General features: G+C 44.4%; 1 protein-coding gene across 2 annotated transcripts; it reads right to left on the bottom strand.

Annotated features, from left to right (window-relative positions):
- Window positions 1-5,777: 5,777 nt before the first annotated feature.
- VIT (vitrin) lies at window positions 5,778-99,654 on the bottom strand. Of its 2 annotated transcripts, XM_028516159.2 has the most exons (15): window positions 99,413-99,654; window positions 77,764-77,833; window positions 70,181-70,246; window positions 58,131-58,287; window positions 54,410-54,543; window positions 50,170-50,247; window positions 44,661-44,858; window positions 39,549-39,605; window positions 34,613-34,657; window positions 32,966-33,028; window positions 29,064-29,211; window positions 16,131-16,234; window positions 12,455-12,681; window positions 10,300-10,813; window positions 5,778-7,107 (listed from the first exon to the last, which is right to left on the bottom strand). In XM_028516159.2, the coding sequence occupies exons 2-15, from the start codon at window positions 77,813-77,815 to the stop codon at window positions 6,929-6,931; spliced, it is 2,022 nt and encodes a 673-aa protein (XP_028371960.1). In that variant the 5' UTR covers window positions 77,816-77,833; window positions 99,413-99,654; the 3' UTR covers window positions 5,778-6,928. The 2 variants fall into 2 exon arrangements, with proteins under 2 accessions (XP_028371960.1, XP_035883746.1); XM_036027853.1 differs by lacking the exon at window positions 50,170-50,247.
- Window positions 99,655-115,261: the final 15,607 nt, after the last annotated feature.

Raw genomic sequence — 115,261 nt, 5'->3', positions numbered from 1 at the left:
ATTTAGGTCATAGGAGCTGGAAAGATCCCCTGAGTTTCCACACTAGAGTTGTGCCCCAATTCAAAGACAGTATTCTCTTAGGAGAAAACCAAATTACACCACTACTTTGCCCTTCAGAAAACTTCATCTGCTCATTTATTTTGCTTGGTGTGTATCTTAGGCAGTCATTACCACAGCGGTTTGTACGCTTCGACTTGTCCCCGTTCCCTCTTGGGCTTTAAAATGCCACGCAACTTCCCTATTGAGATTGGAAAGAAATTCCCTTTCACTATGATTGCAGGGAGAACTTGTAGAGAATTAAGATAATTGAAAAAAATCAGTATCATAATATCAAGATGCAGGTTTACTGATGCCTTGGGGGGTGTCAGACCAACAATAATTAAAATGATTTTGGGTCTTCTTTTGGTGTTTACCTAGTTTCCATGGCTCCCAGACCCCCCCGGGTTTCTGTGCCCTGGGCAGTCATGTAAAGGCTCTTTGTTGAGAACCCAGATTCCAATTTGCCATTAACCTGAATACACCCTGCTCACCTCAATGAAGTGTGAAACTAGAGGAATCACAGAAAGGAGCTATTCAGCTGGAATTGTGTTTTTTATAAGAAAGCCCCAGCTGCCAAGCCAAGTATAGCATTTGCTTACTTGGGCAGCTTGTTTGCTGCAGGCCCAGTTTGTGTAAGAGGGATGGCAGGAATAAAGTTAAGCTCAGTATTTTTCAATTTTTCAAACAGGATATTTAAAAAAAAGAAAGAAGGGGAAGAAAGGAGAAAGAAAGAAAAGAAAAAGTTTGCATTGAAATTGTGGTATTTCCACCTTATTTGTTTTCTATGTGGGTGGTTATCAAAATAGTACATTTAGGCTTTCGTACCAAAAACAGAAGTGGATCCCAGAGTTAGCACCTAAGCCTCCCTGACAGGCTTCACAGTTTTCAATGGCTAATGGCCTATAAACAAGTAACATCTTGTAGCCATTGAGGCCAAGAGAACTGAAAGGGAGTCTGAGAGACAGCCATTGGTTTTCTTGGGTAAAGCTTCTAAGCAAAACAGAGGAGGGCTATTATTTAAAGCCTGCATTTGGTTTTCCATACTCAGGTGCTTGTGGGTGTGCATCTGTCAGCATTCAAGACAACTTGATGCTTCAAGAAATTTCAAAAAGTTACTAATTGCAAGGTGGTCATATAAAATGATGTGGTTTGTTGATAGCCCTGTGGAAAGAGGCTGCACCGTGGGGTCAGTCCTTACTGGGTGGGGTCTCACTCTTCCCTCTGCAGGGGTCCTCAACAATTTCCTGGTGGAGATCATTGTGGAGAGTAGCAGGAGAGGGTTAGCTGATTCTCTTGTGTCTCTGACCTTGGAGTTCAAGAGTTACTCCTGTTTCCACCCAACAATTTCCCCTTTACTTGGGCTACTGTGGATTGAGTTTCTGTTACTTGCAACCAAGAGAGCTTTAACCAACACAGCATCCCATGGCCTGGCCCCTGCCTCTCTCTCCTGATTCACTTCCTGACTCCCCTGCCTTGAGTCGCAAGCTGTCATCCTGTCTGTGTGTCACCCTGTATTCGTGCCTCCTTGCCTTTGTTCCCTTGATCCCCTCTGCTGGGACTTCTCCATTTTTCTTCATCTGGCTAAAACAGACAAAAGCTGGCCCAGGAAGGCTTCCCAAGTTTGCCTGTCTCCTGTCACATGATAGTCAGATGTTATCGATTTGTGTGTGTCTCTCCCATACCAGCCTCTAAAGCTCCTTGGGCAGGGACTGGTCTTATTACCCTAGTGCTTGCCCCAATGCCTGGCACATGATAAGTGCTTAAAACATGTTTGTTCAATAAAACTCATGAAGGTAAACTAAGAATGGGATTGTTATTTCTGTAGGAAAAATGAGAGAAGGTGAGGAACAGAGTTACCCTTTGGATAGATACTTGAAGATTCTGTTTCTGAAAACAGTGATTGTAACACACAGTTCTGAAACTTAGGAGGACGTTTGAAAGAGTCGTGCAGTCTGGATGGAATTAGACCCTCTCTTTCTCTTGCCGTCATACTCCATTTCCCTCTTCCTGAAACGTCTCTACCTCCCATTCTACCAGTGCCACTGTATTAGGGGGTTGGCACTGTCAGATGACTTAGGCATAGTCAGAACTAGACTTAGTATTCTGTGTCCCTGATGACATGTATAGATTGGGTCCCCTAATGAGAAGGGACTAAAACGTTCACTAGAAAATAGGTGGGTTAAGATTCTGTATCCAGACAGCCTATGTCTACCTGAGCAGGTCAGGGAGGGCTCCGGAGAGGAAGTGGCACTTGGATTGAGACGTGAAGGCTGAGTAGGAGTTTAACAAGGGGATGAGAAGCCCAATGTGTTCAGGGAGCGACAGGGACTACAGACTATACATTAAAATCACTCATCCTAAGTGAGGGAAAGGTGGTTGTCCAGGCGATCAAGAGAAGTGATGGGGGAAGTGCATTTTGCACTGGACATTTAATAGACTCTGTATATTTAGTAGATCCTGAGAATACACTTTGCAGAATTACGCATGTATTTTAAGTTGTCACACTTACTAGAAAACCCCCTCTTCGACCACTTTGGTTACTACATATGCCACCATTTTAAGGAGCGAAGTGGTTAAGTATGTTGACTCCGGAGTTGGATTGCCTCTGTTTAATTCCCAGATCTGCCTCTCCCATCTCTATGACCTTGGGCAAGTTACTTGACATCTCCAGGCTTCAGCTGCATGATCTGTGAAATGCAAATAATAATAGTACCTCTCTCAGCAAATCATAGAGATGAGTTAATACACGTGAAGTGCTTAGAACAATACCCAGCGTGCAGCAAACTCTCGCCGTTAGGCACTATTACGGTTTGATTTCTCATGAGGTGGTTTGCAATCGCCAGTCATGCACTTTGTGCATAATCCCATAATACTAATTATACGGTTTTAATCGTTCATCTGTGTGTGGTTTCCCACTGAACTGTGAATCCCTCAAAGGCTTCACAGCTGTGAATAAATGTCTCTTTCCGAAGTAACTGGATTCGTGCTTTCAGGTATATTTCCTACTTACCACATTTCTGTGTTGGTAATCTAAGGGGAGAACTTTACTTAAGGTTGTGACTGGAAAATAACATCATTATTTGGAAACTCCTCCTTGAGGCTGAAAAACCCTTGGATTCAGAAGCCTTGTTTTCTTTAGAAAGCCATGCCAGTCCCCCAAGAAAGCCTGCTTCATGGGGCTTTTGTCCCGTTCAAAGGGGTTTAAAGAGACCGAAGAAACAAGAAATACCTGAACCTTGCCATTGTGGCTGAAAATTCTTAGCAGAGACTTGTTGCAAAATTTTTTAGCAAAGAAACCTGCTTCAAAGAGCCCTAACTCCTGAGAGGTGAAACAGTTGAGTAGAGTTTAGGCATTATACGCACCCAGAGAAGCTGGACCGATGCTCCTTGTCTGCTCCTTTTGGTTGACTTGGAGGGGAGAGGGCATGGAAGTGCTTTTCTGCTCACACCAGAGAATGAGAGTTACCTTAAGAGATTGGCTCCGAGTCTGCAGGACCCAGAGAGCTCTGCAGAGGCTGGCCCAGAGCCCGTGAGTGTGCCGAACTAGGTGTGCGTGCAGGATAGGGATGGGGGAGAGAGTAGGGGTGTTCAAACCTTGTAAGACAGTCAACTGAGTCAGTAGGTTGGAAGACATCTGAATTCTGGTTCTGTCCCTTCGTATCTGCACAACCACTTTTTGCCATTGGAGGGTTTGACATAAATTGTCTCTAAGTTTATATTTCTAGTGTAAGATTTCAGTGCCTCCCCGGCAGTGTTAGGCACAGTTAGGCTGAGCAAGGCGGCATTTATATCCAACCCTTCCATGTCACCCATCACCACTAGGACCTTTATCTCCAAACAGCTCTGTGCAAATCCTGACCTGACCCAGCCCCACCCCCACCCCAGATTTCTCATCATGTCTTGGGGAGCTGCTCTCTGTTGTTAGCGAACTCCCAGATGCCTCAACCCTTTCTTGCCCCAGCTTACCTGAAACCTGGTTGTCTTCTGCCACTTCCTGAATAGAGTCTGCTTGTGCTCTCTCACCCCACAGATTTCAGGCCTGGAATGGGGACAGGTCTGCTCTTTGTCCCTTTGCTTTTCCAAACACCCTTTCTTCCTCCCTCAAAGCACCCTGCTCTCTTGAAGGTCTGGCCTCAGCCCTCTACCCCTGTCACCGCAGCCCTGTCCCCACCTCATGGTCACCTTCTCTGCTGAGCATACCAGAGCTTGGCTCCCTATTTCTCTCTCTATCCTGACTCCTGTCACCATCTTTGGTGACTTGAACATCCCCATAGACAATTCTGATGACACCACAGCCTCTGAGCATCAGCCCACTTCATTTCTGATCCTGTTTCCTCCACATGCAAACATTTATTGATGACATAGAGACAATGGGTCCATCTGAGGAGGTTCCATTTATCTTCAGAATTATAATTTCATTTATTTTAGAAGGGAAAGGAGGGGGAAAAAGAGAGAGAAATATCGATGTGCAATTGGTTGCCTCTCACACCCCCCCAACTGGGAAAATGGCCCACAACCCAGGCATGAGCCCTGACTGGGAATCGAACTGGCAACCTTTTGGTTTCCAGGCCAGCAGTCAATCCACTGAGCCACACTAGCCAGGGCAAAATTTTATAATTTCTGTAACTAAGGGTGACTATATAATTTATTTCCCAAACTGGGACAGTTTTTTGAATTAAAGAGGATACCAGAATAATTAAAAATGTATTATTTTGTTGGAAGCAACCTAGGTGCCAATCAGTAAATGAATGGATCAAAAAACTATGGTACATTTACACAATGGAATTCTATGTAGCAGAAAGAAAGAAGGAGCTCCTACCCTTTGTGACAGCATGGATGGCACTGGAAAGCATTATGCTAAGGGAAATAAGCCAGGCAGTGAAAGACAAATACCATATGATCTCACCTTTAACAGGAACCTAAACAACAAAACAAACAAACAAGTAAACTATAACCAAAGACACTGAAATAGAGAACAGGCTGACAGTGACCAGAGGGGAGAGGGGAAGGAATTGCAGGGGAAAAGGGGAAGGGTTTGCAGGAACAAATATAAAAGACACATGGACAAAAACTAGGGGTGGTGGAAATGGGAGGGAGGTGGGGAGGGTTGGGGTGGGGGTGGCCGGAATGGGAGTAAAAGACAGAAAACTGTACTTGAACAATTAAATTTTTAAAAATGTATTATTTTTGGAAATATTTACTTATTGATGACAACATGATTTTTATACTAAGGCCTCTATAAAATAAGTATATTCCAAAACTATTATCTAAAAGAAAATTTTTCTTAAAAAAATTAACTTACTTGTGCATGTACATTAAATTGACATTGAAAAAAACTTTATATTGATTATCTACACATTTAAAAATATAGGCAAAATAATTCCTCTAAGTACTTAATTAGTTTCTTAGCTGAATTGGTTGCTAGTAGTGTGTCACTGGTGTCTTCACAAAGAATTTCCTTTTTGAAAATAGTTTTATATTTTGAAGTTTTTGAACATATTTGTTTGCAATTGCCTTTAAAGTTAAATTTATGGTTAATAAATTTGAAATTGCTGACACCTTTAATTGATTCTTCTCTGTAGCCCATGTTGTAAATTGACAATATACTGCTCTCCAGGTACTGGGAGATTTGTTACACTTTATGCAAATTCTACTAAGTGGATGATAAATTTAATTGAAAAATTTTTGCATAAATCTTTTGTCCCAGGTATTTATACAGGTGCTATCTTTTTGCCTCCATTCAGAGTAGCATTTTTCCACACACTTTTTACAAAACATAACTTCTCAAATGTCATCTGTTTGTGGTTCTTTGGTTCCTGCTTGCATGTGATTTCACATCCTGATCCATGAGTGCTTGGCAGAAGCTGGAAGCAAAACAGTCCTATCCCAGGACAGGAGTTCAGCCAAAACAGAGTTCACCCGAACCTATCCCAACTTATTTTAATAATAATTCTAGTTATTAATAAGATTATTAATGCCATTAATAATAATATCTAGTTAACAAATGAAAAACCCAGGACAAATGCTAAGCTGAATGGAACCAAGAAGAACAGGCACAAACAGGAATAGCTGTGACCCTGACTGCTCAGCGGTGGCTCTGTAGTCCCGTTCTGGCAGCACTTCAGCTTCACCAGAGAGCCCCTCGAACACGCCAGTGTTCAGGCTCCACTCCTGGAGAGTCAGATTTCACTGGTGTTGGGACGGGGACTGGGAACCAGCATTTTAGTCTCCAAGTGATTCTCGTATGCAGCGTGGGCTGAGAGTGTCCTCACCAGCTTAATGCACTGCTTTTAAGCCAGTTTGGCTTGGTTCTCCAGGGCTATTCCCCAAATGGTCCTAAAGCTAGAAGTTGTGGGAACTCAGTTGCTCTGCACCGTGGGCCAGGAGTGAGTGCACAGCAAGTTCTCTGGGGAAGGAGAAGAACAGAGGGTGGCCCTGTGACCAATACTGTGACCAGTACCTGTGACACAGAATGATCACATGGAGTCCATATTTAATTAAGCAGCTCCTGTATTGTCATGGCAAACATGAAACTTGTGGAGGGTTACAGAGTTCTCATAAGCAGTAAAATTTTTTTTAAAAACCTCATAAAAGCTTCGGTTAAGACTGTCATAAGTGCTGTACTCTAGTCTGAATAGTTATTTTGAAAACAGTTGTCAAAATGGAAACCCTCAACACCCTCAAAAGGATGTATCATTTTGGCTCACTCTACAAATGTATGATCATCTCTCTAAGTCCAAGTTTTGAAGTATGAAAAACCCATGCTGGTGAAGAACCATAACAACACAGCGTTTCTCAAGCTCTACGTGCCTCACAGCTCCGTGTATGCCTGTAAAGCACTGGGGTTGTCCTGGAGTCATCAGAAAAGCAGCCTTTGCCTGCTTGGAATTCAGTTCCGAGGCCGTGAGTTGAACTCTGTGCAAATGTTCTGGATGACTGTGGGGACCAGTTTGTAGAGGTTGTCAAACTCGTCCACAAAGAAGGCGTGGTCCTTGGCAGGGTGAGTGGCGATGACTTCCAGCTCGTCCTGTGCAGCCCAGACGATGCCAATTGCATAGGTGATCACACCTGTGAGGACAAAATTTCAATGAAGCAAATGGGCCCAAGAAAAAGTACTGCTAATGAATTCTTGCCTTCCTGTTGCTCCACTGGCTATTGTGTTTGAATGCAACCACATCTAAAATCAGAAATGTGCCCCAGTACTGGCTGATATGGCTCAGAGGATTGAGCGCTGGCCTGCAAACCAAAGAGTCTCCAGTTCGATTCCCAGTCAGGGCACATGCCTGGGTTGCACATGCCAGTTGGGGGCTCATGAGAGGGAACCACACATTGATGTTTGTCTTCCTTTCTTTTTCCCTCCTTTCCCCTCTCTCTAAAAATAAATAAATAAAATCTTAAAAAAAGAAACATGTGCCCTAAAGCATGAACACCTGCTACATGCCAACAGTAACACAATTGATATAATTGTGTTACCTTATTTTGAGGGCACAAATCAGACAAAATCAGAATTTCATGTCCATGAGTGGCACAGGGGATATTTTGGGGTAGGTGAAACTTTTCATGCCATGCAGATCATACCACATAGCACCCTGCTCACCCTGTGTATAGAGCCAAACAAAATTTCAGTCTTAAATGCATCAAAGAGTCAGTTCAAGATCTTTTTAACTAAAATGGCATTGAATCACTCCAGGCTTGCTTGAGGGTGACTTTATAAGCCGTAAATTCCAAGCTCATTCCCAGTGCAGGAACATCGCATCTGCTCCATCACTGCCAGGAAGCAGCCCTTTGGGTTCGAGATGAGGGAATGGCCAACAGTGGAGAATGCTGCAGGGAGGTCATGTAGGATGGAAACAGAAGCCTGCTCGTTGGATTTAGAAAACACAAAAATGAGACATTGGTTGCCTGGAGAGAGCAGTTTCAGGGGAGTAGATGCCAAAGAAACCAAATGAACTGCTGTGAGATGAGAGTGGAAAAGGAATGAAACTACAGGGACAGCACAGATAACTAACCCTTCCAGAAGTGTGGCTGTAAAGAGCAGGCAGGTTGGAGCTGGAGCAGAACATGGAGTCAAAGAAGATTGTTTTGTTTTTTAGGTAGGGGGAGACCTGAGGATGTCTAGATGCAAATGGGAAGAATAGGGCAGAGCTAAAGGGATTGGACTACACCAAGGAGCAAGATGCCCCAGGCAGCAGAGGGCAGGTTCAGAGACAAGGCGCTATTCTCATTGGGAAAACCAAGACTGCCTGGTGTATACGGGTCTTGGTTTGGGTTGGAGGCAGCTGGTCAGCAGGCACGTGACCTTTCTCTACAAGAGCCTATTCCCACACCACCTGCAGGCTGGCCAGAGTTGGGTGAGCAAGAGAAAGAGAGGGCAGAGCCTGGGTACGGCCTTTCTGCCCAGGCCTCGCTCCCACAGCTGCCCACAGTGCCACTATCTCCAGAGTCTCCTGGGTGCCCCGCCCGGCTGATTAAAGAGCCATCTATGCCTCATGTGGTTCTGGGCTAAGCTCTTTTCCACTGTGGCTCATTAAACTGCAGTTAAGCTGTCAGCTTGTTTTCTTACTTCTCGAGTGTCTTCTCTGAATATTGTCTACATTGGGCACATCTAGCTTCGGGCTTCGAAGTGTTGGCAAGTGTCAGAGGATCAGCTTTGCTCAGGATAGGTCTGGCTTAGACTGATGAAGCACTCATTTCTGCTCAAAGAAGAAAAGGCTGCCCTGCCCCCAAATAAAGACACGCAAACAGTATTAGAATGTAGTTGGTCAGGTTCTTGAGCCCACCCTTGTTGTAGAGAACCGTGAACTGGCACTTAATGAGAGATGCTCAGACAGCCTTGGCTTGAATACCCCCAGGGACACGGTGTCCATTGCCTCCCTGTCAGTTGTATCTATTGGTCCTAGTTCTTCAGAGCTGCCTAGAACATGACAGCCCTCGTAGCTCCTAGGACATCTCCCTCAGTGTGCACTTCTGACGAGGAGATGGCCGAGGCCACCCTCTGGATGAGGCCCGAGGGAGGCACGTATGGAAAACTAAGTGAGAGGAGCTGAGCATGAGGGGGGACAGGTGCTTGGAGAAGGCAGCAGAGCCCTAGACATGTAGTCAGGAGCTGCCCCCTTCACTCTGCCCGCTCCCTTTGGAACTGTGGGAGGGGTTGCTTCTGAGCCTTAAACTATCTTCACTCTGCTGACATGGGCGTAAGGGACACCATGGCTGCTGGCACATGGGCGATCTACAGTCTTGCCATTCTGAATGCGCTCCGCAGGGGCAAGCATGGGGGGACTGCCCAAACCTGGTGTCTGGTTACTTCGGTTTCCAGAAGTCAGAGCTGCTGGTTTGCTTTAAGGCTTGTTTATTTTTACCCCTCCTTGTTTCAGGAAAGATTAAAAGCAGCTTTAAAGAAGACTGAAAATGCTGCAGACAAACACAAATTAAGAAGAAGAAAGAAAATGAAAGGAACCTCTGCAATGAGTGAGTCCTGTTTACTAGGCCTTCTCTTTGGGCCTTTGCTGTTCACCGACCACCTGGAGGCAGGTTGTAGCTGGAGCTACAGTATTGGCACCATTATTGCCGTCACTTGGGGTTTTGGTTTTCTTTAGGTTGTTTGTACCTTTATGATATTTTATGATCCTTTTCGAAATGGTGATTATACATAGATTCTGTGAAAGAGGCATTAAAATGTGACTAATTTTCTAAACATTTACAGAAATAACAGTTCATTTTTCATGGTTTTCAACTTTCTGTGGCCCTCATACAACTTTTTATATGGAAATATCTCTTTGAATGTTTTGGATGGAAATTTCTTTGTGGTCTCCCCTAAACCCCCAACATCTGGTTAGCAGTTGCTTGCAAAAATAGTACTTTTCTTTTAAAACATTCATGTTTTTCAAAATTCTAACACAATTTGGTGTCTTCAATAACGGTTAAAGTAATGAGCCAACTTCCTTTTCACGTGTCACACCTCCCTGTGCAGTGACTCGGGGGATAGGACGTGAAGGAGTGGGTGATCCTCCCCGTCGTCTGCAGCCTGGGGGTTGCCATGGCGCTGGGAGCTGCCTCTGTGTGCCCTGCCTTACTCCTTCTTCACTGCATAGAGGGGTGCGTGGTGTTTAGCTGCACCCCTGTACTCTCCTTACGGTTTTGAACATTCTACTAAGTGGTAGACAAAAGCAACACATAAAAACACAGCCCCTTCCTCATCCCGCTGGCCCACCAAGCCACAGAGGGATGCTCTCACCAGACTGGTTAGTGAGACCAGCTTACCCTTGTGATGGGCAGCCATGGCTGGTATTCGGATGTCATCGTAGGACCTCCCATCAGTGAGGAGGATCATTAACTTCCTCTTGTTGGGCTTGGACTTCTTGAAGAGCTGTTCCAAGGCGAAGTTGATGGCAGCTCCCGTGCTGGTCCCACCACTCCAGTAGCCCACCGTCTTGATGGCATTAAGGATGTCAGCCTTGGTGCTGTACGTGTCAAACCCAAACTCAAGCCGCTGCTCATAGGTGTACTGCACGGCCCCGATGCGCGTGTCCGTCTCTGAAATCTCAAACTCTTTGCTGAGGTTGGCCACAAACTGGAGAACCGTGCGGAAGTTGCCCGTCCCCACGCTGCTGGAGCCATCAATGACAAAGCCGATGTCGGCCGAGTTGAAGCAGGTCTTGCTGCAGGCCAGCCGCTCGGTGTCACAGATCCGCTTCACCAGGGGCTGCACTGTCTTGTGGAGACTGAACCAGCTCTGCACACTGAGTGAGTAGAAGCCATTTGTCCTGCACGCAGCCTGGAAGACAGAACGGAGGGACGCCAGCCAGGTCAGAGGGTCAAATACCCAGTCTGTCACAATTACCCTCGGCCACCAGGGCAGGGCCAGGAGCAGACAGGCTCTTTTTTGTCTACACTAGTTAGTCCTCCTAAAGCTCTTTCTCCATCTCTGCTCACCTAGTCTGTCACTCGCTGGGGCAGAAACCCCTCATGTTATCTCTGAATGCCCTCCCACCGCCTCAGCCAGGTCTCTGTTTAGAGGACAGCCATCCATCAAGCAAATCCAAATGGAGGGGTGAAACTCTGGTTTCAGCTTCCTGTGTCTGCCTCTGCAGAGGAGTCAGCTCGTTTGTGCCGGCAGCCGGCCGTAAGATCGGCACCGGCGGGCACCGGCGTGTGGGAGGATTAACTCACGCTTTTGATCTGATTTGGAAAATAAGACACACAGGAGAAATAGCTCAAGAAACGTCTCCAGAGCGGCCCTGCACCAGCGAGAAGGTGCCCTTCGTGTCAGGTGTTGCAGTTCATGCCCTTGGAGAGACTCTCTCGTGACACCCCCGCCCCCTCCCACCAATTGGAATCATAACCCCTCTGAAAGGAAGGAACAGGCCGGGGAGAGCCAGCTGGGAAGCCACAGCCCCGAGTCCCTGAAACCGGAACATAAGTCTCTCTGCCTTTAAAACCCCATCACTGTCTACCCAACAACCCTGCCTCCAGGCAAAGAACTATTTACTTGTACCCGAGCTTGTTCCAGAAAAAATACAACGCAGCTGCAAGTGAGCTTCGAGCCACCTGGTTGTGTGCTCCTGGAAGTGACTGCGCTGATGTTCCCTAAGCGGAGCCTCCTCCTCGCCTGCCACTCCCTCTCCAGGGGTCACAGAGGGATCACAGACCCGATGTCGCCAGATGGACTCGTGTAATTAAAACTTTATTTTAAAACAAGAAATGACTTAAAAGGGCCCTAGGAAGTGTTTTTAATTGGTTTTATAAAAACCTAAATGCAGTTCCCAGAACTTTCCATGGACTAGGTGACATCTGAGGTGAGGGTTGAGGCTGAGCCGAATTCTAGGTGATGGGTGGAGAGAGGGGTTCCCCCCATTAGTCTGAGTCAAGGCCTGGTGGGAGAGGGAGGTGGTGCTGGACGCGGACAGGAGGCCAGTGGCTGCAGATAGGGCCTGTGTGTGGCAGTCGCAGCAGATGGCCAAGAGCAGCGTTTGAAAACATGATCTCCCTGACCTGGCTCGGTACCACCCTTCACTTGTTTATCAGATTGGTTAATTTGCAGGGTTCATGCATGCATACGCACTCGAGAGCTAGTGTATGGTGCCTGTGTGCATGCTTGTGTGAAGGCTCGCTGGGCTGCCTGGGTGATCCCATGCACTGTGGAAGAAGCCTGGAAAAGCCTCCTTGTGAGACCCGGGGGACACTGATCTTCCCATGGTGCTGGTGCCAACCTTAGTTCACCAGTTCGCCTGAGGGGTTTTGCTTTGAGAGGGTAATTCCAGGTTCCAGATGTACCAGTCCCTCACCAGAGGCCTTCCTGCCTAGAAGTTGAGCTGAACACTCATTTGAAGGAACAAAAACCAGCCTCAATGGCTCTTCCAGCTTTGCAAAGTGCAGGGAATCCTTACCACGTGTGGGTCTCTGGGCAGGTGCATACCTTGTTTGCAAAGTTGGGCTCTGTCACGTACTGTTTCTCGTTTTCCACGGCACCTTCAATGGTGATGAAGAAAATGTTGATTCCTGACTCTCTCGCAAGCCTTGAGGCCTCCTCCACCTTGTCCGTGGGCCAGCCATCCACCATCACCACGGCCACGTTGGGAGCGCCTCCTCTGTTTCCATTGGCTTTGGAAAAGAAGCTCTTGGTCACAAAGGAGATGGCCCGGCCTGGAAGAAAAAGAAAATTCATGCTTGGAGTGATTACGTTGATTAGAATGATAGGAATAGATCGCAGCAGCACGAAGAGGTCCATATTAACACCCTCATTCTCTCCCTTGCTTCTGTGGCTTCGTTTACCATGTTCACTGTCTTCAGGTGGACAATTCAGTGGTTTACAGACATCACAACGTTGTGCAAATGCTACCACTATCCATTTCCCTTCCTGGTTTCACTTCAAGTCTTTAATTTCTAATGGTCTCATATTTAAAAAAAAATAAAATGCAGGGGCTGGCAAGCAGGTAAGAAAGACTTTCATGGGAACAAAGAAGTCCCTTCTCTGCCTAGGTGCTGGGACCCTGCCCAGCCCCTAAACCGGCCCCGTGTTTTTTTGGGGGGACATGAGGTGGGGCCCATTGACCTGCATGACAGGAGCCTCTGTTTGGCCTCCTGAGGCTTGGGGTGTGCCTGGGACCCTAGGAGCTGCTGGGTGCGGAGGCCTGTATTCCGGGGTCAGGGGTGCCTTTTGTCTGGTTCCACTTCAGGGGTACAGGTGTGGCTCGTCAGGGAAGTGCTGCACCCACTAAGAGCTGATGCAGTTGTGTGTTCGCCCTGGTTTTTTGTCACCTGCTGGCTGTGTGGCGCTAAGTAGGTCACTCCCTGCCTCTGAACCTAGATTTCCATGACAAGGAACTGCCTCAGCTGAGAGTAACTGTCCTGAGGGACAAGGAAGCCTCCAACGTGTCTTTCCCAAACACATGTCAGGAGCCACATGGCCCTGTCAGGCATGGCTCTGCTGGTTGGGTGTCAACCTGCAAAGGCAGAGAGGTCGCAGGTTTGATTCCCAGTTGGGGCACATGCCTGGATTGTGGGTTTAGTCCCAGGTTGGGAAGCCCCTTTCAGGGCGCATACAAGAGGCAGACAATCAATGTTTCTCTCTTTCCTTCTCCTCTCTCTAAAAATAAATAAATAAAATCTTTAAAAAAAGAGCCTCAGGAAATTTTTGGAGTCAGGTGGGGTAACCAGCTGTCCCAGTTTGCCAAGACTTTGCCAGTTTCAGGACTGAAAGGCCCATATGCTCCTGGGCAAACTGGGATGACTGGTCATCCTAAAGTCAGCACAGCTGCATATAGTGAGGCAGGGTCCTTAGACTGGGTTCTGTGGACCCCTAGGGTAGGCCAGTGGGGGTGTGTATCCCTAAGTCCCTGAAATTATACAATGTTTTCTGTGTATAAGTATTATGAGGGGGGCCTAAAACAACAGAATTTATTTATAAAATAATTGTGTATTTATTCTCACATATTTAAACTTCAGTCGCCTTCAACGTACTCTCCATTCGACGCAATATGCCTATTGAGATGGTTTTTCCACTGCTCAAAACAGTTTTTTAATTCAGTGATTTTGATGCCTTTTAGTGCTTCTGCCATTTTTTGTTTCAGCACTTCCACATCAGCAACACATTTCCCTTTGAGGTTATTTTCATCCAGGGAAACAACAAATGTCACTCAGGGTGAGAGCGGCTGCACAGGGCAGGTGGGGCATGGGGTCATGCTGTTTTTGGTCAAACTTCTGAACACTCAGTGTGGTGTGGGCAGGTGCGTTCGTAAATCACCCGTCATGAAATGGGCAAATGCTTTGAAAGAGTCTTAAAAAAATATTCACTGAAGCTCAACACAGCCTCTCACACAACACCAGCTGGTGCACTGATACAGATGGGCTCCTGGAACACTCACCTGGTGGGCGAAGCCTGTACTACAAGGGGCCTGCCCTCCAGAAGGTATTTTCAGTTTTTCTTGGGTCCCCCCTCGTATTTGGGTAGAAGGGTCATAGCTTTCAGGTGATTCTCAAAGGGCTTCTCAATCCAAACAAAAGTTAAGAACTGCCTTCCTAAGGCTTTAGGATTGATGTCATTACACACAATGCTTCTCTGGTTTGGGCCAGCATCCTGGCCCATCTGGCTGGTATACTTGTACCTGTCGAATGAAAGGATCAACTGGCTGCTGGAGAAATGTCTTGGAGATTCCATGTGAGCTGATAGCGGAGAACACAGCTGCTAAGGGCAAAGCTTGGTTGCTGAGAACTGCCTTTATAACTAAAGCATAATTTCCCTCAAGGCCCAAGGGCCTGTGGCTTAACATTAGGTGCCAGTAGGCAGAGCACAGGGAGCCATAAGAAGAGCACCTTGACCTTACCCAATCTTAAATTTGGGGACCAGGGTCAATGAGTGCTCAACAGACATTTCATCTGCCTTCCAGTATGTCTTGAAAACAGACGCTTGAAATCTCAAAACTACATTTTTTAGAGACTCCGGCCACAGCTCCAGATTTGTATTAGCTTTGAGAATTGATGTACCTATGTGAGATTTAGAAGGTGAAACTGAGGCAGAGACTATACTTTTGATTGTGTTATTTCTTCTGACAAATATCTGTAGAGTATTTGACTTCTCTGGGGCAGTTTTAGCGGAGTTGCCTGTGTTTGGCCCCCAGCTTTGTAGGTGTTGCGGTGGTAAGATGCAGAACTTCAGTTTTGTGGGTGTGAATGGAGCAGGCGGGGCATGGTTTTGGAGCTGGCAGCTATCTCAGAAGCTCCCTGATCGTGGTGGCCTCCTGGTTGAAGCAGATTCCTGAAGAGACCATGGTGGTGGGATTGAGAAAGAGATTTCCTGGTCTTGGGAGAGGCAGGCCCTCGGAGCCCTGGGTCTGCAGGAAGCTTTTAGAAGCCATCTTCTGAACTGGAGTTCATTTCCCTGTTTGCATCCCATTCCAAGTAACTGTGGCTCACTTCTTCATTCCCTTGGACTATGATGGTGAGACCACGTGCCCCAGGAAGTGGACAATCAGCCCTCCCTGTGCCCCCAAAGCCAGACCACCATTTAGAAACCAATACACTGGCACGGGCTCTTTAGCAGCCTGTGAGCTTGGTCAGTGTGAAGCGGTTTCCTAACGCCAAGTCACTGCTGAATGAACTTAATAAAATGGAGTTTCTGGGCCTGCCCGGCTGAGAACCAGAACTTAGACTCCTGGTATTCCCCCTCCCCCATGGCTCAGAATTCACAGGTGAACACAAGGAACACGTCTGTCTCGGCACAGTCATCACGGAACAGAAATGGCTTAGAATAAGATTCCCAACTGAAACTTCCTGCGTGGAACTGGTTATGAAGTTCAAGGGTAAATAGTCGGTGCCTGGTGGTGCAGTAAGGAAGCAGTCACAATAGCAGTCCCGCTTGTCCTGAGAAAGCTGCCATCCCGAGGAGCCAGGCACGCTGGAATGCTCCAGAGCGTGTGTGATATAAATTCTTGTCCCCGAATCTATGGTAATACTTGAGAAAAGGCACAGATATTGTGTGAATCATCCCTTGAAGGATTATTATTATTATTTCATCCTCTTAGTTATAATGCTAGAAGACAGTTATGGTGAATGAGAACCGAGATAGCAAGATAGAATGAATCTGGGTCACATACCTACATTAGACAGCCCTCCTCTCTGCGTAATTTTCTCTATGGCTGTCTTCAGATCTCGGGAATTCATGTGAGTTTTGAGGTTAAATTGGGTAGCAGGGTTGTCTCTGAAGAGTCAGAACAAGAAATAAAAATTAGGTAGACAGTTATTACCTTTGGAGGAAAGCAGAAATCACAGTTGATTCTTCTATATACACATCAAACGGAAGCTGCCTCAGTAAAATGCCCCACTGTGGACAGAGGTAATGGTGAGAAGTGGGGGCTGGGCTCCTCCCCAGTGTGTACAGAGGAAAGCAAGCTGGTTCAGACTTCAGAAGGGGTGGGTTCTAGTTTTGACTGTGTCATTTCTTAGCTGTGTGACCTTGAGAAGTCATTTAACTTCTCTGGGCTTCAGTTTCTTCATCTAAGTAAAAACAAAGGTAATAACAGTCATACAGCTAAAGAGCAGGACCGTTGTCAAGTGGGATTTTGCAAACGTAAGGATGTCCCCAGATTGCCCCAAACCCTCCTACCCAGAAAGAAAACCTCAGCCGTTAGCCACTCCCTGGGAGACCCCTGCACTGGAATTGCATCATAACAGCGGTGTCAAGCAAAAGACACCCCTTCAACTTTTCCATGGTGTAGTTCCTGTGACTGGGTGAGAATATTCAAACCTCACGCAGATCAGCATCTATTCTGTTGAAGCCTGACAGAGAGGAGCTGGAGTGAATTAAGTGGAGAAGCAGAATGATCATGCTTCTCGAGGTTGGAGAATCCCTGGGGAAGCTGGGGGAACAGGCTGGGGGCCCAGGAGCAGTGGGCGGGGAAGAACTTTTGTGAGCAGGTGGAAGGCATGCAGGGTGGGATGGGGGTGCTGCGGGGGGTGTGTGTGTCCATGCCCCGGGTGATGTGCAGATGTGCAGTGAATCCCCGTCTCATGAAGCATTGATGCTTAGCCAAGGGTAGGGGTTCGTGGGAGTGTGACCTCTACGGTCACACAGGGACCCTATACTCCAGAGGAACCTGCACTTGGTTCATTGTTCTGGTACTGCCGTCTTGAAATTCTTAATAATTTTTGGATAGAGTCCCTGCAAATTATGTGGCTGGTGCTGGCTGCAGGTTGCTAAGTCCTCAAGGAGAAGGTGAAGGAGACTTTTAAAAGCAGCCTTTTAGACACCAGCAGTGGATCCAGGAAGAAGCAGCTTTAGGCAGCTCCAGATTGGACGTCGAAGGTGCCTCCAGTGGAGTCTGTGAGTCTTTCAGAGGACCTGGCAGTGCGGTCACCGAGGAGCCAGTCCCGGGGACCTGGGAGGAGACATTCTCTGCTTCCCTCCCTCTTCCCTTGCTCCGTCCCTACTTGCTGACCTTCCTAGCTATCTGAAGGTCACCTATGTCAGAGGAGAATTCTAAAGATGCCCCTCGGTCTTCCATTGTATTAATAAATATGGGAAGCCAGACTGGTTCTAAGACAGAACCAAAGCAGCCACCATCAGGGAAGACAAAGGAAGGTTGAAAACAAGCTCAATCAAAGTGGACGTTGGGCAAAATCCAACGAGGTGAAATGCTACCAGATGAAAACCAAGTTCTAGTTTAAGATTAAAAAATAAAACAACAAAGCAAACTGTAAAATGGAGAAATGTAGGCATTTAACAGACTGGAATTCACCATCAACCTACAGTGTGAAGCCTTGTGAACTGCGGCTGCTGTAATACAACCCACACACAGGTCGCAGGGAGGAGGAATCACAGTGATGTCTGTTTGTCTCTTTCCCTCTGGGCACCAGGGCTTGCAGGGTTTTATCCCTGCCAATCAATTTCAATAAAAGCTTTACTTGCCTCCCAGGCTCCACCTTTGCCTACTCATGGAACCTATCAGTACCTGTCAGTCAAGTCCCGTAAATTCCTCTATATACTATCACTGACTTTTACTCCCTCCTCGGTATTTCTGTGGTGACCCTCTGAGTTCAGGTCCCCGTATTTCTTGTTGGTCCTATAAGAGCCTCTGTGTTGGTCTCTGCAATGCTAGTTGTGTGCATAACTACTAGAGAACCCATCATCACATTCAGCTCTGACCGTATAATTCTTCTGCTCAAAAATCATCAGAGGGCCCTATTGTTAAACTTCATTATTTTGGCTTTCAAACTCACCCATAATTTAATTCCCACCTATCATGTTTATTCTGTTCTGTCTCTCAATATCTACATTCTACTCAGAATGAGCTCCTCGCTATTTCACTGATTTTCTCACTTTGTGCTTTTGTTCATTGGTTCCTTAATCTGGAAAATGCAATCGCTCACCCTCCAAGCTGCAGCTGCCTGTCACCCGGACCCCCCAGCCCCAGGTGACAACCCCTGTGCCTGACTCAGCTTTCTCTAACCCTCAACAGTGTGCACAGTATGTGGTCCTGGCAGGTACACTTCAAAGTTTTGAAGAAACAAATACTTCTTTTTTCTTCCACCCATCTCTGCCTCCAAAAGCCTGTGTTCCCCAGGGTGCTGTCTCGGTCATGCAGGCCTCCGTAATTAAGCTCTTCCCTGGGAGATCCCGTCTGCTGCAGCGACCATTCACCTGCCAGCAGCTGTCCCATGTGCATTGGTCTGTCCTCTCTCTCAAACCCCAGATGTACATGCAATGACTTCCATACGTTACCATCTGGAATGTACCCTGTGGCTGGGGGTGGTCCGCCAGCACCCCAGGTTTCATATTTCCCAAACTGAAGTCATTCACCTCCCAAACGTGCTCCACCCAACCACCCATGTCCCCTTCTGGATTCCCTTTTCTGACTCATTAAGTCATCCCAGCCTTCTTGACATTTGCTGACATCTTCATCCAGGGCCATGTCCTGTCAGATGGGCGTCTTGAATATCTCTTGTATCTCCTCTCCCTTCTGTTCTCAAGTTTGGACTTGCACCTTAACTCTTTCCTGGATTATTGTTACAGCTTCCTACCTGGTATGCCTGTGTCCATACTGGCTTCTGCAGAGGGTGCTTTATCCAGCAGGGCTGAGCAGAGGCGGATTAACCGAATAATACTGATACCTCTTCTAAAGGCCCAATTTTGTATTTGTAATTTTATGTTTTCTTAAAGAAACCCCCAAATTGCATAAGTTTCAGGGTCCATAAAGTCTGGATCTTTCCTTGGAGACAAAAAAATATGAACTTTTTCAGGACCCAAAAGAAAAATTTGAAAAAAAAATATTGGCTATAAAATAAGAAAAGGCAAAATTGATATTTACCATAAGATATATGTAATTGTCTACCAAATAACACTATACTTCATTAGTTGTAAAAACTTTAACTCATAAAACTTTAATTACATTTAGAAATTATTTGTTGGCTAGATTTCCTTACTTTGTAAGATTTCCCGAGTATGTCTGTTCAAGGTGAAATCATAGCTGATCACAAATTAAGTGTTGCTCATAAATAAATAATTTAAAAAGCAAAAATATAAAATTTTCTTTCACAAGTTCTTTTAGAAAAAAGGTATTTAAATGTAGAACCCCATCACCTTGTCACAGCCATGCTGTCCCCCAGAACCCCATGTGGGCACTGCCTTAATGTTGATCACTTTGTAGAGCAATTGTTGATTACCTGTCTCTTTGCTATACTATGTAAATGATGGGGTCTCTGTTATGTGTGAGAGTTATGTTCTATAAAGTCACTGGCAACATCAGATTAGCAAGTACTGAGCCATTGCTCCTAGGAGACATACAGGGTTAGGTTCCCATGGGCCTCTGGTCACAACATTTGCATCAATAGATCAATACATAAACTTGATTTATATATATTTCTGTCTGAAGAAACCTAATTTATGTTTCTTACAAATAATTAGTGACATGCAATATTTCTATAAACACTAACTGAAATGTGTTTAACATTTTGCTGATGCTGGGTAATGCTAACATAAATATGTTTCACTTTCAGCCTCACAGTACTATACACTATGTTTTCTTTTTTTAAATCAGCTATCATTTCATGAAATTATAAGTTCAGCCACTTTTTCATAACCTCAACATGTACTATAGACGTTACTTCAGCACTTTCCAGAGCAGACTCACACACAGATCAGCAAATTTCCTCTTTTTCTAAATGTATCAAATCATTGATTCCTTAACTTTGAACTCATGACCAACAGCACTATAACTCATGCCTAAAGGAAACTTCTCTAACAGTCGTGTTTTCTCCGTAAGCACATTACAACCTTCTGCTAGTGAGAACCCTAGCCTGCATTTCAGCGCTGCACTCGGGGCCATTTTATTTGTTTCGTTTTTTAGAGTTGAGATATAGTTGATACATAGCGTTCATTAGTTTTAGATGTATAACATAATGATTTGATGCAGGTACATATTGTGAAATGATTACCAGAATAAGTTAACATCCATCGCTACACAGTTACAATTATTTTTCTTGTGATAAAAAGTTTTAAGCTCTCTTAGCAACTTGTAAGTATATGTTACAGTATTGTTAACTATAGTCACTGTGCTCCACATTGCCTCCCTGGGATGGATTTATTTCGTAACCGCAAGTTTCTACCTTTGACCACCTTCACCTGTGTCATGGGGGGCCATTTTGAATAGCGAAATCACCAACAGAAAAGTGTAAAAGTGCAATCAAAAGTGGCATTAAGCAGACTGTGAGAAGAGTACTTGGCTACAGGACGAGAGCTGCAACAAGAGGGCAGAGCATGGCCTTGTTTGACCTCCAGGAATGTGTGTGTTGAGGGACTCAAATTTCCCCCTCTCTGCATGTCTAGAAACGACCGAAAGTGCCACAAGGAATTGATTTTGGAGTTACAAATAAATTTTAGGGGGTAGGTGTTTTTGTAAATATGGAATCTGTAAATTATGAAGATCAGCAGTAACCTCCTTGAGAGCAGGCACTATGTCGCAGTATTTCCTGTCCCTAGGACTGATCGTACAGAGGTAGCAGATACAACTGTAGAGTAACTAAGTGAAGAAAGAAAGCTCAAATGTCCTCTCCTCCCTTGGCACATCGTGGGTGGAGTTGAACACTCTGTCTCGGAGCTCCACACAGATCACACTCTCCCTCTGTGACGTCACTGAGGGAGATGAAGCCATCCTCAGAGGCAGACACATGAGCTATTCATATACCCAATGAATAGATGCTTTTAATTTTATTTAATGTTATTTCTTTTAAAAATATTGCCTCCCATACTCGATGGTGAAATCCTGAAGAACAGAATCTCTATCACATTTATTTATTTACTTTTAATGGATTGAAAGTTTGGATGAGAGGACCTCTGAAACTCTTTCCAATTGCTAAAATTATGACGAGGGGCAAAAACCACAGGTCATCCACCGAGGGACTTAGAGGCAAAAGTGATCAAACCACTTAGATTAATTTTACCTCATTATCCCCTGCAAATGGCATGGTGCTTGGTACATGGGAAACACTCAATAAATCTTTATTAAGTTGTAATGAAATCATAGGAATGAATGATAAGTCTTTTACCTGCAGGCGGTGGCAGCTCTCAGTCCCAGCACATGGTGTATGTGCCCTTTTTCCAGGATATATGGGCTGGTGGCCTGACAGCCTAGCCTGGCTACTTTTCAGAGGCGTAGGCTTTGAAATGTTCAAAGAAGTGCACCACTACGTTTTCATGTAAATAACCTTTTAATTTATAATTTTATTATAAGGTCTCATTAAAGGAGAACACAGTTTTTTTTTTTTTAGTACCATCAAAGCTTTCCTTTGAAAATAAGAGAAAAAATAAAGAAGTTTATAGCTCAAAGAGAAAACATAAAGTTGTTTTTATGTTTGGAAGAAGAGTTAGGACTAATGAGGAGACATTCTGGAGATCCAGAATTTGGCTGTGCATGCAAAGGGATTATTTGTGCAATAGAAAACGTACAAGAAGAAAGAGAGAACACCTGTAGGAAATGGGTGATTTCTCAGGATGCTTGGGGGCCTGCGGGTAGGGAACTGGGGCTGATATCAGTGTTTTCAGACCTCCCTGATGATCAAACTTGCCTGGGGTATTAATTAAACTACACAGATCACTAGGCCTCCTTCTGGAAGAAACTCAGTTTAGTAGGTCCGGACTGGGGTCTGGGAAGTGTTTAATAAACAAAGGACCCAGCTGAAAATGACCCTCAGGAAGAAGGTTCGGGAAGCCCTGGATCCCAGAGGCCCCCTGAAGCCCCTTGGCAGTCCGAAGGCTCCCATGTGGTTCAGGTCCCGGAGCCTGCTGGTTTGCCCCACTGCGCGTTCAGCTCCGTGAAATGAGCTTCTTGAATGAATTTGTGTGCCAGCAGAGACGTATTAACTACTCATCATTCCCTATGGCAAGAAACTTTCAAAATTGTTTCCTTCAAGAAGATGTCAACTTAAGGGTACAATAAGATAATCTAAATATTTAATTTGCTCTTTTAACTTTCTTAATGGCTAAAATGTGGTGATGGGTGGACCCTTTGCTGAGATGAACTGTGCCTACGACTTCAGGAAGACGTCCTAGGGCTGGACGTGCCGGCAGCTGCAGGCTGGGTGGCAGGCTGGGCTCTGGAGGGCGGTGCCTGGCTGAAAGGAAAATTATTCGGCCCCATACTCTTAGAGGGCTGAGCAGTAGGGCCAGCCCAGTGGCCCCTTGTGAGAAGACACTGGCCCTTTCTCACATTTCCTGGGATCAGAGATGGAGAGCTGGGACTTATCATGGAATTTAGTTTTTAGATGACTGTTTTTTAAAAAAATAATTAGTAACAATAACTCCATCCATCCACCAAAAACTAAAAAATGAACCTGCATGCCTCTTCTTGCCCGAGGAAAGGTGGGTGCGCAACCTGCTGACCCGGGAGGAAATGCAGGCTCGCCGGTTTGGTCTGTGGCCATGTCACGGGTTCAGTAAGCGCCGGGACAGGAATGTGGTGGCATCAGGGCTTCCTGAACTCATCCGATCATTGCTCACCTGGGGGACCTTGTTAAAATGTGGGCTCTGACTCTGTTGATCCGAGTGAGGGCTGGGATCCTGCCTTTCTAACAGCCTCCCTGATGGTACTTGAAGTAGCAGTGTCTCGGAGGATGCTGTAAGAATCATGAACATCAGCCGTGGAGTAGCCGGTGACAAGAGGAAGGGAGGAGGATGAATAAGAAGCCTACAGCAGGGAAGAGGAAGGCTGAGAAGAGGAAGGGGGATGGAGCTCCTGGGACCCCTAGACTGGTAACCTGAGGGAGGTGGGGGGGCTGGTCCAGGGGCCCAGGATTCACTGGAGGACAGCACAGGCCTGAGATGATACTTGTGCCTTCACTTTCTGCTTGTGCAATGGAATCCCTTGGGGAGCGCTAAAAATTAATGATGCCACACTCAGGAATTCTGATTTAATTGATCTGAGGTTTGGTATGGCCACTAGAAGTTTTCAAAAGCTCCCCAAGTGGTTCTGATGTGCATTGCGTTGACCATCTGCTTGTCTTTGCATCTAGAGATCTAGGGAGAATGGTCTCAGGGGGCCTGGGATAAGCCCCGTGCCTATGCTGTGGGGGTCCAGGGGGAGCCGTTGAGGGAAAGTGGAGGAAGTCAAGTGCAGTCCTGTTATTGGTACCTCTGGGAAAGCTGCATGGTGGGGAATAGAAAAAGGATAAGATTTTTGCACAAACTGTATTCATAGCTCATTCAGCCTGGAGACTGTGTCCTGTGGAGTGTGGCTCCAGGGTTCGCCTGCCTGTCTTAGAGAGGAGAGAAGTGGCACAGTGAGGTCTTTGCATGTGCCATTAGGCCCTGAGAGCCTTCCAGGCAGAAGCCCGGCACCTGCTCTGGGATCCTGTTAGTTGCTGTGAAGGCGAAGGAGGCTGACAGGGCAAAAATAGCACTGGGTGGGGTTGTGAGGACTGTGTTCCAGGTGGGTGCTGCCACTCTGTATCTAGGGAGCTGAGCAGTCCCTTCCCCTCTCGGGAGTTGGTAACTCTCAACCTTTGGCTAGAGATTGCAATTACGGGTTAAAATACTGACTTCTGGGTATCTGCCAGATTCTGGTTTAATATTAATAGGTTTGGGTGAGGGCCAGGCCTCAGCACTTTTACAAGCTCCCTGGGAAGTACCAACGTGAAGTCAGGGTGGGCAGCTCCTCCCTGCCCTGTGGTCCCGGGGTCCTGGCCCCCCTCCTGCTGCTGGGTTCTGTGCCTGGGCCCTTGCACCCTGCCCCAGTGCAGACTCAAGTCAGTGTGACACAATGGTCCTCCCTCCAGGTGTACTTGCTTTCTGTTGTAAACTCAGTGACTTAAACAACATATTTATTAGTTCCAGAGGTCAGAGGTCCACCCTGGATGTCTCTAGGCTAAAATAAAGGTGTCCAGGCTGTGTTCCTTTGTGAAGGCTCTGGGGAGGATCATTTCCTTGTGTTTTGCAGCTTCTATCTGCCGCCTGCATCTCTTGTCATGCCCCTGCCTCCATCTTCAAAGCCTGCAGCCACATCTCTGATCATTCTCCCACAGGCACATCCTCTCTGACTGATGATAACTGGGAAAGGCTCTCTGCTTTTAAGGAGTTGTGTAATTGGATTAGGACACCCAGATAATCCAGGATAATCTCCCCCTCAGAATCCTTAACTCGAATCACACCTACAAAGTCCCTTTTGCCAAGTAAAGTGGCAAGCATCATCACAGGTTCCGGTGATTTGGATGTGGCCGGCTGGGGGTGGGGAGGCTGTTATTCTGCCCCCCACACCAGACCTGGCATTTCACTTCTTCCCTCCACTCTGATTGTCCCACAGTTGGTGGCTGGTCCACAACAGCCTCTGGGCATCCTTTCTGCTTTTTTGGGGGCAAGAAAGGAGGCTCAGGTGAGTGCATGGCAGACAGTGTTCAGTCTGGGGCTGAGCGGAAGAGAAAGGAGATGCAACCCAACTCAGAGCCACTCCCTAAAACACAGGACAACTGTCAGAATCATGAGGCAACAAAAAAAAAAGAAAGAAAATCTACTTTGTTTTTTAATGAAGGAATGCTCACATTTTGCTTTGTTCTAAACTGTTGCCTAATGTTGATATGCTAGGGTTGATGACACAGTTCTAAAGAACATGTGCATTTATGCCGACCTGGGGACTAAAGTGAGATCACATTAGGGGTCTAGGGGGCATGGACCCTGTGGATCGGGGCTGCAGCTACAGCGCAGGCTGCTGGGCCTTGTTCATTGTTTACTGGAGTTCATCTAAGAGCTACTTGCTCTGCCTGTTCTTTCACTTCACCTCTTAGTGCTCCTGCTGGCATCAAGTGCAATCACAAGCTGTTGGCTGCATTAATTCTGAAGCAGATTGTGTGGGCAAAACAAGGGCTCGATCCTTGGCCTTTTGTTCAAGTGAGTGTCGCGGTCCTCAGTTTGGTGGAAAGCTTCCATTATCAGAAGCTTTCTGGGCAGGTGAGAAAATCTCTGCTTTGAAGCCCATTTTGTTTGACATTTTAGGGATTAACCCAAGATTTAATATCTGCCCTCTTCCCGGCGGCCATGCACTTAACTGTGTGTGCTTGGGAAAGTCCCCCAGCCTCTCTGAGTCGGTTTCAAACACAGCCTCTCTCACAGGGGGTAGGTGATGATTGTGGAAAGGATGTTGTGGTTGTTGAGAGGTTTACGTAACTGGGGGTTACAAGCCTCTGCACGTGCAGAGAGGGGGAACGTGGCAGAGGAAGTATGCTAGCATCACGGTGGTGGCGGCTCACCCCTGGCCTGGGCCAGAGGTAGAATGCAGTCAGTGCAAGCGGAAGTTAAGAAGGAGCAGAAACCAAGAGCCTGGTAGAGGACAACACCAGTCTGCTGAGAGGAGAACTGAGTGGACCAACAGAGAGACAAGGAGAGGCAAGGAAAGAAGGAGGGAGGGAATGACCCACGCCCTGTCAGTCCTGTGACCTCAGCCTCCCTTCCCCTGGGCTACCAGGACTGGTTTTCTGTTTCTTACACCCAAAAGATTGGTGTGTAGGCTACTTAGGGATCAGAATGTGGAATGAACATTGCATTTGGTGAATCAGACCATGTTTATACTTCTTGTATTTTTATTTCTGACTTGCCTTTCTTTCCCCTTTAGTAGTTAGTGTATTTTCAATTCTAAATTTAAAAGTCTCAATCTAGACATGAAAGTTTAAATCCTGACTCGGCTTTCCTGAGGGAAAGCAAGGGAAAGAGACCTTCCTGGGGAGCCTTGAGGACCAGCGGCCTCCATAGTTTCGTGCAGGCGAGAAGCCTGAGAGGAGGGGAAAAGCCAGGTACAGAGGCTTCCCTCCGTGACCGGCTCTTGCCCAGCCTGTCTCCCGTTCCAGTACTTGTTCTTGAGGGGGTGGCTTTTTAGAGCCTCATTTCCTCACTGTAACGTGAGGCTTCAGGTGGCACCAGGAGCTTCTAAGTCCCCAGTGTACAGGGGTCATGAAGTGGGCGTCGGAATCCAGTGAGAACCCCGAATACAATGGGAGGACTCAGTTTCCCAGTGTGCCAAGCACTGGCTCCTCCTGCTTTTCCTTTTCCAGAAACACAGGCCCTATCTTTGCATCTGCCTCTGTCTCCTTGCCCTTTCCTGCCCCACTGCCTTCCTTTCTGTGCACCAAGACCATTTGGTAAAGAAAGGATCGGAGGGGAAATCCCAGGCAAGCAAACTAGACAGCTGCAATCAAAAGCAATTTTTGCTGGGTGCATGGATTTCCCCTTTGGCCTCATCACACACTTCTAATGCCGCATGCCAAACTGTTTTGTTCCCCACGTCCCACTGGTGGACGTGTAAACTCAGTGCATGCCATCATTCCATTATTGATCGTCCCACCTCATGGGAACCCAAGGCTGCAGGGGAGAGGCGGCTCATCCAGTCTGCCAGCCCAACATATTCATTTATTGGATATCTTCTGAGTACAGAGCCAGCCCCTGAGTTACAGGATGCCAGGGCTGGCAGAGACCCGATAAATCATCTGCTCTGCCCCAGAACTTTACAGATGGCAGCACTTACATGGAGAGGTTAAGTGACTTGCTTAAGGTCACCCAGCAGGACTCAGGCCAGATTTCAAGGTGGCCTGTCACCAGTGCATTGCGCTTCCCATTCCACCCTGTGGCTGTAGGAGGGTGAAGATGATCGATTAGTTTTTATGAGTGCTAGAGGGAGTGAAAACAGACACATTTTCCTTCCGTGCTCCAAATTAATAAGGCCCTTGGGTAGGGAAAAAAACAAAAAAAGACAAGTAGCAAAGACATTTTTAGAAGGAAAAATTGGAAAGCATGGAGGTAAACTCTTAGCTGTAAATGGTGATCACATTAGGAAAATGTGGGGGAAAGGTTTTGTGGGTTTATTTTGGAGGGGTGTCTTGAACTATTTTTCCTTCTCTGCTGTATTTGTTCTTTCATCCACGTTCTTTCTCATCAGCACACAACACTATTCTGCTGTCATTTTTCTTTTCCTTGGCATATTTATCACCTTATTTTCATATTATGCTGTAAGCTTTGGTATATGCAGCTTTTAAAGCAGCTATTTTTAATGCAAGATGACACAGCAAGCTTTGAACCCCCAATAAAATTGACCGGGGACATCTGGCACTAAAACACTTCCATTTCCTCCCTGGAGAAGCTCGCTATTCATGTTCTATCTTTGAAAAGTGACACAGGAATGAAATAGGGTGACATTTTGAAAACAAGAAAACAATGACCAAAAAACCCCACTTATTTTCCTATTTCAAGTTATATAAAATCCTCAGGACAGAGCATTTGACATTGAGAGTTGACATTTGCGGCAATTGGTTATTTTTCATATATTTGACTCTAACTATATACGAGTCAGTTAACTCATCTACTAATTTTTCTTCACAGGAATAGAAGATGGTACGACATATGTTATTGGAATTTAATTCTAAAAATACTTGTGATAGTTATTATGCAAATGAGGCATTTTTGCTTATTTCTTTTGACAACTCCAAAATAAGGATTCTAGTGTCTTTAATATGGCAATCTCAGTTCCAGTGCTGCTCTGGGAAGTCCTCAGGACAGGTCTGAAGGCCTAGAGACCCCCTGGGTGTTGTCAGGCATGAACGTTGCTGCTTTTCAGGAGGAGCAAATCAGCTGTGTTGCAGCTTCTGAGCAAGAGGCACCAAGGTCTAGGTTAGTTTCCAGTTCAAGGTGAAGCTGCAGATCTGTGGGGAGGGAGGGGTCACGTTGGGTCCAACAGTCCTTTGAGGAGAGTGAGATAATTATCCTGCCCTGAGTGTCTGTGGGTTAAAAGTTGACCTATTATTTAAAATTCATGTTTGCCTGGCCTTTTCATTGTTTGCTTGTTATCTGTCAATATCTGTATATCTGTTTTAGGGAGAAACCAATTTATACCAGAAATAAGATTGACTTGTTATCCCAAATAAGAGAAAGGTTGAGACTGGATGTCACTCAATGAACCCTGAATTTCTATTCTAACTAAAATAAAACAAATTGGGGACAGACACCTGGTGCTCAGCTGAGTGATGGGGGCTACTCCCCTTCCCACCCAGTCTCTGCATTGCCTGGGGAGCTTTTCCACCACCAGTGCAATGACCTAAGGTTATCTGGAGAAAGAGAGAGTTCATCCTAAAGGACCACGTTGTCTAGGAGTCTTACTTACATGTAGGAGCACAGGGTGCGGCCCCTCAAACAAATGCTCTAATAGTCAGTGTTCAAACGCATCCACCTTGATCTACAGACGAGGAAACTGGAGATGAGAGAGATGAAGGCCTAGCCCAAGGCCGCACAGCTGAGCTCACACTTGAACCCAGAGATCCTAACACCCGCATAAACCCTCCGCCAGTCACAAGCACAACTACCATTTACTTACGAGTGTTTATTAATCTGTCCCTTCAGGAAGTCTCAGATCTCTCAGATGGTATCTGAACTGCTTCGGTTTCTTTCATTTACATTAGTATCATGGAAGCGAATGAATCTGTGCTCTAGGATGTGTTGGTATTATTTGAGGCACAAAATGAAGCATGCGGCTTTACTTGGTTTTGGAATTCAGAATAGCACTTACCCATACTGAACAACACCCATCAGTGGACCCGCCGGGCCAATGTCAAGAGCCTGGGCGATGTCAGCCAGGAACTGCTTCTGGATTCGGAATCGACGTTTTCCAATGCTCGCACTCCCATCAATTAAAAACGATAAGTCAACTTTGCAGTCTGAGGAAGGAAAAAAGGCCCTATTATTCTGATTATCTCTTGCTGCATTTACCTGTGCATTCTCTCACTCCCCTTTTTCTCCACCAGAGCCCCCTGAGATTCAAAGAAAAGAAAGTAAAAGAAGTAGCAAGATGCAGTGTATATTTATTTATTTACACCCATAACAGATTTTCACTGGGCACCAAGGTCTTAGATATGTGAGCTAGTACTTATTACAATAGCTGCTTTAGAATTCTCTGTATCAGCCATAATTCCAGACTCCGCCAGAAGCAGGGACCTCCCGGTGAAGTTTGGGAAGGCCCTCAGTAAGTTTCCTGGGCTCAGACCATATTAAGTGCGGACCCCCAGACATGGGCATTCACTAGGACTGATTCCCAGGAGCTTGTAGTCTTTCACACTCATTCTGACTTTTTAGAATTATGCACTGGGTCTTTATAAAGGTGTGAAAAATTCTGCAAAGCCCATGCTGAGGGGCAGGAATTACAAGATGAGAAATTGTTACCAATCTTCTCCTTCACTTCTCTGGGCAAGGCAACCATAGAAATTACCCACATATATCTACAGATGTCAGTTCTTGTTTGTAGCCATGGTAGATTTTTCTCCTTTCTTTTAGTTGTGATAATGACTAGGAAAGTTATAGTCTGTACCTCTGGACCTCTGCGAATATATGAAGGTTATGATGGAGGAGAGGAGGATGGTGGGGCTGCGAGCTATTTCAACCTTTCAAACGCTTATAAGAGATTGTGGACAGCCACCTACTACTGGTGGAAGTTAGTGTCTTCTTTGCTCTTGGCTGAAACGATACCATTGCAGGATAATAAAACTGATTATTCAGTGCTGATCAAAAGTTCTTATTGGGAGGTATCTAGCCCTTTGATTAATAAGAAATGAGAAATAAATTATTTAACCACTGCAATTTGGGAGACAAAATACTTCAAAACCAAGTTCGATGGGGAAGAAGAAGAAAGAGAGACAGTGAAGTCAGGAGCTTCTGGGCTGGAGTATTGTAGGTGTGTGGGCGGCACTCAGCCCAGACGAGCCGGGATCTCTCTGAGCAGCTGCAGGGTCGCCCATGAGGCTGCTCTGCGAATCTGGTCCTTCCACTGCATGTTGCGTTGGTTCCATGTGACTGGAGGAGAAGCCCTGTAGGCAGCGAGTTTTTTTTTCTTTCCTTTTCTCTTATTCTTGTTTATTCTATTACAGGGGTCCCAATTTTTCCCCCTTTGCCCTCCTCCGCCCCACTCATCCCTGCTCCCACAGTCCATCTTTCTTTTTTAAATGAAAGCAAGAAATGGACATGAATTTACACAGTTTTAAGCAGAATTGATGAGAAATAGTTAATAAAGGGTGATATTACAGAATTGGCAGATTAAGGGGAAGAGTTGCATGTGAGAATGTGCTTTATTTTTTGTAGTGTTTCATGGCAATCTAAAGCAGAGAAGTGGGCTGTGATGGGGACCTTTGTGGGCTGGTTCCGCTCCCTCTGGAGTTGGTGACTCGGCTCATCAGCAGATCTTGCGAGCTTGTACTTCCTTCCTGCCAGGACAGTGCCTGCTGACTCTTCCTGTTCAGCTGGCTTCCCCTGTCCTTGCTGCCCCCAAATTGCCTGTGTCTAAGCATGATCCTTGAGATGAGGATTGGAAGAAACAAATCAGGAAGTAGAGTTTAAAGATTCCACTAAAGTCTGAGATAAAGCAAAAGAGAAGCAGAACTGCTTTATGGTTCGTTGGGTGGTTGCACCCCAAACGGCTTGCTCCTTCTTTCCTAGGTCTGGGCTTGCAATGCAAATTGTTGCCAGTAGGTGGCAGTGGTGTACTTTAGGGCTTGCTGCCCACAGGTCCCCTAGGGTTTGCTGGAAATGCGACTCCCAGGCTCCACCCAGGCTATATAGAGTTAGACCTGCATCTTAACAAGATCTCCAGGTGATTCGAGTGCACATTCAAGTTGGAGAAGCACTCCTGCGGAGGGTTTGCCTTCCAGATGTCAGCTGAGTAGTTCAATATGCCTTTTAACATGAACACTTTAAAAATAACTATTCATTAGAGTGAGGACCAAAGGGGATTTTCTTTTTAAATGAATGAAGTGGAGTACATGGATTTTTTAGCCTCTGTTTTGGTTCTTCATAGACCATTTTTTCTCCTTATTTCTTACATCTTCGACTGTGTTCAGGATGGACATGTTCACTTTGTAACCAGGTTTTAAGAAAGCAAGGTGGTTTTCTATTTGCTTAGTTCTCTTCACCTACTGGCCTGATGGCTGATACTGGGGTCACCTTTGCTCCCCCTTTCCTAGAGCGTTCTAATGGCAATGGTTCCATCTCAGAGCATGTACTCACTGGGACCTAGTGGCTTTTTCATATTGAGATGATGTCAATACTGACGGGGAGGTTGGGTTATGAAATGTCTAGCATCAGCGGTTTATTATGGTAGGCATCGAAGGACTAGGAAGAAAAGGTAAGATATATTGTCTACAGGAATCAATCTACCAATTTTCTTAATTGCTTTGGTTTCCTCCAACAAAGTACACTTTATAGATTAATGCTTTGTGTTGGCCATATAAATACATCAGGCCAGTGTTTCTTAACCCTCGATAAATATCAGTCGCTTATGCAGCATCAACAAATAAAGATGTCTGGGAATCCCTCTGGGCTGTGCTTCTTCAGGGTTAGTGAGCAAAGGCACTACTTGATTCAGTAAGTCTGGAGTGGAGCCCGGCATTCTGCATTGCTAACGAGCTCCCAGGTGGTGGCGATACTTCTGGTCCCCAGACCACACTTTGAATAATAGCAAGATCTAGATAGAGAGAGATTCAGTAGGTGTGAGGCAAGAATTGGGCATCTTTAATTTTTAAGAATGTCTTCAGGTGATTCTCATGCATAGAGAGGTTGTCATAGCCCAATGGTGGCTGATGGGTAGTGAATTTCTGAGGAAATTTGCAGATGCTCTCCTTGGCTTGCACACCCAGCTCCCTCCCGGTTTTCCTCTTTTTTCTTGGGTCCCTCCTTTCTTGTGTCCTCAGGTGGCTTCTCTTCCACCTATTTAGCATTAAAGTTCTTCAGGTTTAAGCCCCCTGTTTCTTCTTCCCGTCTCTCCAGGTCACATTTCCTGTTCTCATAGCCTTGGTTTTGAACCATAGCTCATCATCTTCCAATTCTAAATTTCTGGCTGGGCTGTTCCTTCTAAGTCATGTCTGGGTAGTCAACTGTCTACTGCCCTGAATGTCTTGCAGAGGACGACAGACATAAGTGGTCTCCTTGCCCCCACCCCCTTCCCCGGCTCTGTTTGCAGCAGCCCTCGTGGCAGTGCTCTCTGCCCCAGTCGCTCCACTCATCTTTAACGGCTCCCTCTCTTGCACCTCCTCCGCTGACCCTCTAGATTCTGCCTTCTTTATATCTGTTGAATCTGCCTGCATCTCTTCAACTCTGAGCTCTCTCTACTGTCATCTCCATTGGACCACCGTCCCTGCTGGCCCGCAAGTCTCCTCTCCTCATCTACCCTTGTCTCCCCATTCCATCCCACCCTGTTGCCGTAGTGATACTTGAAACATCTGATCCTCTCTCCCACATGCACATCCACATGAAGGAGAGTGTCAATCCTTCAGAGCTTCCCTTTCTCCGTAGAACAGAGTGACAGAAGGGAGGAGATACCAGATCCACGGTGGAAGGGTGGGGGTTTGGGTGGAGTGAGTGGGTAGAGAGGAGAGAGCAGATCGAATGTCAGAGCCACTCTGGGTTTCTAGTTGTGAATTAACTTACTTGGATCTCCCTGGAACATGGGGTCCAATGACTGTGTGCTTAATTCTTCCCTTGGAACAAATCCTGGAGAGGGCAGTAAAACTTCTGGTGACTGGAGAGAACAGGAAGCATCTGGCCTTACCCAGGGGATGGGACATAGTGGATATTCACACCCAGCTCAGGGGGGACTTGGCTTATTGGTAATGGTTCTCGTCTCCACACCACGCCCATCTTAAGAGATAATAACAAATTACTATGACTAGCAGCCCACTAAAGACACAGTCCTCTGCTGGTGCTCACAGGGACTTGAAATCAAAGACTCGAGTCCTGTTTCCTAATGCCTGTTAACTTATTCTATTTGAGGTTTCATGTCCTTATCTGCCAATGTTAAGTGCTTTGCCAGTATAATTTATCCCTCTGTAAAATTCTGCAAATCTTGAGGTCAGGGCATGTGCCTCGCTCATCACATAAACCTCCACTGTGCCCATCACATGTAGGTCCTTGACCAACATTTGGTGGTTGAGTCAATGAACAAAGATGAGTGAGACACGAGGAGGACCCTCTAACGAGGTTGGATGCAAACTGGAGGGGAACAGAGAAGATACAAGTAAATCAAACAAACAAGAGGGTCTCAGATGCAACCCCTCTGAGGTATGAGATAAAGATGCAGAAGAGTTTTGTGCTTTGAGAAGCTGTGTGTATGAGCTGCATTTCAGCCTCAGGGATTTTTTTTTCTTTTCGAAGCTGTTTACATGGGAGCTGAGATCACACATGTATCGTTTAAGGAATTAAAAGACAATAAATAAGAATGTTTTTAGGCTTGGTAAGGCCAATGAGCTTCACAGGCAGAGTACCACGCCTGAAGGGAGTGTCCCTGTTTTCAGGATGCTCAAACCCCCACCCCAGCCCCCGCCCCCTGACTTTCCAGCAGTGAAGGAAGGAGCTGGGGGTTCTGCTCACTCTTGGCTGCAGTGAGTTTTCTCCTGGCTTGTTAGTTTTTCCAATTTACAAAGCACATGATTTCATCTTCCCATTAAAGGTCAGCTTGCTCATCCCACTTCCTCACATCATTTGAAAACTTCATTTTGGGTGTCTACTGGCATTTCTCAGCCAGCAGCCTCTCAGAGGGACTGCCCAGGGCTCCACGTGGGAGGTAGGGGAAGAAATGTGAGTCTGAAGCCTGAGTCCCCTGCTCCACCTCCATTTCCCACCTATCAGTGAAATCTGCCCTTGGACCAAGAGCTGGACGGCCGTGTTTATTGGAGTTTCCAGCACTTCATGCAGTAAATGGTGAACAGCACTCATTCAGGGGAAAGGAAAACCTGAATACCCATTGCAAAAAAAAAATAATAATAAAGGGGAATAGAAGGAAGGCAGAGCTTTTACAGATGGAGTGAGGATCTAAATCCACTTTGGGAGCAGGGCACTCACTCCCTTCTGGTACGTGGTCTTCAGAGTTTGCTTTTCCTTTGTTATCCAGTGCTGTCCCTTTACCCCAGGCCTCCTTGTGGGCGTACCAACCTGCCCCCTGCGTGGTTGTCAGGCCCCGTCTGGGAGGCAGAAGCTGCCTCTGGGCACCCCCTTCCCCGCCCGCTGTTGTTAGACACCCTAGTCTAACCCTGTGCGCCTCGATCTAGTCATGGTGAGGGGGTTGGGCTGTATCATTACCTGCATCTAAAAGCACCATTCCAGGTTTCCACAGGTCCGTGTCCCCTGATTTTCAAAATAAAAAAGAAACAAACTTGTTATTTACATGAAATCAGCAGAGTCCCTCATGTGAACTCCCAGGAGGGTCACAGTTTCTTGTCGTGTTGGAAAGTCTGGTGAAGGGGCACGGGGCCAGCCCTTTGGATGGAGCACCCTGAGATGCATGGGATTTTCTCATGTAAAGGTCTTGAGGCCAAAGACAAAAACATCTTTGCCCTGTTCTTTCTTTCACTGTGCATCAAGAATCATGGAATAATGAGAATCCTGGGATTCGAGGGGAACTAAAAGGTCATCCAACCCAAACCAAACCCCCAGCATGCTTCTACAACATCCTTACCAAATGAGTGGATGGCTAGTGCTTGAATACCTTCAGAGACAGGGAACTCATTACATATACAACCAAAGTAGTGCATTCTTTCTTGGAGTATTGAGACTTTGAGAACATTTTTTCATTGTATCCATCTGAAATCTTTATCCACCCATTCATCCCTCCACACTAATTAAGCACACAGTGTGTACCCAACATCATCCTAGGTACATTTGTCTCACCCACCCGCCTGTTTGTGCTCTCTTCCGTGAAATTACATGGTGGAAATGTGGCCCCATCAGGGGGCAGGCACTCATTTCCTAAGGCTCCGCTTCTCCCTGTGTGCCTCTGCAGAATAAAGCGAGTGGCACCGGGCGTTCTATCTGCGGTAAATGTTGCATGCTCCCCTCTCTCCCTCCACACGCACACGCGCGCGCGCACACACACACACACACACGCACACACTGGTGCTCGTAAAGTAGAAAGGGTGCTCGGGAAGGGGAGATTCTTGCCCAACAGTCCCTGCCCTGTTTGGGGGAATTGAAGCTGGGAGGGGCTCTGAGCAGCACAGACATGTCAGGAAGTCTCAAAAGGACACCAGAACAGCTGTTTCTGGCCCTCTCTCCCTTTCTCCTCCCTCACTCCTCCCCTCCACCTACCTCCAGCTCAGAAAGCCGAAAGCTGAGGCATAATCAACTGTGCGATTTCTTAAAGACCATCAGCGTTACTTCATGCTAGAATTATTAACACACTCAAAAAAGTGATTGTTTTTCCACACGACGAAGATGCCAAGCTATCTGGAAAGTCACTCTGTGCCCTTGCACACTCTGGTTCATTAGTGAGAGCTGAGTGTAGTTTAGCTCGGCCATTAGCCAGTCCTGTGACCTTAAATAAGTCACGTGCCCTCTGGGAACCTTAATTCCTTTGTGAATAACATTAGCAGACCGGGCGAGAGGATCGCCACCTTCAAAATATTTATATGTTTAAATGTTCTGCTGCTTTAGCCTTTGAACTCTATTGCCACCTACTGGTAAGAAAATATGCACTTTGCCCTTTCCCTAAAAAAAAAAAAAAAGGTGCAGGTGACATCTCAGGTGCTGCCCAAGGCTTCCAGCACCCTTGGATGGAACGGAGAATTAAGATGCTGGGTGCCATATTGCTTCAGCAGGAGACAGAGAGCTCCCCAGCATCAGGGATTCCAAACCTCTTGCTCTTGTGCTCGGAGCTGGTCCTATTTGGTGGCACTTCCACTTACTTGGGACAAGCTCGACCCAAATCACTTTTATCCAAAAGCCAAGGGCTGAAAAATATTTGGACAGCTGAGACTTGGTATTTTTGGACTCGGTTGCAATGAGAAGGAAGTAAATCTGTAGTCTTTCATTGGGGCACGAGGGTGGTGTGGAAAAGAGAAGTGGGAAGACCTGCCCTGTGTCTACCAGACACTAGCTGGGGACCTGCGGGATTCGCCTGCCCTCTCCGATCCTGAGTCTTCTCTTGTTGAAGCTGAAGCTGCAGACTTGTCCTGCCCCGCCTCCCCTGGTGGGAAATATGTTTTAAAACTCACTTTGAACAGTGGGAGGCACTCCTACAAAAATAGGGAATTGATTTTGTAACAACCCTTGCTTGGCCACATCATAGAGGCAGTCAGTGTCTAAGACCAGTATTGGTTCTGAATGATTTCCAGGGTAAAAATGCAGAAACCATTAACATTTACTGTTACCAGGAGCGTACTTAGTGTCCGGCACTGACCACGCACGTGACAAGGTTAGGTCACGAGGGCCCGTGGAGTCAGGTACAGCGATGACGCCATTTCACAGATGAGGAGACTGCTGCCCAGGGAGTAGCGGACTGAACTGCAAGCCCAGCAGGCAGGTCCCGAGCCTGCACTTAACCACTATCTGTTTATCATCCATGACCAGTCAGTGTTGCTGCAGTGTCTCTGGGTACTCGGTTAGGCCGCCGAAGAGCTCACTCCCTGGCACACCACCTGTAATGGGAGGGCCCGGAACCACCCCGCTCTAAGACCCTGGTGATGTTTTTGCACTGGTTACAGCCCCTTCCGTTCCCAGCCCATCTGGAAGCCACCAGCGAGGCACCCAAGTGGGAGCTGCAACACATGGCCTGTAGGTTGACGGAACAAAAGCACAGGTGGCCCTTCCGCTCTCTGGTTTCTCCCCAGTGGCTCCCCTGGGGTGCAGTTTTAGGAGGGGGTGGCATCTGAGAGGCATCTGGGAGAGTCTCCACACTTCCCCTTGTGGGTCCTGGCTTCCTGCCCCGAGGGCTGCACACTTCCTGTGAACTTCCTCTTGCTGCAGTGAACCAGGAAGCACACAGAGAGCAGGTGCTGCTGTGTGGGAGCCGTGGCCATGGGAACGCTGAGGACAGTTGGAGGTCCTGGGCAGGAGCTGTCACAGCAGCAAAGTCAACAGGCCAGTGAAGCTTATTGATCAAACAGAGCTCAGGGTACCATGAAGCCAGACGGCAAAAGGGTGGTTCTGGGGAAAAGTTCACCTAGTTGTAACTGAAGTCTTTGGGAGCACACCACTCCTACTTCCTCCCAGGAAAACGGCAGGAGCAGCCACCCTAGCACAGGTGGCTGCTGTCCCGGCCCAGAGGTCTGCTGGGAGGGCAGGGTCCGGCAGAGTGGGCTACCTTTATTCACAGTGTGCAAGAGGGGCTTCCCTCCACCTGCAGGACCTAGTGGGGGGTGGGGCGTCTGGATTAGGAGAGGCTTCAAGTCAAGGGCTTTCTGGGACTTTGTGGAAAGGTCTGAGGTTGCAGGGAAGCAACAGGGAAGCAAAGTTGCAGTAAGGATGGTGGAGGGAGCAACGGTGGGTGGGTAGGGGGTAAAAAAAGGAGCTGGGAGCATGAAGAGAAGGGAGAAGAAAAGAGAGAGACTTATTCAACGGTAGAGAGCCAGCAGTTAAGAGGAGAGAATGTGGGCACATGCTGAAAGCAATCTCGGGTCGCTGGGCAGTGAGAAGTAGGACCTGGAGATAGGTACTGTGTCTTGTTGCCAACCATTCCCCGAGCCGTGTCTGATCCGAGTGGTGTGTCTGGGTGTTTGTGCTTTGTTCTGGGATGGGCAAGGTGAGGGCACAGGCTGCCCAAACCCAAGCCAGTGGGAGCCGTTGGGTATCTGGACTGGCACACATCTCTTTGGGTATCTCTTTAACACACAGAACAGACAAAGCCAAGAGACATTTTCTAGAGGTTAAAACAACTTGGCCTGCCCGCAAACTCGGGTGGCCTGGACTTGAGGCCAGCAGTGTGTGGGGAGGAAGGTGATTGCAAATGAAGCGGAGTGGGGATGGTGAGCAGCGGGCAGCCTCGCCAGGCTGACCCTGCTCTGGCAGGTCCCTGAATAGCAAGCAGCTCCTGGAGAATCCTGTGCTTGGATACCTGAGGGGATTGCCCAGGGTCAGCTGATCTGCGTGCAGCCAGAAGCCTGCTTCCTTTCCCTTATTTTGCCCCCTGATGAAAATGCCTTAGTTCACATTTTTCCTTGGAAGTCTGCTGAGCTCTCTGTGGTTGGCCCTCACTTTGGGGGGTTGCAGAGGAGGCTGAGATCCTGGCCAAGGGGACGGGAGGAAGGAGTGCCCCATGCTTGGCTGCCTGAGCAGTCCCCTGGGCCTATTAAGGCCTAAAATGGCCTTGGAGTCCTTGCCCTGCCCGGTGATCTGATTCTTAAGCCCTTTGTCCAGAATGACAGCAGGTACATTAGCAAAGGTGCAATCGTGAAGCTCGTAGAAGCTGCTAGCCCTGTCCGAGGACCCCATGGAGCCCCTGCTCCAATCTGGCATCAAAGCAAAAGAGAACCTACAGTTTCTAGGAATCTTTTAACATGTGGAGGACAGGCAGGTATCCCCTAGCAAAAGAAACAATAGTCTCTTTTCCTTGGAGGTCCAGCCCCTATCCTAATGCCCCGCGGCTGCAAAGGGAGTTTTGTACTTCTATCAAGTCTCTGTGCTCGGGGCTCAGAGTTAGCAGAAAGCCTCTAAGCAAACTCGATTTCCCCCTCTAATTGCCGCAGGCTTCAACTACATCAAAAGAACTTGCTTCATCCCCTTGCATTCCCAGTGCTGAGGACGAACCTTGCAGGGATGTGCACAGAAGTGAGCAGAGGGGAGCCAGGGAGTCTCACGATTCACAGGCGAAATCCTGGAGGAGAATGTATTTTATTCCCCGTGTCATAGAAGGACCCGGGGAAACGTAGCTTTGCTCCTTCCTGGGAAATGATGAAAATGTCTCTTTCTTTTACCCTAGTTCCTGAAGTATAAGCCCCAGAGAGTATCCCTTTTCAGGTTTCTAAGAACCTAGTTACCGAATCCTTAGGAATTTCTATCACAGTCCCCCAGAATTGCCTCCCGGGAATGGCGAAGAGTGAAAGCTTTACTTATGGTAAGGCTTCCTTACTTTTCTTACAAGTTTCCTTACAAGTTGGGCCCTTGAGCCATGTCATTTGTTGGCATTCTGGCTTAATGCTCTCTGTCCAAATTTAAGTCAAATGGCAAGGATTTGTAAAGACAGAACTTGTGTAAACAAGCTCAGCTTTCATCAGTAGCTAGAAAGGTGAGTTCAGGTTCTTACCTGGGTTGGCACAGGGGCTGTTTTTGCTGCTTGGGTAGGTGATGGTGGACCCGAGATCTGTAATGACATTTGACCAGTCAGAGCATGAATTTTACTTTCACTGTTCTCATTCTTTACATGCTCTAACCTAGAAGACATTACCAAGGCCAGAACCAAGGTAAAGCTTGTCCTTGGGCAGTCTGAACCTTACCCGGAGGAGGCATTGAAATGGAAAGAACAGAATTTAACTCAAAACACTAAATGAAAACTCCAGGTAATAATAACCCATGTATTTCGCATCCTTTACAAAAGCTGTATTTCTTTATACTTCATCATTCTTACAATAATTCTCCTTGACCGTGCCACTCCTGGGGAGGTTAAAGTAATCCTTCAATACAAATGTCACTTAACAGTTAGCAATTTGCTTAAACGGTGTTAACATGGCACTGAGGCAAATAGCATTAGCGTTCAGTCATTTTTAAAGGTACACAATGGGTTATCCTTAATTACTCTGTGAGAGAATGAAATATGCTTCAGCATTCATTATTTATTGGGCAATGTCTCTGAAGCAAGGTTTTAAAAAGGAGAAAGGAGATGGGAGATTCTGTACAGAGAGATGCAAAATCCCTTTGGGGGAAAGAGGATCATGTAAAAACCAGCTGAGGGAAAGAACCAAATTTCATGGAGTGGAAAAGATAAGAGGTCATGGAAAACCATCAGCTTCTCTTGCAACCAAATCTACCTGCCATCAATTTTCCATTCCCTTTGCCTTTGTTCCAACTGCTTAGACACAACTCAAAATAGCTTTAGTCTAATTATAAAGATGACACGTGCTCACCGTAAACATACGTGCTAAGGAGAGTGAGCCATCACCTGCAGTGTACACAGTCTATACTGGTGTCCAGTTTGGTATATGGCATCATATCCCGTCTTGTACGCAGTGTTCTCATGCACAGCACACAGTGACAAATAAGACACTGGTGCCCGTGCCCCTCTGTAGCCCACTTCTTTGAACTCACGATGTGTCGCAGGCCGGTCTTCTCCTGTCAGCAAGTGTGTGTCGTCATCACAATTTTAATAGCTGCATAATGACTTCTTTGACTGCTCCGATGGTGGACAATGAACTCTTTTCCATTTAATTTTCTGTTATGGACACCATTTGTGTCCCGGCTTCTTTTCACCCGTGGCTGGCAATTCCCTTAGAATATGTTTTTTGTGAGCGCAAATCCTGGGTCATTTTTCCACCCTCTGCCATAACTGTGAATTATCAATTTCCACTGTGAATTTGGTGAAAAATGACATATTGCTTCATTTGCAGTTATCTTATTGTTGGTGAGGTCGACCATTTCCTGTAACATTTATTGGCCGTTTATAGTTCTTAAACTCTGGCTTGCCTGGTCATGACCTTCACCCATTTTTCTTTTGGAATGTTTGTCTTCCTATTTGTAAGACTGGATTGTAAGAAAAACCTTCCCCAGACACCTTAAGGAAATTAAACTTTCAGAGATGAGATAAGTGTTGGTGGAAAGGGAAATTGCATGAGGAAGGAACGGGCAGTTACAGATGCTGGTCCCCTTCCTGCCCCAGGTTTCACCACTTCCTTCTTTCCAGCTGCTCTTTGACAGAGGGTGCAGTGGAAAGGTGAATGATCAGAGCCATCACCGTGCCTTGACACTAGGTGGCGCTCTGCTTCCCTCCCTGGTCTACCCTTCCTGGTGGAGGCATTTAATTTGTTCTATCAGATGAGGCAACAATGGAGCTTCTTAAAATGAACCTGACCAGGGAAACAATGCTGGGAATAGCCACTCTACCTTGTAGACCTGTGGTAAATTCAGCTGACTCTGTAGGTAGGCCATCTTTTCCATCTTTTCCAGAGCTCTTTCCTCAGCATGTGTACAGATATGGTTCTCTAGGCTGCCCTCTGCCCCCTCTCTTCCCACCACCTGGGGCCCTGGGATGCAGCTCTGTGGCCTCCTGGCTCCTGTGGGTGCCAATAGCGCCTTGCCCTGAAGAACAGTCTCACTCCTGCCTGGGAAAGGAGGTCTCTGTCACTCTGGCTCTTGGATTCCTTACCCCCAGCCTTGGGCTTTTTTCTCAATATCTTGTTAAGTTTGCACATTCGTGGATCAGTTAGGGGACTCTGCAGCCTTGGTCCAGCCCTGGCTTCCTTGGAGTGCTTTCACCTACCTCAGTCCTCTTCTCCTGTCTTTTCCTGCCACACACTTTCTCCTTTCTACTGGAATCCCTCCCAGTTCCTCTGTCCTGTCTGAGAGGCAGCTCTGTACCTTGTTGTAGAGCAAAGGCAATCATGGACCCCGAATGTAGGCTGCTCCTATCCCAGCTGCACACTTCTCGGGTGTCTTAGGCCAAAGTGATCTGCTGCAGGGTCTTGCTGGGGAGTGTTCACCCAAGTAGCCCAAGATCCTAGAACAGTGCCTGACACATAGTAGACACTCAATACATATATGTTGAATAAATAAGTGAATTAGAACACCCTTATCCAAGTCACTTCTCAAATCTTCTGACTACAGTCAAAATAAGAGGGAAAACCACCCTTGATAAATATAATAACAGCAACTGCCTTGCCATCAGCAGTAGAGTTATTCTCTTATAACTGGCAGAATATTTCCAGCCCATTTGAAGACACAAAGGAGTTATTTGTAAACTGAATATTATTTAGTATAGTTGGTGTAGAATATTACAACAAACACCTATAGCCACAGGTTAAGGAGGGCATTCATGAAGGCAGACTGGTGGTGACCTAGGGCTGGAGCAGGGAGAGGTTAGGGTGACCTAGTGAGTGATGCGATGGGGTCTAGGGTTTATTTGGGTGATCAGGTGTTCTAAAATTGATTGTAGTAATGCTTGCATAACTTCATGAACATGCTAAATGCCACTGAATTGTACACTTTCAACGGGTGAATTGTATGGAATGTGAAAAGTATCTCAATAAAGTTGTTATGATAAAAAGATGTAGGGCTTCACACATCAATTTTCACTTTTCTTCTGTCCTGAAGAAAGTCCTTTGCATAGGCAATACAAGTTGCTAAAAGTCCTCTCTTCCTCCCCACACCCTCCTGGGTCTGGCTCCTTCCTTAGCAATTCCAGGGCACGCTGCATGGATGCTTGCTCCCGGAGTACGGGTCCAGCAGTCTGTGGGGCAGCGGGGGCGTGGGCGCTGGACGAGGATGAAGAAGGAACGCTGACAGGCGGGGAGGCTGCCGTCCAAGGCTCCTGTTCTCAGGCCAGGAATAATGAAGCTTTGCCAGGTTGGGAGCCACTACTTCAAGTTGTCTGAGGTTTTCCATAAGCACAGGCCCAACTCGTAGCAGGATTTCCAAGCTTCCAGTGTAGCCAGGCAAACACACCACATGTTTAATTATAATTATATGTGTTATGCAAAAATTGGTGTCCTCTAAGGAGACACCAGGAAGGAGCAAACAAAAACTTACTCAGCTACTCAAAAATCTTTGAACGAATGGAGGGCCCTGAAGTCCAGAGCCTAAAACTAAGAGAAAGGAACATGTCTGCCTGTGGGACCCCTGACCCCCGGCGTGCTTCCTAAGTGTTTTCTCTCTTGCTGCCAGGCATAGGGTGCCTGTGTTTGTATCAGCCTGAGTGCAACAAGAACAGGATGGCGGGGGAGTGTCTACTGTATTTCAGCAATTATTTTTATGGTGTTTTCATTTGGGGACTTTATATCATCGCTTCTTCCATGAGTTGTTCATTGAATGGAATAATAATCATCTCTATTTCATAGGCTTGTTGGGAAGATTAGATAAAATAATGCATGCAGGTTGCCTGGCACACAGAAAATCCATAAATAATGTTCCATTATTTATTCTTAATCGTGGTGGGAGTTGACAGTGTCTAATACCCTCTAATCTTGCCACCCACCCCCTGCATGTTGAGGTGGGTCAGAGCGTGTATCTGTGACACTACATCAGTGCCTAGGTGTTGGTTTATGGCAGGGATGCCTCCTGCAAGGGGAGTCACAGGAAGGCCAGGCTGTTGGGGTTCAAATCCCAGCCATTGCCTGGCTGTGGGATTTGGGGCTAGCTTCCTTACCATCCCCCTCTTTGGTTTCCTCGTCGACACAGCGGATCAGTCAAATTGAAAGTAATGTATCTACTTGAGAGGGTTGTTCTGAGGATTTAATAGGCTAATATTTGTAAGACGGTTAGGAAAGTGGGTAACACCTTGAGGGTGCTGTTCGTATTTGTTAAATGAGAAGATGGAGTGAGAACCAGCGAGGCTCTGACACAGGGGGGGAAGGGCCATTGCTGTGTGGCCGTAACATCTGGAAGATGGAGGTGAGGCTGAAGAGATCAAGTTCTGAGCACTTCTTCCTTGAAGGAAATGGTGGCACCAGGTGGGAGATATTTAGAGCAAATTGCTGAGACAACAGTGGCACTTCAGCGGTGGGATGTTCCACCCCCTGGCCAGAAGACCTTCAGAAGTGAGGGAGGCACTGGTTAGCCCAGGATGGCTACACAGAAACTGAAGACCGGGTTATCGAGGAGCTCCTAAGGTTCTGTTGGAGGTCATACTGAGACTAATTCCATAAACTGGACTTTGGCAAAACCTAAAACATGACTTAGGAAATGGATACGAGTAGTCAGACAAAAAGTAATCAGAAAAGGAAGAAAAGTTTTGGCTATCTGGCTTTTTCTAAAGGGATTCTTTTGGTTTTGTTTGTTTCTAATTTTGAAAACTTCCAGGGGTCTATCATTTGTCTCTTAAAACAAAACAGAACTCAAGACTATTTACATAGAAACCTCTTATCCCTTCAACTGAGCATTGGGAGAAATGGGGATTTTGTAATGGGAAAGTTTCATGCGATATTCCACCTTCAAAAGTATAACAAAGGTCCTATTATTGAATCTATTTTAAGTCCCTTCTACATGGTTTGCTTAGCTCTTAGCTTGATCCTAAACTATTATTACTGGACTCAGGTTTGCCCCTTAAATTGGGAGAACTCAACCACATACCCCCGGCCCAGGTCTCAGGCATCCCCAGATACCCAGTTCTAAAGGTGGGAGAAGGTCACCACACACAGGCATTCAGACAGAGGGGCTCATCTAGAAACCAGTCTCCCACTTCCTTGCATGTGGAAACAGTCTACCTACTGACCCGGCTCCTGACTCCTGTGGCCTGCGGGCTGTGGTCTGGGGCTGCTGGTGGCAGTAGAGTCCACAGACGGGGATGGCTTTGGCAAGGTGGTGGGGGTGCCTTCCACTGGGGTGGTCCTCGGTGCCTGCGTCAGGGTGACTGGCTGTGCGGTTGTCCCTGGAACTGATGATGGCTTCTGATAGGCTGTTGTGGTCTCACCTGTAAGAAAATGAAATTACTCTGGGGCCTATCAAACAGCCAGGAGGCTCTTCAGGACAGAAATAAGATAATTGTTTATTGAACACTAGCTTAGGAACAAAGCCCACCTGCCCTGCAGGGATGCACAATCTAGATGGTGCAATAAACCGATACACAAACCAAAGATTAAATAACAATAAAGCGCTTAAGCGACAGTTCAAGCCTCAAAAAATGTAGACAAGGCAGCAACATGATTGATCACTAAATTAATTTTCCAGATGCTGAAAGCAATGGGTCATGAACATAATACCTTTTTGGTGTTTTAATTAGCATTAGCCTACGGATAGAAGGTACTCTTGGCTTTCACTATGACTTACTTTTAAAGAATGCATTCTAGATTTTTAGTGTATTCACAATTTTAAATGAGTCTCAGTTTGTTACTACTCTGGGTGCCCTGAGAGTATCTCTGAAGGTTTAGGGCAAGGGGACAAGTGGCTACCCACTGGGCACTGGGGACTGTCTTTAGAACCATGGGTTTGGGCCAGAAGGAGATACAAAATGGTCCCACAAACGAAGAGCACCCCAGTCATGGGAGGGCAATAGGCCCCTCACAAATGCCTGCGGGACCCTGTGGAGGGGCATTCTGCCAGCTTCTATATCTGAGCATCTGAATTCGTTTCCTAGGCCCCTGTAAAAAATTACCACAGACCTGGTGGCTTAGAACAGAAGTGCGTCCTCTGACAGGTCTGGAGGCGCGGGACCGAGCTGCCTTGGGAGGCTCTTGGGTAGAGTCCATTTCCTGCCTGTTCCAGTTTCTGGTGGCTGCTGGCATGCCGTGGCTTGTGGCCACACTACTCCAATCTTAAAGGCCAAGAGTCCTCAAGTTTCTCTCTGTTCCATCTTCCGCTGACCCCCTCTGTGTGTGTGTTAAAGCTTATCACGTGTTACAAGGACACATGTGATGGCATTTAGGGTCCCCCCCCCAGAGAATTCAGGACCACCTCCCCCTCTCAAGATCCCTAACTCAATCACACTGGCAGTGGCCATTTTTGCAAAGGTAACATTCACAGGTTCCAGGAATTATGACATGGATGTTTTAGGGTGAGGGGGGCTACATTTCAGCCTACCACAGCATCCCAGCTCCAGCCTTAACTCGGCTCAGGGTGGGTGTGTTTTTGGTACACAGGTCAGTAGGCCTAGAGGATAGCCCCCGAGACAAGGAGGTGCTGCACCGTGGTGGGAACCGTCTAGCTTCCCCTTGCACACTGTTCAGCATGCTGGGAAAACCGTGTCTACCGTGGCCCTGGACCAACTTTGCAGAGAAACGTGTAGGTGGGGAGCTGAGATCCACTGTCCAGCACCAGCACCTGTTCATTCCCTCTCCCTGACACTGTCATCTTCTGCAGCAGTCAAAGCATTGACTTGGGAGAGCAGGTCGGCAAACAGCCCCCTGCTATGGGGATGCTCCTGTAGGCATTGGCCTGTCAAGGCAGGACGCAGATCCCTCATGTACCCTGTTCCACCTCTAAATTGGCCTGTGGACTGTGCCAGATAAACTGCTAAAGAGCTGGCAGCGGCCTCAGGGGTCTGGCCAGTCCTCATGCCATCCTTGGGCGAAGCTGAACCTATGATTTATGACATTTCCATTAATTTAAAGGAATTGAGCTTTCATAACAAGTCTTGGGGAAGTTTCTAATTTCTCTCCAGTACCCTTCTGTTTTAGCCTCTGGTAAATGCTACCAATATTAATGCCTCTTTAGAGAGATGAAGCCCCAGGTTCAACCTACCTCATTTATATAGGGAAAAGCCACTTAATAGGATCACTTACATATTTTATGAAATGGGATATATTTATTAATTTGGAGAGAAATATATAAATAAGCTGACAGGACACTATACTTGCAGATTATCAATCAAACACTTGCCTGTTTTTATTTAGCTCAGGGTAGCTTGAGGCTCTAGCCAATTAACAGCTGGCTGACTAGGGTCGCTTGCTGCCTCTTGCTGTCTGGGCGAATAGCATTTACATTTCAGGAATGTCTGTCCTCAGCAGAAGCTGCCCAGGGCAAATCAAGATACTTTCTATTGTTTGAGTGAGAGAATTCCCCACGGAAGAAGGCGGTTATGCTTTGTGGGGTCATCCTAACCTGATCTACCTGTTAACGCACATTCTTGGAGCGATTAGGAAGTATTTTATAGGGGCGTGCTGAGACCTGGACGCTGCTGGCCCGCAGCTCCAACTCTCCTGCTTTCCCCCACTTTCTGTAGGAATTTATCGCCTAAGAAAGAGCAGCCACACAGGGGCCATCCTTTTTTACAGTTCTCACTGGAGTTCTTTGAGTTGATGAAATGTACCCCGTGGTGGGACTATCCCTTTAAAGAGATGGCCCTGTATTTGGAAGCTGAGCAAGATCCCAAGGATCCCTTTTTTGTTGGAATTCTTGTAGTTTAGCTCAGTGCCTGGTACACAGAAGGCACTCAATATCTGGTTATTGAATAAATGAATAAATACAGAAATGAATGCACTTAATGTTTCCCACTATGACAACTACACATGATCTCATAATAGGATAGTTAATGCCCAGGGAGACTGCCATTGAAGGTTGAGATGGTTTGGTGGAGGAATAAGTGACATCACTGGCAATACTTGACCTGGTGTTCTAACTATGGCTTTTGCTCATTTGAAATTTATGTGCAAGAAAGCCTGCCTGGCGTCCCCACACTCCTCTTGGGCGTCAGTGACGCAGGCACATGGAACAAGTGCTTGCTGGGGGTGGATGGCGGTGAGCTGGGCCTTGGGGCGTGGGGTAGAGAGAGAAGTTTGGGAAATGGTCTCTGATGTGGAGAATGTAGAAACCAAATGGATTTTATAGTTGAAACTGCTATTTGGCTATAATGTCTCTCCCTACACTTTACCACCATTGAGGGGATGTGATCAGCATTTGAATGTTGTGTGGGTCAGTTGGAGTGGTGCCCTTCATACGGCAAGGGATTCAACATATTGGAGGGTCTGCTTCCTTATCTGAAAGTGGGGTGCCACTGGCACTCTGCCTCAGGGTCACTGTGAAGTACAAGCGTTTGGCACAGAGGAAAAACCCCATCCATCATCGATGGCTGCAGTGGCAGGTGGTTGTCCGGACTCTCCCTGTTGTCTAGATTCTGTCTACGGCTCCAGGCTGAAGCCGGAAGGTGCCAGAACCATGTTCTAAATGAGGAGAGGTGCCTCCGGACTTCCCACAGGTAGGGCCATTTGAGTAGAACCCGCATGATCACCGACCCCACCTGACCAGGGCCAGTCAGCAGAAGGAAAGGGCCAGAAGAAGAGGAGGGGTTAGTAGCCACTGTTCAGGGACAGCAGTGTTCATAGTGAAGGAATCTTTCCTCCTTTCCTCCATGCCTTGTTTTCCCCAAAAGCCAAGGAAAGGGGCTTCAAGGGACTTGCTCACTAAGCCCACGGGGGCCTGCAGGGAGGGGGGACAGGCCTCTCTTCCCCCCTCATCTTTCTGAGCCACAGCGCCCAAGGGCCCACCTGGTGCAGGGCAGAAAGAGAACTTGCTGAAAAGGTTTGGGGGAGTATTTTTGGAGTCTGGAAGTATTCTCTTCCTCTTATGTAAAAATAGGGGGTGCTTGACACATGATCCCTAAAGTTGGGGGGCTTACTTGAACATAGAGATTTCTGAACATAGAGATTTTTTCTGAAGTGGGGAGGGGTGCAGGGCTCAGAAGGTCAAAGGTGAAGTGAGATGTGAAGACAAAGGACACCTCACCCCATTCTTGCTCTCCTCTAACCCCTGAGGGGAAGAAGAGCGCCCCAGCCATTCCCATGGCTCTGTGCAAAGGGGCTGCCCAGAGGCTGCTGAGCTAAGGAACAGACAGCTAACTCAGCGAAAGAGGTAGGATGTGGATCTCTGGTCCAACAAGAGGAGACCAGGATGCATCTGAACACGGACCCCTGGCTCCAGATATACCCACACATATCGCATGCTCAGAAACCCCTGAGAACTGCTGCCTTAGAGGAGACAACAGAAAGGCCAAGACACTCTCCCTCCATCAATGGGCCACTTAGGGCATCTCTGTCACCTATTCCCATTCTCTGTGCCCACACCAAGAGGGAAGGAGGCATCTCAGGAATGGTCCCGAGCCACCATCATTTGCTGCGAGCTTGGGGGTAGGGGTGGGGAACAGCTGTACCTTGCACTTCAACCCAAACAAGTCTACATTACCAGAACAATTAAGACATCATTGAAGATACAGCTGGAGAAGTAACTAGGGGGAAGATTAAAAACATTTTCTACTTGAATGCCAAGGCTTCTCAAATCAGGACTCTTTATATCCACTCTAATTAGCATAAAAAATACAGATTGATGGTATAGAGAGAGGTTTCTGGAGCCAGACTGTCTGGGTTTGATTCTAAGCTCTGTTACTTACTAGCTGTGTGACAAAGGACAAGTTACTAAACTTCTCTGTGCTGTGTTTTCCTCAAACTGAAAATTAGGGCTAAGAATAGTACATGCCCATGGTGTTGCTGGGGTCATTAAATGCAATAATCAGCTCTTGGAACAGTGTCTGGCACACAGCAAGTGTTCAATAAATGCTGGCTTCTCTTGCTATCCTTAAACCAAGTTCTCCTGAAGTGCATGCACCAAATCAGTTAGCCCATCACATTTCTGGAAGGAATACCAAATCTCATTATAACGCAGCTCACAGCTTCCCTTTGTGTGGGAAATCAAAGTACTCCCAGAGACACAACACTGCATAGCCCTCTTCCCGCTTTAACGGAGAAGCCTAGAAAAAGGTATTTTTTTGGCCTGAGGTCTACCTGTGCCCACACGGCCTTTGTGGTTTACATGATGCTAGGCCGGCACGGCCTCAGAGACGGTGTGTCTGTGGCCCGGGTTATGCAGATGAGCTGCGTGCTGTTATCTCATAAACCACATCATTCTCCTTGCTTCCCTTCATTTCATACCTAAGTGAAGACAGCCTTTTGCTTTTCGGCTGCCAGGGAATATTTCCAAACAGAATGTTATCTCTAAAGTAACAATACAGTAACATCCAAGGCAACGGTCTTGAAATCTGAATGAAAATGACACAAATACAGAGACAATCTTGGAATTGCAAAAACCAGAAAACTAAAAATAAAGCCTTGCCCCTCAGTCCCAGCCATCAGATCCCATTGATATCTGGGCCCCTCCTCTGGCACTGCTTAAAATATTCCTGCAGTCAGTGGGCCTTGACTGGTTTAGATGTTAATTTCTACACTGTCTCCTAAAACACAATAAATGCGTGTGTATGAACTCAGAAGACTTAGATGAAATCACTCGTGAACACTTGCCTGCTTTGGCCGCTGGGCTTTTAGCTGATGAATATGTAAGAGTCGATGGATAGGTTACGCCCTTTTGGGGTTTACCTTCTGCAAAAAGAGAAAAAGAAAAGATTTTATTTCTAGGGTTAGAGGTTTTAGATGGCTCTGTTCTGAGAAGCCGAGTCCCTCCTCCTGACTGATCTTTCTTGAGTTCAGTGAGATCAGTCCGTCTACCCCATGTTGAATTGTTGATTATAACACAAAAGTCAAATAGCATTTTGTTTTCTGGGGTAGCCTGTGCTTTATTAGTATTCACAAAGAAGCAATAAAATCTCCATGACTCAGAGTTAGCATTAGCAAATGTGATTTTGCCCATGAAGATGGGACGTGGAAGCTTAGTTTTTCATACACGTGGCTTCGAATGTTTAATTAGGTCAGGAGATGGATGCAAAAACAGCCCCCATGCTCCCCTTTAGATGCCAGAAGGCTCTGGTCCCAGGCTGGCTGTGCCTGAGTGGCCGCCCCTCACTTTCATGGACCCTGTGGGGTCCGTTGGGAGTTCCACGGTACTACAGACACCTGAAAGTAGGTAAATGTGGATCAGCCTTGAAAATACCCATTTGTTGCCCACCCAGAGAGAGGAAGCTTAGATGCCAGGCCAGGGAGGGAATGCTAATGTATATCAGGGAAATAATGGAGGCATGAGAAACAAGACCAGTCAGAGGGTAGGGGCTGGGTAAGCGAGGATGGAGCTGGACAGGACTGAAAATTGCCCGAAAGGCTGTCCCCCACAGCCTTCCCCACCATGAGGTCATGCTTCACCATGAAACAGAAAGTTTCTCTGGGATGTAACGGAGTCTCCCAAAGGCAGATGATTTGTTTCACACTGTTGAATTCCTCCTAGGGCCCACAGCAGTGTCTGACCTGTAGTAGAAGCTCAGTAAATATTTATTCAGTGAAGGGCTATCTTAATGCTTAGATCTCTGTTAAAATTCAAATACCCATTATCCAATATTTCCATCTGATAACGAAAACATTATAATTCTCAGTGTGAGGGAATATTTTTATAAGGTGGGGGTAGGGAGGAGATGGTGAGGGTTGCTAAATGGAGAGCCCGGGGGGTGGGTAGAACAGAATCTAGTACATGATTTTGACACAAAGGGTTACAGGGTCATGAAACAGACAAAATAATGGGGTCTCAGGAGGAGATTGGGAGCAAGAAACTATAAGTTTTACTTGAAACTAATACAAAATTATATTGAATGTAAACTATAATCAAAAATATGTAAGCGATTAAGAAATATATACATTTTTGTTTCTATTTTGCCATTGGTTAACTGCCTCAACCTCTGAGACTCCTGTGTTTTTCCTTCCGAAAACAGGCACACTGACGTAAACCAACTCACCACACAGGGTCGTGGAGTCTCGTGGAAACAAAGTTAAAGGTTTGGGAGCTACATATCACCATAGAAATGCAAACAAAATTATCTGGTGTTACCCATAAAGGTCACTCAAAGTGGGGACGAGGCAAAATGTTTGGGCTTAGAGGAGTTACTTCATGTCATTAGCGTCACCTGGGAGCGGAGCTTGGCATCTCCAGGTCCCCTGCCCTTGTCAGGGCCTGATCCGAACAGACAGCAACGGTGGTCATTTCAGACGCAAGGAGGGCCCTTGGCTGTGGCCTGGCTTTGTCAACAGAGCGCTGCAGAGACATGGTCTCTGTTTCCTATCCTTCTAAAGTCCTGTGGTTCTTTCTGTGTCTATTCAGAAGGGAAAGGAGCGTGAGCTCCATTTTCTGAAACGTAGATCAAAAAACAAACGGGCAGTTTTAGGAGGTCCCTCTCTGACCTCTCCCTCCCTAGACTTTCGAAAGACTTTGCTGACCAAAACGGCACCTTCCCCCCTCCAGCCCCCTCCCAGACCAGTGCAAATTAAGTAAAGGAGTGCAGTGGCATGTGACAATTAGAAACAAAAACCCAGAGAAAGGTCTTGGAGGCATCTGGGCCATCTGAGGAAGATTATGCTTATCCATTAGAAAGATACTCCTAACTTGTCCGTTAGAAAGATACTCCTCACCGCTGCAGAAGCACAAATGTTTATTATTGGCAAAAAGGTTTTCGATTAAATGTCAGTACATGGAGTGAGGTAATGTGGAAGTTGAGATTTATAAGGAATAATCTCAGCAAATGGGTAGTTAATTTTAATTTATGTTTCTTTTATTTTATTAATTAATTTTTCTTTTAAACCTCTGTTGGGATTCTTGAATTGCAGGCGAGGTACTTGAGATCAAAATACTCTTATTTAGCCAGGAGCTACTTGGTAAATATCTATGCAGAGATTATATTTCTCTCTAGGCTCAAGAAATTTGTGTTCTAGACATTAGCATTTTCACAACCCCCCTATTCTGAATTCTTTGTCCAAGACAAAGCTCATAGTGCTGTGGTTGATGACTTTCTACTCTCTGACTTAGAAACCAGTCTAATTTGAACCCTAAGTGTGCAGAGGGGGGAAGGTTTCTTCTTTATACAAAAATACTAGCTAATGAATGTGGAATAAGTGACAGAATTAGAACAACTATAATTTTGCAATTACTAAAGTAATTCTTGCCACGGCAAGCATCATCAATTAGATGTCAAAACCACGGGGTGATTCATTGGGAAACAAGCTATTCATGCTGTTTTGTAGTATCACCCAAAGACTGCTTGCTAAGTACAAGGTGTCGTCACCATGGAGAGATAAGGTAAAATGTTCAAATAATCAAATTTAGCCTCACCAGTAGTCAGACACGGTAACATCGTGTGCCTCCTGATACAGTCTTTGCAATGTGGCATAACAGGCATGCTGCGATGCTGCCTGTGTGGTAGCATCCTTGCCGAGGAGATATTTAACCTGAATCCAATAATGAGGATACAATCGGAAGTGTTTGTGGTCAGGTTATGGGACAGCATCAAAAATGTCATTGTTAGCCCTGGCTGGCGTAGCTCAGTGGATTGAGTGCGGGCTGTGAACCAAAGTGTCGCAGGTTCGATTCCCAGCCAGGGTACATGCCTGGGTTGCAGGCCATAACCCCCAGCAACCGCACATTGATGTTTCCCTCTCTCTCTCTCTGTCTCCCTCCCTTCCCTCTCTAAAAATAAATGGATAAAATCTTTAAAAAATGTCATTGTTGTTCATGACCGAAAAGGTGATGTGATGGGATAGTTGTAGATTGGAGGACACTAAGTAGACATGACAACCAAATGCCATGGATGATCTTTGATTGGACTGTGGATCCAAAGAAGAAGAAATTATTCTGAAGACTATTTTAACATAATTGGATACAATTGAATGAGAACTATTTATCAGATAATATTGTATCAATGTTAATTTTTTTGGTATGGTATTGGCATTGTGGTTTTTTTTTAAATGATCTTGTTCTTACAAGATGTGTGCTGAAGATAAAGTACCTTGATGCCTACAGCTTACTTTTACTTGGTTCAGACAAATGGAAGTAAACAATAGGTGGATAAGTAGATAAAGCAAATGTAGCAACACATTAATAACTGGCGAATCTAGGTGAAGGCAATATAGGTATTCGCTCTAATAATCTTTGAATGTTTCTGTAAATTAAAACATTTTCAAAATGAAAGGTTAGGTTGGGGAAATTCCCAAATGTAAAAAGGGGGGTTCCTAATAACATAAAGATACTTGGTTACCTTTTCACTGTGGAATCACACTAGTCATTATTAGCTCACCGACATTCCCCCTTTGAAAAAGGGGGAAAAAGTGAAGATGATTATCAAGAAGATCCAATGAAGCGACATAGTGAGAATTGACTGACTAGCGAAACAATGATTAAATAAAAACAAACCTCAAATAAAACTCTTGCTCAGTGCCCTAAGAGCCCGCGTCCGTATCTTTTCGTTTCTAGATATGAGACTGATTTGGCCTAACAAAAGGAGTAGTTAAAAACCCCAGTTATTAAATTCGCTTAATTAAAAAGTTTGATTGGGCTTACAGATAGATAGCTGCAGTTGTGTTTCCAGTGAGTAATTGGAGCCTTTTAAAACTTCCAGACTTCGCAGTGATTTATCACTGTAATTATAATTCATTGTTTCATGATCCTAATTATCAGAAGAACTAATGCTTCAGATTTTCATGGAATGAGGTGGGCCGTAAATTAAAACTCACAGCACCTTGAAAAGAGCACACCTTGTCCCGCGAGCCCGCTGAACCCGAGCCCCACCCCGCGTGCGGCCGCACCTCCCCGGGTGCGGGGGTGCGGGCATACCTGAGACCACAAAGGATTCTCTCCAGCGCGGCAGCGAGGAGGACTGCACCCCGTTGGCGTAGCTCCCCTTGTAGCCAGACTGCCCAGCCACTTTCCGAACGAGTATTCTCCCTCCGGAGTTGTCGAGCACACCGCTGTGAAGGGGAAAAACGTTGCTTTGAAGGAGGAACAGACAAAATGGTATCTGAGCTGATTGATAGAACCTCAACTCCGCCTCCATCGTTACTGAGAGCTGGGAAAGCAGTGGGCAGACGGAAAGGTTTCCCTTGACCCGCGGCTGACCTGCGGCCCAGCCCAGAACCAGGCCTCGGCCCAGCACCCTACCGCCCAGCTCGGAGGTCCTTCTTTTTGCCCTCCCAGCACCGGACTGCTCGGTCCGGCGGGGATTTCTCTTTGCCACCACGCCTCAGATTTCTTCTCCTTGGTTTCCTCGTTCCCACTATTCTTTTAAGTAGAACTTCTCCCCTGACAATTTCCAGTTTGGTTTAGCGACATCGCAGAATGACTCCAGTTATTTCACAGGGTGTGTGTGGGATGACTTTTTTTTTTAATGAAGACTTTTTTCTTTAGATTTTATATATTTATTTTTTTAGGGAGAGGGGAAGGGAAGGAGAAAGAGAGGGAGAGAAACATCAGTGTGTGGTGGCCTCTCATGTGTCCCCCATTGGGGACCTGGCCTGCAACCCAGGCATGTGCCCTGACTGGGAATCGAACCGGTGATCCTTTGGAGGAATGACGTTTTTAAAAGCAAATTATTCCTTTTATTTTGGGCCAGGGAAGGAGCTAAATTAAACTCATCAAAAAGGTCCTCAAAGACTGGAATTGTGTATTTAATTTCTAGGATTTTGTTCGTTTTAGATCTTGATGTGATGTAATGAACATATCTACCTCTTCCCTTCTGTGTGTGGCAGAGACTCCATTCTGGTTCTTGACTATCATGTTCACGGTGTCATTTCTTTGCCCCAGAGGTTAAAATGGCTTTTTGGGATATCTGTAATTTATGGCACAGGGGAACTGAAAAAAAGTACTTAGATTTGTTTTTATCAACACCCTTCCTTCCCTTCAGGAATAAGACTTGCCATTTCCTGCTCTCCTGCTTTATGGTGAATCAACAACTTTCAATGCTCAACTTCCCCATGGTCCAGAAGAAAAGAAAGCAATAATAATACTTGACATTTAAAGCCCTGAATTGCTTTAAAATCAGTCCCACATGGTATCTCCCTGGGTCCCCTCAGCAAACCTATGAGCTATGGAATGAAATGAATGCTGTTATTCCCAGTTCACTGAAACAGGCTTGGATGGGTTGAGTGACTCCAGATTTTGTAACGACTAAAGTGCATGGTGGGGATTTGAACCTAGGTCTAACTGACTTGGAATCCTGGATCTGTCCCACTTGGTCACAGTTGCCTCTCAGGGTTCAAAAGCACAGGTACCTCCCGAAGCGAACTCCTCACGTCTTTGCAATCCTGCCCTCTTTTCTTTCAGGAGCTCTTAGAAGCCTTACCTCACTTCCCCTAGCTGTAGACAGGTTGGGCTCAGCTGCCCTGACAGACCCCACGATTCTCACTCCCCTGTCTCTGTGTTCTAGCTGCTCTGTGTGCTCTGGACGACCTGGCTCCCACTGCCGCCTCCCTCGGTCCCTAACACCTTCTCCACAGAGATTCAGACACGACTTTGCTGGGCCCCTTCCTAACAATACCTTAGAATTCTGTCTCACAATTGAGATTTTATTTGGCCTTGTGCTATTTCCTAAATATTTATTGAGTTAATTTTGTCTCCCAAGTAGACTGGACATTTTCTGATGGAAAGGACTGTTTTATGCTTCTGTATTGGAAGGCTTGTCGGTGGTGTGTAGGCTCTGCCTTCCAAAGCCAATTGTTAAGCTTTCAGGACTGTGGGAGCTGGTCCATTTCACACCACTAGCGTGGAATCAGACATGACGGGAGTATTTATACCACAAAATTGGTAGATCAGCCATGTTTACCAGCATACCACTGGCACAGGCAGAAAATTCTCATTATTGAAAAGAATTGCCCCGTGGTCCCTTTACTTGTGATTAGTGGGGGAAATAAAAATAACTTTCAGCTTTTTATTTTCCCCCAGAGAAACTATTCTGCTTTTAGATTTATATCCCATTGTATTGAGGAAGTGTGTGTGTGTGTGTGTGTGCGCTCATGCTTGTGCACGAGTATTAACTCATGTGGCTCCGTCCTGCCAGGAAACGTGCCAGGCAGTGCTAGAGGAAGCCCGTGCCAACCATCCCGAATCGCAGCCTGGAGAGAGCCGATGTGGTGGAGCTGCATGGGCATGCATGTGTGTGTACAGGGATGATGCGAGCATGCACGTGTGCAAGTATGTGTGGGAGGCATGCACCTGTGTGTTTGTGCCCATGCATGTGTGTAGATTTATATACCTCTTTCCTTTTTGCATGAAAATGACTTCAGAGTGAATGCAAAATATTTTTATTCCATAGTCTGGAGTTAAGAAACAGCATTTAGTGTTGCTTTTCTTTAATAGGCCACTACTTATCCTTGATAGAGCTTTCATAGCCATGCCAACATTAAAAAATCAGCTCATCATCCCTGTGCAGTGCGGGGTGGGAGGAGAAAGAGGAGTGTGGCCAAAAAAATTTACTAGTAATTCTTCATTCTTATTTTACACATTAATTGTTTTTTCTTACTGCTTCTCCAAATTTCAGAGAAGATACTGGCTAGAAACCTTGGAAGGGAATGAATTTTACTTCTTCTCCCCTCTCTCTGGCAGAGAAACAAATGAACAATCAAATGACTAGTATACAAATAAGGAAAAGGAAAAGGACACCAGAAGCCTAAATAATTCAGAAACTTCACCTAGTATCCATTATCCAAGTCCTGACTCTGGAGCTACATCTCAAAGCCTTGCCGGGTAGTGGTTAGCAGCGCAGGCACTGGGCTTGCATTTGAGTCCACGCTCTGATACTAAATTTTGATAGTGTGGCTTTATAAAAGCTACTCAACTTCTCTTCATCCTTAAGGTGTAGATAATAGTACATACTGCATAGGGCAATTGTGAGGTTTAAGTAAGATATCACAGGTGAGGTGCTTGACACACACACATTAACCTTATTATCAAAAATATGAAATAAATAGACATTTCCTGTGTTTTGACTCTAAGCCTAAAAGAAAGAGGTTTGAGGATTCTGTGGGGGTCACTTTTGCCTCTCCTCATTTAGGCAGTGACTTAGTCCAAAGCACACCCTGCCTCCTGTCCCCCTGCCTGGACCTCAAACCAACAAACAGCTGACCAAACAGTGCCACCTCACCTCCCCTCCTCACTTTTCCGGTTCCATTTGTCTCAGGCCACCCCCGTGGCTGGGACGTTTCTTCTCCAAACTTCTGGGCCTTCCTTAGTCTCATCGCTAGTGTTTCCTTGCTCAGCACATACAGGTAGAAAAAAATGCTTTACATCATCAAGAACTTTGGTTTTCTTGTCACAGACATGAATCTCCCTCTCATCTTCACTAAGGTGTAAAGAGAAGCCAGTCACCCCATCCACAGAGCACTGTGAAAGGCATCCGGGACCCCGCACGGCTCCTGCAGAATCCCATGGGATAGGGTTGCCAGATGAGATACAGAATGCTCAGCTAAATGTGTACATTTTTGTTTGCTAAGTCAGGCAACCCGGCACTGGCTCCCTGCCCACGCCCTGATTGCTAGTTGTTAAGCAGCTCGGAACTGCCCACCTGTGAACCGCAGCGGCACACACGCTGGAGTAGGAAGCGTAGATGTCTGTGCCATAAACGTGGTATTTGGGGTCTTGGCATCCTGCCGGACATTTCACAACAAACTCAGGATTGATTATCTTTCCAGCTTTGACATCGCAGTTGATCTGAGGCACAGCTGAGGATATAAAATGAGGTCAAAGTTACACCTTATGATATCAGCTTACCTATGTCTGGGGTGACTCTGTTAGGTCATAAATGTTCATTTAGTTAATCTATGAAAGCCAGAGCCTGGGCTGACCTTAAATACCCTCCATATAATGAAAGCAAAGACGTAATTAATTAGGATATCCCTCAGGCCAAATGACTGACAAAGACCTTCCATTGCATTTAACCGCTGAGAGCAAAAACAAAAGGCTCATTCCTGTATTATTCTAGACAATCAATTAATTGAAGAGAACTTTGGGAAAAGATCCACTTCCAGTGACCCGAAATATCATCTGCAGTCAATGGCTGGAGGGCCCTCTTTTTTTCAGGTGCTCTGGAGCTAGCCCAGGGAAAGAGAAGACTCTCAGACAACCTTACAGGGGGGAGGAAAGCTATTCCAGGAAAGGCAAGCAGGGGAGCATGGGCCTAGGGGTCAGGACTGGCCCCGACAAGGGCAGCCTGCTGCAGCAGGGGCCGTGCGAGCGAACCTGGAGGGAGGGCGGAGATCGGTAGGGCCAGGCCAGGCAAAGGAGGCTTGAGTGCTTGTGTTCCGTGTGGGATGTGGGATGAAGGTCTTTGGACAGGGGAGATAGAAAATGAAAGTGATCTTTTGTCTTGGTACTAGTGGATGGGTCTTAGACCCATGGTCAAGATGGGGGTGATCTTATCTGCCTCAACGTGGTGGAAAGCTGGAACTCCATGCTGAGCACCCAGGGGAGTCTTCAGTCACTCTTTCCTCCCTCCTTTTTGGCTCTGTGACAGCAATCTCCAGGCTAGCCCTGTTCAGTGTAGTAGGCAAGTCTTCTGGAGCTGAAAGCTTGCCTAGGGGTGTGGTGGGTAGATGCTCTGATGGCAGGGCCTCCAAGGAAGAGTGGCTGCACCTTCCCTGAAATGAACACTTCCTGCAAAAACTCCTAGATGACACTATACTGACGCCCTTTGAGCTGGGAGTGGATTCCGTTTTGGGCCCTATTCTTCAGAAGGGACTCTGAAACAGGAGCACAGTTCAGAGAATAAGCAGGCTCAGCAGGGGTCTGGAAACTACCAAATGTGAGGAATGGATGGCAGAAATGTGTGATTTGGCCCTAAGAAGGAGAGAACTTGGAAGCAAGTGATAGTTGTCCTCACAAGTAGGATTGTTTTCTGCTGTGAAACCAGAGGCAGAGTTAGGACTAAAGGGTAGTGTTGCTATAGAGGCAAGTTTGGCCAAGAAGAACTTTTCTAGTAATAAAGTTTGCCCTTGCAGGAATGGGCTGCCCCACGAACAGTGAATGGGCTAGAAGTATGCAAGCAGAAACTGAACAGTTGGAGAGGCGATTTCCACATTGGGTGGGAGGTAGAAATAAAGCCCCGCCCAGTGCTTGGAGTCTGTGATTACGTACATGTGCATGGATTCAGGATCTCTGCCAGGCCACCCACCCTCTAACTGGGTCACTGAGATGGTCTCAGAGCTGTTAATGGCTTCCAGCTGTATCCAGAATGCACACTCGTTTTCTTAACCCTTACAAACCTGAATGGAACAGAGTTGCATTTCATTCAGGCTGGAGAGAATGAATTGAGAACTCCTACTCTTTTCTTAAACACCCCTCCCAGACAATCTTGGCCAGTCAGGGCTGGGCCAGCATGGAAGCCCTTCTCCTGGGAGCCCCAGGGCTGAGCTTGATCACAGGCTCAAACAATCTGTGGTTTCCATTAAGAAGTGGAGCACTGTGCTTAAAACAGTTTTGTGGTTTCATTCTTCCCACCACAGGTTGCCTCCTCTCCGGAGTTCTTTTCGTTTTATCTTTTATTCTTTTAAACCCTGATACTCAAGCCTGCATTTACTATTTTGAGTTAGAGTATTTTTTTCAAAAGGCATTTTGGGGGCTGAAGATGCCAGTGTAGTCTCTCCTTAAATTAGTTGTTTGATCCCTGGGCGTAACTGAATGTGTTCATCTCTCCTCATTTCTCAAGATCACTTCCCCACTCTCAAATGCATCTACTCCCTTAGATGGAAAGAAAAGCAAAGTATTCCTCCTTGGTTCTTATATATTTGAAATAGGAGGTGACAAGCTTCTTGAACTGGGGTTGAACTGGGTTGTAACTTTGGCTCCCTAAGATTTTGGACCTCCTGGCAGACCAACCCAAATCTTCTGAAGTTGAGGCTATATCTAGATGCTTACTATATGAGTTTTATGTGACGATTAAACTTATTGAAAGACTTCACTGTGCACATAGCCCTTGCAGTGGGATTTTCCATGAAGTAATTGGTTTAAAAAGATAAGGGGAAAAATTTCGCAGGGGAATATTTTGCTTCCTGCTAATCAATTCCCCCACCCCTTCCTTTAAGGGGCATCTGTTATTTATAATTGTTTTGTCCTGTTTGCACATAGGCCTGAGAAATATCTTAAATAAGATCTGCTTCTTCCGTACCCCACTGGATTAGCAAAACTGGTGGATCAGCTCATCCCACAGCGGGGGAAGGGGAAGGGGCGGAGGGGCGATGGCGGGGGAACGTAACCAAGCTCCTAGGCTCATGCACTTTGGAAAAACAAGGTGCAATGACAAAGTGTAGCTAAAGGTGAAATACCTGTTAAATTTGTACAGAATATCAAGCTGGAGAGAGTGAGCTAATTAAAAATTTCAGAATTACTGCCAAAGTCATTGGAAATTATACTGTCTAAATCCAGCTGGGAAGAAGCAGCCAATTGCATCCTCTGGGCAGCTCGTCTCCGAGTGTGTGCGAGCCATGGTTTCTTCCTTTACAGTCTCCTCACAGTTACTTGTGAAACTGTCTGCTGTCCTGTAACCTTCCAAGAACCTTGTGTTTATCCACCTTAATCCCAAATAAAATGACTTATTTTTGCATTTCCTCTGAATACTTTCAAGCTCTTCCATCTGAGAGCTTAGATTTTCCTTTCCTCTCTCTTTCTCCTTTGTTGCTTAGGCTCATTTTCATATGCCCCTTTTCCATTCTCTGGGTTTGATCTTAAAAGTGATATTAAGACATTAGCCTTTAAGAGGACAGGTCAAAATTAAGGCAGCTCAAGAAGTATCATTCCCAGGAAGACATTTGGCAAATGATAAAACAGAGAGTTGGGTGCTGAGGGGATACTGTGTCCACACTCTTAACACCAGGTCAGAACTGTTTCAGAAGCCATGAAAAGGTTTACTCGCAGGAACATTTGGAGAAAAGAAGAAGAGAGACCCTCCCATTTCTTCATGCATGGACAGTTGCTGGTGGCAGTGAGGGAACCCTGAGCTAAAGTCACAGAGACCCTGGGGGAGCCCAGAGCTGCTTCGCTGGAGCTTTTGCACAAAGACCTGTTCTTTGGCCATCTTCTTTTCTTCTCCCTTATATGATCCCTTAAAGTTACCTTGACTTCTCAAGGTCATGGTCACTTTCATGACAGACCTCACATTGGAGCATCCTAGAATTTGCTAAGGATTCCTTCCCGGATGGCTAGAACTGTAGGATATCCTTCTGATGCTACTCACTGAGGTAATGAGTCTGCTGTACTGATCTCAGAGGGTTCCTGGGAAAAACTGGTACTGTCTGAGCCACCATTTATGCGCAATATTGGGATCTGAGAGGCAGAACTACAGATGTTTCTGTTCTGCATCGGGTCTCCTGCCTGGTCTAGCAACAGAGTGATGATTGGGTGATGCTGTGCTCAGTCAGTCACTGATGCAGCAAGCCAAATGCAATTGTGTATTCTACTTTTTATTTTGCCATTCATCTTTTCAATGATCTCAGGCAAGCCATGTTGCTTCTGGAAAACAAATTTCCTAATCAATTTGAGAAGGCCATTGTAAGTTTGCCTACTGTACATTAGTGAAGAGGAATTATAACATAAAAGCACTTATCCATAAACAGTTTTGCCACTAAATGGTTTTGCTGGACTGTGGTATTCAACTAGAGTAAAATCCCATTTTAAGAGAATTATGCAAAAGTTAGCTAAACCAAATAAAAATGACCATTAAATAAAATTGGAAGATGAATGATTTCTTCTTCTTGATCCTAACACCCAGCAACCAGATCAGGTTAGTTCTTCTTTTGTAGGAAGACTTTGAAGGACTTCTTCTGAAAGCATTCTTTTCCGTTTTTCTTAGGCAGTCACTGATCATTTGATTCAATTAAATTTGAATCTTTGGTCAAAAACTATCTTTAGTTTTTTACTGCCTTGAGGAAGAATTCCAGAATCCTTAAGGCCTTTCCATGGTCCCCTCCATGGAACTTGCTGGATTTGAACACTGGTAGTTTTCAAATGAATGTTACCTTGCAGACTTAGCTTGTATCAGTTCTCACACCTGGAACCCTTCCTCCCTTCATGTGTTTAAATGTTACTACTTTTTCAACATCCCAGTTCCACTCATCTCTGCATCCATCTACCAGAAAATGTACTCTAGGAGGGTAGGGATTTTTGTTTGTTGTTCAACAGGATGCCAAATGATTAAATAAATGAATGAAACCAGCCCATTAGCAAGTCCTGTCGGTTTTATTTCCAGATCTGCTATTTCTCTCTACCTCCACCTTGGTCCAAGTCGCCGACATGTCCTCTCTCAGCTGTTAACACGGTCGCCTCCTGTCTTGTCTTCTCGCTTCCATGTTACGCATCCTTTGCCCCAGTCCTTTCTTCATTGAACAGCCAGTGTGATGTTTTAACAATGTGATCTGATTCCATCCTTCTCCTGCTTGAAACCCCTCATTGGCTTTCTGTTATCTTCAGGATAAGGTAATGTCCAAGCTCCTTAAGATGGCTATAAGGCCTTCAAGGATTTGGTCCCTAAATTCCTTTCTACTTAATCTTCTAATACTGTTATTTGAACGATGAAAAGATGTCAGCCAGCAAAGGCCTGGAAGAAAGACCTTCCAAGCAGAAGGAAGAGCCAGGACAAAAACCCTGATGTGGGAATGGGCTTGGTGGTTCGTGAACACAAAGGAGGCCAGTGCACCTGGAGGCCAGTGAGGGAGGGAGGGAGGTCCGCAGTCAGGTCTGGGAGGTCGGCATGGATCAAATCACATGGGGACTAGACAAATTACTAACCCCACTGTAACCAAAATGTCAACAATTGTTTTTGCTAGAACTTTTCAAGACTGCACGATATTCTTTTCAGTAGGAATTTCTTGATAAGCCTACTGGAGATGGAAGCTGAGCTTCCAAGGGCCTGCATGGGCTTGTTATACGGGAGAGAGAGGGTTGGGCATGAAATGGTAAAGAAGAGAGAGGGCGTGGAATGAGGTGCTGGTGGAAGATCTAGTGTTCCGTGAGGTGACTCCTCCTTTTGATGCTTGCAAATCTCTAGTAAAGGCTCCAAGATATGATCAAATGTCCAAGGAAAGGAAGTTCCTTTGAGGAGCTGGTAAAGTGGCTGAGTTGCAGGGCAAAGCAGGACAGGAAAGCCACAGGAACACAGGAGAAGCTTGGGAGATAAAACTGAGGAGTTTGTGTCCGATTCTCCAGCAATCACAGGGAGAGCTCCAGGCTTTTCGAAAGGTTATATAGAATTGGTAATTTCACAGATGTAATCTGACACCTGAGGGGCCATGGTGGCCAAGCTAAGCTTGAGATGACATCAGATGATGAAGCTATAGCTTTGATCGATGGTGGATTTACACCCTTATATATCTGATTCTAACACTACATCACATTCTCGCCTGAGCCAACAAGCCTTTGCCAAGGAGATGTGCAGCACTGGGGGGTTACAGAAATATTTTCCTTTGGTAACTAAAGATTTCTCAAGAAGGATGTGTATGCAGAGAGTTGGGGAAACCATAGGAGATGTGATGGAAATCACTGAAAAAGACAAACCTGGCAAAGGGCACTGGCCTCAGCAGATAACTCCAAGCTCAAGCTTTAAGCACTTTAGAAAGTCTGTAAAGATTGGTCCTTCTAAGCAATGTTTTTGCCAGGTTTCAGAAAATAGCCACACTCCATGGCAGGATGGTGATGGAGTGATTGGATAACTGAGATTAACTTTTCTGTAATGTCATAGCTTTTGGACAGCTTCAGAAGTCTGTGACTCTAAAAATAACTTATTTTTAGTTTACAAAACACCGCAACACACATTTTTTCATTTGACCCTTAGAGAATCCCGAGGGGCATACTGTCCCCCTTTTCCAGACAGGTAAGTTGACTCGCTCAAGCTCAGGTACTGGTTAAGTGGCAGATGGGGGATCTGAACTCAGATCCTCTGACTCTAAACCCAAAGAGTTGCCAGCTCTACCCGGCTGCCTCTTCCAAAACTGAAGAGAAGGAGTTAAATTGCCGCTTCCCTACTCTGATGCCAGAGGGCTTTTCTGAACTCAAAGGTCACCTGTGGGTGAATGAAAGATATGTCTTATAAATAGGTTGTGTGTATGAGTACGTGTGTGTCTATCTGTGCGTTCACACCAAATACCTGCAAGGCAACTCTTCTAGTGTAATTTGCCTTACATTGTTTTCCTGTTTTCTCTGAGAATGGCCAGCGTAGAATTTACTGAACTAAAAATCTCCAGCGCTGAGAGAGTCCCCCTCCCTTCTCACCCACGCACCAGAAGAGGGTTAGAAAGTTAATCCCCTTCCATTCCCATGGTCTGGGGTGGGGCACACACAGCACTCTGTCCGGAGAACACACTGGTGTTGGCACCAGTCATCTAAGAAGCACTTGGGGTTACTTACAAGTCACTACAACTAGCAACATGTCAATCTGCTCAGGGAGCGGTATGCACGTTATACCAAAATTCTATGAACACAGAGCTGTATACCTCTTTGTCAGTGTCCAATGCATGAAATAACTAAGTCCAGAACAGTGACCTCTACCTCAGTACTTCTGGGAATCATTCCCTGTCAAGGTTGATTGCAAAAGTCTTCCCATGCTGTACAAAGTATTAAGATGAACTTATCGGGGAGAACTATCTGAATTAATGTTGTATATTTCATGCCAGGTTAAGGCTGTTTCAACAGACTTCAATATAATGAAAATATTTCAGAATGCAGCTTCATTGCCTTTGGAGAATAGCGTGCTTTTGTTTATCTTGCTGATTGTTGTCTTCGTGATCTAGTTTTTCTGTTCAGAAAACTCTCACAGTCCCCACCCTCTAAGGTATGGAGAACAAAGCTTCTCAGATTGGCATTACCCGGTCTGAACCCATCTTCCAGCTGCATCTCCCCTGACTCCCGGCACTTCAACAAAACCACTCCACTCACTATCTCCCGAGGTCACCTTCTACCTGCTTCCCATGATATCTGGGCTTAGTCCACCTAGGGAGCCTCCCTCCTGCCTGGGCCTGTAAAATTCTACTGATTTTTCATGTTCTTCCTTGGATGCTCTTTCATGAAACCAGTGTGAATCCTATTGTAGTTTCTAGTGATTTATTGTTGTTCTTTGTCCATCCATCCAACAAATACCTAATGAGCACTAAGCATAACTTCACGTTGCTTCTGGTTTGGCCTGGAAGACAGACTGTATAGAAAACGATATTATAATAATGCGTGGTAAGTGTGTAGTAGAGGAAGTGTAGCACACCAAACTAGTTTTGTGTGTGTGTTTGTGTGTGTTGGCAGTGGGAGTTGGGTCCAGGAAGGCTTTTTTCTGCATGCATTTATTATATCTTATGCTAGACTAGATGGTCACTGAAGCCAGAGGCTTTGCAGGATGGATTGACAGTCACGTGTTGGAGTTAATCATTACGCTCTCACCTGTGTAACGCCAGCTCATCCAAACTCGCTTTGGACTAAGGCCAGTGCTTCTGAGCCTCTTCCCAGACTCCCTCACGTGTAGAAAAGCTATTGAGGAGATTTTACAATTTAATAGTTTTTCCCTCTCTAGCACAGATACTTTGCCAGGCAGGGGGTTTTCTAGAGTCCTTGGTTGACATAATTTATGTGGAAACATTTGATGGGGTTTATTACATTATGTGCTGAGAGGCTCCTGACTTGGAGTAGGACATTTTCCAAATGCGTCATCTATACGTAAGTGAAGTTAATTCTTAAAATTCATAAAGTGCCACTACTGCTTCAGGAGTAGAGTGTTATGAACACACCTAAAACCTTCCCTGGTTATTTGTAGCCTTCAACAATCAAGAGAAATGCAGCCACATGTTGGTCATTCGTTAGAAACTGCTTGAGTAGGTTTGTGCTGACCAAGTCTGCCACTGAGATACCTCTGGGTAAGGTCCAGTCAACGACTCCAAAACACATCAGGAAAACGAGAGCCTTGAAAAAGTTACTGCTAAAAACAAACTTGATAAAACTCTCATTTCATACAGTGAGGTAAACTTTTCCATGGACTATACAACAGGTTAATTTATTAAGACATCAATTTATGGTTATTCTTATTGTATTTTCCCCATTAGTATTCTAAGAAAGTAGCCAGGCTTTCATGTTCTCAGGGGACCTCCTTGGACGTTCTAGATTGCTGAAGGCATCTGGGGACTGGGACAGGGAAGGAGAAATTTTCTGTAATGATGGACTTTGACTTTTTTAGCACCTGGGGCAACTGAGGGCTGTCTGGACACTGGAGAGGACCCGTCCACGCTAATGTTCACACTCCTATCTGTAAGCTGCCCTGATCTTGGCTCTCTCTCTAGCCTACTAGTTTCAAATTTTACTGGGCATTGGAATCACCTGGAAAGCTTGTTCAAACACAGACTGCTGCCTTCTCCCTTCCCCCTGGAGTTCTGGACTCGGAGGTCTGGGGTGGGTGGACAGAAGGTTCCAGGACATGCTGGTGGTGCTGGTCCAGGCACGGCCTCTGAGAACCACTGACTGAAGCCAAAGTGATTTGTTTAAAGCCCTGCTTTTATGATTTTGCTTTTCCACTTAAGGCCCTCAGTAGCTCCTTGGAAGATATATTTTGAGGTGTCAGCTCTAAGAGTAAAAGGATCCATAACCACCCCAGAGGAGTCAGAGATGTCTAGGTGTACCAGAGACAGTTGTGAGATGTGTGCATTCATCGCTCAGGGAGAGAAGAGAAGTTGTAACTGCTCTGTTTTCTGCTTCACTGTAAATTTGTACGGTAAATTCTTGGTAGAATTCTTGTGAAATTCTTGGTAGACACGTTTATCTCATCTGAACATGGGTATAAATCTGCAAGGCTTATTTATTAATAAATTGTGTTCTCTTTCTTCTGTCTCTACATGTTGGTACAAAGGGATTTTTTGTTGTTGTTGTTGCCAGGATTGTTTTATTTCCCTAACTCAACTCTATCCACTTTACTCTTCTCTGAACCACTTTCCCAGCATCGGCTGATGCAAGTAGATTGTCCCCTGCCAGGAATCTGGCACCTGGACTGAGAGATACGGTCCGCACAGAGAGAGCGGGAGACAGTGAGGCAGACACGCAGGGAAGCAGAGGTGCTGATTCCTGAGGTATTTATAACAGGGGGACAGTCCAAACAAATTGTAGCTGTCATTCCTGCCATGGGTTCTGCGAGCTGCCCCACATCCTGCTCTAATCCTCTTTATTGCTTAAGCAAATTGGCTGTGGATTTCTGCTAATTGCATCCAAAATAACCTGCACTGAGATACTCCCCATTGCCTTCATGATGAAGTCTAGATGCCTGGACATGGAAACAAGATCTTCAGGTGTGGCACCTGCTTACCCCTCCGTCTCTTATCTCAACACGCTGACCTCCTACTCTATATTTCATCCACACTTAGCTACTGTTAAAAAGTTCTCTCCACTCTTTAGGACTTGGGTGTGATGTTTTCTCTCTGCTCATAATACTCTTTCCTCCTTATTGCTTGGCCAATTCCTATTTGGCCTTCGGATGTCAGTGTATGTGCATCGCTTTTTCCAGGAAGCCCTCCCAGATACACAGCTTCTTCTCCATATTCTCAGAGTGACTTTAGCTCCTGAGTCCAAGCACTTACGTGTATATACATTATAATTGCCTGCTGACATGTCTTTCTTTCTCCCTGGATTTTGAGTTCTGCTAGGGCAAAGACCGTGTCTGCATTGCCATTGTATCTGGCATCTAAATACGGTAGCTGGCCCTTGGCTGACACCTAATACATGCTTGTCAAGTGAATGAATGATGTGCCTCCCTTGCCATCAGTCACTTACCCCTGTGGCAGATTCACCACACTGAGTAGAAAAAATGAAAATCACTTTGGCCTCAAGCTATAGATTGTAATTTGGAAATACTCCTGAGGTAAAGAATCAGATTTCGGCCACGCTTTGGGAATATCCTATTACCTTCATTGTATCGTTTCCCCCGTTGTTTAATGATTGTGCCGGAGTTTCTAATTAGAGAAAAAGGCCTCCTGCACTTATTGATTCAAAAGTGCTAGGGAGATTTTGAGAATAAGGGTAGAGTTTAGCATATCAGAAATTCAATCCATTTGCAATCCCTCAAAGAGGTTTGCCCTGGGGTCATTCAGCGAGGACTTTCATGGTCACTGAAACCGTCGTCACGGCACCTTTCATGATTTCTGTACAGGAGCTCATGAAGATACTGGAAACAACTCAGAGGGATTTATACCTGGGTGTGCATTTGTCTCCATATGAACCCAGTCATTGTTTTGAACACATGTCTGCCCTTGGGTCTGTTCTCTTGGCTCTTAGTCCTGACAGGAATAAACAAACAACTGATTCCTTTTCAGTGTTTCAGGCTAGGAGGCTGTGGACGGCTGCCCTTCTGGTCTCATTTCAACAAGCAATCCCACAGGGAGGGTTTAAAGGAGCAGAAGAAAAAGAATGGTGTGTGAAGCAAATCTCTTCTATTTCAAATTACTAATTTGCTGATATTGCGGCACCTCAATGATTACATGCCCATGAAGACGTTTCGGTTGTGGAGAGCACAGGACACTGATTGTATCTAAAGCCTTTCTTTTATGGTCCTTCCTCCACATGCCTTAACGCAAGCCTCGGGCAAGCCTGCAAATCTGGATCCAGATGTCTCAGTGCGCTCACAACGTTTGAGTGTGAAATTTCCCATCTATGTCCTGGCCTGCTAGTTACTACTCAACATCCCTTCTCCCTTCTTTCCTAGTCGTGTGGAGGCTTGAAATCAAGACATTTCCCACTCTCCCTTAACGAGGGCCAATGGCATGTAAGTGGAGGTGGTGTATTTGACTGCCCTGACGCCTCTTTAACCCCAATGAGGTTGCCGCTGCTCTGAGACATACAAACAACCTCCGTTCTGAAAGGGAGTGGGTGTGTGCCCCTTTTCATCCCTTCCTACTGACTGAGATGTGAACTCGATGGATGGTGCTGGGGTAGCCATTGTAGACCATGAGTCGGGAGCCACGTGGAGAAAAGCGCACTAACAAGGCAAAGGAGTCTGGGTCCTTGAAGACTGTGAAGCTTCCTGAGAAGCTCAGACTGACCATGTTTAAAGGAGGAAGAAAATTCTGTCTTAATCAAAGCAGTTAGATCTTCTGTTATCTAATCTTCACTGATATACCACCCCAAAATGAAACTGATGTTTCCTCTTTCCATGGATTGCGTGTAAAACCTCAAGGGATTTTCTGGGAAATTTACCTTCTGACTCCAGGCCATGCTGGCAGGTGGGCAGGTTTGCTGGACCTTTGCATTGGCCAGACTGAATTTTCTAGTATGGGGAATGGAGACATCATCTCAATGGCAGGAAAATACTACCTACTACGGCTTAGCCCTAGGGATGTGGTGTTGCCCTTTGTATGTGTGTTTTGAATTTTCCTAGTGTAGTAGAACTGCATATCTTTCGCTCCAAACTCAGGACTCCTATCTCAATTACTTTTTGGAATGGAGTGGGTGATAAATAAGAATCATAACGATTTAATCTGAGTGCAGAGTGATTGAGATAAGGAAAAAAAGCCAAAACCAAAACAACCTTCCAAATGATCTAAAACAAGTGTAAAAACTTTCCTCATGGGAGACACAATCCTTATGTCAGTGAGAAATTGCGGTTTTACTTACTGAATTTAGGCCTTTTAATCTTCTTTGTCATTTCTTTATTTGAATGTATTCCAGTCACCAGCAAAACTACATGAAGAAAATACAAAATAACTAATCAATATGATTTCACTTATACACTTTCTTTCTTTTGACCTTGATGTTTGCGTTGATCACATATTGAAGTATTCTCATGGTGAAACTCATTTTCCCTTATGTTAGTGTTAGGAAAAAAGATGTATCTTTTGTATACCTAACCTCTGTTGAGAAAGGTCTGTCAGAAATACCTTTCAATGCTTATCCCTTGTTTTTCTACCTTTAGATTTCAACACACCAATCCTACCATCTCTGTTTTGCAAAGAGGGAATGTGATTTGCTTGGTCCCGGGAGTGAACAGTAGAAGGAGATGCGCACCCAGACTCTTCTCGTGGCCTTTCCTCTGTGTCACACTGAGTTTCCAAATGGCCAGAAAATGGCGTGTGTGCGTGTGCATGTGTGTGCATGAGAGTACAGCAGAGGTAGGGGTGCATGGAGGGGACATTAAAAAGCCCCAGAGAAGAGCTGTCCTAGAAAGGAAGACGAGGAGAAAGGCGACTGAGGTGTGACTTCTCAGGGGGTCCACCCGGCAGCACCGGGTTCTGCACGTCCCACCCCCAAAAAGGCCAACTGCAGAGAGTTGAGCTTCCTCCTCAGAAAGTGTAACAATAGGGGAAGAAAGGGACCTCTTTATTCTTTTTAATTCAAAGTCACATTACCAGTTTGAGTCTTGTGTTTTTAAAAAAAAAAACAATGACATTTTAGTACCAAAATAATGTATATTCCTTGTAGAAAAAAATAAAAAAAAAACACAAAAAGCAGTACAAAAAATATGGATGAACACAAAAGCATATTTTTAGTTTTTTTCTATATGTGTGTATGTATTCATGTGGGTACTTTTAAGCAAATAATCATGCTCATACTGTTTACAATGTTTTAGAACTTATTTCTATGCAAGGATATACACATACTTTTTTGTCATTAAATGTTACTCTTACAATAATTTTAATTGCCTGTAAATATGGGTACAGTATGCACACATTATAATTTGGCCAATTTCCAATTTAATATAAATAGCTCCATCTTTGCACTGATCCACGATGATTTCCTTAAAATAAATCTCCAAATAGGATTTCTTGTCTGAAAGCTGTGCCCATTTAAATTTTTTATTTATATTGTGAAATTTTTTTATTGGCAAAATGCTCATTTCTCTGTACCTATACTAATTCTACCAGTAGATTGAAAAGCAATGTTTTCCCTTTCAAATGGCTAGTGCAGTCAGTTCTCTATTCTTCATCTTCCTCCTCCAGGCATCCTTTCTGCTTACCCACCCAAAGGTGGTACTGCCTTAACTTACCTCTATTTTAGCCACTTTTCTGAGAAACCTACATTCTGCATAGGGTTGGGACTCTGGTCGTGAACACGAGGCAATAGAGTCATCAAAATAGGCATTTTACTTCTTAGTTTATGTGTTTGTTTTTTAACAGAACACAGAGGCTCCATTTAGGCATAAATGGACTTAGAAATTCTTGAATTGCAAGGTATCTTTAAAGTAAAAAGTGGCAATGTCACCAAATGTTTGCATGAAAACTTCTTATTTATCTTGTGATTCTCTAGCTAATCTGTGCCACGGTGCAGCCTCTGCGTTATCCCTGGTTTTGACTCCTGGCATCAGCTGAGGCCAGGACAGCTGACATACTACGGCCTGTGAGAACAGAAATGTGAAGGAGCACTTGGCGAGAACCCACAGTCCCGCCACGTAGAACGGAGGCAGACTCTGAGGTGTTATTTACTTCTGGGGCGTGGGTGTGTATGAGTGTCCAGGAGGCGTCATTTTTATAGTAGCCTCTGTGTCATTTAACATTACAGAGACCACATTTTCATTTTGTAGACGAAAATAAATAAATGTTCTCCTTGAATATTTTACAAAGCAAATGCTAAGTAAATATTACACAGAAAGAAAATGGCACAAGGTAAGTAGGTGGAGTAAGCAAAGCAGTGATAAATGGGTATCCATTTCTGTGGAAAAACCAAGTCCTGTGTTAAGCCCGTGTGTCTGTGGCCAGTGGTTTATAAGCCTTGGTGTCGCTAGGACAACAGATATTTCAGCGAGACCACCCAGCCCTCGCATTTGCTCACCCAGGACCTGCCAGGCTGAAAACATGCATAGCTGGGTTCAGTTTTACGTTGTAGCTGTGGTTAACAAAGTCATGATTTTCAGTGGCACACAGACATCCCCTCGTCGTTGATGCTTGTCAATTAAAGCTCCTCAGAAACTACTCCTCAAGGCGAGGCCTGGTCGGTACGGCTGCAAGTGTGCTCGTGCCCTGCAGCAAGCCCTTATTCCTCACCAGCGGGACTTCTCTCGCTACATTGCAAATGATGAATTGTGTGTTGAACTTGGATGAGAGGAAAATCCGTCTTGTGCTCCTTTTCTTAGGAAGCCAGTCAGAGCACTGAGATGGCAGATGCCCACATCAAGGTACAAAGCAAACACAGGTGGGAGAGCCAGTCCCTCCTGGAGGAACGGTCCGTCATCTGGCTGCTGAGGCCCTGAGTGTCTAGAAGCCCGGAGGAAATCGTGTCTAGACCCCAGAGTTCCAAGGCAATCACGGCCTGCCAACTCTGCAGCACTCCTTTCGATTTTTCAGAATTAAGTGTTTCAGTTTAGAATAGCAGGAAAAGTTCTTACCTTTCCTTAGTAGCACTGGACATTTCAAAACAAATTAAATATTGACATTATTTTTCCAATAAAATACTTCCCCCCACTTCTCTCTCTTCCTCTCTAGTGTGGCTGGAGGTACAGTTGTCATAGCTGAGGCGTGATTGTTTTCAAATTCAATTTAGACCATTTATAGATCGAGAAAATACAAATGAATTAGCTTGAAATTATGCTCGGTCTCATTAATGATTAAAAATGCAAACTAAAATAAAGTGATGAGATGGTTTCTCATATCATGTCAGTAAATGTTGATTAAATGCAAGATTAGACTTAACCCTGTATTTAAGGATTGGGTTGGATTGGGGGTTGCGGCATTTCTGTTGCTGGAGTCTAAAAAGGTAGTCTTTCTGGAAAGCGTTTGTTAATACATATCAATGGCCTTAAAGTATTTATATCTTTTTTCTAGAATACATACCCCTAGGAATATAGCTCAAGTTATAATCAGAGATGTAGATGAAGATTTATGTAAAAGATGTTCACTATAGCATTATTTCTAGTGGCAATCTGGAAACAATGAAATATTGGAAATGTTTCAACAATATGGGACTCCTAAGCATTTATTACAAATGATATGTAGAAGATTAAATGACCTGGGACATGCTCAGCTCTAACCTTAAGAATGATCCTGACAAGAACTCCTACCCTTCCTGACAGCACGGATGGAGCTGGAGAGCATTATGCTAAGTAAACTAAGCCAGGCAGTGAAAGACAAATACCATATGATCTCACCTACAAGTGGAGCCTAGTCAACAAAATGAAACAGCAAGCAAAATAGAACCGGAGACATGAAAATAAAGAACCAGATGACAGTGACCAGAGGGGAGGGTGGAGGGTGATAACGGGCAGAGTGGGGGGAGAAAGAGAAGAAGGGAAGGGTCAAGTCAAGGAACATGCATAAAGGACCCATGGAGAAAACAATGGGGAGGAGGACCAAGTGTGGGAGGGGGAGTGGGTAGGGTGGGGAAGAGTAATGGGGGGAAAATGGGGACAACTGTAACTGAACAACAGTAAAAAAATTTTTTTTAAATGATTCTGACAAAATAAGAATATATGTAGGGAGAAACAACTGAAACAAATACAACAGATGCTAATAAGGAGGAAAATATAATTTCTAATTTCTATTTCACATTTCTGTGTTTTCCTATTTTGTAGTATATTTCTCATATATATTCTATATTTTATTCAGAATATGTTTCTTTTACAACTAGAAAAAGCCAATATAACTTTTTTAAAAAAATGCCCGTATTGAAATCATATAGACTTACAATAAAAAAAAGTGCATTTTAAAATCCTTGATGCAGTTCATAGAAACTTGTGTTCTGGTTTTCCTGTCATTAATGAGTTATAATCTGAATCCATTTACTTTGAAGAAAAGACATGAAGTGTCAGAACATATAATCAATGATCAAATCAGTGAGTCCTTACAGAATGCTTATTATATGTCTGAAACTTTTAAAGAAATGCCTCATTCTAGCCCATAAACTTCTTGTTAGATCTGTTTAGCACCTGAAGATCTAACTCAGGTGGTGCTGACCTGACTGTAGTCAGGCTCCTCTAAGCCCTCTTCTCAAACTACGCTTTGACCTTGGGCTGCAACGTCCATCCTTGTTGCACCTGCACTGCCTGGTTTTAGCAAGAATCCTGTTCAGAGGGAACCCTCCCCCATGATGTCTGATCACCCTGGTCTGCCTTTAGCAAGAATTCTGTCAAGTTACTTCAGCAAGAATCCCCCTTCCTTTGATGTCTCTTCTTAGGAATTTCTATCCACTGGCCCTTGCAACCTCCTCCTTGACTGCAAATCCCCACTTTCATTGCTGTCTTTGCAACTGAGCCTAATTCCATACTGAGGTCTCCTGTCCCCGTTTGCAATAGTTCCTGATTCAGGTCTGTTTTTACTACTGCCCAGCTCTGGTTCTCTTTAACAGTGTCCACAATGCCTTACTGAAAACCGATTTAAAAAGCAGATCATTTTTAAAAAGTTCAAATTCCCCCCATGCTTCAATTTAGGATTACGTACTCAACAAAACATGTAGCATCAAGTAAATCAGAGCTTCGTAGAAAAGACAGGACATCATTCTCTCCAATCATATAAATCACAAAACTGTGCTTTAAATAATAGAATGTTAAAGCTGGGAGGAGCTTTGGAGGTCATCTATTTTATAGAGAAAAACCAAGGTCAGGGTGTACAGGTTGGCTAAAGGTGTAGCTCTTTGGGGGCAAAGCTGGAACCGAAATGCAAGTTTTCTGGCCACAACCTTTGCCTCCTCCTTCCACTCGCTACTCTAAGAGCAGCCGTTGATTATACATGGTGCTCCAGTGACAACGGGCAGCATGAAACTCTGCTGCATCATAAATCTAAACCTGTCCGAACTGACGTGCTGGCTCTGATATAGATTAATCAACTTAGAGGGCTTTGGGGGGATCATAGGATGACCCTGTGTGATTGTGTGATGTGTAATGAATACATATTTTGTACTTCTGGCCACAGTTTCAGTCACAATGTAGCTCACAGCTCCAAACAACATCAGAATTTCCTGAGCAATAAGAGCAATGGGAGCATCTTTTTAAAAAATAGCGTTTGGTATCTTGTCCTCAGTCCCTGCAATTGCTTCAGAGTCATAAAGGTGACATGGGTGCTGTGTCATTCATAACAAGTCCCTTTCAACCACATCTGAGTTTATGTTAATGAGATGACTTTTGGGAATCCCCTGAAGATGAACAAGCTGGTTGCCAGGGGAACCAAGCATGAATAGTGGGTTGGAACTTCCCCTTGATTGATTTCCCCAGAGGGGAGAGGGGCTGGAGTTTGAATCAGTCACCATGATCAATGAGTTAATCAATCATGTCTATCTAATGAAGTCTTCATATTTAGAAAAAAAAAGATGGGGTTTGGGAGTGTCTAGGTTAGGAAACCAGAATGTTTCTGTGTGCTACCGAGCCAGGCCCTAAACTCCATGGGGACCAAAGCTCTCCCCAGACCTCACCCAGCATCTCCCCTCATCTGGCTGTGGGTTCACATCTTTCAATGTTATTTGTAACAAATCAGTAATCTACTGAGTGAATGCTTTTTCTGAGCTCTGTGAGTTCAGGAGATCACTCAAAGTGTGGTAGGGAGTGAGTGAGAGGGGCAGGAGGGCTGTCACAGTAGTAAGGAGAGGAGATGGGGGACTTAAGAAAGAGAGTGGCCCGGGGGTGGGGACAAGCAGACAAGTGTGAGAGATGCCTGTGAGGCAGACATGTGAAGATGTTGAGAGGGAATTTGTGACTGGATCCCCCTTTCCTACTTTGATTTCTTGCTTTCTGAATGAGCAGCCCTGAGGGGAAAAGAGGTTTGCAGAGTGGTAGGCTGAGCGAGGCTGGCACCCGAAGGCATGTGAAGCCTCCTTTCTGTGATGCCTGGATGAGGCAGCTTGTGAAACAGCCTCAGGGTTTGTTTGGTTTGGTTTACAGTAGCTAAATCCTTTGTGCTCCCAACTCCCCTATCCTGCCCTACACTCGAAGGCTGTGAACCCTTAGGTTAGCACGGAGGGGAGACAGCCTCTCAGAAGGGCCAGGTGGAAATGAAGGGCCCTGTGCACCCACGGCGCATATTCCTTAGGAAGCTGGTGGTAGACACAGGACCAGCTCCACATGCTCCCTCTGACTCCCAGTCCAGACGCCACATGCCAGAGCCCGTGCCACCTTCTTCTTTTCTCGTCCCCAGCTCTGCCCTGCAGACTCGGTCTGCACAGACCTTGAACATTCTGACTATATTATGAGTTGACTTGTGTCCCCCATTCGTATGTTGAAGCCCTACCCCCCAATACCTCAGAATGTGACCTCATTTGGAAATAGCCATCGCAGATGTAATTAGTAAAGTTAGGACATAGTCATACTGAAGTAGGTTGGGTTCCCAATCCAGTATGACCGGCTGGTGTCATTATAAAAAGGAGAAGTTTGGGCACACACACACAGATGCAAACACACACACATGAAAATGCCATGTGAAAATGATGGCAGAGATGGGTTGATGCCAAGGAGCGCCGAAGATTGCCAGCAAGCACCAGAAGCTAGAAGAGAGGCATGGAACAGACCTTACCCTCTGAAAAAGCCAACCTCACTGACCCCCTGATTTTGTACTCTGGCCTTCAGAGTTGTGAGAGAATAAAGTTCCGTTGTTCTAGGTGCTCGCCCCCCAATTTGGGTGTTTTGTTATTGCCGCCCTAGCACTCTAGTACAGGTTGTCTGAACGTCTTTCCTGGCAACAGTTTGACCCGAGACATTCACAGCACAACAGGGTCAAGATTAACAGGAGATGACCCTCGAGCTGACTGCTAAACCCATCAGTGCCTTTCCCTCTCCTGGCCAACCTGCTGATTCTTCAGGGCCTACCCGGAACTGCATTCCCCGGTGACAATGGGTAAATGCCAAGGGTTTCATCTCTGAAGGTGCGAGTTGCCAGTGGTACAAATAAAGCCATTTTCAGTGATACAATTGTTTTTGGGAGATTAAGAGATAAGCAGATCTCTAAATTCAGAATCTGTAAATATGTTCTATCTGAAATATTTGTTAGTTGCTGAAGAATACACACACAGATGTGTGTGTGTGTGTGTGTGTGTGTGAGGGGGGGGATGTAGAGACACTCTAATGTAATGGGTGTACTTGCTATATATATAAAAATATATTTACACATATATCCTGAATTTGATCTGTACTTAACATTCTCACTTCAACTTCTCTCCAAAAAGTTTATCACAAAAAGATACTCTGTGCTGTTTATATGCTCTGTTTAAACTTTTTCTTGGCAGGATTCTTTGGACCTTAGGAGAATGTTAACAGTGTATTCAGACACACATATAACAGTACTTACCAAGGAACATTTCAATAACAGATGCCTTCATAGTGAGGACAACAATCCCCATAAATGTCAAAATGGCACCCTGGGGAGGAAGAAACAATAACATCATCATATTTCAGCCAAGAGTTCTGAATTGGATGCGTGGCACGTGGGTGGGGCTGCTTCATGTTGCATTGCCCTCAAGAGTCTTAGGATTTAAGCTGCAACTTCCTCTAAGAGCTCATGTGGATGGTAGTAGCCCGTGTACTGGTACCCAGAGAGTCTGTTCTCATTCAGAAAACCCACTCTAGTTCTGGCCAGGTAGCTCAGTTGGTTAAAAGCATTGTTTTGATACACCAAGGTTGTGGGTTTGATCCCAGGTCAGGCCACATATAATAATCAACCAATGAACGCATGAATATGTGGCTCAACAAATCAATGTCTCTCTCTCTCTCAAATCGATACAAACAAGTTTTAAAAAGTGTTAGAAAACCCATTCTAGCCACAAGTCTTCTGTTCTTCAGAAATTTGGTTTTGGAATTGAGGAGATAACCTGACAATTTCAAGAATATGTTCAACCAGTCTTCAAATCAGGACAAAGCCATACTTACAGTATTGAGAGAACATTTTTAGTTTATAAATAAATTGTTCATATTCATTTAATAAATATTTATTAAATTCCTATTATTCAGCTAGGTATTATTAGGTATGAGATGATGAAAGTGCTATTAAAAACAATTTTTGCTCTTAAAAGATGTAGTTTAATAGAGGTGGAAAAACATGCATGGTAACAAATCATAGCGTTAAACTGTGCAGGCCCTGTAAGGGTGATAAGGGGAGTTTATACAGCAGTGGTTCTCAAACATTGCTGTGTGTTAGCATCATCTAGGAGTCTTAAAGCACTCTGATACCCAGGCTGCACCCCAGACCAACTGAATCAGAATCTCTTGGGTATGGAGTCCAGGTATTAAGCTTTTTAAAAAACTCCCCAGTTTACTGCAATATGCAGCTGAGTTTGAGAACCAGTGGTATAGACTAAGGCTTCCAAAATCTTAATGAGCATACGGATCACCCAGGACTCTAGTTAAAATGCTGCAATCCAACCGGATTCTAATCTGGTAGGTCTGAGGTAGTGCCAGAGATTCCCACAAGAGGCCAGGGAGTTTTAAAGAAAGGGGAGATATGTCAGCCAGGGGAATAAGAGAAAGCCTCATAGAGGTGGTAGCAATTGGGTCAACTTTCAAAAATGAGTAGAGTTTGAATATACAGAAATAGGGGTTGGGGGACAGCGGCCCAAGTGGGGCAACAGCATCAACAGAGGCTCAGAGAACATGAAGCACAGTGAATACGAAGATGCTGATGAGTTATACATGGTTCCCCCTTCTCTTAAGGCTGTAAGGAAACCAGCTGAGGTTTATTCCTACTACCTTTAATTGAACACATACTGTGGACTCTCTGTTGTCTCAAATCCTCACAGTAAGCCAGGGCGGTAGATTTTATGGTCCCCATTGAATAGATGAGGAAACTAAGGCTTAGGAAGGTAAAATGTCCTGCCCATGATGACCAGGCAGTGAGGAGGATTGGAGTGGAGGTGGGAGTAGGTGGGAAGGCTGTGCCCTGGGCACAGACAGTAAGGATGAGCATTGTCCATGGAGAATTTGAAGACTTAAAGCCAATCTGAATCTTTTGATGATCCTTAGAAGCTAGCAATTCTAAATATCAATGATAGAGAATTCCTCCCTCCTGGGACAAATGGCTTTCATTTCCCTTCCCCCAGTGCCGCCACTGTGTGGCCTAAAGCTGGCATTCACAACCCTACACCCTGCTATGCTCTGTGGCATGCTGGGAAACCTGCTGGCTGGGGACAGGGGGGTCAGTGGGGTGGGGGGGGGCCCTGACTCTTAGTGTATGTCTATTTCTGTGGTGTAAATCCTCCCACCACAGCTGGTAGGTTTTTGAAGCCACCAATGGGACATCACTGAATAGAGATTTGGGAAGAGAGAAGCACAACCTGGTACTAGCTAGGTTCAGTGCAAGCTTATATCCAATATTTAGATACGGCGCCATGTGAAGTTTCTTAACAAAAATAAACTATTAGAAGATAGTTGAGGTAGTAATACAAGTACTTGGTGTATTTGTATTAAATAAAGCTATTTAATATATGAAAAGTTTTATTACAGTTAAATTAGGCAGCAAGAGGAACCCTGAATGGAACTGATCCCTTTGCCAATTTGCAGCAATGGTTGTGGTGTTAAATTTCCCAATTAAGGAAGTTGACCTCTGGTTAAGCAATGGGCAAATAATGGCCTTTAGCCTCAAAGTAGAAAATATTATCCACATAATCTGTTTGGCAGTTTGATCCTTAAAGTTCTAGGTCATATTTTGAAAATAGTGTGATATAAATGTAATTTTTTTTGTTCTTTACTAATTTGAGATGCTCTAGAACAGCTTACATGTTTTCAGACCTAAACATTTCACTTTCCTGTGGGGAAAATGCAGCTTGTCGAGCTGCCCTTCTGCACCCACCTAACCAGCCCCACCCACTGGCTGTCGCCATTCAGCAACGCAGCTTTCATCTGGGTCATTTGTGACCTCTCCTTCTCCCATACCCAGCTTCTTTCCATCAGCCAAGCCTGTTGGCCCTACGTTCTTAATATATCCAGGATCTGACCAGTTCTCATCATCTTTTCCTTTGCCACCTGGTCCAGGCCACACCTGCTGTCTCCTTGATTATCGCAATCAGCCTCCTACTAGGCTATCTCTACAGTGCACACAGCAGCCAACATGATCCTGTTCAAAGAAAATCAGTTCACGGTATTCCTCTGGTCAACACTCCACAGTGGCTCCCCATTTTACTCAGAATAAAAGCCAGAGTCTTCACAGGTGGCTCAATGCTCTGTATGGTTTGGTCATTGCCTCCCCCCGCAAACCTTATTTCCTTCCCGCTGTTCTCCCCCATCATGTATTCAGCTCCAGGCACACCAACCTCCTGGCTGTTTCTAGAACATACCTTTCACCTCATGGTTTCTGCACTTACTGTTTATACTCTACCTAGACCCACTACCCCCAGATAAAAACATGATTTACTCTGTTTTTTCAGGCCTTCAGTTAAATGTTGTCTTCTCTTGAGACTTCCCCTACCCACCCAACTGAAAATGGTAACCCCTCTCTTACCACTATCCCTTTCCTACCATTTCCCCCATGCCACTGTGACATTTCCCCACATGTCATCTGTGATGTACTCTATAGTTTGCTTATTCTGTTTGTTTATTGTTTTCATTTCCCACGAGGGATGCAAGCTCCATGAGGGCAGGGATTTTTATTTTATTTTTTTATGTGCTCATCAAATACATGTTGAATCAATGAATAAGGACCCTCTCTTTTCCCTAGGAAATAAAAAAGGAAACAAAACAAAGGGAAGACAATCTTGTCAATACACTAAAAAAAACTGAATTGAACATTCTCTAAGGTGTATTGAACGGAATGTAAGTTACATTTCCGTAAGTATTATTTATTGATAGTCAACAAACAAACCAAATTAGGGAGATGGGTTGCAGAGAGCAGTGCTCTCAGATCCGTCCCACAGCTTTAGAAGACACGATGGACCTGAACTTGATGGATGAATAAAAAGAGCAGGGTTCCAGGAAGCATGCTGTGCCCCCAGAGGAGATACCACCCCAGTGCTGACTCATCGGTAATGGACCCCGAAGAGAATCACTCCGGTCTCTTGGAACCAGAATGTTTTGGGTCTTCCTCCTTACAACACCAGCTTCTCTCCTTGCTCAGTCCATTTACTTGTACACACAAAATGCAAATGTGCCTTTTGAAATGTGTGAAAAAAACTCTAACCCTCTCTCAGCCCTTCAAGAGGCTGGGGGTGAGGACAGCCACCAGCACGGTTAAGCAGTTCCTGTGGGGGGACCCGTGTCACAGAGCTGCGGGGTACACAGTGGTGATGTTGGAGCCTGAATTCCTCCTGTGCTCACCAGGCTTCTGACAAAAATGGAACGACGGCGGCTTCCCAAACACATGTCACTGATTCAGAAATTTATGGATTGTGCCGTGAGTTGTCATATAAAGAGTGCTGAATAGGAAGTCCTGGTGAGGCAAATGAAGCCTGATTGCGAAATAAAAACATACATTAATGTAAGTGGAGTAGCCAGCTAATTTAATTAGATCTCTTGTTGCCCAGAGCTAGAAAAGAACAAGTTGGTAGAAAACAATAAAATGGCCTTATGTTTATGTGGTTCTTCACAGTATTTTTCTCTTAATTTTTTATTGTGGTAAAACACACAAACATAAAATTTACTATCTTAACCATTTTTAAGCGTGCACTTCAGTGGTGTGAAACACATTCATCATGTGCTGTCATCACAATTATCCGTCTCCAGAACCCTTTTTGTCCTATAAAAACGGGAGCTCTATGCCATTAAACATTAGCTCCCCATTCTCCTGTTCCCCCAGCCCCTGGCAACCACCTTCTGCTTTCTGTCTCTACGAGTTTAACTACTCTACATACCTCATTTAAGTGGAATCATAAAATATTTTTATTTTTGTGACTTGACTATTTCTAATAGCGTAATATTCTCAAGGTTCAACCATGTTGTGATAGATGTCAGAATTTCTTTCCTTTTTAAGGCTGAATAATATTCCACTGCATGTATATACCCCACCTTGTTTATTCATTCATCGGCTGATCATTCCTCAGTCAATGGACTCTCAAGTTTCTTCCAGCTTTTAATTATGGTGAATAATGCTCTATGAACTTGGGTGTGCAAATATCCCTTGAGACCTGCTTTCGATTCTTCTGTGTGCTTACCCAGAGTGAATTGCTAGACCATATGGTGTTTTCTAGAGTGGCTATACAGTTTTACACTCCTGGTAACACTGCATGAGAGTTCCAACATCTCCACATTCTCATCAACACTTGTTACTTTTTTTCTTTTGATAGTAGTCATTCTAACAGGTATAGTTTTCTTTTGCATTTCCCTAATGATTAGTGATATTGAGCATCTTTTCATGTATTTCTTGGCCATTTGTCTATCTTCTTTGTAGAAATGTCAATTCAGGCACTTTGCCCAGTTTTTAATCATGTTTTGTTGTTGAATTTTTGTTATGTATACATTCTGGGTATTTAACCCCTTATCAAATATATGATTTGCAAATATTTTTCCCATTCTATGGGTTGTCTTTTCACTCTGTTGATAGCATCTTTTGATGCATTTTTTAAAAAAATTTTTCATGAAGTCCAATTTGTTTATTTTTTGTGTATCTATGGCTTTGTGTGTTATATCCAAAAAATCACTGCTAAATCCAATGTTGTGAAGATTTTGTCCTATGTTTTCTTTTAAGAATTTTATAGTTATTTTGCCTCATTTTTAGATCTTTGATTTATTTGAGTTAATTTTTGTATATGATGTTAGGCAAGGGTCCAGCTTTTTTCTTTACATGGGTCCAGCTTTTTTCTTTACACTTTCCCCAGCACCATTTATTGAAGAGACTGCCTTTTGCCCACTGAATGGTCTTGGCACCTGGCCAAAAATTACTTGACCATTTACACGGAGGGTTGATTTCTGGATTCTCTATTCTATTCCATTGGTTTAGATGTGTATGTCAATGCCAGTGCCACACTGTTATGATTACTGCAGCTTTGCAGTTTGTTTTTAAAACCAGGAGCAGTTCTGGTGCTCTCTTCTCCAATTGTTTTGACTATTGGAGTCCTTTCAGATTCCATATAAATATTTGGATGGGTTTTCCTATTTCTTCAAAAAACATCATTGGGATTTTGATAGTATTGCATTGGATTTGTAGATTGCTTTGAGTGCTACTGATATCTTGACAATATTATATCTTTCAATTTGTAGACATGGTATATGTTTCCATTTTTTAGGTCTTCTTTCGTTTCCTTTAGCAATGTTCTGTAGTTTTCATTGTACAAGACTTGTACCTCCCTGGTTAGGTTAATTCCTAAGCATTTTATTCTTTCTGATGTAAACAAAATTCTTTCTTAATTTCTTTTTTTAATCGTTCATTATTAGTGTATAGAAAGACAACTGAAATCTGCGTGTTAACTTTGTATTCTACTATATTGCTGAATTTATTTATTAGTTCTAACAATTTTGTTATGGAATCTCTAGGATTGTCTGCATATAAGATCATATCATTTGCAAACAGGATAATTTTAATTCTCCCTTTCCAGTTTGGTTGCCTTTTATTTCTTTTTCTTGCCTAATTTCTCTGGCTAGAACTTCTAATACAATGTTGACTACAACTGGTAAAAACAGATGTGTGTCTTTACCTTGTTCCTGACCTCAGAGAAAAGCTTTCAGTCTCTCACCATTGGGAATCATGTTTGCTGTGAGTTTTTCATTATGGCTTTTACTATGTTGAGGTAGTTTCTTTCTATTCCTATTTTGTTGGGTGTTTTTATTTACCATGAAAGAGGGTTGATTTTTGTCACATGCTTTTTTTTGCATCAATTAAGATGATTGTGTATTTTTTCCCTTTCATTCTATTAACATGGCATAGTACATTAATTGATTTTTATATGGTCAACTATTCTTGCATTCCAGGGATAAATCCCACTTTATCATGGTGTATAATTATTTTAATATTCTGCTAGATTTAGTTTACTAATATTGTATTGAGGGTTTTTGCATCAGTGTTCATAATGCATATGATATCAATAAGGAAAACAGTAGTTTCCTCTTGGTGTAGTGTCTCTGCCTGGTTTGGTATCTGGGCAACACTGGCCTCATAGGATTGGTTAAGAAGGTCCCCATCTTTAGTTTTTTGGAAAAGTTTGAGAAGGACTGGTGTCAGTTCTTTAAATGTTTGGTAGAATTCATCAGTGAAGCCATCAGGTCTAGGGCTTTGTCTGGAGATTTTTGATCACTGGTTCAATCTTCTTACTATTCATAGGCCCATGTAGGTTTTTTAATTTCTTCACGAATTAGTTTTGGTAGGTTTTGTGTTTCTAGGAATTTGTTAATCTCATCCAGATTATCCAGTCTGTTGGTATAAAATTGTTCACTGTACTCTCTTATAACTATTTTTAATTCAGTAACAGGCGTTGCTTCAGGGAAAGAATTGGGTAAGTGGTGATCAGAGATTGGAATATGTCTTACAGTTTTGTTTTATTTAAATCTTTGCTCTGTGCACATATGTTAATAAATCAGAAATTAGTAAAATGATCCCTTGGGAAGGTTTACCATACACAGACGATATTGATATCAAATGAGGAGCCACAGTCATCTCCTAAACCACTCCCTGCTCCTTGTTCTCCTTGCTCCACGTCATCCGTCTCTCCAGTTGGAAAGAATCAGCCTCCTAAAGCACATTTCTGATTATGCATTTACCCTCTCAGAATTCTTTTTCAAAGTCCCCTCATTCTGCACAGAATAAAATTCAAATTCCTTAGTGAGGCATTAAAAACTCTTCATGAAATGGTATCTTTCAAATCATCTCACTGTAATTCTCCTCTGTAAACCTTTCCTCTGACCTCAGCACACTCCAGGATTTTGGTCTTTTCTCTACACCCTGCAAATCAATGCCTTGGCTCATGCTCTTATTATTGTTCTAGCTGGAATACCTTACCGCTTCTCATCTGCATCTCATAGCCTATCCATCTTTCAAGGCTGAGCTCATGGGCCATCTTTTCTATGTAAATCTTCCTGATCTCTTCAAGCCAAAATTCATCTTCATTCATATATCCATTTAATCATTCAGAAAAAAAAATTTGTGTGCACTCTGTGCTAGGCAGACAGGAACAAGATACAGGTTCTATCATCAAGTTGCTTTGAGTCTTTTAGAGGGAGACTGATGCACTCATTATAACTAATATCAATTGAGCACATGCTAAATGTCAGTAATATATCAACTCATGTAATCTTCACACCAACCTGATCAGGTAGGTGGTTTTCTTGCCTTAATTTTTGTGGTAAGGAATTGGAGACATGCAGAGGTTAGGTAAATTGCCCAAGAGAGAAGAGAAGAATTCAAACCAGGAATCCTAAGTCCAGAGGCTCTGCATTTGCATTCCTCCACTTGCCATAACTGTTTCATAATAAGCAAGACACTCCTCTCATCTGCATTCTGATTTAATTGATCTGAGTTGGTACTAATGTTGCTTTAAAGCTCCCAAGTGACTCGACTGTGCTGCCAGAATTAGAACCTCTGCTACAGGGTATACAGAGATGGCAAAAAGGGTAGATGTCAAATAGGCCTAGAGCATGGGGGCTGCAAGAGGCTTGGATTAATTTAACTGGTGGGTTGGAAAACGATGATTTGTGAAGAAGGGACATTGGGGCGCAGGGAACAGAGCAACTTCAGGAACTGGGATTGGCTTGGCCAGGCTGGGAGAGGAACCAGACTTAGAGAGCACAGAAGGAGCTGTGTCAGCCTTGAATGTCCTTCCTAAAGAATGTGGAGTTGATCCTTTAGGCCATAGGAAGACAGAGGGGGCTTAAAAATTATTTTCGCATTCGTCATTTTTAATAAGCCCCCTAGAGACTTACTTGAGCCACTCAGTTGCAGAAAGTGTGTCCTAGTGGACGTGTAGGATTTATACAATGCTGGTGTCTGTCCGATCCATGATGCTGTATGGGGGAGCACCTAACAATACTCTTTGTCCATGAGGCCAAGAGAGCCAATGTCCATCTGGAAACATTTAATAGTTATGAGAGGCTTGCGTTGTATTTCCAAAATGCCAAAAATCCCTTGAGGACAGACATCTCTGAATGGGGAGAGGCCACAGCTGCAGTCTTGCTTTCCTCATCTTGGCCCGATGTAAAGCCTCAGCTGCTTGTCAGTGGATGTGAGTTTATCTGGTGAAAATGAAACAAGGAAGGCTGGCACTAAGAAGGTCCTTTACACTTGATCTTAGCTAAAAGGCCAAGAGGCGATAAGAGGGGCCTTTGCAATGTGGAGGCGGCCTCAATTTCCATAGAAACCTTTACGTAAATCATCTTGCTCTGGGCTGGGTCTGAAACACTGCATTTCCAGTTGCTATGATACCAGAAGTCACTATTATAATCCCCGGGGATTCTGTGAAGGAGAGTGTGAGCTAGAGAGGACAGTAGGTTTTCTTTCTTTCCTTATTTTTCTTCTTTCTAGTTCCTTCCTTCTTTTATCTTAAAGCAATGCCAACTGCAAAGTGCAAGCCAACTAGGCAGGGAAGGCAAGGGAAATTTTGCTTTTCCTCAAAATGTCGGCTCGTAAGGATGCACCAGGCTACTTGAAGAGGCATGCTCAGCTAAGCAGTATGGACTGGACACTGCTGGTTGCCAAGCAGAGCGCTTGCTTTCCCCCACCCTCTCCTCCTTGTTAACACAGCCACAATTTGGTAAAGGTAATAAATGCAGCCGGAGGACTCAGAGAAAGTGGGTCCATCCAAGGCTGAGCCAAGGGTGGTTATACACATACACATATTCCTCCTTGCTGATGGTTGCTTCAAGACCTCAGCTCAAGGCTTTCTCCAAGAGCCTGTGACTAGTTCAAGGGTGGGCATGTCGTGGATTATATCAGATGGAATGGAAAGGCTTTACTCCCATGTTTTTCAGGGAGAGGTTACCTGTCTTATTGGACATGAACAAGGGGGAGGATTGTTCCAGGTCTGCTGGCAGCCATCTTGTGACCATGAGACAGGTTGATGTGAGGAAAAGCCAACATGAAAAGCAGGCAGGCAGCTAAGTGAGCCATGTGAGAAATGGAGCTGGAGCTATGACTGTCTCATGCCTCAAGGTTGAGTCCATCTCTGTTAAGTGAGATAATTAACTTCCCTTTCAATTGGACTTGCAGCTGAAAGACAACTCCTGACTGCTCGCTAACTCACAGTGCCTGTCATTACAGAGCAGATAGGTGTATACCAGAGCCTGCAGAGCATCTTCTCAATGGTTCTCTTACCTGGACCACCTACAAACCTCTTGAAGTAGAATGGGCATTATCATTCCTACAATTCTGAGCAGTGAAGTCATTGCCTAAGGTCACACAGCCCAGTTCTCCATTTATTTCTGTGCTCTTTTTGCTACATCAAACTCCTGATATGACTGTTATTATAAATTCCAAATGGTTTCATGATTCATTATATAGTGTTATTATAAAATAGAAATCCCACTCCTAATTTGTAGAGTATTTTCAGTTTTACTTTTTTAATTAAAAAAAAAGATTTTATTTATTTTTTAGAGAAAGAGGAAGGAAAGGAGAAAGAGAAGGAGAGAAACATCAATTGGTTGCCTCTTGCACACCCCTCAGCTGGGGACATGGCCTGAAACCTAGGCATGTGCCCTCATTGGGAATTGAACCGATGACCTTTCGGTTCTCAGGCCAGCACTCACCCTACAGAGCCACACCAGCCAAGGCTAGTATTTTCACTTTTAAATGTCTGATTACACATATAACTTTAACCTCACAAAACCCCTGAAAGGCCTGAAATATTATGCTCAGGTGCAGAGATGACACTTGCTGAAATTAAGTCACTAAGCTGGTCACTTTTTTTTTGTCTAGCAAAAAAAAAGATAATTTGGGCGAATCAAGATCTCCCTTGGGATTTTGGGATCAGAACACTGAGAGCCTTAAAAACTTGGGAGCCAAGCTGAAGGCCCTATGGGGCCCTGAATAAGATGAAGAAGATGAGGGCAGAATGAGATGGAGGACAGAAAGCGTGTGCTCCCGGGAAAAGCGGAGAGAGCAGACGCCTTATTTTCTGGCCACTTCCCAGGTCCCATTTCCAGTCTGAAGGAAGTCCAGCTGGACTTGGTCTCCTGTGCATGTCATAGATGTTTCTGGGCCCTCTTACTCCAGCCAGTTTGGGTTAGTTCCTGTTCCTTGAAGCTTTGATTAAAACCTTTTCATCTTTGTTGTTTTATTTATCTCCTATTTCCCTGAAACCATTAGTAGTAAGATGAAAACACTTCAATTGAAAAGGGCACGGATACTTGTTTTTTTGGTTAGCATCAAGACAGAGCTGCACGCAGCTCCGGGGCCAGGCTCTAGGCAGAGAAGAGCCTCCTGAGCTGTGGCCGCCACCAAGAAGGAGAAACACAGCCTACACACCCGGGATGCTCTGGGAGGAAAGGGGGAGTGTGTGAATTTGAAAATATGCTGTAAGAACGTCACTGTGGGGTCAGGGTTCATTACCAAGTGTGATTTTGCATCCCCATCCCTCCCCACGGAAGGACAATGTTGAAGACGGTTTTGGTTGTCACAACTGGGGGTGATACTCCTGGAGTGTAGTGGTTAGAGGCCAGAGATGCTGCTAAATATCCTCTAATGCACAGCACAGGCCACACAACAAAGAATTGCCCAGCACGACATATATATTGTGGGACCTCCAAAAACTGGAATGTATTTATAAAAAATGTGTATTTTTCTTACATGTTTAAACTTCTGTCACCTTCAAAATACTCTGCATTTGATGCGATACACCTATTGAGGTGTTTTTTTCTATGGCTCCAAACAGTTTTTGAACTTGGAGATTTTGAGGTCTTTCAGTGCTTCTGCCATTTTTTTGTTTCACCCCTTCCAAACGGACAAACTGTTTCCCTCTGAGGACTTTTTTCATCCAGGAAGCAAACAAAAAAAGTCACCTGGGGCGAGATCAGGTGAGTAGGGAGGGTGGGGCACAGGGGTCTTGCCATTTTTAGTCAAAAACTGCTGAACACTCAGCATGGTGTGGGCAGGTGAACTTTAAATAAATTACCCATCAGGAAATGGGCAAACTCATCAAAAGAGTCTTCAAAAAAAATTCACTGAAGCTGAATGCAGCCTCTCACACAATACCAGCTGGTGCACTGGTACAGATGGGTTCCCAGCACACTCACCTAGTAGGGGAGCCTGTGCTACAAGGGGCCCACCCTGCAGAAGATAACTCTGGTTTTGGGGGTACCCCATATATGTATATAAGAGTGTTATGTTTTATTGATGTTCCCATCTAGAAAATTTCCACAAATATTATAGGTGCTTTTTTGATGACTAAAATGTGAACTACTCAGGATCCCTTTATCTAGGATCACTTTTAATGGCCATATATATGTATATGGTATGCTTTATATACGGTATGCTTTATGGTATATATATATATATATACACATATATACGCTTTAGCTTATATGCTAAAGCAAAGATAGTCACTCCTCCGCCACTGGGCGGGTTAAAGAGCTCGCACATGTGTTCAGTGACAGATATATGCCTACACCATTAGGTTCATTGATCCATGTGGCATGTTTCTACATGTCAGAAAACCAAGAAGGGAAAGCCTGTTTCGGTGCATGTGTTTCAGGACTGTCATTTTTACTTTGTTAAGAACCTGACATATGGTAATGCTTACCACATCCACCAAGGCTTCAACCAATAGTGATTTCTAGTGAGGCTGCAAACAGTAATTACGTTTCTGAAGTGGTAGTTTAGATCTTATATTGCCAGTGGGAAAAAATACTAGTTTGCAGGCATGCCCCCAAATGAGCTCTAAAGAACTCCTTCCAAGAGTTATTTACCCTCTGTAATGGAAGGGGGCACGAGGAGCAGTAAATCTGGGGGAAGGGGGAAGGGCCTCGTAAAGGATGAGGTGGGCCATGACCGCCCCTCTTAGTTACTCTGGAAACCGTGCATGGTTTCAAAGTTTCTCCTGGAGCTTTGGAAGATGAGTTTCTCTCATCTGAAGCTCCTTTACCTAATGTGTTTGACACTGGATTAGCCCTGCCTCCTCCCAGTGAGTTTGCTCCCTGGGGCATTGAGGTTTGTGGTTGCCAAGGAGCCGTCCGCTGTGAATTTGGAGCTGGGTATTTGGTTCAGTCCAACTGTGGTCCCAAGAGCCTTGACTGGCCTGAACATTCTGTTCTTTTCCGTCTGCCTTCAATTCTGAGGCACAGAAAAACATTTTTCGCATCTGGCAAAGCCTTCTAGCTGAGGTGGGAAGGAGGATGAGGGTGTGTCTGTAAAATCCATAGTATCTTCCTGTCGGCCTCTTGGTAAAGAGTGGGTTTGTCTTAGGACAGCACAGGGTTCGAGCTGTCCCCAAGCTGCTGAGAGGCAGGCGTGGGGCTATGGGTCAAAGTGCATTCTTGAATCCCAGCAACCACTGGGGAAATAGAGGGTATAGTCCATTTAGTCCACAGTCCACAGTCCACAGTCCCAGAAGGGGGTAGGAACCAGCAGAAAGAGAGTCAGTTCTCTCTCTCCAAGGGAAACCACGCAGCCTCCTGCTCTGGGGGCCCTCTCTGGACCATGCCCAGCTCTGAGAGAGTCTTTGAACCCTCTTTCATGGCTCTCTGGCCAATTCATTGGCCCAGCTGTCTAGTGGGCTGTTACACAAGATGGAATTGGTACCTTTGTTCTTCTTCATGGAAAGCTTTGGGAGTTTAGAATCCACTCCAACAATAATATCATTTACTGAATGTTTACCATATGCTACACACTACACATATGTGACTTTATTTAATTATCTTGGTGATCCTATCAGGTAAGCACTCTTATGCCCATTTTTCAGAGTAGGAAATTGAGGCTTAGAGAAGCCTTGTAAGCTCTCCGAGGTCATAGAATGAGAGGAACCAGAATTCCATCGCAGGCCTCAAACATTTAACCCCTCTCGGTAAACCCATTTGTCCACCCTGCTGAGGGTTTCACTTCTTTTTTCCCTTGATACATATATCTTAGGATTTTGAAATACACTGTTGACCATAGTTAAGACACACACTGTAATATATATATATTATGTAATAAAGTTGTCTTAGTTCTAAGGTCAAGAGATTGAGTTATATTGGGGCCTGAACTCACTCACAGCTTTCTCGCTCTCACACACAAATGTTATTTAGGGTAAAGTGATGCATCAGGCGTATTTTTAAGCTTAACCAGGCATAACACACCCATCTAAATAGACATTTGAGTGTATTGTAATTGACTGTGTCGTGGATGTTAAAATGGGATGATCCTTTGTCTCAGCTTCAGCTGGATGAAGTGCCAGCTACTTCTGTGTTCCAAAGTGGTCCCGAGGCTCCTCCCACTCTTGCCTGGAGTGGGTGGGAGTGTGGGGAGGGGCAGGAGGGGACATACCAACAGCTCTTCCCGAAGCTATTCTTGTTCTCCGGTCTTCTCAGCTATCCTCCTGGCGTCTGTAACCTCTGGTAGGTCTGGCAGTCAGCTGAAGGTCTCGGTTCTTGGTTCCCTCCTTCGGAAGTCCAGCTTGGATGCCCAGTCACCCCGTTTGAAATCACCGAGTGGTGGTGTTCCTTGGGACTGGGGCACAGGGCCCTGGCGTCTGACTCAGGATTAAGACATCTACAGGAGAGGGAGTAGCTCGTGGCAAATGAGACGCCCTGTCTGAGAGTCAGCCTGGAGCTGCTTTAGGTCTCTCCGAAACCGGCCGTGTGTGACAGGCTGAGGAGCCCACGGCAGAAAGAAGCTGGAGTTAGATCACCACTTACTTGCTCAGGGGCAGAGGGAGGAATGGCAAACACCCAGCCAGAACAGATTCTCATGTATCAGCACCCAGAGAATGTGGGTGAGGGGTCCCCCATGAAGTGGGAAGTGCCCCGTAGGAACAAGAAAGAGCTATGAATGCCAGAGGGCAACAGTAGTAACTGGGAAGGCCTTTCTGCCACCTTCACCTTCCCTCTCTGCCCACCCCCCCCTTCAACTCTGCACACAAAGAGACGATCAGCAGCAGCCAAGGGGACGCGGGGTAAAGGCACACGGCAGAGGAGAGAATCCAGTCATGGCCCTTCCCACTGCAGAAAGCAAGCCTGGAGGTGGAGGACGATCCTTTAAACTGCGAAGGCCATTTTAAAGTTTTTAAGTATTACCTAAGTATTATATCTATGTTAACGACAACAAAGATTGTTTGGAGATATAATAAGAACAAGGTCTTAAAAAAAAACTCTGAGCATGATCTGCATGTTAAGGGACCTCCTCAGACTTCCACCTGGGTAGAGGCAAGAACTGCCCACAGACACTGTGTGAGTGGGCAGTTGCGGGCGGCTGAGGGAAACCGAAGAGCATTAAGATGGCACCCTCTGCGTCTGCTCGTCCAAAGCACTCCCTGGGTCTCCCTTCCTTTCCTCAGCACTCAGCCTGCTCCAGAGAGGCTGCCTTCCCAAGCGCGGTCCAACCTCAGGGCCTTTGCACTCGCTCTTCCCTCTGCCTGGAATGTTCTTCCCCAAGTACCCACGCGGCTTGCTCCCTGGCTGCCTTCGCCTCTCTCTCTGTTCCCATATGCCTTTACCAGACATTCATCTGGCCACACAATGTAAACCATCACCCACACCTCACTGCGCTGTCTAGCCCCCTTATCCTACTGTCTTAAGCTTTTCATAGCCCAGATCACTGCCAGACCTGGTATGTGAATGTATTTATTGTGTGCCCACAGATTGGCAGCTCCGGGAGAATGGAGACTTCTTTTTTTCACTCATCTTCCCAAACAGATGGAATTATGAACGCCACATGGTGGTGGCCCCATTGATAGTTGTTGCTGCTGTCATCGAATGTTGCCCCAGGTTCCCTAAATTCCTTTTAGCTTTCGGAGTACAGAGTTACTGACCAAATTATACAAGGCAGCCAGCCTGGGCAAGCTGACTTGCACCTTTGCATCCAAAGCATGTTTCCTCCGTCTGGGACACGGAGGAACCCAGAGGGGGGAATTCACCCCGCACTGAGATGCCAGTGACCTCTTCCCTTGCAAACTGTACATTAGTTTCCCCCAAAGGAATCGATTCTTTTTTCTTTTTGAGAAGAAGGAATGCAGAGACAGAGTTTCATCTCACTATAGCCTGAAGGGCGATTTTCATGAATTTTTACCACATGTCCACACACAACTTTTGCCTTTCTCTCACTGAGGGAAAGAATTTGAGAAATGTCTATGGGAGTCTTGTCAATGTAGAGAGCCTTATCAGCAAAGGTGATTTTTTTTTTAAAGGAATCTGAGTCATAGGGAAGTCAGATTCTTTCTGTGACTCGCTGAGAACTTCACCCTAGAGGGACGGTAAAGGACACTTTTTGGAGACTGGCTACTCGAAGGCCTTGATAATGATACCCGCTCCTTGGCTTTCCTCCTGAAAATCATGTCTTCCCAGCACACCTGAGAAGCAGCTCTTAAATCAGGAGATGATCCACAATGCCAGAATTCCCCCCTCCTCCTTCCCAACAGCCCTTCTCCTGTGAGTCCCTTGCCTTCAGTCCTTTCCATCATTACTAGTGCTGAGTCCATACTTGTGAGAAAGACTAGTTTTCTTGGAAGTTAGATTTGACTTGAAAACAATGTTTTCAGGGATGGCAAAGATTAATTTGGGGCAGTGAGGGAAAAACCAGGATGGTGTAGTTATTGCCTGATAGGTTAAGAGTGTGAGATCTGGAACTAGACTGCTTGGGCTTGAAGTTGAGCTCCATCACTTACTAGCTGTGTGACCTCAGAACACAGCTAGTAACATTTCCTTAATTTCTCAGGGCCTCAGTTTTCTCATTTGTACACTGGGGAGAGTAACAACCCTCCCCATATGGTTGCTTAATTCTAGCTGAATATGTGTAATGGGCTTAGAACAGTGCTTGGCACATAAGAATAGCTGGGTGTTAGCTATTTTTATTGTCGTTGGGGTGGAGATTAATCACGATTACCATCATCATTCTCATCACCATCCTTTGTAAACCATAGACATTTAGATTCTAGTTGAGGACTTAATAGAGGTAAAGCCACCAATGGAATCTTTCTGTACAAGATGTTGCTCAGGGTTAGCCATGCTTGATTTGTGGACTGCTTGGTGAAGGAACCGCATAGGTCTGTGACTGACCCTTAGTTAAATTCTTCTAGGACACCAGCTACACAGCAGGTCTGTAGTTTTGTTCCGTCCCTCTCTGCTCTGAGATTTGTAACGATCTTTAGCCCATTGCCATGAAAATCATCTATGGTTCTAGGACAATTGGACCAATCAAATTGCTGAAAAATGACATCCAGCATTCTTAAAAATAATTGGAAAAAAACCCATCCAGTGAAGTAATATGAAGCAGGAATGGACTCAACATTTTTTTTAAATTGTAAGGCCAGAATAAAAAAACAAATGCTGAAATATTTTCCAAACTGAATCAAAGCCAAACTAATATGCATTTATTTTGTTCCAAGACCCTGGCTTGTGGACTTGACTCAGGAAAGGATTTTGGCCTCATTATCTTGGTTCACCTTTCTCCCTGAGGATACAAGCCCTGAAATGCGGCAGTGGATTTCAGCCGAGTCACATCTGCCGCATGATTGGCCTTTTGCAGATTGCCACATGACATGCAGCTTTTATAAGTCTCAACTCCCAGCATTCCCTGGTGCCTGCTCTGTACACTCCCCCCGCGGCCCCTAGCAGTTCTGTTAGGCAGTCTCTCAGGATGTCTTTAAGGTTTGCAGTCTGTTGAAGCAGAAAAGTTTTCTAGTTGATTAGAAACAAATTCTAAATCCAGCATCCACAACTGTTTGTTTTACAAATGAGGTAACCGTAGGAAAATGCAGTCAACAGAACTGAAGTAGCCTTTGCTCCATTGTAAATGGGGCTCTTGGAAGCTCCTTGGATTTTGGTCTTTCACCTCCTGGTCTGTAAACAGGAACTCATTTAAAAGATCTCATACTGACTTAAATTTTTTTTTGTGCGTGTGTATACTTTTTTTAATTAAAAATTTGTTCTTCAGCTCCAAGATTTCCATTTGGTTCTATTTTATGTCGTTTCTTTGTTGAACTCTGTTTTTTCTTGCATTGTTTTCCCAATTTCATTAAATTGTTCATCTGTATTCTCTTGTAGCTCTCTGTGCATCTTTAGAGCAGTTTTTTTAAAAAAAAATTCCTTGTCCAGTGGTTCATGCATCTCTGTTTCTTGGGGGTCAGTTACTGGAGGCTTACTAGGCTCCTTCGGTGCGTCATGTTTCCCCAGTTCTTCATGACCCGGGTAGCCTCTTCTGGACTTTGTGGGCTGACTTCAGTCAGCAAAGATCGTCACTAGTGAGTGGAGGCATGCTGGGGTGTGCTGTGACTCTGGATCTAGTGGTTCAGGGCACCAAGTTGGGGGGCTGTGGTGGCCTAGGGTCCAGAAAGCCATGCTGTCTAGACAGCTCAGACTGCTGGGGTTCATATCACCAATTGTATAGTACTTGATGAGCACTCTGGGGGATCTGCAGTGGCTGGAAGGGCTGTTGGGGTCCTCAGTGATGCTTCAGGGTTCAGCAGGTAAGGCCCAGGGCAGGCAAGGGCGAGGGCCAGAGCTGATGGTGCGCACGCACTTGGTGGCAGAGGCCAGCTGTAGATGCCTGTGTCCTGGAGTGGTGGGGGCCAGTTGCAGACGCATGGATAGTGGCAGGAGCCAGGACAAGCAGCGAGGGCCAGGGCTAACTGCAGGGGCACTCACAGCTTTGGTGCCCTTAACCGTCAGCGTGCGCTCCTGTGGCTTTGGGGTCTCACCACAGGCTGTGCACAGCTCCAAAATGTGCTGGGAGTTGGGCCAGCAGGGTGCAGGTGCACAGCTGGAGTGGCTAGCTGCAGGTGATGCCTGTGGTACAGGCTGGTGACAGGAGTCAGAGCTGCAGCTGAGCCACCAGTGGCTGTCGGGCTATACTGCTGCAGTTTGATTAGAATGTAACAGTCAGCGTTATCAAAAAGGCATTGCTGACGCCTAAACTACTGCTCCTCTTTGCCCCGTTCTCTGCACTAACAGAAGCTACTCACTGCCACTTGAAGGAGGACCTTTCATACTTGCAAAAAGAAGCAGGTTTCCTTTGCACTTTTCTCTGACTCACACTATATCTGTTCATGGGGCCAAGAATTCCACCACCTTCTGCAAACCACAGAGAGACACATTTTTAGACCGCGAGAGGGGGACCCCTGGGATTTCTCTTTTTATAGATATCACAGAAGTTGCCTCTTGCTTATCATTTGCTGATTGATGAATTAGCTGAGATCCTCTGAATGAAGAGATGGCTACATATTTCTAATAATTGTGTTGATATCACATAATTCCACAAGTCAATTTGCTTACCATATCAAAGAGTTAACATTGTAAAGTTTGAAGAGAATTACAATTGCTTTGCTTCACAGCTGATCTGATTTCTCTATTCTAGTCACATATAATAAAGAAAATACTTGCTAACATTTGGATGCCAACAGTGTGCCAAGCACTGATTGCGGCTTTTTGCCACAATCCTAAGACGGAGACACTAACAATAGACCCTTTTTTGAGATGAGAAAACTGAGGCTCAGAAAGTTTAAGTAACTTGCAGAGCTAATAATACACTTGAGAAGTAGCAGGGCCTCCTGCCCGACAAACTCCCATGGGCTCCATAGCACCACCAGAGGGCCACTTGGCCTTGGCCTTGCCTGGCAGGCCTTACATTTAGATATTTGACATTACTTCCACATGATGTGTTACAGGCACTCACAGAAGTACAACAGAGAACTGAAAGAAGTCTGTCAAAACTCGGACCACACTGTCCTCAGTACACTATGGAGATACGCACACACACACACACGGATACGTGCATGCCAGTTTTGTATATAGTAGAGTCTTTAGTTAGGTAAGCACAAACATTTTAAATATACTATAGTTCTGAAACCCCATTTTGACATTTCTTCATTTTGCAACATACGGAGTCTCCACAGTGAAGCTGGCCTGGCCAGGTTTCCCCGTTGGAGAGGTGCCAATATACAGAATCACGGGATCAGGAGGGAGATTTAGAGACTATTTCGTCCAACCTCATTTCACATGTGAGGAAACGGAGACACAGAGATGCTGAGTACCCTCTCCAAGGTCAGCAGCAAAGAGTGACCAGTTCTGCCGACAGAGACCAGTGTGCTTTTTCCTGCATCTCCCACCGTTGACACCGAACTCACACCTCCTCGCGAGCAAGGAGAAAAGTCACACACGTGGGCATGGGGAATGGAAGCATTGTGGGGTCCAGGAAGCATTGATTTGAAGGCCAGCGGCTTCTTCTAGTGTAATCTTTTTTAAAAAATAAATATGTGCAGAAAAAGATTACATTTCAATAGAATTTTCACATTTCAAAACCTTTTTGGAACCAAGATTCGTCATTGGGCCGCATGACCACCCTGGGAGGGGTGTGTGCAGGCATTTTTATTACTATTTCTTTTTTCTAGATGGGGAAACAAACGTCAAGAAATGTTACACGCCTTTCCTAAGGTAACACAGCCAGGTAGCGGCAGAGCTGTTCCTATAATTTAGGACTTCTGGCTGAGACAGAGCACTGGGCAACATTGCTTCCCTGTGTCTCACAGGAATCCCAGATGAGAACAGCACGAGCATTTCTGTTCTTCTGATGCTGTGCATAAACCATTTTCAAACCCAGTGCATTTTCTCTGAAAGGAACTATTCTACATGTGATCAGTAACTTAGGGGAAAAGAGATAATTAGGTCCTCTAAACTATATCCATAAAGTAAACACTATTTCGGGATAGATAATTAAGCATTTGCAATGCTCCTAAGATGTTTCCTTTCAGTGGTGAGGTGTAAGATATATTTAAATGAAGCCTGGTCTGGGAAACCATCATACTGCAATTTAAAATGCGGCTCTTGTAAACTTGCAATTCTTTGTCTAAAGCCCTTTTGCAAAAGTGGGTATTTTAATTCAATAAACAAAAGCCAGGCACTTTCAGCTTTCCTACCAGCACAGGGCTGCCACTTGCCGCTGACACAGACGGCAGAGAAATACACAAACAAACAGCATTTGATCTCTCCTTGCTGCAGGGCGTTTTCATCTTTCAAGAGACAGAGGGAGAAACAGCCTCAGAACTTTACCGCCAAGACTTCCAAATTTGTTGCAACACAACTTAATGGTCAAATGTTATTTTCTTAGTGCTCACATTTTTTTTTTTCGAATAACCACCATGGCCAAGAATGCCTTGTTTTATTTTTATAATAAACCCAGAGAAAATCTTGAATTCACTCTTGATTTGGAGATGGCAAAGATGCTGTGGGTTTTTCAGCGCAAACCACCAGGTCTAATAATTCCATCTTATCCCCTCGGTTCAATCTGTACTTGAGGCACTTATTTCATGTTTATGCTGGTTTGACACTAATCATGCTTAAAAGAGATTTTGTACCCTGTTTTCCCGTGCGAAGCTGAGCTAGGAAAGTAGACTTAACAATGCCAACCCTTTCCTGGGCTTATCAGTCAAAAAGCATTCAGCCTAAGAAAACACTTTCAGTGTAAACAAGATAGAGAATTGCCCATCTAGCCACATTCCACGGACATCTGTCTGAATAGAGAGAAGTAGAGAGCCACATTAAATAATTTCCCCTTTCATTTAGCACCAATGTGCCCATTTCTCATGCTGCTTTTGATACATTGTTATAAGCAATTCATTACATTGCTATTGTATTACATAGAGGAAGCAAGGTATAAAAAAGCCTTAAATACTTCAAAGTTCTACACAATGCCATACTTTTCAACTTACTTTAATTATAATTAAGTTGGCTTAAAGATACAGTGAAAACCTTGTACAATTTATTTATAGTTGACATATCTAGTATTAGTTGTTTAAAGGATGTCAACTACCACCCACTCCCACCTCAATTTTCTTGAGACTGAAATTTGTACAGGCTGGTTACTGGGTCAAAGCATGTATTACAGTTTCTTAGTGCTAAACACATTTTAATGTTTTCATCACAAGGAATGGAAAGCAAACTAGCTGCATAGCTTAATAATTCATCAGACATACCTTGTTTGAAGAAGGCAATTTTTTTTTCAAAAATTTTCCACCACACAGAATGGATATCCTTTTTTCCTTAAGATTTTCTGCATCACAAATCCCATCCAAATTATTCTAAGGAAGAAAGAACAAGAGGTCCAAGCACCTTTTCTTCTCAGAGGAGCTAATCAAACATTCCCATCAACCTCTGAGCACTTTGAAAAGCACATTTTACACCACACACACACACACACACACACAGCTTCTCACACTGGTTTTAGTGCTGAATTAGGCGGTCCTCTTTCAAATTTCCACTCCCACTTGCTTTTTTTAGTGGGGGGGGGGGGATACGGATTTCTAAATATTCTTTTCTAGCCCAAAGCAAACATTTTCAGTAAGCAAATTCTACAGTTAGAAATTCTAAAAAGTAGAAGAGAAGCACCAAGATAAAATGAAAATATATAATATAAAGACAACTTCAGCAGGGCGATTCAGTTTTCTTTCTTTTCCAAGTGCTAGTGAATCGCTGGATCGAACTGCACGAAGACAACTGCAAACACCACCAAGCTGAGTCTACTAGCCTCTCACTTTTGGAACGAAAATGCTTACTTTTCCTACATGTCAGAGCTCTGTTTTGGTTTAGTTTGCTCCCGTCCCTTCTGCATTTTGGCAAGCTTACTGTAGTCTTTGCTGCCAGTGACCGGACACAAGATAATGACAGTGGGAAGCAAAACCTGACTCATGCTTGTTTCAGAAAACCTGGTGATGGAGAGCTCACATCAGAGGCGAAATCTGCTGATTTTAGTAACTTACATATCAGTGTCATCAACTAAATTGAAGGGATTCAGACCCAAAATATATATTTGCATGTCACAGCATTATAAAAACCGACCAGAAAAAAGTGCATATCTGGTGCTCCTGGAGATTGAAGTGTGTGTATCACTGGGTCGGAGCATCTTCCTTCCCAGAAGCAGCGTGGGCGGCAGCACACAGCCACTCCGCCTACAGGGGAGCTGGCACCGCGCAGCAGCAGAACCCCGGGGAGCCACCCCCGCTGCCGCCGGCAGCCCTCCCGTGCTCATCTGTCCACCCTGCAATCACTCTTTATGTAAGATTACAGTTCGAGTGTAATTTGATCTTGTTTTTTCTTCATTCTGTTCTGCATTTAAATTATTTCTCTACCCTGTTTCTTCTTCTATAAAATCCTGAGCTCAGGTCCCTTGGTGGTAAGGATGGTGCTGTCACACGGAAGGGGATCTGCCCCACTGTTTGAGTTAGGGGAGGGTCAGATGAAATGGCAGTCCAAGAATTATATATAATATCATTAATATTAACAATAATGCTAACTGCCATTTATCAAATACCTACTTTTACTAGGCGTGGTGGTGATAAGCCCTCTGCATGTATCATCCCACTTAATACTTAGAAAAATGTAAAGGATTCAGTATTACCATTTCATTTTACCATATGTCAGAAGTTCTTTTATTAGTTTAATTTATTTTCTTCTATTGAATAAGGTAGAATCAAATGTACACATATTGAAAAGCATGTGAATGGATGCTCAAAGAAAAATGCAAATTAAAAAGCAATGATGTTTGCAGTGATCGAAAATTTTAGAAATAAATAGCAGTGGTTGCACAACATTCTGAATGTAATTAATGCTAATAAAGTAACTTACAATGGTTAGAATGGTATATGTTTATATATGTATATTAACCTGTATATATAAACATGTATACAGACATATATAAACACATATGTGTATATAGACATATATATATATATACACATAGGCACACACTACAATAAAAAGTAGTTAAAATACAAATTCCTTTTTTTAAGAAGTGGTGAGATGTCTTTATTTTCATCCGATTGGCAAAAGTTAAGAAGCTGGAGCAAGCCCCTGACAGGCATGTGGTGGCCCAGATGGGCTGTTGGTAGTGTGGACCAGTGTGACTGCTCTGGACAGCCGTCCAGAAGTCCCTAGTCACCTTCCGTGTGTGCCCCAGGACCCTCTGGTGAGCTCTTTGCCCAGGGCCAGGAGAAATCCCTCCCTGGAAAATTCATGAGTTCAGTGAGGGAGATATACAGTATGATGTATTTTGCCTCAGCTTAATGCAGAAGACTAGATGTGGTGTTTGAACATCAGTCCCAAGGCTGGATCACCTAAGTCTGACTGTTGGTTTTGGCACACTTGACATTTGGCAAGTAACCTAACCTCTGTTTAGTAGTTTTTTTCATCTGGAAAATGAGAGAAAGAGTAAAATGTGTATCATAGGGTTATGACAAAGGAATTAATCCTTGTAAAGTTCTTAGAGTCTTGCCTCATACAAAACAAGTACTAAATAGGTGATTTTTAAAATAAAATGTACATCAACACTACTGTATTCATTTTTTCTTGCTGTGTAACAAATTACCAAAATTTCTGTCTTAAAACAGCACCCATTTATTATCTCTCAGTTCTGTAGGCCAGAGTCTCTGCTCAGAGTTTTTCAGGGCCGAGTACAAAGTGTCAGGTGGACTGGCTTCTCATCCAGAAGCTCTGGAAAAGAATCCACCTTAAGTTCATGAAGCTGGCAGAGTTCAGTTACTTGCTTTTATAAAACTAAGGTCCCTGTTTTCTTGCTGGCTGTCAGCTAAGGGCAGCTCTCAGCTCCTACAGGGAATCCCACTCCTTGCCACACGGTTCCCTCCATCCTTCAGCCACCCATAGTGTGCTGTCTCTTAGTCCAGCTTGGGTTCTCCCTGACTCCTCTTTTTCAACAGCCCAGAGACACTGCTTTGCAAGGGCTCTTGTGATTACTTAGGCCAATGGGATAATCTTATTTCAATGTCAACTGATCAGTAACTGTAATTGCATCCTCAGTGTTGCTTTGACCTATAACACAACATCATCCTGCCCCAGGGGTGAAGATCATGCATGCCGCCTTATAGTTCTGCCTACCACAGCTACCGATCTTAAAAACACTATTCTGGAGGAAAGTAAGAAACAGAATGAAGAACACAGTACAAAATCAGGATGGTTAATTTTATGCGTCAAACTTGCTTATGCCACCAGGACCTAGGGGTTTGGATAAACACTATTTCAGGTTGAGTCTATGAGGGTGCTTCTGGATGAGGCTAGCATTGGAATCTGTAGACAGAGTAAAGCAGATTGCTCTCCCCAATGTGGGTGGGACTCACTCAGTCCACTGAAGGCCCGAATAGAATGAAAGCCTGAGGAAGAAGGAATTGTATCTGCCTCTCTTCCAGTTGGGACATTGTTCTTCTGCTTTCGGACTGGAATCACACCACCAGCCCTCTGGAGTCTCCAACGTGCTCACGGTAGACCTTGGACTTCTAAGCCTCCATCATCATGCTAGTCATTCCTTATAGTAAATCTGTCTGTCTGCCTATGCATCCTTTCATCTATCTGATCTCCTATAGGTTTTGTTTCTCTGGAGAACCCACACCATTATAAATACAGTTATAAAAAATACATGTCCATAAAACTATGCTTTGCAGGAACACATAAGTGAATGTGTGCTCATGAACCCCACGTGCTTCAGAGCCTGCACTCGCTGTTCTCGGGCTCCTCTCAGACCCCTTCCTGGCTCGCACGCTCACTCCTGCATGTCCTTGCTCATGCGTCACCTCCTGAGTAGGGCATTTCTTGGCTGCCCTGTTTAAAATGGCACCTGCACCCCCCAGCATTCTTCTCCTCTCTCTTATCCATGTTATTTTCCTCATAGTACCTACTACCCTCTAATAATATTTACCACTTGCTTTTTATTATGCATTCCTACTAGAATGTAGACTCCTGGAAAGCAGGATTTTTAAAATGTGTTTTGGTCACTGATGTGTCCCTGGCCTCAAAATGGACACATAATAGGCACACATAAAAAAATATTAACTAAATGAATGATCACAAGTACATTAGAATGCTCGCCTATGGGGAAAGAGAATTTGGATGAAATAGAATAAAAAACACTAAAGCAAACCTCCTGGAGTCTACCAGTGATAATCACGCTGAAAATTGATTCAGCCCTCCACACCCAAGGCTGGCGGCAGCAACATTTTACCTATAGAGCAGTCCAGCTGGTAGCCTCAGGGAAATCTAACTTCTTTAACTAACACAAGATCACAGCTTCTTGGTAAGTGGCCTTGTACTTACTACATGGCATGAACTGAACTTCTAGATTATTTCTAATTGAGAATAGAAATTGTGATGTTCAGTTTTCCTACAGTACTACTCGAGGCTCTGTTTTGCTTATAAATCACTTATGGTTGCTCGAAAGCATCTTTCTGAAATAGCTGTTTGTCACTATATAAACTTAGTGTCACAGTCTTGTACTGTATTTAGTACAAAAGTTCAAATCTCTTTTAGAATATTCTCTATTAAAAGTTTTTATTATTTTCATAAACATTGAACTTGATGGCTCTTTAAAGTAGTGCCTCATTTTTTCTTTTTTGACTCTAGAGATGGAACTCAGGGAAATAAACGTGTTCTTCGTATCACAAACCCATTCTTTTATGTGACTTTTAAAACACGCAGGATGGCTGTTTAAGAGGCTAAATAATGAGGTAGACTTTTCAGACACCCCTGGTACATCCACTATGTGCTGGTATAAAACACAAGAGCTACACCTTTTATAACACAAGCTCACTGAAACGTTGAGGCGATGTCGTCTTTGGTGCTACATCAATTTTTTGCATAGAAATATGATTTGCCTTGAACTCCTCTACCACACTTTTGAGGCTTTTTTCTCCATGTACTTTGGTAGAAGCTTACTGCACTAAGCAGGTGGCATTGCGGCAGTTCCCTGGACACCATTGAATGTTACTGCTGCAAACACGTCTTCTGTGTAGTGTCAAGGTGAATGGAAAATTTGCTAACATAATTGACTTTTGTTCAATTTATGTTATCACTATCTGTGTGAAGCAAAGAGGTTATTGGAAGAAAAGCGTATCTTTCAAAAACTTGGTGGAGCCAAACTGAGTGTACCCATAGCTTACAAACAGGTAGGTAGACTGTAGGGGCCAAAAGAGACTGCAAAGGAATGTGAAAGAGCCTCAAAAACTATAAGGCAGAGTTCTTGAATATATATCAGAGGGAAAATTGATTAGAAATTTGGTAGGTGTTATTATAACAGGTACATTTAGTGGTACAAAAGAGATACTGGACCAATAAAATTCACCCTTTTCCTCAGGCTATTAAAGAATGTTGGGAAGATTACTATTCCCAAATACTTCCCTGAAAGAAAGGAGATAGAACCACTGTACAAGGTCTGTCCGTAAAAAGTCCGGCCATTGTTAACATAATGAGAATGGTTTGTGTGACATCATTGGAACCTGGCAGCCAAGGAGACTGGACTGGAATGCACATGCATGAAAAATGACAACTTCACTGTACTAGTCAGTGCAGTGAAGGTAGATGCTGTTGAATGAGCATGTGTACTGTGTGGCTGTCACATTCAAAATGACTGAGTGAGTAGAGCAATGAATCTGCATCAAATTTTGCCTGAAGCTTAAACATTCCTCCATAGAAATTATTTGGATAATTCAGAAGACTTTCAGGATGATACAATGAGTGTAGCACAAATAAAAGTGTGGCATAAATGCTTCAAAGATGGTTGGGAATCTGTTGAAGGTGATCCGCATTCTGGAAGGCCAGCAACAAGCAGAACACCTGGGAATGTTTAACGTGTATGGGCTGCAATCAACAAAGATCGGTGACTGACAGTGTGAGAACTAGAAGCTGATCTGGGGATTCCAAAAACTACTGAGTCTGAGATTTTGATGCAGGATCTTGGCCTGCCTTGATGTGTCATGGCAAAATTGATTCCACAGCTTCTGCTACCAGAGCAGAAGGAACATCATGTTGCAGTTGCTAATGACTTTATTCAAATCACTACCAATGAATCAGATTTCCTGAAGAAGGTCGTACCCAGAGATGAATTGTGGGTCTATGGCTATGATCTGGAAATGAAGGCATCCCAATTGAAATCACCTGGTTCTCCATGCCCAAAGAAGGCACAGCAAAGTCACAGCAAGATCAAGACCATTTTTGATTGGGAAGGTGTTGTTCATCACCAGTATGCCCCTCCAGGCCAAACAATTAGTAAGGAAGACTACCTCAGTGTTCTTTGTCAGGTGAGAAATACAACATGATGAAAACAGCCACAGCAACAGGCCAGTGGTGATTGGCAGCTTCATCATGACAACAGGCCCACTCATGCATCATGTCTCATGTAGAATTTTTTGGCAAAGCTTCAAATCACCCAGGTGATTCAGTCCCCCTACAGCCCAAATTTGGTGCCCTTAGACTTCTGGCTTTTCCCCAAACTAAAATCACCTTTGAAAGGAAGAGATTTCAGACCATCAATGAGATTCAGGAAAACACGATGGAGAAGCAGATGGCAATTCCAACAAAGGATTTTGCAGAGTGTTTTGAACAGTGGAAGAGATCCTGGAAGAACTGTGTGAGGTCCCAAGGTGCCTACTCTGAAGGGGACTGAGGTGTCACTGTCCTATGTACAATGTTTCTTGTATCTTGTATCTTCAATAAATATCTCGGTTTTCCACATTACATGGCTGGATACTTTCTAAACGGACCTCATTGTGTGTTGGACAACACCCATGATATTCTAGGCCAAACTGACAGAAAAGTAAATACAGATAAATCACTGTGATTGCGATAGCATAAAAGAGATTGAAAAACCAAGAGGACGATACTGGGAACTAGAGGTTATAACACAGATCCTAGCATTAAAAAAGTCTGCTGGTCTGGCAGATTAGAAAGATACAAAAGTACCTCATTCAAAACAAGGGCTTAAAATATTTGGCAGGAGATTATAGGCCTTATATCTCTCCCTTTTATGCCAAGTAAGCAAGTGGAGTCTCAAATAAAGGACTGGTTCACTGGGCACTGGCAGCCAGGGCTCTGCTGGTGTAGGATTTGTTGTGCTGAGCTGCGCACTCCTGCTTCTCGCTGTAGCAGGTCTGTGGGTTGGCTGAGGAACATCTGCTCTGCCTGTGTTTATTAGGTGCCCGTGCTGCATAACAGCTGTACAGGGAGAGAGCTTCTCAGGACAATGACAAAGTCACAAGAGGGCAGCAGGACACATCTAAGGTCTCTTCAGGCTTTGTCTTAGAACTGGCACGCTGTCTTTTCTGGCCCATTCCATTGGCCAAAACAAGTGTTAGGAGTAAGCCCGAAGATCAGGGGCAGGGAATGAGACTCCGCCCACAAGCAGGCTATGGCAAGGGTGTGAGTGAAGAGAGGGGTGAAGATTTTTGTAGTTCATACACTGGCATCGTTTATCAGTGTCTATGCTTGCCATTGTGGCTTTCTCCCCACGTCTTCTGTCTGGATTCAGGTTTCTTCTTGCTGATAAAAATATTCAAGAGAATGAGAATTGATAGATACTTTAACATAGTAAAATAAATATGTCTTTGTCCCAAAATCTATCATCTTACTCAATGGGGAAACTCTAGAAGCATTTCTATTAGGGTCAGGAACTCAGAAAGACACCTCCTGTCTCTATTACTGTTCACACTGTAGTGGAGACATTAGCTGATGCAACTCAGCTTAGAAATCTATTAAAGAACAGATAATTAGTAAAAAGCAAGTAGCACTCTCCCTATTTACCAACAGAGAAATTGATATAGGTGTGCGTACATACATCTATCTCTTAGCTTTGTTTGCTGAGGATGCCTAGGAGCAATGAAACCCCACTATTGGTGAGCATATGAAGAACAAAAACTGGATTTCTAAATATTATTCTTCAATAAACAGAATTGCACATCCTAAGAAAACACCTGACTCTAGGGTCGGGGGATGGGAATATACACCTCGGACATCTGGAGCCAGTGAGTGAGAAGACTGAGGGCGTCAGGAGGATGCGGCAGCTAACTTAAAGGAGCTCTCAATAACCAAATCTGGGACAATTCAAACAAACCAAATAATGATATTAATAATTAAAACATAATAAAATACGATTTGGGGTTTGCGCTGATATAAATAAATAATTGAATAAATAAATGGGGAGAGGAACAGCTTTTCTTTACAAAAGAATTCCAACAAATGATAAAAGAATGATGAAATAGAAAACTACCGTTCGGCAAATAACACAGCAGTGCGTGGACAGATGATGAGAAGCAGGGTAGTTGTGTAGTCTCAAAGTGTCTACCCGGAAGCCACTTATTCATGGAATGAGGGACAATGATATCTGGACAGCGGAGAAACCCAGAAGATCCCTTAGTCCCATGATCACCATGCACATTATTCGTAATTAGACAAATTGTCATCACGTGCCTCCCAACGTGATGCGCTGAGAAAAACACAGTACTACCTCTAAGGCATCCTTGCTAGAAAACTCACAACTGCCTGTAATTATGAGGGCACATCAGACAAACCCAAACAGAGGAACAGTCTATGGATGTAGTAGGCTAATAGTTTTCAAAAGTGCCAGGGTCGTGAAAGGCGAAGACTGAGGAACTGTGACAGATGAAAAGAGCCTAGATATCACAATGAAGGCAATACGTACTGTTACGTTCAGTCTTGGCCCAGAAAAAAAGATGTTAATGGGAACATTGGTGAAATTTAAATGAAATCTAAAGAGTAGATAATGATGTTGAATCAATGTTAACTTTCCTATCTCGATCACGAGTTGTAGTTATGTAGAATGTTAGTATTTGGGGAAGCTGGGTGAAAAGTATACAGAACTTTTTCATCTATTTCCACAGCATTTTTGTAAATCTGAAGTCACTTCAATATAAAAATAAATTAAAACAGGCAAATGAGGATGTAATGAATAGAAAACTAGATTAGAAATAGATAAGTTTTAGTACAAATAACATCATATTCGCGTCAGATGACCTATCTTCACGTCTTCGACTCTTCAGTCGGGAACAAGTCATTTGAACACTCAGATGCTTCATGTGTAAAATGAGAAAAATAATTTGCCTGACCATTTTGACTATCGAATGAGGTAAAGATAAAATAAACCACCCTGTTATCTATAAACTGCTAAACAAATTATTATTAATGATTCTTATTATATAGCCTTGTTCTGGATAAGATCAGAGTATTCAGGAATCAGATCCTTTCCTTAATATTTACAGCTGCTCTGGAGGAGACGGATATAGCAAATTTTGCCATGGCACCCAACTGTGGTGGCTTGTGAAATCTGTGTGAATGAGAAGTAAGTGGAAGCTGGGCCTTGACGGAGAGCAATCAAAGTGATGCCCCTGGAGATAAACCAATTCCCACTACATGCATAAAGGAAGTGCTCAGGGTGCCCTTTAAATGACACAAGAAAGGGGCCTGGCTCTCCCTGCAGAAGGGACCCCAAGGATGCCTGCACAGAGCCCGGGTCACAGATCAACGTGTTTGCCATAATGCTTGGGTCTTAGTGTAGAAAAGGACAGCAAATCACTGTTTGGAAAAGCGTGTGCAGGTGATTCACGTCTGGGTGGAGGTGGCCGGAGTGGCAGGAGTTTCACTGCCGGAAGGTGGTCCTGTGAGTTCCCATCAGAAGTATGAAGAATAGAATTTCTGTTTGAAAGGGCAAAATCTGAGATGGTCCCAAACTAAAGTGGTATAAAAGCCATGGGAGAAATCACAAAAGAAAAGGTCAATAGGTTTAACAGGATTATTACCAATAAGCCTATAACATGTTTTTTTTTAAATCCACATATACATTGTGAAGGAATTAAAAGACAAATGACCAAATGGGGTAGTGTATTTGTAATAAATATGACAAATGGTTAAGATTTGTAAAATATGAATACTTAAAGTCAATAAGGAAACCTCAAAAAAAAATTCCCAACAAATGGGAAAATCAGACCAATGATATAAACATATGCATACACAAACAGCAAATGGGCATAAATATATGGGAAAAACCATTTTACCTCTCTGGACGTTTGAAAAATACAAATTAAAATGACACTGAAACACCATTTTCAGTATGTCCACTCGACACAGATTTGTTAAAGAAAACATTAACGTTAGTAAGGGCGGAGAGCAGCATTTCCATGCACTACTTATACCTAGCAAGCAGTAGAAATTGGTACAACCAAATTTGTTGTAAAATTTTAGAAAACAATTTGGCAAAAAAGTGTGTAATCTTTGACCTAATAACTTACCTTCTGGAACTCTATCCCACAGAGGAAAACCAGAGATGCATTTGGTTGTACCTAGACACAAGACAAATGATGTCATCCCTTGCCTGGTTCCGGGTCCCCCATGGCTACCGAAATCCACAGATCCTCAAGTTCCTTATGTAAAATGGCATAGAATTTGCACATAACTACACACGTCATCCCATATACTTCAAATTATCCCTAGATTACTGAGAGTACCTAATACAATGTCAATGGCGTGTAACTAGTTGTTATATTGTATTGTTGAGGGAATGATGACAAGGAAAAAAAAGTCTGTACACGTTCAGCAGAGACACGACTATCTTTGGCCCACTATACATGGCAGCAACAATGTAATGTGTCTTAAAAATTTTTTTTTACCAAGCATTGGTTGAATCTACAAATATGGAACCTCCTAATACAGAGGTCTGACTGCAAGCAGATAGTTCATGCAGCACCGCTAGCCAATTGGCTCCAATGGGAGGAGAGGTGTGGGTGGGGTCTTTCCAGCACTCTGGTCTCAGAGTCCCTCCGTGATTTAGCACCACCCAGTGTACTCCTGGGGCGTTCACTAAGATGGGGACTGGAATTCAAGTTCTGCTGTGTTGAGTGGCTTTGCCTTTCTATGCCTCTGGTCTTGGGAAATAATCATGATGGCACCTATTATACTACAAAAGTTCCTTTTTTATCCATGGTTTAGCCTTCTGCAGTTTCAGTTACCCGTGGTCAACTGTAGTCTGAAAAGAGTAAATGGAAAATTGCAGAAAGAAACAATTCATGAGGTTTAAATTGCGTGCCATTCTGAGTAGTGTGATGAAATCTCGTGAGGTAGTGCCCTCAGCATAAAACCATCCTTTTGTCCGGCATCTCTGAGCTCTATGTATTCCTGAGCTGTTAGTCACTTAACAGCGACCTCAGCTACCAGATCTACCGTCACGTGTCGCAGTGCTTGTGTTCAGGTAACCCTGTTTCACTTAATAATGGCCCCAAAGCACAAGGCAGTGATGTGGGCAATTTGGATATGCCAGGGACAAGCTGTAAAGTGCTTCCTTCAAATGAGAAAGGTACAAGTTCTCTACATGGTAAGAAAGGTGTCATATGCTGAGGTTGCTAACAATAAGAATGAATCTTCTATCCATGGAATTGTGAAGAAGAAAAAACAAATTTGCATTAGTTTGCTAAGAGAGAGATACATTCACATAGCTTTTATTACAGTACATTGTTATAATCGTTCTATTTTATTACTATTGTTAATTTCTTACTGTGCCTAATTTATCAATTAAACTCTATCATAGGTATGCATATATCAGGAAAAACATAGTGCAAATAGGGTTTGATACTATCTGTAGGGTCAGTCATCCATTGGGTGCCTTGGAAAGTGTCCTCAGTGGAAAAGAGGGGGGCACATTGTATTAATAATATTTATTGAGCATTCACTGTATATCACGCACGGTTCTAAGCATTTTGCACATATGAATTAATTTAATCTTCAAGCAACCCGATGAACATCATTCATTCTAGAAATGAGAAAGCAGAAGGTAAGAGTGTTATCCGTTGGGGCCACATAGCTAACTAAGAAATGGAGTCAGGGTTTGAACCCAGGTGGTCTCTCACCTGACACTGCTGTCTCCGCCGCAGGTTGCTGTGAGGATCAGGACAGAAAAACATAGATGAAAGAGATTGCTTAAAATAATAATTCACGATTTACACTTAGCCTCTTTATCGCTGGAAAGGTAACAATATAGGATATAATTGGGAGCACCTCTTGGCAGCATTTGCTGCTAATTCTGCATTTGAAATCCCAGTGAAGAAATCCTGACTAGATATAAAAATGAGTATTGAAAAATCTTTATTTTAAACCACTAGCTAGTTGAGAAGGGATGCCTTGCTAACTGAGAAAAAATGGGAAAAGATTTGGTCTGGGTGAGTTATTTTTCCAGTTTTCTGAATGCAAGATTTCATGCAGACTGGAGAGTCAGTTTTTCAGCAAAGGGAGGTTTTCACTGGACTAATTTGTCTAGCTATATTTCCTTCCACCCTGGTTTTATGTTGAAGAGGCTTTTAATTTTCTAGTAAGAAAATAGTTTGCTTTCACATATTTTTGATATATTAACGCATAAAGAGATTAATTAGCAGAAAAGATTAATGACAAAACACTTGAATTAAATGAATGCTGATTATGATGACAGCTGAACATAACCACTTCATTAACAGAACAGGAAAATGAAAACAGCATGGTGAAGAGTGTACGAAGTTCCCAAGCAGGTGACAGGTGAGCAAGGGCATGTACACTCTGTTTCATGAAAGTGCCAAAGTCTAGTGGTCAGTGTTCAGCTGGTGGGCTGAGTCATGGGGAAGTGGCCATCCTAGAGAGTCCAGGAGGAGTGCACTTGACCACTAGGTTCCCTAATCTAGCACGATTGTATTTAGAGATGCTCCCTAGTACTGGGTTGGTCCAAAAGTCCATTTAGTATTTTCTGTAATATAAAAGACACATCTTTCATTTTCACCTATAACTTTATTGATTTGGATGTTTGAGTATGTTGGCAATCTCCCACTATTGGCCTCTAGTAGGTAGAGGCCAGGGGTGCTACTAAACATCTTCCAATGTGTAAGATAGCCCACAGCAAAGAATTATTTGGTCAGAATGTCAATAGTACCAAGAAACTTTGCAAACTACTTTTGACATGTTTGATCAGTCACAGCACCTTCTCCATACACTGCACAAATATTTTTTTGCATTTCAGTTGAGTTTTTACATTTCTTGAAATAATACAGTATAATATGCTAAAAATGTTGTATATTGTCTTCCATCTTCAATATTAAAATGGCTGCACAAAAAATCACCAGTTTTGATAAGTGTTTTTAAATGCATGCTGATATGACAGCTGTCACAATATAATCTAACAAAATTGCTTTGAATGATGTTAAAGACAAGTATGCACTACTAGAGCCATTGTATGGAAACAACTAAATGAACGTTTGGCCAAACCAATATTTTGAGACAGTGAGTGAGTGACTTGACTGAACTTGGTGAGTGGGCTAGGGTATTTATTTACCTCTTTGCCTTCTGATAGTTTCTTTTCACCTTCCTTTGAGGGCACCTCTTCTTTCTGTTTCTTAAAAATGACGATCCTTGACGGTGCCCTTTTCGTTGGTTGAATTCACTTCCATAGATTTAAATACAACATATGTGCTAAATTCTTTCACAGCCTTATCTCTGGACTCTCATAAGTTCCTCTAGCTATTATTCCTCATCATCCTGATACTTCACGGTGGCTCAAACCCAATGTCCAGAAATGTCTAGAAAGGGGCTTGTCATCATTCTGAATTTCTTGTCCTGGTTTGGGCTGACTTCGCTCACTCAGTTGTATGGGTCAGAATCAGAGAATGGTCCCCACTCTTCTTCCAGTCTCATTGTTTTTCTTTAAAAAATATTTTACTGAGATGTAATTTACATATAAATCTCACCCATTTGAAGTATATAGTTCAATGGCTTTTAGTATATTTGGAGTTGTGCCTCTTTTATCACGATCAATTCTAGAACATTTTCATGACCCCACAAGGAGCACCCCTTGGCTGTTCCCCCAACCCCTCCCCCTCCCAGCCCCCGGCAACCACTAATCTACTTTTTATCTCTATAGATTTGCCAATTCTGGACATTTCACATGAATGGAACATGCAATATGTGGCCTTGTGTGACTGGCTCCTGTCACTTAGCATAATTTTTTGAGGTTCAACATGTTGTAGCATATACCAGTACTTGAATTCTTTTTAGGGTTAAATAATATTCCACCCTGCTCATCATTGTTTGACTAGACAATTGTGCACATTCTCAATTTCTTTCTTTGTCTTAGCACCTCCAGTCCCTTCTCTGTGCTGCTTCCAGAGGAATCTGTAAGCAGACATCTGATCACATCCTGTTTATAATCTTTTGGTGGCTCCCCATTCTTTGCAGGAAGAAGTCTGAACTCCTGGACATGGCATACCTGTTCTATGGTCCATCCACTGACTTACCCAGCCTCTTTCCCACCCCTTTCCTTCTGCCTGGCACAGCCAGAAGGGGCCGTCTGCTTTGTTTGTTCTGTGTGGTGCGACTCCTTCCTGTCTTTGCAGGTGCAGCTCTTCAGCCAGGAATGTCCTTCCTCCCAGACTCCACCCAGCACACTCCTGCTTATTTTTCTCTATGTCTATATCTTCTCTGTTTTGAGTTTCCTCAGCACCTTGAAGGCAATTCAAGGTATGAGTCACTTGCTATAATTATTTGTGAATATCTGTGAACTTGAATTCAGGAGCTAAGTGTTGCTCCTCTCTATCCTCTGGGCCTGGTGCAGAACCTGGAATACAGATGGAACTTGATAAATGTTTGTTAAATAATTATATACTTAGAAATAGAAATATAATATTATCAATATTCCTGTTAGTAGCTTACAAAGTCATAAATAATGTGAATATTTTTGTCTGAGCACTTGTGTAATAACTGAGGTTACTAAATATCAAGCTGTTCTGAAAAAATTTAAAAGCAAAGCTGCTATTAAAAAGAAGAGAAATTTATTTTCTGGTAATAGTTTAATTTCTCAAAACTTCACTAGACAATTGCTGACCACTCTGCCTCACTCTGACAGTCACAGCTCAAGGATCTCAGTAAATAACTGGTTTGCAGAAAGAATCTGCTTTTAAATTTCAATGTGCAAAGTGCCTTTCACCCAGTTGCCCTGAATGTTGATCATGAAATTCTTGTAATACCTGAAGGCACGATCAGTCAATGTAGGTATCGAAGGGCTCTGTTGCCCCATACTAACTCTAAGATGCCAAAATAGAATTCCTTCTTTTTAGGATGTGAGTGGCTGCCTCCCGTGGGAGTGATCATCAGTCTACATGTTGTTTTGATACTGAAGTTAATTCCATGGCTTGTGTTTGATCATTCTGAAGATTTGTAGAGTTCTTCTCTCTTTCATTAACGGCGACAGTATGAACGTGTCCTTCTGGAATTCTCAGATCAAGATGGAACTGTAAAGTCAGTTGATTTGGCAAACAGGTTCACAGGTATGTGATACTCAAGGGCAGATCATAGCCTTAAGTGCTGCAGCACCCTCTTGGATTTGTCCCCCTCCAGGACCCCTTCTCCCCATCTTCTTTGCGGGCACTTCCTCTTTTGCTTTTCCTCTATTTGTTGGTGTCTCCAAGGCTCAGCCCTAGGCTCTTTTCTCTAGTTCATTCCCCTCCTAGGTTCTCGGGGTTTTCCCTTCTCTATATGCCAATAACCTCTGTTCTGCACGGGAGGCTCCCTAGCCCCAAGCACTAGACTTCTGATGCTAGTGTCAGGGCAGGCAGTACACTTGGAGCACGGCCCCTCTCCCTTTACCACGACGATGGCTGTCCTGCCCAGTTAGCAAAATAAGATCTGTATTGGGGAAAAAAATAAAGTAGAATTTATGAGTTGAAAAGGCTATTAATTATCATTAAAGAAGATTTCTTATGATAAATGATTTTATGATTTCAGCATTGGAAAGCTCATTTCCTGCCACACATAGCCAAATGCATTGCAGTTTGTTTTAGTTTCAGGCTTTCTGGCTCCAAATTTAAAAGTGAACTCAAGCCAACGAGAGTTCAAATTCTCTGTGGGTGGTCTGCCTCCCTCTTTCCCTAATTTTGTAGTTGGAAACACCTTAAAAGGAAGAAAAACTCCTCTTTGGGCAAAATGAAGCAAAAATGTAAACCACTTCTCAATGCTATTTGAACAAATGTATG

This window comes from Phyllostomus discolor, chromosome 6 (assembly GCF_004126475.2).
Source record: "Phyllostomus discolor isolate MPI-MPIP mPhyDis1 chromosome 6, mPhyDis1.pri.v3, whole genome shotgun sequence".
Lineage (NCBI taxonomy): Eukaryota > Metazoa > Chordata > Mammalia > Chiroptera > Phyllostomidae > Phyllostomus > Phyllostomus discolor.
The sequence above is the reverse complement of the archived record's forward strand: the minus strand, read 5'-3'. Positions and strand labels throughout refer to the sequence as shown.

What these genes read in the sequence shown, in the direction of transcription:
- VIT (XM_028516159.2), bottom strand. Translation starts at nt 77,815, where the DNA reads ATGGGGATTGTTGTCCTCACTATGAAGGCATCTGTTATTGAAATGTTC. An exon ending in CCACAGGAGTCAGGAGCCGG is followed by an intron (nt 39,606 to 44,660) that starts GTCAGTAGGTAG and finishes ATGTCATTACAG; the next exon opens with ATCTCGGGTCCACCATCACC. An exon ending in AATGGTGCTTTTAGATGCAG is followed by an intron (nt 33,029 to 34,612) that starts GTAATGATACAG and finishes TGCCCTCTCCAG; the next exon opens with GATTTGTTCCAAGGGAAGAA.